Source organism: Hevea brasiliensis, chromosome 6 (assembly GCF_030052815.1).
Source record: "Hevea brasiliensis isolate MT/VB/25A 57/8 chromosome 6, ASM3005281v1, whole genome shotgun sequence".
NCBI classification, from domain to species: domain Eukaryota; kingdom Viridiplantae; phylum Streptophyta; class Magnoliopsida; order Malpighiales; family Euphorbiaceae; genus Hevea; species Hevea brasiliensis.
Genome location: NC_079498.1, coordinates 48279424 through 48423602, shown reverse-complemented (window position 1 = coordinate 48423602; position 144179 = coordinate 48279424).

Below are 144179 nucleotides of genomic sequence, written 5' to 3'. Positions count from 1 at the left end.
AGCCACAGTTGCAAGAAGAATGATGAGAAAAGGCTGTGAAGCCTACCTAGCACATGTGGTGGATACTAGGCAGGCTAAGCCAAACCTGAGTGATATACCCACAGTAAAAGACTTCCCAGATGTGTTCCTTGAAGAATTGCCTGGTTTACCACCAGAAAGGGAAGTTGAATTTGCTATTGAGACAACGGTACAAAGACCCATTTCCATTGCTCCTTATAGGATGGCACCCACTGAATTGAGGGAGTTGAAAACTCAGTTGCAAGAGTTGCTTGATAAGGGGTTCATATGCCCCAGTGTGTCACCGTGGGGAGCTCCAGTACTGTTTGTAAAGAAAAAGGATGGGACTTTGACGCTATGCATCGATTACCGGCAGTTGAATAAAGTAACTGTGAAGAATAAATATCTGTTGCCTAGAATTGATGATCTGTTTGATCAGTTGAAGGGAGCAGGAGTATTTTCAAAAATTGATCTCAGATCAGGGTATCATCAGTTGAGGGTGAAGGATGCAGATGTGCCCAAGATTGCATTCAGAACCCGATATGGGCATTATGAGTTTTTGGTGATGCCTTTTGGCCTAACAAATGCACCAGCGGCATTCATGGACCTTATGAACCGTATCTTCCATCCATACTTAGATCGGCTCGTAGTGGTCTTTATTGATGATATTCTGGTGTATTCCAAGACCAGGGAAGAACATGATGAACATTTGAGGCTTGTTCTGCAAACCCTGAGAGAAAAGAAGCTGTATGCTAAGTTGTCCAAGTGTGACTTCTAGTTAAATGAAATTACATTCCTTGGACACATAGTGTCAGCTGATGGGATTAGGGTGGATCCCAAGAAAATAGAAGCAGTGATGGAATGGAAGCCTCCCAGGAATACAACTGAGGTCAGAAGCTTCTTGGGGCTAGCTGGGTATTACAGAAGATTTGTGAAGGGATTTTCCTTAATAGCTACTCCAATGACCAAGTTGTTACACAAAAATGTCAGATTTGACTGGAATAACAAGTGTCAGACCAGTTTTGAGAAGTTGAAGGCTATGTTGACAGAGGCACGGTGTGCTGACGGTCCAAGGTCGAAAGGACTTTGTGGTCTACAGTGATGCCTCTCATAATGGGTTAGGGTGTGTATTGATGCAAGAGGGGAAAGTGGTTGCTTATGCTTCTAGGCAGCTAAGGCCACATGAACAAAATTACCCTACCCATGATCTAGAGCTTGCAGCAATTATCTTCGCACTGAAGATATGGAGGCATTACTTGTATGGTGAAAAGTGCTACATTTACACATACCACAAAAGCCTAAAATATTTGCCAACTCAGAAGGAGCTCAACCTTAGACAGAGGCGATGGATTGAGTTTCTGAAGGATTATGATTGTGTAATTGACTATCATCCTGGGAAGGCAAATGTTGTTGCTGATGCTTTGAGCAGAAAATCCATGACAGCCTTGAGATCATTGAATGCTCGTCTATCTTTGGTTCGAGATGGAGCTATTTTGGCTGAGTTGCAAGTGAGGCCAAACCTGCTACAGCAGATTTTAAATGGGCAAAAGGTAGATGAGAAGCTAATGGCTATTATGAGCAAAATCTCAGAAGGAAAAGCAACTGACTATGAGGTGAAAGCAGATGGGTGTCTGTACTACAAAGGAAGACTGTGTGTACCAGATGATGGGGAATTGAAGGCCAATATTCTAAAAGAGGCACACACTAGCGTATATGCTATGCACCCAGGAAGTACAAAGATGTATCATGATTTGAAGCTTCAGTATTGGTGGCCTGGTATGAAGAAGGACATAGCTGACTATGTGACTAAATGCTTGACATGTCAGCAAGTCAAGGCAGAACATCAAGTTCCATCGGGTTTGCTACAGCCTATACGCATACCTGAATGGAAATGGGATCGGGTCACCATGGATTTTGTAAGTGGTCTACCTCTCACCCAGAAGAAACATGATGCAGCATGGGTGATAGTGGATAGATTGACGAAGTCAGCACACTTTCTGCCAGTTAGAACTGACTACTCACTGGAGAAGTTAGCAGAATTGTATATCAGTGAGATAGTTAGACTGCATGGAATTCCACTTTCCATCATATCTGATCGAGACCTAAGGTTTACATCGAGATTTTGGAAGAAGTTCCATGAATCATTGGGTACACAACTCCACTTCAGCACAGCTTTGCATCCTCAGACGGATGGGCAATCAGAAAGAGTAATCCAGGTAAACAATTGAAACTAATTAGATAAATACACATATTGAGCTAAAATGACAATAATAACATGAAATATATGTCAGGTCCTTGAGGATATGCTGAGGAGTTGTGTCATTGAGTTTGAGGGAAGTTGGGATAGGTACCTCCCATTGGCAGAATTTGCATACAACAATAGCTACCAAGCTAGCATTCAAATGGCCCCATATGAAGCACTGTATGGGAGAAAATGTAGAACTCCAGTGTGCTGGACTAAATTGGGCGAAGACAAACTGGTAGGGCCAGACCTGGTGAAACAGACTGAGGAGAAGGTAAAACTAATCAAAGCTAATCTGAAGGTTGCCTCAGATAGACAGAAATCCTATGCCGACTTGAAGAGAAAAGAAATAGAATATGCGATTGGCGACAAAGTATTCGTCAAGGTGTCACCGTGGAAGAAAGTATTGAGGTTTGGAAGGAAAGGTAAGTTAAGCCCTAGGTTCATTGGCCCATATGAAGTCATTGAACGTGTGGGTCCAGTGGCCTATAGGCTAGCTTTACCTCAAGAGCTAGACAAGATCCACAATGTGTTTCACGTATCTATGCTCAGAAGATACCGCTCAGATCCTTCACATGTCATCGCCAGGGAAGAAATTGAAATACAACCGGATTTGACATATGAAGAAGAACCTCTACGGATCCTGGCTCAGGAAGTAAAAGAATTGAGGAACAAGCAGATTCCACTTGTGAACGTACTTTGGAGACACCACAACACCGAAGAGGCAACATGGGAAAGTGAAGAGATGATGAGGCAATAGTTCCCTCAACTGTTTGCATTAGGTAAATTTCGAGGACGAAATTTAAATTAGAAGGGAAGAGTTGTAACACCCTCCCGGTAGCAACTCCGTACATTCTACTGTTCCGGTGACCAGTGTCGGTCCGGACAGCTAGAACGTCCGGAAAAATATTTAAACTTAAGTGAGGGACCATAATCAACTCAAATATTAATAAGAAAAATTTAGTAAAAGTTTTAGAAATAAAATACAAACAAGTTAAACGAGCCGGTGCCCTAGCGATGGGTAACCCAGAGGGAAGTTGCGGTTCTTGCAACTAGGAGCCCTAGACCTGGGAGAAAATTCATAAAATAATTTTGGGACTCCAGAGAAGGGTCATTGAGGTTCCTATGGCATTAGAATGCCAAGAAAATATTTAGAAAATTTTTTCAATTGGTATAGACAATTTTGACCCGTTAAGCCAAACGGAGGGCATTTTGGTCATTTCGCCTTCAGAGGTGATTTTTGGCCGACTTGTCCAGTTGGGGAAATAATTATTATAACATAAAATATGAATAAACATTACCAAAAATTGAATTAAAAATGAGTAGTGATGAAAAGAAAAGAAAAATGAAATAAAAAGCAAATTATGACACAATGTGATGTCATTAAAAGTTACAACCAATTGCATTCAAACAACCAATTAATTAACCAATAAAAGAGACCAAAAATAGACCAAAGGAATTAAAAATGCCATCAGCCATCCTCTTCCCTTTCACCAGCCGAAACTTCTTCCTCTTCTCCCTCCATTGATGCTCAACCAAAAGCTTCCTTTCTCCCTTTGTTACACCACTAAACCCTAAACCCCTTTCATTAAAATTTGTCCACTCATCTTGGGAGAGTGTTTGGCAGCCTAGAAAAGGAAAGAAAGTGAAGATTTAACTTGGGAAAAATCTGCCTACAAGAGGTTAGTGCATCTATATCCCTAAAACTCATTAATTTCATGATTAGGGACTTGAAATCAACATGAGTTTGTGAATTAAATGAATAAAAATTAAGTGTATGTAGCCCATGGATTTCGGCAGCCCTATTGAAGGAACAATAATGGAGTGTTTTGATGGACTTAAAGTGGATTAGAGGTTATGTTTAAACCATGTATGCATGTGGTTAGTGAATGAGTTGGTTAATTAAAGCATGTTGTGAAAACTCATATGGGAATTAGGGTTTTGAGGAGTGAAAATTTGGCTTGGCTTAGGAAATTGTTAGAGAACATTTTAATGGTCAATTAGTGACCATTTTAGGTAAGTTGACCACAATTTGGACTGAAATATAGCATGGCAAAGTGAATGTGTAGGCTGCCTAGGGACAGCAGCAGAGTGGCTGAGATTCTAGCCCACTTACACAGCCGTAACTTTGGCTGTGTAAGTCCAATTGGTGTTTGGCCAATTGGACGTGAAACTAGGCTTATAATGGCACATTTTTGCTGAAGAAACCATGCCCAAAAGACCAAAGCAAATGGACCAAAAGTTGGCCCCAATCCGGATACCCTGCAACAGCACCTGCAGAAATGACCAAATGAATAGTAACTGTTCATTTGGCCATAACTCACTGTAGATATGGTCAATTGTCCTGAAATTTTTACAGCAACAAGTTAAGACATAGACAAACAACTTTCATGAAAAAACCTACCCCAAATTTTGGCCAGAACCTATTCAAAAATGCAATCACATTCACTGTTCATGGTACTGTAGATTTGGTAATTCTGCAGTTTTGCCAATCCGGCCAGCTGTGGTTTTTGGACCATATCTGGAGCTACAAAACTCCAAATGGAGTGATTCAAAAAAGGAAATTCAACTAGACAAAATAAGGAACAACTTTCATGTTTGCCATTTCTTCAAATTCCCACTGTAACAGTGCTTAATGGAACAGTAAACTTAGGCTTCAAAAACTGAAATTTCTGCCCTCTTGGTTTTAAGTTAGAAATGATAATGGTGACTAATTCCAACAAGTTTTAAATGCAAAATGTGGTATGTTGGGAGTGCCAAAACCAATGTACCTAATTTTTACCTAAAAGTCAACATTTTAGTTGATCAAAGAGTTGAATAGTGACACCAAAACTTGAAATTTAAAGATTGAAGAATTTTAAAGTATCAAATGCCCTAGTATACCTGACAGGATTGGTTTGGATAGTTTGGCATGCCAATAGGGTTCAGTTAGCAGTACTGCACAGGGTGATATGCCATTCTGTGATTTTATGGCTTTTAGCCATTCTGACCTTGCATTGAGATTTGGCCTTGTGCCTGATATTATTCTGACATTGTTAGCATTGTTGCCTGCCGGGAGATGCATATGTGACCGATGGTGTGACGGCGAGGTACTAGATACCCGGTGCGGTTTATCCGTTATCGATCCGATGCGTCTAGTGTAGGTTACTTGGGGCAACCAAATGAATAAAAGTGGACAAGGTAAATGATATACAAATACCTAATAAATAAAACATATACATTCGTTACATATTTATTTCTTGCTATTTCTTTTATTTTATTATTGCACCACTAAGCATTATTGCTTAGCACGTTGCTTTTGCCACGCGTAGGTTCTGGAGATACAAATCGTGAGCCCAGTAGACCGCAGACTTGGTGAGTCCATCCTGCAGTTCTGCACAGTGTCCGTGTCACCTCAACTTCTACAGTGCATTGGTAGGACACTTGGTGTCATTTTGGCATTCTGTAATAAATTTTGATTTTCTCATATGTAATTAAACTTGTGTAATGTATATTGATGTTCATGTAAATTATGAAAATTGTATTTGTGAATGGAAAAGTAAATATCTATTTGTGATTTATACTTGATTATCATATGTGATGGATGATTGAGAAATGAAATTAAAAAATGTTGAGATTTTGATATTGGAGTTTGAGAGTGATGAGATATGAATATTGGAAGTGTTTTTAACAGGTTTCGAAGAACTGTTTTCTCCATTTTTAGCCGGTACTCTGCCGGGTTTTCTTTAAAATTTTCGGAACCTCAAATAAATTGTAATTTCAATAAATGACTTAAATGAAATTTATTTCACAAGTTATATTCAAAAATTATGATGAAAATTAATTAAGATAAAATAGAGTGTTCCGGTACACCTTGTGACATAGCTTACTCGGATACACTGTAGCCGGGTAAGGGGTGTCACACTTTTCTTTTCTTTTTCTTTTTTATTTATTTTTCCTTGGTTCTTCAATTAATTTCTCAGCTCTGAAATTTTCGTTTCTCTGATTTTATTTTACAGTTAGGTTAGGAGTCAGCTCTCGAGGTCAATTGACCAAATTGCCCCTCGCCAGTTCAATTCGGTTTGCAAATAATTCCATATTTCTTCTGGCTCCCTGACCTAATTATTTGACTTGCTTAACAACCTTTTTCCATGATTTTCTCTTTTCCACTGTGTTCATAATAGTCTTAAGGACAGCGGCGTCACATTTTACAGTTCGAAATTTGAGTTTAAATCGACTTCACAGTCCTTCCCGAGAAGGTCACCCATCGCTGTGACTCTCGGCTCGTTTAACTTCTTATGTTCTGTTTTTCTTATTTATACTTAACTAATTGACAATTACTAATTATGTTCTGTTTTTCTTATTTATACTTAACTAATTGATAATTACTAATTATTTGTGTTTATGACTTATCTAGTTGTCTTAAGTGTGGTTCTAATCCCCTTAATTGTCCGGACCGACTCCGGTCATTGGAACAGTGAAATATACCAGGCTATATAAATAAGGGTGTTAAAATTCCCCCCCCCCCCCCCCCTTAAAATAAATGTTGTCTTGAAATTTTACTTGGTATCAATCTGTGAACAGCTGTGGGTGTTGTCTTCTCATGTTCTCCTCCCAAATGGTATTTGCTTGTTCCGTAGCTGCTTCACTTCATAAGCCAGAATCTCTATGGGTTCTTCTTCATATGTGAGGTATGGATTCACTTCAATTTCTTCTACTGGTAGTACATGAGATGGGTCTGATCAATACCACCTCAACATAGACACATGAAAGACATTATGTATCTTCTCCAACTCTACAGGTAGTGCCAATCGATATGCCAAGGGACCACTCTTTCCAGAACCTCATATGGCCTAATGAAATGAGGACTTAGTTTTCCCTTTCTGCCAAATCTCATAATTCTCTTCCAAGGGGAAACCTTGAGGAATACTTTCTCACCCACTGCATACTCAATATCCCTTCTCTTCAAATCAATGTAGGACTTCTGATGGTCTGATGCAGTCTTCAGTCGATCTTTGATCACCCTGATTTTCTCTTCAGTTTGCTAAACAATTTCGAGTCCAATCATCTTTCTTTCACCCACGTCATCCCAACACAACGGGGTTCTATATTTTTTGCCATACAAAGGTTCATATGGAGGCATCCCAATGCTTGATTGGTAGCTGTTGTTGTAACCAAACTCAATCAAAGGCAAGTGTGTATCCCAACTGCCCTTAAATTCAATCACAAAAGCCCGTAGCATGTCCTCCAAGATCTGAATTACCCTCTCAGACTGGCCATCTGTCAGTGGGTGGAATGCAGTACTGAAGTTCAATCTAGTTCCTAGGGCTCTTTATAGACTACCCCAGAATCTAGAAGTGAACCTAGGATCTCTGTCTGATACGATGGATACTGGCACTCCATGCAGTCTCACAATCTCATCAATGTATAACCTGGCCAATCTTTCTAAACTGTAGTCCATCCAAACTGGCAGAAAATGAGCAGACTTGGTCAATCTATCAATAATGACCCAAACTACATCATGACTCTTCTGTGTCCTCGAAAGTCCCATCACAAAATCCATCGTTATTCTCTCCCATTTCCATTCCGGTACTGGTAGTTGATGTAACAACCCAGCGGGTACTTGATGCTCTGCCTTTATTTGCTGATAAGTTAGGCATTTAGAAACAAACTTTGCCACATCTCTCTTCATACCCATCCACCAGTAATGCTCCTTTAGCCATCAATACATTTTTGTACCACCAAGGTGCATGGCAAAAGGAGACTCATGTGCTTCCTTCAAAATGATCTGCCTCAAATCAACATCATTAGGAACACATATTATGCCCTGGTGTAGAAGTAGACCATCATCTCTGATTTAAAATTCTGGTTTCTTGCCCTGCCGGACTTCTTCCAATAGCTTCTGATACTTCTGATCATTCTGAGTAGCCATTCTGATTTGATCACTCAATACTTGCTGTACATGCCATGCAACTATTGTCTGCCCCTCATCATTAATCTCTAAGCTGGCATGTAATGATCTCAACCAATGTACCATAGAAAAAGGAGTAACCCGTAGACTTGCCATAGTCTTGCGACTTAAAGTGTTAGCCATAACATTAGCTTTCCCTGGCTGATAATCTATCAGACAATCATAGTCTTTTATTAACTCTAACCATCTCCTCTGTCGCAAATTCAACTTTTTCTGGGTGCCCAAATACTTCAAACTCTTATGATCTATGTAGATGTAACACTTTTCCCCATACAAATAGTGTCTTCAGATCTTAAGAGCAAACACAATAGCTGCAAGCTCCAAATCATGCGTTGGATAATTCCTCTCATGCGGTTTCAGCTGGCGTGATGCATAGGCAATAACATTTCGATCTTGCATCAATACACAACCTAACCCATTGTGAAAAGCATCACTATAAACTGTGTATTCTTTACCCGGAGTAGGTAAATTAAGGACTGGAGCTTCAGTCAAATATTTCTTCAATTCATCAAAACTTTGTTGGCATTTATCCGTCCACTGAAATTTCACATCTTTTCTAAGCATGTCACACCCTATCCCTCTGTAAGGCATAACATGATCCCGTAGTATACCTAATGAATTACCAACTTCGTCTACTGATAACCCATTAAATACACTATAAGGGATTTTAAAACTTCTCTTACTTCTTTTTACAGTGGTGAGCACTATTTATAGGTGTTAAAAATTTTTTGAACTTAAGTCAAAGAGATAACACATTTGAATTATTAGGAATTTCTGTAAAAATTTTGGCAGAGTGCCCTCTGTATTTTGAATAAAACAGTTCTTCAGAAAACCTGTAAAAAGCACTTCAAATATTTTTCTCAATCTCAACTCCACAATAATTTTTCAGTATTTTCAAAGGATGAGATAAAAGAAATATAATACAAAATTTTACAAGTCAAAATAACTCATAATTTATTTTACAACTTCAATATACGATTTAAATTTACAATTGCTCAAAATCAAGAACAATATATACATACAGTGAACATATATTACAGTACAAAATGCAAAATGTGGTATACTCAATATACCCGATGATCTCTTGCTGAATACACTAGCAGCCTAGTCTGCTGCCCTGTCCGCCTGTCTACCTGCGACAATAATGAAAAGCTATCGCTGAGACAATGTCTCAGTGGTGCACAACATTAACCAAATACAACTTTAAATCACAAATCATAAGTCATATAAATAGTGGATACTTAAACCATAGTTAAATTCAAGATAATGAATGTCATAAAGAATTTGAACTCCATTTCACAATATCACGATAAATCTTAATAGTCAAAACATGGTTAAATTCAAAAGACAGTGAATGTCAATAAGAATTTAAACTCCATTTCACAAATTATTAAAGCTCATAATAAGACAATTTAGTCAAATAATTTAAGAATATAGTGTTGCCAATTCATACACAACTTAAGCCATGACATAATTTTCCGATCAATGCCGCGTTGTACACCACGACAAAGCAATCACAATCCCACTAATCAAAATCAATGAGGAAGGAAGCTAGCTATATAATGAGTACTCATCCGATCACCTCAACTGGTAAACCAGAGAGGGAGAGAAATAAACGATCACAAACCCATAAATGGAGAAGGAATGATATGATACTGTCATGCTAAGTGTGAACACAAAATCAATTCCAAACATTTTATTCAAATGATTCGTGAGAATCCAATAAATTTCCAAAGTCATAATTTCATTCACAAAATGGCAACACACTTCATAATTAACTTCAATTTTCACAAATCACACTAAATTAATTTTTCCACAGTTTCAAACCATTTACAATGCTTTTCAAGCAATAAGTATCCATTCAAACACATTTCCATAATTGAAAACAATAATATACAAATAGTCATAATTTATTTCAATTGAAAATTTCAAAAGAAATAACTGTTGTGCACAAACTTTTGATAACTGTCTCCTGGCCTTGACTCAGTGTTTCCTTCCCTTTCCCTGAGTCTTTGCTGACTGTGAAACACGATTTGTGGTGTTTTAGTACTCATTTAAACTGTCTCTAACGATAATGCTTGATAATTAATTCACTGAATTCTATTATTTGCTTAGTCAACCTAATATGTCAACCCTCAATGCATTCTAGGTAAATTAGGTTTTAATGTTACTAATATGTCACATTCAATAGTCATTTAGGGTTGGTACATATTACCAAACTCATTTCCATGTATCTTGCATTTTCTTGCAATTTGCTAGATTATGGAATACTAGTTTGACCTAGTCGGACGACCTAGCTCCCTCGGTTTTCGAGTTTCGGTCAAAACTACAAACTTGTAGATCTATGTCTTATTACACGCGGGGCAAAATTTCAGGTCATTCTGAGTTATATAGACCATGTTGTGGTGATTTTACTATTGCTGGTCAAAGTGCATCAAAATTGGTCACTTTAGGTCATTTTAGGTCAATTTTGGTTCGGCCAGTTTTTGGACCCAAATTTGTGCAAGCTGTTTGACTTGCTTATGGTCATTTATGGGCTTTGGTGTCTTCATAAGACTTGTAGATAGAGGTCTTAACTATTCATGGTCAAAATTTCAGGTCAATTGGAACTGTTTTGAGTGAGTTATGGCCTAAACACCAACTATTGCCCAATTGGTCAATTTTCAGGCCTTAATTGCACTAATCCGGATTTGGTCATTTTTCAAGCTACCTTACAAGCAGAATTTTGGCAAGCTTACTTCATGAAAGTTGGCAAATTTTGTGCCTAGTTTCACCTCCAATTGATCTCATACCAATTGGAACCACACACTTAAGGTTCCAAGCCCAAAACACAAACTGCCCTATTGCATTTTCTTCATTTCTCATCAAAGGTCACTTTTAGCATTGCCAAACTCCACATTCATGTCAACTTTGGTTTGTACCATAACCTAAACATATTTTACCACATATTGTTGATCATTTTGGCAGCTTAAAATCACATTCAAAATACACCATAAAGTGCAGAATTTGTCAAACTCAATTACAACAATTTAATCACCTATTCATGCTCATTTACATGCCCAAGCTCACACCATCACACATATACCTAAGCTGCCCTAACAACTATCACAATTCAACATTAATATTCCATAATCCAAACATGAAATAAAATCTTTATGGTTCACCAAACCAGGCTACCGATTCATGCATTTACATTCTATTAATTTCCAAGCTTCAAATTTCAAATACACATTCACATATACTGAGTATACATCACCTAATAATTTCCTACACACCTAAACATTTAATCAATCCTTTAATCTATCATTTACAAGCAAAAATAAATTGTCTTCAAGGAGTTTCCATGGCTGCCAAAAGTACACATTCCCCTTTTAACATCAAACCTCAAAAATCTCTCCATAAATCAAATACTCATAACATCCTTACAAACTTTAATAAAACAATAATAAAAAACACAAACTTAACTATTGATGAGGCTTGTTAAATCTTCACCAAACTCCCTTGAATTTAGTATCTACTACTTCCTTGTGAGGTGGGGATCAAAATTAATTAAGACAAGTAAAGAAAATTCAGCTTGAAAATGGGTGAAGTGAGCCATGCATTTGGGCGGCCATGGGAGGGTTTTGAAGTTCTTGAATTCGGCAATGGTGAGTGAATCAAGAAGATGAATATGTTAGTGGAAATACACCTGCCCACATAAAGATTAATTTAACCCCATAGTGCTCCACTCACCAATACTTAATTATATCATAAGTTAAAAGTGTTAATTACCCAATTATACCCCATTTTTGCTATTTACATCAGGTACCACTAAATTAATTTTTCATTATATTTTCCAAGTGTAATATCATATATTTTTAATGGACATTTAGGTCAAAAGACAACTCGGGTTGTCAAATGACAACAATGTCCCTGTTCAGGTTGCATTCCTGATTTTTCGATAACACCGGGTTTTGTCCGTTTTTCGATTTCTCACTTTTCTTTGTACTAATTATTTAATTTTTATTTGATATTTCTATGGTATTTATACTTCAATAGGGGTCTATTTAAGTCCTAAAAATATTTTTCAGGGTTCCCCGTGGTCCAGGGCTAGTCAACGGTCCATGTCGTGACTTCCCGGTGCGATCACCCATCGCTAGGGTTCTCGGCTCGCTTAACTTGATAACATTTCTTTGCTATTATTTTTCCTTTGTTTTTCTTGTATTTTCTTTTCTTGTATTTCATTATGTTATGTCTCCTCACTCATATCAAAGTGTAGTTCTAGGCATCCTAGCGATCTGGACACCACCGGTCACCGTAATGAGAGAACGCACTCACCAACATAGGGGTGTTAGAAAGCAGCTTGGTTAATGGAGATGCCAACATGGAGAATCCCTTCACAAATCAATGGTAGTATCTAGCTAAACCCAGAAAACTGCGAATCTGCGTGATATTTCTAGGTGGTCTCCAATTAAGGACAGCTTCAATCTTACTTGGATCTACCTTGATGCCCTCTTCTGATACTACATGCCCCAAGAAAGATATTTCCTTCAGCCAAAATTCACACTTCGATAATTTGGCGTATAGCTGTTTCTCCCTCAAAGTCTGTAGTATAATCTGCAGATGTCTATCATGCTCTTCTGCACTCCTTGAATAGACTAATATATCATTTATGAATGCCATAATAAACTAGTCGAGGTATGATCTAAAGATAGTGTTCATCAGATCCATAAAGCAGCCGGAGCATTAGTTAACCTGAATGGCATAACCAAGAACTCATAATGGTCATAGCGGGTTCTGAGGGCAGTTTTAGGAATACTCTGCTCTTGTACTTTCAGCTGATAATAACCTAAACTCAGGTCAATTTTGGAGAACGCAACTGCACCCCTTAACTGATCAAACAAGTCATAAATGTGGGGCAATGGATATCTATTCTTTATTGTCACCTTATTAAACTGCCGATAATCAATACATAAGTGAAGAGTGCCATCCTTCTTCTTAACAAACAACACTGGCGCTCCCCAAGGTGACACACTAGGGCGGATAAAGCCCTTGTCAAGCAGCTCTTGCAACTGCACTTTCAACTCTTTCAATTCTGCAGGTGCCATTCTATATGGTGTTATAGAGATTGGGTCCACACCTGGCATAACATCAATCTCAAACTGCACCTCTCTTTCTGGAGGTAATCCTGGCAATTCATTAGGAAATACATCCAGAAAGTCACATACAGTAGGGATGTCCCTCAGTGTTGGACTCCCCACTTGGGTGTCTATCACATGTGCCAAGTATGTTTCACACCCCTTTCTGATCATCCTTCTGGCTAGTGCAGCCGAAATGATGTTTGATGGCAGTAAATGCCTCTCCCCATGTATTACCACATCACCGTACAGAGGGAGACCAAAAGTGACTGTCTTCAGTTTACAGTCAATCATAGCGTGATGCCTGGCTAACCAATCCATGCCCAAGATAATATCATAATCTCTGAAGGGCATTTCAATCAAATCTGAGAGGAAAATATGTCCTTGGATCACCAAAGGACAGTCTCTATAGATTCTGTTGACTCAAACCTCTTGTCCTAATGGACTAGTTACTAGCACTTCAAAAACCATTTGGACACATGGAATAGCAAGTGAATTGATTATGCTAGCACTAACATATGAATGGGTTGAACCCGGATCAAACAACAAAAATACTTCTTGATCAAAGATAGAAAATGTACCGGCTACAACATTAGAAGTCTCAGCCTCTTCTCGCTATCTAATTGTGTAGACTCTGGCTAAAGCACTTTCTTGTGCTGACTGACCAACAGTACTCTGACTGCTAGAAGCAGTGCCTTTACCTTGCCAACTGATTGTGAACCTCTAGGAGCAGGACTCTAAATAGATCCTTCTACATTCGTAAGAGCTGGAATGAATCTAGGAGCACTAGTGCAATCTTTAGCTAAATGGCCCTTGCCTCCACATTTAAAACAGGCTCCTGTTGCACAATAGCTCCCCCATGAATCTTGCCACAAGTCTCACAGGGGCGGGCAGGATATGAACCCCTGCTCGATTGCTGACCAGACCTAGAGGGTCTCTTTCCAGAGAATCTAACCCTTCCAAATCTTCCGGCTCGACCTCAACTAGGTCCACCAAATTTCTTTCTCTTCCCAAAAGTACCACCAGGACTTTGTTCAACTAATTTTTCCCCCTTGTCTTTCTCTGATTTTTCAACATTTTCTGATTTTTCTTTTGTTGGGATCGCTTCTGATTCAATCCTTTCTAGTTCAAGTGCTTGAGACATGAGTTCTGAAAAATTGTTGTGCCTGAATCCCACAACTTGCATCCTTAAACTGGGCTTCAAACCAGTCTCAAATCTCTTGTGCCTTTCCTTGCTGGTAGAAAGGAAACTCCCAGCATAATGACTTAAGCGAGAGAACTCCCTCTCATATTCTGCCACTGATTTACTCCTTTGCTTCAGACTTAAAAATTCTTTGAATTTTTTATCAACATATGCGTCTGGGACGTATTTTTGTTTGAATTCTCTGATGAAGTCATCCCAGGTTAGTACTGGTGGTTTAGCTAAGCTGTGGGGGATGGTCTTCCACCAATCATACGCATCCCCTTGCAGTAATGACACATAATATTCAAACTTCAGTTCATCTTGGCAGTGCAACTTCTTAAATACTCTATCCATCCTTTCAAGACATTGCTCTGCGTCAAAAGGGTCTACTGTACCCTTAAATTCAGTAGCTCCATACTTTAATAACTTATCATACTGTCTGGCTGGAGGCAGTGGTTGTGCCACAGGTGTCTGGGGTGGAGCTTGAGCAGCCATACCCCCAGCCATTTGTTGAAACATCGCAGCCATCTGCTGTGCAAACTCTGCAGGAAACTGTGGCATTTGTGGGGCTGGTGCTACTGATCCACTGACATTCTGTAAAGCTGGGGCTTCCCCTTGTGCCTCAGCTTCAACATATTGCTCGACTGAGCAATCCCCTTCTTCCATTCCAATCTGAAGTTAGGGTATCTCCTGAACAAGTAACACACGAAAATTTCCCTCTGTTAGTTCATATTTATGATGTAATGCACTGTATGTAACAAATATGGACATTGAGCAGTTATACTTAACAAGGAAAGACACAAATTCTCAAGTTAGAACATACTTCAAAAATTTTACTCTGGTACCACTAAAACATGTCACACCTTACCCCTCTGTAAGGCATAACATGATCCCGTGGAATACCTAATGAACTACCGAACTTTATCTACCGATAATTCATTAAGTGCCCTACAAGGGATTTTAAAACAATTTTCTTACTTTTATAAGTGGTAAGCATTTCTAAATAGATATTAAAATCATTTATTCAAAATATTAAATCTAGTAAAATTTTTGTCCCATTTATTTTTTTTTCCACAAATTTTAAAGAAATTTCAACAGAGTGCCGTTTGTATTTTGAGAAAACAATTCTTCAAATTCCTGTGTAAAGCACTTACAATAATTTCTCTTAACAACTTCTTCAAATTCACAATCATCTCAATAAATTTCAACACATTATCAACTTCCAAAATTCAAATCCACCATTTCCAATATCCAACAATCATCAAATACCATTAATGAATTTCATTCAGTTCAAAATAAAATACTACAATTCATATTTCATTAATGACAAAGTAATTTATATACATCATTGCAAAAATTTACATTAAAAGAAATTCAAACTAAATTTTATTACAAACTTTATACAAACTTTGTATAAGCTGCTCAAGACCCATTTTACATGTCCATACATTTCTGTGCATCACAAACATTAAAATAAATATTTACAATTGGGGTATAAATTATACCCGATATAACTTCAGGGTAAGTCGCTCCACAATCCTCAGTAGCTCACTCTGCTGCTCCTCTAGTCTCTAAATTTGTGATAACAATAACGGCTATCGCTGAGTACTAGGACTCAGTGGTGCACAACATACTAAAATAATCTTTATGCATAATGTAAATCATATTTACTCTAAAATTGGACTGAACATGAGAATTAAATACAAAGCATGAATTATGAGATTTTAATCCAAATAATTTCATTTCGAAGTATCAAAACACATTTTATAAAACCCACAGTTATATCATGCCATTCGAAACAAATATAATCTCAATAGCCAGAGGCTAAGGAGAAGTCACATCACAAGGCTAGCTAGCTCAAATATATGGGAACCCATTCTTTTTCTTCTTCTACTAGCACACACCTCAACACTTCAGCCAGAGAAGGAATCAAAATTCGAAACTGATTACCCCCACTAGTCATGCTAGTGAGGTGTTCAAATATATGGTCATGACACTGTAGTTTCAAAACTTATCTTAACAATTTACTAAATATTGCCAATTCAAATATACACAAATAACTTTCAACAATTTAAATCAAAGCATTATAAATACTTCATCATAACGATGTCACAATTCAATAATTCAAATTATTCAAAACAATATGTAGAAGATAATTTACGGAAATTATACGTTGTGCACAAACCTTAAGCGAGTTGCCCCTTGGCCATGACTCGATTCCTCGGGTTCTTTCCCAATGTTCTTTTTAACTGAAACGCACAATTTTATAGTGTTCCAGTACCATAACTTAACATAAATCCAAAAATAAATTTAACTTCACTTTTTCCTAGGTCTATTGTACTAAACTCGACATTCTTAAAATTTTTTTTTCGGGGTTACTATTCACTATACTATTTAAGTCAAATTGTTGACTTTCTAAGGCTTAATAGGTATGGGAATTCCAACTTCACCCACCTATCACATTTTGGTCACTAAATTTGTTGGTTTTGGTTGTTTACTCAAATTCTAAGTCCTTTAGGCAAATTTATAAATTTTAGTTTTGGTGTCTTAAGTGGCACTGTTCCATTGGTCATTTTTCTGTTAGAATTTGGCAAATCTTTCGTCATAGAAAATGTTCCCTATTGCCCTAAGTTTATTCTCCTTTTTGAATCACTCCAATTGGAGTTTTGTAGCTCAAGTTATAGTCATTTGAACCATGGCTGCCTGATTGGACTTAACCCAGATTTCTGGGCAAATTCTGGTTCTGGCAGTTTTAGGTCACAAAATTTGGGTGGCCAAATGACTTGGTTAATACCATAATTTGGGTTTGTATTCTTCATGAAAGTTTTAGGCCTGCATCTCCTCTATCCACTGGTAAAATTTCAGGTCATTTAGATGTTCCTAGCTCAAGTTATGGCAAATGAACCAACACTGTTCATTTAGTCAGTTTGTACAAGTCAGACTGAGAATTTTCGGATTTGGTAAATTTTTTCACTAGGTTTGGTCACTTTTTGGGCATGATTCCGAAATGAAAATTATGTCATTTTGTGTTTATTTTCATTCCCAATTGGTCTCATACCAATTGGACTTGTAAATTTTCAGTTTTAGTCCCTCAAAAGGGACCTTGGTCCTGCTGCCTGCAGCATGACCACATTGAATCTAGATTTAACCTCAATTCAAACACTTTCATCACACTTCATTTGGTCACAAATGACCATTTCTCACTTCAAACTAGGTTAAACACATTATTTCACCATTTCTCCAAATTTTGTCTGTGAAGGAACGGAAGCTTGAAAAACACAAGTTTATACCATTGAATTCAAAAATTTTCACCTAGGGTCACATGCATCATGCAAGATTTATTTTTATCTATTTGATTTCAATGATAAACAATATATTAAAACTATTTTAAAATGTTTTTGGATCTGTATTTGCCATTTAAGATTTTAAAATTAATCAGATTAATTTTAGAACCCTAGATTAAATCAAGAACGATTACACTAACCTCTTGATGCACTGCAGCGTGTCTGCGCCTTTCAGATTCGTCTTCAGGACACCAGATGTTGTCCCTCTAGCTTGTCCACACCAAGAACACCTATGGAAGCCCTTGAGCAGCTTCTAAAGCTTTTTCTATTAATTAGAAATTCAAGTTCTACCTTTTAAGTGATTAGAGATGTAAATGGGACACTAGAAATAATTTCTAGGGTTCTTAATTCAAGAGATTGATGGCTAATCTCTTTGAATTTTTGAGAGATGAAGAAGAATGGATGAAGAACCTCAAAATGGCGTGAAAAAGGAGAGGAGTGGCTGCTGGTTATTTTTTCTTTTCATAACCACACTTAAATAGCTAGGTTAACACATTAAACCCTTGCCACATGTCACCCTTTGATTAGGTCTAGGTTTAAGTGACCCAATCACATTGTGCCAAGTGTCAAACCTATATTTAATCGTGATTTTAATCATCTTACATGATTAAAAAACATTTGGCAAGCTTATGTGTAATCCCATGTATCACCATCTCATGGTGCCACGAGTCACACTGTGAAATGACCAAAATGCTCCTGTGTCTTAATTTTGAGTTCTTAACCCAAAATAATTATTTTTCTTCTTCTAATTATTTTATATCAAATATAAATTAATTAATTAATCTCTATTAATTAATTTCTCATTAATTAAATTCATATTTAAACACTTTAAATATAAATTTAATTTATACTACACATCCAATAATCTAGATTTGGTTTCAAGTCATGCTAGGGACTTTGCAATTTAATTGCAAACCAAACGTATTTAATTAATCAATTAAACTCTATAATTAATTAAATAAATCATATTTAAATAGGTGATAACTTGTGTATGTGTGTGACTTACTAGGCTCATCACTAATTGGCAATGAGACATGATATCAATTCTTATTATCATCAGAATTCTTTCTTACCATAAATGATTTCTCTAAATCATTTTATGAACCTCATAGACCATGGTTAACACCTAGCATAGCATGCCATGTCCACCCAATTAGTAATAAGGTTTACCTTAAATGAACCTATAATCACATGTTACCATGCACTAGAATCTCTCTGTTACAAAATCCCAACTCAAGCTGGAGTCATGGTTTATGTCAAACTCCATTTGCTATGAATATTATGTTCTCTTTTAATTCCAGTTCTTGATTAAAATATTTTCTCATCAGAAACTCTTTTCTGAATAAATCTATCTGTCCTGGCCAGGAACTTGAAACATCAAGAACAATTAAATGAACATAGGATTTTATCTCTATTTACTTAGAGGAACAGATTCCATCTTGATCAACACCTACCTCCATATATAACTAGTAGGAGCCAACACATGCCCATATACCCATACATAGTACAAGTAAGAAAGCAGTATCAAACTCAAACTACCTATATACAAGATAACTGTGCTATCTCAGGTCTAATGATTATATGCACTGACATGATTTTTGACAAAACATTGACAAGAGTAAACTCCATGTGCTTATCATAAGTGTTACTGGTTCGGCCTACTTATCATTTATAAGTGCCTATCATGTTTGTTATATGGCATGAGACTCACCATTCCATCTTATTTATATCTCATATAAATAACTTGGGAACAAACATGAATACAATCTTTCTGGATAAGTCATGTTCTTATTATGAAGTATCCTCGATTGTGAACCTATTTATGATACTTTGTGCTAGAAATATTGTCACTCATATTCTTAACAACTTAAGAATAATATTTCTAACAAAATATCAATGGACCTTTTCTATTACACATAAATATATTATGTAAACGGAAAAGTGGAAATTCCTTTTATTAATAAAAATATGTACAAGATACATACTAAATGATATGTTCTAGGGCAGACTACTAACAATCTCCCACTAGCACTAGCGCCATTCATTACAATAGCTTAGACCTATCTTCTCAAGATGTCGGTCTAACTGAGTCTGTGACATAGGCTTAGTGAATGGATCAGCTGCATTTTCAGCTGATGCTATTTTCTGCAAGGCTACATCGCCTCGCCCAACTATTTCTCTGATAATGTGGTAGCGCCTTTCTATGTGTTTGGATTTCTGGTGAGACCTTGGTTCCTTAGCCTGTATGACTGCTCCATTATTGTCACAGTGTAGTGGAACTGCTAACTCAATGGAAGGAACTACTGTAAGTTCTATCATGAACTTCTTTATCCAAACAGCTTCCTTTGCAGCATCTGATGCGGCAATGTACTCAGCCTCTGTAGTGGAATCTGCAGTCGTGCTCTGTTTGGAACTCTTCCAACTGACTGCACCTCCATTACAAATGAACACATATCCAGAGGTAGACTTTCTATCATCGATATCTGATTGGAAATCAGAATCAGTATAACCATCCAATTGCAAGTCTCCACCTCCATAAATCAAGAATAAATCTTTTGTTCTTCTCAAGTACTTAAGGATATTCTTGACAGCTATCCAGTGTTCGAAACCTAGATTGGATTGATACCTTCTAGTCAAACTAACAGCATAAGCGATATCCGGCCTAGTACACAACATTGCATACATTAAACTTCCAATAGCAGAAGCATATGGAATCCTGGCCATCTTATCTCTTTCTCTAAGTGTCTTTGGAGACATCTCTTTAGAAAGGTGGATACCATGTCTCACTGGTAACAATCCTCTCTTGGAATCAAGCATGTTAAACCTCTTTAAGACCTTTTCCAAGTATAGACTTTGAGATAAACTAATTATCCTTTTCGCTCTATCTCTATAGATGCGAATCCCAAGAATATAGGTTGCCTCCCCTAAGTCTTTCATGGAGAATGTATTTGACAACCATACCTTTATAGTCGTCAACATACCTGTGTATTACCCATTAACAGTATGTCATCCACATATATGACAAGGAAAGTGATAGCACTATCACTAACCTTCTTATATACTCATGGCTCATCCTCATTTTTGATAAAACCAACGGATTTAATGGCTTCATCAAAACGGATGTTCCAACTCCTCGAAGCTTGTTTCAACCCATAAATGGATCGCTTTAGCTTGCATACCTTGGAACCGTCTTGGGATAAAAAACCCCTAGGTTGTTCCATGAAAATGTTTTCTTCAATGTATCCATTGAGAAAAGCTGTTTTGACATCCATCTGCCAAATCTCATAATCATAGTATGCAGCTATTGCTAATAAAATCCTAATTGATTTAAGTATGGCAACAGGCGAGAAAGTCTTCTCATAGCCGATTCCTTGCCTTTGGCTAAACCCTTTCGCTACTAGCCTTGCCTTATAGGTCTCTACCTTTCCATCAGAACCAATTTTCTTCTTGAAAACCCATTTGTTCTTAATAGGTACAATACCTTCAGGTGGGTCAACAAGATCCCAAACTTGATTCTTATACATGGAATCAATCTCGGAATTCATAGCATCAATCCATTTTGAAGATTCTATATCTAATATAGCTTCTTCATAGGTAAGTGGATCATTTCCATGATCTACTTCTTCATGAGTAGACAACTCTTGTTCTTCTTCATGAAGAAAACCATATCTCACTGGTGGGCGAGATACCCTGGTTGTTTTACGAGGAACAGCTGTAGATGTTTCATCAATGGGTATAGGTTGACTAGATGGATCTATATCCATATGATCTGTTGGTTGGTCAGAATTCTCCAATTCTAACTCTATTTGCCTTCCTTTGCCTCCTTCTTGAACAAACTGTTGTTCAAGAAATGTGGCATCTCTACTTATCACAACCTTTTATGAAGTAGGTAAATAAAAATAATATCCAAAACTATCTTTTGGATATCCAACAAATCGACCTTTTTCTAATCTGGTCTCCAATTTATCAGTGTTCAGCTTTTTGATATAAGCTAGACAACCCCAAATCTTAACATGCTTAAGACTTGGTTTTCTTCTATGCCATATCTCATAAGGTGTGGAAGAAACTGATTTTGATGGAATTCTATTCAAAATATACAAAGCTGATTCTAATGCAAATCCCCAAAAGGAGATTAGCATATCAGTATAGCTCATCATATTATGTACCATATCCAATAGGGTACGATTTTTCCTTTTAGATACACCATTCAGTTGTGGCGTTCCTGGAAGAGTCAGCTGAGAAATAATGCTATGCTCTCTCAAGTATTCATTAAATTCAGTACTCAAATATTCACCTCCACGATCTGATCGAAGAGCTTTAATACTCTTTCCTGTTTGATTTTCTACTTCAAATTTAAATTCTTTGAACTTTTCAAAAGATTCATGTTTGTATTTCATCAAATACAAATACCTAAACCTTGATTTATCATCAGTAAAGGTAATAAAATAATGAAAACCGCCTCTAGCCATTTCCTTAAATGGACCACATACATCACTATGTATTAGCTCCAAAATAATTTCAGCTTTTAGCCCTTGTCCAACAAAGGGTGGTCTAGTCATTTTGCCCTGAAGGCAAGATTCACAAGTTAGAGTAGGCTCAGAGTCCAATGAGGATAAAATCCCCATTTTCTCCATTTTTGCAATCTTATCTTCTGCAACATGACATAACCTTAAGTGCCAAATATATTTTGAATCTTGAGTTGATTTTCATCATGGCATTACATTCTTTTAGATTGCTATACTCTGGCCAGTGGAAACACTTTCTTACTGGCAATGGAAACACTTTCCTGTTGGCAGTGGAAACACTTTCCTTTACCGTTGTCAACTTTGATCTTTGTTTTTTTGTTTGGCTATCTTCTTGGAAGGACCAGGAATCTGAGGTTTCTTTTTCTTATTGCCCTTCTTCTTGTTGGACTTTCCAGTATAAAAAGATGCAATCAAAGCTACCTCTTTTCCTTTATTGCCGGGCATATTCTTTTGGGCAATAACCAGCATGTTGAGTAAACCAGCTAAGGTGCATTCCTGTTTAGTCATATGGAAATTTGTCACAAAATTCCCGAAAGACTCAGGAAGGGACTGAAGGATCAAATCCGTCTATAGTTGGAAATCCATGTTAAAGTCAAGATGTTCCAACTGCTCAATCAGCCGAATCATCTTGTGAACATGCCCAACATTCTGTCTCTCAGACATCCTCATACGGAATAGCTGTCTAGATATCTCATATATAGCATTCCTGCTGTGCTCACCATATAACTCTTGTAGGTGAAGGAGGTTCTCACTCTCACTCAACATGTTCTCATGCTGCTTTTGTAACTCATTACTCATGGAAGCAAGCATGTAACACTTAGCTCTCATATCATGCTCCTTCCACTTGTCCAAAGTTTCATGTTCCTCTTGAGTGGCCTCTGGAGGTAAGGGACCAAGAACATTTGAATCTAGAACATATCCTATATGTTCAAGGTTCAGGACAAGTTTCAAATTTCTTAGCTAATCAGAGAGATTAGGTCATGTCAACCTATTGCTATCAAGTATGCTTGCAATGATATTGGATGGTGGTGGTTGTTCTGTGCTCATTATTATCAGAAATTTAATTGCAGAAATAACCAGATTAATTAGTAAATGTATCATGTAATTAACCAAAATGATTATGGTCTTTTAATCAAATTGGTCCTCCCACTAACTTAGCGAATCCTGCACTTCCAAAGTAGAAAAAGGAAATCCTAGTTGGATGGATTTCTAGTGGGTGATTGAATTCTTATAATTTTATTGATCATCCTCAGGTACATCCGTTATTGGAATTACAATAAATTATAAGTGTGCAACTCCTTGCCCATCACATCTCATGTGAGGTTCAATCCTTTACCTAGCCCCTAATGCTCAAAATCTCAGGTACATCTATTATTGACTTATCTTGCATTAGTTAAGTTGATCCCATTAAGCCAGTAATTATGCAAATAATTTTAATGTTCTCAGGTACATCCAATATTGGCCACTAAACCATTTACATATTTACAACATCTCATGCTTAACAATTATTCTTAAGAAAATCTCTTAAATTAATTGCATCTTATGCAACTTTTTAAAATTTCTCAAAATAATTGCCCCAATGGAGGGCCTATGTTATAATTACTTTAATTATAGCATTTCCAACTTAATCATTTGTTTGGAAGATTTTATGCTCATTCTAATTACTATTAAGGTCTCACTTTGCACATTATCCAATTAGCATGCATATATCATGTAATAGCATACATTCCCATACATCTCATGCATTCATGGATAAACAATAAATATGGTATGATCATGGACTTTCTAAGGGATTCAATTCTAAGCCACCAAGAATTGAATCAGGGCATTCCTAGGTGCATTTCATTCATTCATTTTTCAAGAGTTGCTGAAGGAGTACATAATCAATGTAATGATCAGGCTCCAACCACTAGAGGAATTGTCCGCTTTGGCCATAAGCCTCACGATTTTGTCCCATAGGTGGAATGGAGAACTTCCCAGGAGGTCACCCATCCTAGGATTTCTGTAAAGCCAACACGCTTAGCCCTGGAGTTCTTCCAACTCTCCAGGCCATTCCACCAAAAGGCGCCTCTATCATATTTCTGAGTTCGGGGCTCCTCAAATTCTTTTCTCTTCCCCATATTCTTTTCTGAGGAGCCCCGAACTCAGAAATATGATAGAGGCGCCTTTTGGTGGAATGGCTTGGAGAGTTGGAAGAACTCCAGGGTTAAGCGTGCTCGCTTGAGAGAAATCCTAGGATGGGTGACCTCCTGGGAAGTTCTCCATTCCACCTATGGGACAAAACCGTGAGGTTATGGCCAAAGCGGACAATTCCTCTAGTGGTTGGAGCCTGATCATTACAATCAACACTTGATCTTGAATTCCTCCCACTAGTCCCACCAATGCTCTTGACCTCCTTGAACTTCTTGCAATCCAATATTACATAGTAATCCTTGGCATACCAAGGTGAATTTACAAGAACTTAAATAAATGAAATTACAACCCAAAAAGTATTACAAACTTAATAATACATGCCCAAAATAAATTAATTAATTTACAATCTCAAAGAAACATAAAAGAAATAAATCCAATCACATTGGTCTTTTATAGTCCATGATCATCCATCATGCGTATCACTATTTAATAATTAAAAAAAACATACATACTTAAATTAAATTGAATATCTCATATTCAACTTAAAAATCCAGATTTGAATATGATTCAAATAAATTTAAAAATTCAGATTTGAATCTAATTCAAACAAATTTAAAAATTCAGATTTGAATCACATTCAAACAACTTTAAAAATTCAGATTTGAATTACATTCAAACATTTTTTAAAAAATGAGATTTGAATCACATTCAAACATTTTTTAAAAAAATCATATCTGAATTTTATTCAATCAATTTTAAAAAATTAGATTTAAATATGATTCAAACAACTTTAAAAATTCAAATTTGAATCACATTCAAATAACTTTTAAAATTCAGATTTGAATCACATTCAAACAATTTTTAAAATTCTGATTTTAATCATAATTTAATTGTGTGATAAAAAATTCTAATTAAACAATTTAATTAGATATAAAATGGATCTTAGATCATATAACAATTGCACATTCACCATCCATGTACCTTTGCACACCATTGTGGTGCATCAACCATGCGCACCATGGTGTTCATCATTTGTGCCGCCACCTTAGCTTTGCAACCAGCAATGAACTTTTGATCTCATGATCAAACACACAATTAAATCATATAAACATCAATCTAAATGGCAAATATAGTGGCTCTGGTACCAATTGAAGGAACGGAAGCGTGAAAAACACAAGTTTATATCATTGAATTCAAAAATTTTCACCTAGGGTCACATGCATCATGCAAGATTTATTTTTATCTATTTGATTTCAATGATAAACAATATATTATGTAACACCCCTAAGTTCGGTAGTGCATTCTACTGTTCCGGTGACCAGTGTTGTCCGGACAGTTAGAATGCCTAGAACTACACTTCGATATGAGTGAGGAGACATTAAATAATGAAATACAAGAAAAGAAAATACAAGAAAAATAAAGGAAAAATAATAGTAAAGAAATGCAACCAAGATAAGCGAGCCGGGAACCCTAGCGATGGGTGACCGCACGGGGAAGTCACAGCGTGGACCGTTGACTAGCCCTGGACCGCGGGGAACCTTGGAAAATATTTTTAAGACTTAAAGAGACACCTATTGAAGTATAAATATCATAAGAAATATTAAATAAAAATTAAATAATTAGTACAAAGAAAAGTGAGAAATCGAAAAATGGACAAAACCCGGTGTTACCGAAAAATCGGGAATGCAACCCGAACAGGGGCATTGTGGTCATTTGACACCCCGAGTTGTCTTTTGACCTAAATGTCCATTAAAAATAAATGATATTAAACTTTGAAAATGTCATGAAAATTAAAAGAGTGGTACCTAATATGATTAATGAAAGTGTGATGGCCAAATTGCAAATTTTAGAAACTTTAAATAAACAATTATATTAAGTTAGTTAGTGCTCCACTAAAATTTTATTTGGACACTTAAGAACTGAAGTGGGACACGTGTAGAACCCTAGCCTTCTTCTTCCTCATTTCATTTTCTTCTTGGCCGCATCCTTTCTTCCATGGAAAACTCCATGGCCGTTCACCATTAAGCTCAAGTCCACCTATGATCCAAGCCATTTTTCCACTAGCTTCCTTCACAAAAATTGTTCTACAACACTTGGACAGTTGATAGGCAGCAAGAAAGGAAATTTTTTGTGGAGTTTTGAAGAATTTCCAAAGTGGTAAGTTTGTGTTTTTGAATATTGCTTTGTTAAAGTTTGTAAGCATGTTATGGGTGTTTGATTTATGGAGGAATTTTTGAGTTTTTATGTTGAATGGGAATGTGCACTTTTGGCAGCCATGGAAGCACCTTGAAGGCAGTTTAATTGTGCTTGTAAATGGTGAATTAAATGATTGATTAAATGTATATTGTGTAGGAAATTGTTTAGGTGATGTATACTTAGTATATGTAAAGGTAAAATGAAATTTAAAGCTTGGAAATTAATGGAATGTAAGTGTACCATTGTGGCAGTTTGCTAACCCTTGAAGAATGCTGGAATTCATGCTTGGTTTATGGAATAATGATGTTAAAATGTGTTAGTTGTTATGGCAGTTTGAATGTATGTATAGTGGTGTGAAGGTTGGACATGTGAATGAGCTTGGTTATGGAGTTAAATTATTGTAAATTGAGTTGGGCAAATTCTGCACTTGTTGGTGCACATTGAATGTAATTGTAAGCTGCCAAAATGACCTATAATGTGTTGTGAATTATGTTTAGGTAATGGTACAACCAGAATTAGTTTGAATGTTAAGTTTGGTGAGTGTTAAAAGTGATGTTTGATATGTATGCAAGAATTACAATAAGGCAGTTTGTGTTTTAGGCCTATAACTTTAAGTGTGTGGCTCCAATTGGTATGAGACCAATTGGAGGTGAAACTAGGCACAAAATTTGCCAACTTTCATGAAGGAAGCTTGCCAAAATTCTACTTGCAAGGTAGCTTGAAAAATGACCAAATCCGGATTAAGTGCAATTGAGGCCTGAAAACTTACCATTTGGGCAGTAATTAGTGTTTAGGCCATAACTCACTCAAAACAGGTCCAATTGACCTGAAATTTTAACCATGAATAGTTAAGACCCATATCTGCAAGTCTTATGAAGACACCAAAGCCCAGAAATGACCATATGCAAGTCAAACAGCTTGCACAAATTCGGGTCCAAAAATTGGCCGAACCTAAAATGACCTAAAGTGACCTAAAATTACCAATTTTGGTGCAATTTGACCAGCAATAGTAAAATGACCATAACTTGGTCTACAAAACTCGGAATGACCTGAAAATTTGCCCCGCGTGCAATAAGACATAGATCTACAAGTTTGTAGTTTTGACCAAAACCGAAAAACCGAAGGAACTAGGTCGTCCGGCTAGGTCAAACTAGTATCCCGGAATCTAGTAAATTGCAAGAAAATGCAGTATACACGGAACTGAAATTGGTAACATGTACCAAACCTAAAATATTATCGAATGTGACATATTAATAACATTAAAACCTAAATTACCTAGAATGTACCAAGGGTCCACATAGTAGGTTGACTAAGCGAATAAATGAATTCAGTGAATTAATTATCAAGCATTATCGTTAGAGACAGTTTAAATGAGTACTGAAACACTTCAAATTGTGTTTCTCAGTTAACAACGACTAAGGGAGGGGAAGGAAACACTGAGTCAGAGCCAAGAGACAGTTATCAGAGGTTTGTGCACAATAATTATTTCTTTTGAATTTTTCAATTGAAATAAATTATGATTAATTGTATGTTATTGTTTTAAATTGTATTTGTGCACAATAATTATTTCTTTTGAATTTTTCAATTGAAATAAATTATGATTAATTATATGTTATTGTTTTAAATTGTATTTGTGCACAATAAGTATTTCTTTTGAATTTTTCAATTGAAATAAATTACGATTATTTATATGTTATTATTTTAAATTGTGTCCGTGCACAATACTTTTATATTCACTGCTTTTACTAGCAAATTTATGTGGAGAAATGAGTTATGAATAAGTTTTGATTGCTTTGGTTTTGGGAATATTATTTGGAACTTTTTGTATTGCCAACTTTGCAAATGGAAATTTTGAGATAAAATGTGATTTATGGTTTGTATGAAATATTGTGATTTGAAATTGTTTTGATTCACATTTGGCATGACACTATTGATATATTCCTCCCTCTTTGACTTATCAGTCTGGGGTGAGTGTGATTATGTTCCTCCCTCTTTGACTTCCCAGTCTGAGGTGAGTGTGGATGAGTACTCATTATTCAGCTAGCTTCCTCCCTCATTGATTTCGATTATTGGGGTGAGTGTGTCTTGTCGTGGTGTACAACACGGCATGTGTGGAAAAAATTATGTCATGGCCTAAATTATGTTATCGATTGGCAACATTATATTATTCAGTTATTTGATCGAATTGTGTTATTGATTTGCAAAATGGTATTATTCAGTTATTTGATCGAATTGTGTTATTGATTTGCAAAATGGTATTATTCAATTACTTGATCAAAATTGTGTTAGATGAATTTTGTAAATTGTGAAATGGAATTGTGAATCATTTGATTTGTGAACTGTCAATAAAAGATTTATATATCGCATTTCAAATTGTTATTGTGCACCACTGAGTAAATTTTACTCAGCGATAGCTTTTCATTGCTGTCGCAGGTAGACAGACTGACAGGGCAGCAGACTAGGCTGCTAGTACTACATTGAGAGATCATCGGGTAATGTATGTTCACTGTATGTATATATTATTCTTGGTTTTGAACAGTTGTAAAATAAAATTGTACATTAAAGTTGTAAAATAAATTATGAGTTATTTTGACTTTTGAAAATTGTATTATATTTTTTGTATCTCAGTTTTTGAAAAATTACTATGGATTTGAGTTGAGAAATATGTTGTGTTGAATTATGCTAGAGTTTGAGATTGAGAAAAATATTGAAGTGCTTTTTAGAGGTTTTAGAAGAACTGTTTTATCCAAATTACGGAGGGCACTCTGCCAAAATTTTTTTACAGAAATTACTAATAGTCTAAATGTGTTAGTTAATTCACCTCAGTTCAAAAAGGTTTTTAATACCTATAAATAGTGCTCACCACTGTAAAAGAAGTAAGAAAAATTTTTGAAAATCCCTTGTAGTGTATTTAATGGGTTATCAGTAGGCGAAGTTGGTAATTCATTAAGTATACTACGGGATCATGTTATGCCTTACAGAGGGGTAGGGTGTGACATATTAAAACTCTTTTAATATGTTTTTGGATCTGTATTTGCCATTTAAGACTTTAAAATTAATCAGATTAATTTTAGAACCCTAGATTAAATCAAGAACGATTACACTAACCTCTTGATGCACTGCAGCGTGTCTGCGCCTTTGAGATTCATCTTCAGGACACCAAATGTTGTTCCTCTAGCTTGTCCACACCAAGAACACCTATGGCAGCCCTTGAACAGCTTCTAAAGCTTTTTCTATTAATTAGAAATTCAATTTATGCCTTTTAAGAGATTAGAGATGTAAACAGGACACTAGAAACAATTTCTAGTGTTCTTAATTCAAGAGATTGATGGCTAATCTCTTTGAATTTATGAGAGATGAAGAAGAATAGATGAAGAACCTCAAAATGGCGTGACAAAGGAGAGGAGTGGCTGCTGGTTATTTTTTCTTTTCATAACCACACTTTGTAACACCCCGAAGTTCGGTACTGCGTTCTGCTGCTCCGGTGACCAGTGTTGTCCGGACAGCTAGGATGCCTAGAACTACACTTCAATATGAGTGAGGAGACATAAAATAATGAAATACAAGAAAAGAAAATACAAGAAAAACAAAGGAAAAATAATAGTAAAGAAATGTGATCAAGTTAAGCGAGCCGGGAAACCTAGCGATGGGTGACCGCACCGGGAAGTCACGGCGTGGACCGTTGACTAATACGGACTGCGGAAACCACGGAAAACATTTTTAGGACTTAAATAGACCCTTGTTGAAGAATAAATATCATTAGAAAGATCAAAGAAAAATTAAATAATTAGTACAAAGAAAAGTGAGAAATCGAAAAACAGACAAAATACGGTGTTACCGAAAAATCGGGAACGTAACCCGAACAGAGGCATTATGGTCATTTGACATCCCGAATTATCTTTTGACCTAAATGTCCATTAAAAATAAATAATATTACACTTAGAAAATGAAATGAAAAATTAATTTGGTGGTACCTAAAGTAAATAGCTAAAATCATGGGTTAATGTGGGATTAAGTGAAAGTTTAACTTATAAAATGATTTAATTTTTTAGTGGACCACTAAGGGAATTAATTAAACACATAGTGGGACATGTGTACACTTAATATGCAGCTGAAACTCCATCTTCTCCACATGAATTCAACATTACCGTGAATGAGGTGAGAGGAAACTCCATAGCCATTTTTCATGCAAGCTTTCTTAACTCTCCATTTCAACTCCAATCCTTTAAGTTCCTTCACAAAAAATGGTCTACACATCACAAGGAAGATATTGATACCAATTTTGAGAAGTTTGGTGAAGGTTTAGCAAGTTACAATTAAAGGTAAGTTTGCATTTTTGAGGATTTTCTTGTTAAACTTTATGTTTATGTTATGGGTGTTAGTTTTGTGAAGGAAAATTTGAAGTTTAAATAGTTATTAAGATAGCCAATTTTGGACAGCCATGGGGTTACACATTTGATGATTTATTATGCATATAATTGATGAGAAATAATGTTAATCATGGTAAATTAATATCCTAATGAATTATTTCACATATACATGGTGATTTTGGCACTTGGATGAGAATTGATGGATTGTAGGGCAATGTGGTGTTGAAGGACAATTTTGGCAGCCTTGGGGACACTTGAATGAATGTGTATATTCATGGGAGTGTTGGCAGAATTGTGGCATTAAGGAATGAAGGATATGTGTACGAAATTATTGTGTAAAGTGTATGTGAGAATTAGTGGTGTTTAGGTGTGTATGTAATGGTATTGAGATATTGTAAATGTGAATTATATTTAGTGTGTTGAGGGTAATGGTAATCTGCCCAAAATAATGTCAATGTAAAGTAGATTATACTGTGGTTAATATACCAAAACAGATTGGTAGGGAAGTAAACAAATTGCAAAGTAAATGTGTGTAGTTGATGTGTGTTAAGCAAAGTAATCAAGGGCAGTGTACATTTTAGCCTATAACCTTAAATGTGTAACCTCAATTGGTATGAGACCAATTTGAGGTGAAACTAGGCACAAAATGTGCCAACTTTCATTGAGAAACCATACCAAAATTCTGCTTGCAAGGTGACCTAAGAAAATGACCAATTCGGATTAGGTGCAATTAGGACCTGAAAAATGACCAATTGGGCAGCAGTGAGTGTTTAGGCCATAACTCACTCAAACCAGGTCCAATTGACCTGAAATTTTAACCAAGAATAGTTAAGACCCATACCTACAAGTCTTATGAAGACACCAAAGCCCAGAAATGACCATAAGCAAGTCAAACAACTTGCACAAGTTCGGGTCCAAAAACTGGCCGAACCAGAATTGACCAATTTGACCTAAAAATGACCTAATTTGATACCAATTGACCAGCAAGAGTGTAATGACCATAACTTGGTCTACTTAACTCGGATTGACCTGAAATTTTGCCCCGCGTGCAATAAGACCTAGATCTACAAGTTTGTAGTTTTGATCGAGACCCGAAAACCGAGGGAACTAGATCGTCCGGTTAGGTCAAACCAGTATCCCGGAATCCAGCAATTTGCACTAAAATGCACTAAACAAGGAAATGACTTTGGTAAAACGTACCAAACCTAAAACCCTATCGAATGTGACATATTAACGACACTAAGACCTAATTTACCTAAAACGCAATGAGGGTTGGTATATTAGGTGATTAAGTGAATAATTGAGTTTAGTGCATTATTTACCAAACACCATCGATAGAGACAGTTTAATTTAGCACTGAAACACTTCAAATTGTGTTTCTCAGTTAACAAGGACTCAGCAAAAGGGAAGGAAACACTGAGTCCAGATCAGGGAGACAGTCATCAGAGGTTTGTGCACAACGGCTATTTCTTTTGAATTTTTCAATTGAAATGAATTTTGACTATTGTACATTATTGTTTTAAATTGTGTTTGTTCACAACTAGTTTTTAACTGATTTTACTTTGAATATTTCATATGATTAAATGACATATTTTTCTTATGTATTATGTTTAACAAGCATTGGATTTAATTCAATGATTATTGAAAATTGTTATAGTATGTATGAATTCAGCTTTGTGAAATGGTATTTCCACAAGTATTAAGCATTGTTATGGATTGAACAAAATATGTTTTGGAAAATTGTGATAGAACATGTTTTGAATTGTGATGGTAATTTTCATGGAAAAATGCAAATTTATGATTTGAATTGTGATGAGCATAAAAATTTATTGGATATTAGAATTGACTTTGAATCAAATTATATTGTGATTTATGCTCACTAAATGGATTGTAATATTGTTTTATATCTCACTATAGATGCTTGACTAGGTTATTACCCGTCTCTCTCATTTGTTGAGAAGACAATGGAGTTAGTTGTGTTTTGATTACCATGGTACGTGCACAGGCTTAGATTTTCCTCTGATTTGAGGTTAGATCTAAGTTTATTTTATCGTTATGGCCCTTGCGGAAGATTCATTCTTGTGATGGTGCGTGCACGATGATTCGACCTCCTCGACCATAGGGAGTTAGAATCAGATTCGACCTCCCCGACCATAGGGAGTTAGAATCACATCGAATATGGCCCTTTCGGATTAGTCTTGCATAGTTAGTGAGATAAAGATTGATTTTTGAGATACATAATGATTTTTGAGATACATATTGATTTTTGAGATACATAATGATTTTTGAGATACATAATGATTTTTGAGATACATAATGACTTTTGAGATACAATATGATATTTGAGATACATAATGATTTTTGAGATACAGAATGGCTTTTGAATGGTAAGGAATGGTGATTTTAATTATGGTTTATGTATAATTGATTTTGTTGGAATTACTTAAATGGATAGTCAAGATATGATAAATTGAATTTTGTGCTCCAAGTCATTTATACAAATGATTTACATTATTGTCAATGAGTATTTTGAGTTGTGAAATTTGATCAGTATTCAGATTCTCAAATTATTTACTGTAAAATTTGTCAATGTATATTGTACTATGTTTTAAATTATAGTTGTGCACCATCGAGTTCACCACTCGTGATAGCTTTGTATCTTTGTCATGAGTAAGAAGAGCATAGAGCGATAAGTAAATTTCGTTGAAGATATATTCGGATAAGCTCAGGTATATCATAGGTATACCCATGTACATAGGTTTTGATGTAAGCATGTAATAATATGTATGTAAATTATTTGAGCAGTTGTATATAAAACTCTTGTAAAATATTTTGGTATGTAATCAAATGTAAATTATTGTAAATGTAAATTTGGGATTTCAATTATCTGAATAGTTTGTAATATAAATTTTGAGTCTTGAAATGAATGAGATATTTCTTTATGATGGGATTAGTTTGAAAATGAATTGATTGTGTATTGAGAATTGAATTGTGAATTGAATTGAAGTTACTGAAGTTGTATTTGAGAAAACATATTGGGAGCATTTTTCTTTTGCAGGATTGAAGAACTGTTTTCTCAAAATACAGCCGGCACTTTGCCGAAATTTTGAAAAAAATTTTATAACACCAGATTTTAATCGATGATTTAAATTGCACGAAATTGTTTTAAAATCCCTTGTAGTATATCTAATGGGTTATCGGTAGGCGAAGTACGGTAATTCATTAGGTATATTACGGGATCATGTTACATCTTACAGAGGAGTAGGGTGTGACACACTTAAATAGCTAGGTTAACACATTAAACCCTTGCCACATGTCACGCTTTGATTAGCTCTAGGTTTATGTGACCCAAACACATTGTGCCAAGTGTCAAACCTCTATTTAATCTTGATTTTAATCATCTTACATGATTAAAAAACATTTGGCAAGCTTATGTGTAATCCCATGTGTCACCATCTCATGGTGCCACGTGTCACATTGTGAAATGACCAAAATGCCCCTATGTCTTAATTTTGAGTTCTTAACCCAAAATAATTATTTTTCTTCTTCTAATTAATTTATATCAAATATAAATTAATTAATTAATCTCTATTAATTAATTTCTCATTAATTAAATTCATATTTAAACACTTTAAATATAAATTTAATTTATACTACACATCCAATAATCTAGATTTGGTTTCAAGTCATGCTAGGGACTTTGCAATTTAATTGCAAACCAAACCTATTTAATTAATCAATTAAATTCTTTAATTAATTAATTAAATCATATTTAAATAGGTGATAACTTGTGTATGTGTGTGACTTACTAGGCTCATCACTAATTGGCAATGAGACATGATATCAATTCTTAATATCATCAGAACTCTTTTTTACCATAAATGATTTCTCTAAATCATTTTATGAACCTCATAGACCATGGTTAACACCTAGCATAGCATGCCATGGCCACCCAATTAGTAATAAGGTTTACCTTAAATGAACCTATAATCATATGTTACCATGCACTAGAATCTCTCTGTTATAAAATCCCAACACAAGCTGGAGTCATGGTTTATGTCAAACTCCATTTGCTATTAATATTATGTTCTCTTTTAATTCCAGTTCTTGTTTAAAAGATTTTCTCATCAGAAACTCTTTTCTGAATAAATCTATCTGTCCTGGCCAGGAACTTGAAACATCAAGAATAATTAAATGAACATAGGATTTTATCTCTATTTACTTAGAGGAACAAATTCCATCTTGATCAACACCTACCTCCATATATAACTAGTAGGAGCCAACACATGCCCATATATCCATACATAGTACAAGTAAGAAAGCAGTATCAAACTCAAACTACCTATATACAAGATAACTGTGCAATCTCAGGTCTAAAGATTATATGCACTGACATGATTTATGACAAAACATTGACAAGAGTAAACTCCATGTGCTTATCATAAGTGTCACTGGTTCGGCCTACTTATCATTTATAAGTGCCTATCATGTTTGTTATATGGCATGAGACTCACCATTCCATCTTATTTATATCTCATATAAATAACTTGGGAATAAACATGAATACAATCTTTCTGGATAAGTCATGTCCTTATTATGAAGTATCCGCGATTGTGAACCTATTTATGATACTTTGTGCTAGAAATATTGTCACTCATATTCTTAACAACTTAAGAATAATATTTCTAACAAAATATCAATGGACCTTTTCTATTACACATAAATATATTATGTAAACGGAAAAGTGGAAATGCCTTTTATTAATAAAAATATGTACAAGATACATACTAAATGACATGCTCTAGGGCATACTACTAACAATCTCCCACTAGAACTAGAGCCATTCATTATAATATCTTAGACCTATCTTCTCAAAATGTCAGTCTAACTGAGTCTGTGACATAGGTTTAGTGAATGGATCAGCTGGATTTTCAGCTGATGCTATTTTCTGCATGGCTACATCGCCTCGCCCAACTATTTCTCTGATAATGTGGTAGCGCCTTTCTATGTGTTTGGATTTCTGGTGAGACCTTGGTTCCTTAGCCTGTATGACTGCTCCATTATTGTCACAGTGTAGTGGAACTACTGACTCAATGGAAGGAACTACTGTAAGTTTTGTCACGAACTTCTTTATCCAAACAGCTTCCTTTGCAACATCTGATGCAGCAATATACTCAACCTCTGTAGTGGAATCTGCAATCGTGCTCTGTTTGGAACTCTTCCAACTGACTGCACCTCCATTACAAATGAACACATATCCAGAGGTAGACTTTATATACATATTGTTACATGCATACATCCAAACCTATGTACATGGGTACACCTATGATATACCTGGAGCTAATCTGAATGTGTCTTCAAAGAAACTTACTCACTGCTCTATGCTCTTCTTACCTGCGACAGCATACAAAGCTATCGCTGAGTGGTGAACTTAGTGGTGCACAACTATAATTTAAAACGTAGTACAATATACATCGACAAAATTTATAGCAAATAATTTGGAAATCTGAATACTCATCAAATTCCAAAACTCAAAATATTCATTACCAATAATGTAAATCATTTGTATGAAATGACTTTGATCACGAAATTCAATTTATCAAATCATGAATAATCATTTAAGGTAATTCCAACAAAATCAATTATACAAAAATCATAACTGAAATCACAACTCTTTACTATTCAAATACATTATGTATCTCAAAAACCATGCTGTATCTCAAAAATCATTCTTTATCTCAAAAATCATTCTTTATCTCACTAACTATGCAAGACTAATCCGAAAGGGCCATATTTGAAGTGATTCTAACTCCCTATGGTCGGGGAGGTCGAATCAGATTCTAACTCCCTATGGTCGAGGAGGTCGAATCATCGTGCATAGTACACACCACAATAATGAATCTTCTGCAAGGGCCATAACGATAAAAAAACTTAGATCTAACCTCAAATCAGAGGAAAATCTAAGCCTGTGCACGTACCATGGTAATTAAAACACAACTAACTCCATTGTCTTCTCAACAAATGAGAGAGACGGGTAATAACCTAGTCAAGCATCTATAGTGAGATATAAAACAATATCACAATTCTTTTAGTAAGCATAAATCAAAATATAATTCGATTCCAATATCCAATAATTTTTATGCTCATCACAATTCAAATCATAAATTTGTATTTTTTCATGAAAATTACCATCATAATTCAAAACATGTTCTATCACAATTTTCCAAAACATAATTTATTCAATCCATAACAATTCTTAATACTTGTGGAAATACCATTTCACAAAGCTAAATTCATACATACTATAACAATTTCAATAATCATTGAATTAAATCCAATGTTTGTTAAACATAATACATAAGAAAAATATGTCATTTAATCATATGAAATATTCAAAACAAAATCAGTTAAAAACTAGTTGTGCACAAACCTCTGATAACTGTCTCTTGGCTTTGACTCAGTGTTTCCTTCCCCTTCCCTGAGTCTTTGCTAACTGAAACACATAATTTGAAGTGTTTCAGTACTCATTTAAACTATCTCTAAGAATAAAGCTTAATAATTAACTTTTTGAATTCTATTATTTCCTTAGTCAACCTAAGATGTTGACCCTCGATGCAGTCTAGGTGAATTAGGTTTTAATGTTACAAATATGTCACATTTTGTAGCCTTTTTGTATAGGTACATGTTACCAAATTTATTTCTATGTATATTGCATTTTATTGCAATTTGTTGAATTTTGGTATACCAATTTGACCTAGCCGAACGACCTAGTTCGCTCAGTTTTCGGGTTTTGGTCCAAACTACAAACTTGTAGATCTATGTCTTATTGCACGCGGGGCAAAATTTCAGGTCATTCTGAGTTTACTAGACTAAGTAATGGTCATTTTACTATTGCTAGTCAGAATTTACCAAAATTGGTCACTTTAGGTCATTTTAGGTTCGGCCAGTTTTTGGACCCAAAATTGTGCAAGCTTTTTAACTTGCTTATGGTCATTTCTGGGCTTTGGTGTCTTCATAAGACTTGTAGATATAGGTCTTAACTATTCATGGTCAAAAGTTCAGGTCAATTGGACTTATTTTGAGTGAGTTATGGCCTAAACACTAACTGCTGCCCAAATGGTAAATTTTCAGGCCTTAATTGCACTAATCCAGATTTGGTCACTTTTCAAGTTACCTTACAAGCCGAATTCTGGTAAGCTTCCTTCATGAAAGTTGGCACATTTTGTGCCTAGTTTCACCTCCATTTGGTCTCATACCAATTGGAGCCACACACTTAAGGTTCTAGGCCCATAACATAACCTGCCCTATTGCATTTTATTCATTACTCATCAAAGGATACTTTTATCATTTACCAAACTAAACATTCATGCCAATTCTGGTTTGTACCACAACCTAAACACAATTCACAACATATTGTTGGTCATTTTGGTAGCTTACAATCACACTCAATATGCACCATATAGTACAGAATTTTTCAAGCTCAAATTACAACAATTCAATCACCCAACCTAGCTCATTTACATGTCCAACCTCACACCATCATACATATACACAAGCTGCCATAACAAGTACTACAATTCAACATTAATATTCCATAAACCAAACATGAAATAACATTTTTATGGTTCACCATTCAAGCTACCAATTTGTACCTCACTTTGAATAAAGTTCCAAGCTTCCGAATTCAAGTATACATTCACATATACTTAGTATACATCACCCAATTTATTCCTACACATATAAACACTTAATCAACCCTTTAATCAAGGAAGAATAAACTGCCCTTAAGGAGTTTCCATGGCTACCAAAAATACACCTCTCCCTTTAAACATCAAACCTTAAAAATCTCTCCATAATTCAAGTACCCATAACATTCTTACTAACTTTAATGAAGCAATAACCAAAAACACAAACTTACCACTTTGGAAACTCTTCAAAACCTCTCAAAAACTTAGCCTTCTTGTTGCCTATCTACTGCCCAAGGTGTATGGACAATCTTTAATGAAGGAAAGTGCCAAGAAAGGAGCTTGAATCTCACATGCATGGAGCTTCAAACCATGCGTCAATGGACTTTTTTGGGAGAAAATTTCTGCTGGTTCTAAGGTTGAAGATGAAGATGTGTATTCTGGCCAAGATGATGAGTTAGTGGTCCACTTTGATGGGTGAGTGGAGCAGTAAGCTTAAATTAAATATTAGTTTAATATAAGATTTCATTTTCCCACATTAAGCTTCCCATTTTTGCTATTTACATTAGGTACCACTAATTTAATTTTTCATGACATTTTTCAAGTGTAATATCATTTATTTTTTAATGGACATTTAGGTCAAAAGACAACTCAGACTGTCAAATGACCACAATGCCCCTGTTCGGGTTACATTCCTGGTTTTTCGGTAACACCGGGTTTTGTCCGTTTTTCGATTTATCACCTTTCTTTATACTAATTAATTAATTTTTCTTTGATATTTATAATGGTATTTATACTTCAATAGGTGTCTATCTAAGTCCTAAAAATATTTTCCAGGGTTCCCCGCAGTCCAGGGCTAGTCAACGGTCCACACTGTGACTTCCCGGTGCGATCACCCATCGCTAGGGTTCTCGGCTCGCTTAACTTGGTTACATTTCTTTGCTATTATTTTTCCTTTGCTTTTCTTGTATTTTCTTTCTTGTATTTCATTATTTTATGTCTCCTCATTAATATGTAAGTGTAGTTCTAGGCATTCTAGCTGTCCGGACAACACTGGTCATCGGAACAGTAGAACGCACTACCGAACTTCGGGGTGTTACATTGTCCTCTAAACCCTAAGTGCAAAACCCTAAGTCACACTAATTGTTACGTTTGATTGATTCAACACATCTTAACATACTCTTACATCTCATTCAAGCATTCTAACAAGTTTAATGCAATCAAACTCATGAAATTCATCCCCCTTCATAGGCTGGCCAAAATTCCCTTTAGTCCTCCACAAATGTTTTCTTTTGATTGTAAATAAATTTCTAGGTTACTTAACCCACAAACATAACCAATAAACTAAAATTGTCAATTTAGATTGCTTACCTCACTTGAAATTCCTCTTCCTCAATTCTCTTATTTTTTTTCCTTTCCTTTTCTTCTCCTTCTTGTCTTTCTTCCATCCACTCTCTAAATAATGACTTAAATTAAGGTTTTCTACTAGTTTATGGAAAGATTTATAGAGAGAGGAAACAATTTCAAGCTTGATGTTTGGGGTAACAATGGAGGTTTGAGAGAGAATTTGGGAGAGAGAGACGACAACCAAAATGGGAAGAAGATAAATTTGACTTTTATTATTATTATTATTATTATTATTATTATTATTATTATTATTATTATTATTATTATTATTATTATTATTTTCATTTTCATATTTTATCTTTAATAATAGATCTTGACTTGGTCAAAATGTGTATGAAAAATTAAATTGGACTTATGATGTCATAATATGAGGTAGGCAATTAAAGGCTTTTCTTTTCTTTTTCTTTTCCATTTATTTTTCCTTGGTTCTTTAATTAATTTCTCAGCTCTGAAATTTTTGTTTCTCTGATTTTATTTGACAGTTAGGTCAGAAGTCAGCTCTCGGTGTCAATTGACCACATTGCCCTTCGCCTGTTCAACCCGGTTTGCAAATAATTCCATATTTCTTCCGGCTCACTGACCTAATTATTTTACTAGCTTAACAACCTTTTTCTGTGATATTCTCTTTTCCACTGTATTCAGAATAGTCTTAAGGACTGCGGCGTCACATTTTACGGTTCGAAATTTGAGTTTAAATCGACTTCGCAGTCCTTCCCGAGAAGGTCACCCATCGCTGTGACTCTCAGCTCGTTTAACTTCTTATGTTATGTTTTTCTTATTTATACTTAACTAATTGACAATTACTAATTATTTGTGTTTATGGCTTATTTAGTTGTCTTAAGTGTGGTTCTAATCCCCTTAATTATCTGAACCGACTCCGATCACCGGAACAGTGAAATATACCAGGCTATACAAGTAGGGGTGTTACACTGAGCTAAAAGAAATATATCATAATATTTACAAACCAAAATAATTTACAAATTTAGTTTACAACTTTAATGTATAATTTTAGTTTACAACTACTCAAAACTGAAAATAATATATACATACAGTGAACATACATTACAATACAAAGTGTAAAATATGGTATACTCAATATGCCCAATGAACTCTCACTGAAGCACTAGCAGGCTAGTCTGCTGCCCTATCAGTCTGTCTACCTACGACAGTAATGAAAAGCTATCGCTGAGCCAATGTCTCAGTGGTGCACAGCATTAACAAAATACAACTTTAAATCACAAATAATAAGTCATAAAAATAATGGATACTTAAAAACATAGTTAAATTCAAAGACAGTAAATATAAATAAGAATTTAAACTCCATTTTACAATATCACAATAAATATCAATAAATCATACACACACAACTTAATCATGTTGCCAAAGTTCAATTCATCCCAAAAGTCGATGGTTAGTGAGGAATTCAATTCATCCCAAAAGCCGATGGCTAGTGAGGAATAACATAGCTAGCTAGCAATAATATGAGTACTCATTCTATTCGTCCTCAACAGGCACACACCACAACACTTCAGCCAGAGAGGGAATTCAACTCATCCCACTAGATAAGCTAGTGAGGAATTCAATCAATATACATGATAGCTGTGGTTTCAAACCATTTACAATGCCTTTCAATCAATAAGTATCCATCAAATATCATTCAAACAATTTTTCACAATTTAAAACAACGATATACAAATAGTCATAATTTATTTCTATTGAAAAATTCAAAAGAAATAATTACTGTGCACAAACCTCTGATAACTGTCTCTTGGCCCTGACTAAGTGTTTTCCTCCCCTTTGCTGAGTCTTTGCTAACTGAAACACATAATTTGAAGTGTTTCAGTACTCATTTAAACTGTCTTTAAGAATAAAGCTTAATAATTAATTTATTGAATTCTATCATTTCCCTTAGTTAACCTAAAATGTTGACCCTCGATGCACTCTAGGTGAATTAGGTTTTAATGTTACCAATATGTCACATTTGTAGCCTTTTAGTATTGGTACATGTTACCAAATTCATTTCCAAGTATGTTGCATTTTATTGCAATTTATCGGATTTCGGTATACTAATTTGACCTAGCCGGATGACCTAGTTCCCTCGATTTTCGGGTTTCAGTCAAAGCTACAAACTTGTAGGTCTATGTCTTATTGCACGTGGGGCAAAATTTCTGATCATTGTGAGTTGTGTAGACCAAGTTATAGTCAATTTACCAATGCTGGACAGAATGCACCAAAAAGGTAACTTTAGGTCATTTTTGGGTCACTTTTGGTTCGGTCAATTTTGGTACCTAAAGTTGTGGAAGCTATTTGGCTTGGTTCTAGCCATTTCTGGGCTTTGCTGTCTTCAAAAGAATTATAGATATATGTCTCAACTATTCATGGTAAAAATTTCAGGTCAATTGGACCTGTTTTGAGTGAGTTATGGCCAAAATACTAACTACTACCCAAATGGTCAATTTTCAATTTTTCAAAGCACTAATTCGGATTTGGTTTTCAAATCACCTTCTAGGCAAAATTTTGGTAAGCTTCCTTCATGAAAAGTGGCACATTTTTTGCCTAGTTTTACCTCCAATTGGTCTCATACCAATTGGAGCCACACACTTAAGGTTTTAAGCCAAAACATACACTGCCCCATTGTACTTTGTTCACCCTTTACCAATTACACATCCTATGCTTACCAAGTCACTTTTCCATGTCAATTCTGGTTTGTACCATAACATTAACACATTTAGCAACTCATTTTTGGTCATTTTGGCAGCTTATTTACATGTGCAAATTCAAACCTTAATACACACATACATGCTGCGATCCATAACAACATAATTCAACAATATTTCATGAACTCAAACACTTCAACCTTCCCCATGAGGCTACCACAAGTTTACACATACTCATCAATTTCCATTTTCACTTTTCAAGTTTTCAAATCAAACCTTACACATGGAATTCAACTACAATACAATCAAACATTTAAATCATCATTCCAACCACTATTTACATGCAAGAATAAACTGTTCTTATTGAGGTTCCATGGCTGCCAAAATGTACATTTCCACTAATTCGTCAAACTTCAAAAATCCTTCCACAAATCAACTACACACAACACCCATTTAAAGTTTAATGAAACAAGAATTAAAAATACATACTTACCGCTTTTGAAATTCGTCAAAACCTCACCAAAACTTAACTTTCTTACTGCCTATCTACTGCCCAAGTTGTATAGATAAACTTTAGTGAAGAAATCAAGTGGAAAAGGGGCTCACTTCATGCTTGCATTGAGGTTAGGAAGCTTTGGCCATGGTTGGCCGTCCATGGAGGTTTTGAGAGCTTTTTCAATTCGGCAAGGTGTGTCACACCCAACCCCTCCATATGCCATAACATGATCCCGTAGTATACCTAATAAATTACTAAACTCCGTCTACTGATAACCCATTAAATACACTACAAGGGATTTTAAACCTTTTCTTACTTCTTTTTACAGTGGTGAGCACTATTTTTAGGTGTTAAAAATTTTTTTAATTGAAGTAAAACCAGATAATACATTTGAAGAATTAATAATTTTTGTAAAAATTTTGGCAGAGTGCCATTTGTATTTTGAATAAAATAGTTATTCAAAAACCTGTAAAAAGCACTTCCTATATTTTGTTCAATTCCCAAACTCCAATCAACCCAATAAGTTTCTCAACATTTGTTTCAAAAGCTGAGATAAAAGAAATATATCACAATTTTTACAAGCCAAAATAATTTACAATTTATTTTACAACTTCAATGTACAATTTTAATTTACATCTGCTCAAAACCAAGAACACTATATACATACAGTGAATATACATTACAATGCAAAATACAAAATATGGTATACTCAATATACCCGATGATCTCTCAGTGTAGTACTAGCAGCCTAGTCTGCTGCCCTATCAGTCTGTCTACCTGCGACAGCAATGAAAAGCTATCGCTGGGCCAATGTCTCAGTGGTGCACAACATTAACAAAATGCAACTTTAAATCACAAATCATAAGTCATATAAATAATAGAAACTTAAAACCATAGTTAAATTCAAAGACAGTGAATGTCATAAAGAATTTAAACTCCATTTCACAATATCACAATAAATATCAATAAATCACACACACAGCTTAATCATGTTCCAAAGTCCAATTCATCCCAAAAGCCGATGGCTAGTGAGGAATAACATAGCTAGCTAGCAATAATATGAGTACTCATTCTATTCTTCCTCAACAGACACACACCTCAACACTTCAGCCAGAGAGGGAATTCAAAGTCAATTCATCCCACTAGACAAGCTAGCTAGGAATTCAATCAATATACATGATAGCTATAGTTTCAAACCATTTACAATGCTTTTCAATCAATATGTATCTATCAAATATCATTCAAATAAATTTTCTCAATTTAAAATAATAATATACAAATAGTCATAATTTATTGCAATTGAAAAATTCAAAAGAAATAACTGTTGCGCACAAACCTCTGATAAAAGTCTCTTGGCTCTGACTCAGTGTTTCCTTCCCCTTCTCTGAGTCTTTGCTAACTGAAACACACAATTTGAAGTGTTTCAGTACTCATTTAAACTGTCTCTAACAATAAGGTTCATTAATTAATTTATTGAATTCTATTATTTCCTTAGTCTACCTAAGATGTTGATCCTTGATGCACTCTAAGTGGACTAGGTTTAATGTTACCAATATATCACATTTTATAGCCCTTTAGTAGTGGTATATGTTACCAATTTCATTTCCAAGTATATTGCATTTTATTGTAATTTGTCGGATTTCGGTATGCTAATTTGACCTAACTGGATAATTTAGTTTCTTCGGCTTTTGGGTTTCGGTCCAAACTACAAACTTGCAGGTCTATGTCTTATTGCATGCGGGGCAAAATTTCAGGTCATTCTGAGTTATGTAGGCCAAGTTATGGTCAATTTACCAATGCTGGACAGAATGTACCAAAATGGTAACTTTAGGTCATTTTTAGGTCACTTTTGGTTCATCTAGTTTTTATACCTAAAATTGTGCAAGCTATTTGACTTGCTTATGGTCATTTATGGGTGTTGGTTTCTTCATAAAAATTGTAGATATATGTCTAAACTATTCATGGTAAAAATTTCAGATTAATTGGACCTGTTTTGAGTGAGTTATGGCCAAAACACCAACTACTATCCAAATGGTCAATTTTCAGGCTTTCAATTCACTAATACGGATTTGGTCATTTTTCAAGTCACCTTCTAGGCAGAATTTTAGTAAGTTTCCTTCATGAAAGTTGGCACATTTTGTGCCTAGTTTAACCTCCAATTGGTCTCATACCAATTGGAGCCACATACTTAAGGTTCTAAGCCAAAACATACATCGCCCTTTTATAATTTGTTCTTCCATTACCAATTACACATCCTATGCTTACCAAGTTCACTCTTCTATGCCAATTCTGGTTTGTACCATAACATTAACACATTTAGCAACACATTTTTGGTCATTTTGGCAGCTTGTAACTACACTCAACATACACAATATAATACAGAATTTTCCATTTCCAATTACAATAATTAACCACAAAACATACCTCATTTACATGTCCAAATTCAAACCACTATACACATATCCAAATTCAAACAATTATTCATATACATATGCTGCCATCAATGACAACATAATTCAACAATATTTCATGAACTCAAACACCTCAATCTTCTTCATGAGGCTGCCACAAGTTTACACATATCCATCAATTGCCATTTTCACTTTTTAAGCTTCCAAGTCATACCTTACACATGGAATTCAAGTACAATACAATCAAACATTTAAATCATCATTCAAACCACTATTTACATGCAAGAATAAGCTGTTCTTATTGAGGTTCCATGGCTACCAAAATGCAAATTTTCACTAATTCATCAAACTTCAAAAATTCTTCCACAAATCAACTACCCATAACATCCAATCAAAGTTTAATGAAGTAAGATTGAAAAGTACTCACTTACCTCTTATGGACTTTCCTCAAAACTCCACCAAAACTTCCCTTTCTTGCTCCCAAAAGCTTTCTCAAGTTGAGTGTGCAAGCTTTAATGAAGAAAGTATGGTGAAATGAGGCTTAAATCATGGGTGCATGGTGGTGTTTCCAAGCTTGGCCATGGAGTTTCCATGGAGATTCATTTTTGGCTGGTTATGAGGAGGTTGAAGATGAGCTCAATTATGTCCACTAAACCCTTATATAGGTCCCTTAAAATATAATTAGTGGAGCACTGGCCTTAGTTTAGGATTAATTAATTCCCAAGTTTCACAATTTGTAATTTATGCCCCAAACTTCTACTATTTATATTATGTACCATATTTCTTATTTTTTATGACATTTTCAAAATTTAATATCACTTATTTTTAATGGACATTGAGGTCAAAAGTCAACTCTAGGTGTTAATTGACCAAAATGCCCCTTCTCAGATTATATTTCTGATTTTTCGGTAACACCGAGTTTTGTCATTTTCTCGATTTCTCATTCTTCTTTGTACTAATTAATTAATTTTTCTTTGATATTTCTAATGATATTTATACTTCAATAGATGTTCATTTAAGTCCTAAAAATATTTTCCAGGGTTCCCCGTGGTCCAGGGCTAGTCAACGGTCCACGCCGCAACTTCCCGGTGCGGTCACCCATCGCTATGGTTTTCGACTTGTTTAACTTAGTTACATTTCATTGCTATTATTTTTCCTTTATTTTTCTTGTATTTTCTTTTATTGTATTTCATTATTTTATTTCTCCTCACTAACTTTTAAATGTAGTTCTAGGCATTCTAGCTGTCCGGACCGACACTGGTCACCGGAATAATAAAACGCACTACCGAACATAGGGGTGTTACAAGGTGAGTGAGGTTGAAGAAGATGAGTGAAGTGGCTGTCCATTTTATGTTCAATGGTCCACTTTAGTGGTGTTAGTAGAGCACTAATAGGATTAAAATAATTTTTAATGTTAAACTTTCATAATTTAATTTTTATCCCCCATTTCTTTCACTATTCTTATAATGTGTCACAATTTAATTTTTCATGACATTTTCAAAGTGTAATATCATTTATTTTTAATGGACATTTAGGTCATAAGACAACTGGGGGTGTCAAATGACCACAATGCCCCTGTTCGGGTTACATTCCCGATTTTTTAGTAACACCGAGTTTTGTCTTTTTCTCGATTTCTCATTTTTCTTTGTACTAATTAATTAATTTTTCTTTAACATTTCTAATGATATTTATGCGTCAATAAGTCTTTAATTATGTCTTAAAAATATTTTCCAGGGTTTCCCACAGTCCAGGGCTAGTCAACGGTCCACGCCGCAACTTCCCAGTGCGGTCATCCATCGCTAGGGTTCTCGGCTCGTTTAACTTGCTTATATTTCATTGCTATTATTTTTCCTTTGTTTTTCTTGTATTTTCTTTTCTTGTATTTCATTATGTTATATCTCCTCACTAATATTTAAATGTAATTCTAGGCATTCTAACTATCCGGACCGACACTAGTCGCCGGAACAGTAGAATGCACTACCGAACATAGGGGTGTTACAATTCTTCCCCCCCCCCCCCCACCCCCCCTTAAAATAAATTTCGTCTTGAAATTTTACCTGGTATCAGTTTCTGAATAGCTATGGGTGCTGTCTCCTCATATCCTCTTCACGTTCCCAAGTAGCTTCCTAACCTGAATGATAGTTCCACAGCACTTTAACTAGGTGTATCTGTTTCTTCCTCAACTGCTTCGCCTCATATGCCAGAATTTCTATGCGTTCTTCCTCATATGAGAGGTCTGGATTTACCTCAATCTCTTCAACCGATAGTACATGAGATGGGTCAGATCTATACCTCTTTAATATGGACACATGGAAGACACTGTGTATCCTTTCTAGCTCTGGAGGTAATGCTAACCGATATGCCAAAGGACCCACTCTCTCGAAAATCTCATATGGTCCAATAAAGCGAGGACTCAGTTTCCCCTTTTTGCTAAATCTCATAATCTTCTTCCATGGAGAAACTTTAAGGAATACCTTATCACCCACTGCATATTCAATATCTCTTCTCTTTAGATCCACATAGGACTTCTAACGGTCTGATGCAGCCTTGAGTCAATCTCCGATCAATATGATCTTTTCCTCTGTCTGCTGAACAATTTCTGGCCCAATCATCTTTCTTTCACCTATTTCATCCCAATATAGGGGAGTTCTGCACTTCCTGCCATACAAAGCTTTATATAGAGGCATCCCAATGCTTGATTGGTAGCTGTTGTTATAAGCAAACTCAATCAAAGGCAAGTGTTTATCCCAACTACCTTCAAACTCAATCACACAAGCCCCTAGCATATCCTCCAATATCTGAATTACCCTTTCAGATTGGCCATCTTTCTGTGGGAGGAATGTTGTACTAAAGTTCAATCTAGTTCCTAAGGCTCTCTAAAGACTACCCCAGAATCTAGAAGTGAACCTGGGATCTCTGTCAAATACAATTGATACTGACACTCCATGCAATTTTACAATCTCATATATGTACAATCTAGCCAATCTTTCCAGGCTATAGTCCATCTGGACTGGCAAAAAGCGAGAAGACCTGGTCAATCTATCAACTATAACCCATACTGTATCATGACTACTCTGTGTCCTTGGAAGTCCCATCACAAAATCCATAGTTATCCGTTCCCGTTTCCACTCTGGTACTGGCAATGGATGTAACAAACCTGCTGGTACTTGATGTTCTTCCTACACTTGCTGACAAGTTAGGCATTTGGAAATAAAGTCAGCTACATCCCTCTTCATACCCATCCACCAGTAATGCTCTTTCAGCCCTCTGTACATTTTAGTTCCACCAGGATGCTGTAACACCCCTAAGTTCGGTAGTGCGTTCTACTGTTCCGATGACTAGTGTTGTCCCGACAGCTAGAATGCCTAGAACTACACTTCGATATGAGTGAGGAGACATTAAATAATGAAATAAAAGAAAAGAAAATACAAAAAAAAAATAAAGGAAAAATAATAGTAAAGAAATGCAACTAAGTTAAGTGAGCCGAGAACCCTAGCGATGGGTGACCGCACCGGGAAGTCACGGCGTGGACCGTTGACTAACCCTGGACCGCGGGGAACCCTAGAAAATATTTTTAAGAATTAAAGAGACACCTATTGAAGTATAAATATCATAAGAAATATTAAAGAAAAATTAAATAATTAGTACAAAGAAAAGTGAGAAATCGAAAAACGGACAAAACCCGGTGTTACCGAAAAATCGGGAATGCAACCCGAACAGGGGCATTGTGGTCATTTGACACCCCGAGTTGTCTTTTAACCTAAATGTCCATTAAAAATAAATAATATTACACTTGGAAAATATAATGAAAAAATTAATTTAGTGGTACCTAATGTAAATAACAAAAATGGAGTGTAAATGGAGTAATTATCACTTAAAACTTATTAAATGATTATCCTAGCATGAGTGGAGCACTATGGGAATTAAAAATTCACTAAGTGGGCAGATTACTCCACTAATGTCTTCTTCTTCCTCTCAAATCCTCACTTTGCCGAATTGAATTTTCTCTCCATTGTCCACCATGGCCACACCTTGCATGCAAGCTCCACTCCTAATGATCAAGCCACAATTTCTCCAATTGTTCTTCATTAAACTTGTTCTACACATCATGGGCAGCATGTAGGAAGCAAGAAAAAGAAGTTTTGGTGAAGATTTAAGAAGTCTCATCCATGGGTAAGTTTGAGTTTTTGAATATTGCTTTGTTAAAGTTTGTAAGGGCGTTATGGGTGTTTGATTTATGGAGAAATTTTTTAGTATTGATGTTGAATGGGAATGTGCACTTTTGGCAGCCATGGAAACACCTTGAAGGTAGTTTAATTGTGCTTGTAAATGGTGAATTAAATGATTGATTAAATGTATATTGTGTAGGAAATTGTTTGGGTAATGTATACTTAGTATATGTAAATGTGAAATGAGATGTAAAGCTTAGAAAGTAATAGAATGTAAGTGTACCATTGTGGCAGTTTGTTAACTCTTGAAGAATGCTGGAATTCATGCTTGGTTTATGGAATGATGATGTTAAAATGTGTTGGTTGTTATGGCAGTTTGAATGTATGTATAGTGGTGTGAAGGTTGGACATGTGAATGAGCTTGGTTATGGAGTTAAATTGTTGTAAATTGAGTTGGGCAAATTCTGCACTTGTTGGTGCACATTGAATGTAATTGCAAGCTGCCAAAATGACCTATAATGTGTTGTGAATTATGTTTAGGTCATGGTACAACCAGAATTAGTTTGAATGTTAAGTTTGGTGAGTGTTAAAAGTGATGTTTGATATGTATGCAAGAATTGCAATAAGGCAGTTTGTGTTTTAGGCCTATAACTTTAAGTGTGTGGCTCCAATTGGTATGAGACCAATTGGAGGTGAAACTAGGCACAAAATGTGCCAACTTTCATGAAGGAAGCTTGCCAAAATTCTGCTTGCAAGGTAGCTTGAAAAATGACCAAATCCGGATTAAGTGCAAATGAGGCCTGAAAATTGACCATTTGGGCAGCAGTTAGTGTTTAGGCCATAACTCACTCAAAACAGGTCCAATTGACCTGAAATTTTAACCATGAATATTTAAGACCCATATCTACAAGTCTTATGAAGACACCAAAGCCCAAAAATGACCATAACTAAGTCAAACAGCTTGCACAATTTCGGGTCAAAAAATTGGCCGAACCTAAAATGACCTAAAGTGACCTAAAGTGACCAATTTTGGTGCAATTTGACTAGTAATAGTAAAATGACCATAACTTGGTTTACATAACTCAGAATGAACTGAAATTTTGCCCCGCGTTCCATAAGACATAGATCTACAAGTTTGTAGTTTTGACCAAAATCTGAAAATTGAGGGAACTAGGTCGTCCGGCTAGGTCAAACTAGTATCCCGGAATCCAGCAAATCGCAAGAAAATGCGGTATACACGGAAATGAATTTGGTAACATGTACCAACCCTAAAAGACTATCGAATGTGACATATTAATGACATTAAAACCTAAATTACCTAGAATGTACCAAGGGTCGACATAGTAGGTTGACTAAGCGAATAAAAGAATTCAGTGAATTAATTATCAAGTATTATCGTTAGAGACAGTTTAAATGAGTACTGAAACACTTCAAATTGTGTTTCTCAGTTAGCAAAGACTCAGGAAGGGGAAGGAAACACTGAGTCAGAGCCAAGAGACAGTCATCAGAGGTTTGTGCACAATATTTATTTCTTTTGAATTTTTCAATTGAAATAAGTTATGATTATTTGTACGTTATTGTTTTAAATTGTGTTTGTGCACAATAAGTATTTCTTTTAAATTTTTCAATTGAAATAAATTACGATTATTTATATGTTATTGTTTTAAATTGTGTTTGTGCACAATATTTATTTCTTTTGAATTTTTCAATTGAAATAAATTATGATTATTTGTACGTTATTGTTTTAAATTGTGTTTGTGCACAATATTTATTTCTTTTGAATTTTTCAATTGAAATAAATTATGATTATTTGTACGTTATTGTTTTAAATTGTGTTTGTGCACAATAGATTTGACTTCTCATTTTCTATTTAAAAATTTAATTCAACATTATAGTTTTAAATTGTGTCCGTGCACAATACTTTTATATTCACTACTTTTACTAGCAAATTTATTTGGACAAATGAGTTATGAATAATTTTTTATTGCTTTGGTTTTGGGAATACTATTTCGAAATTATTGTGTTACCAACCTTGCAAATGGAAATTTTGAGATAAAATATGATTTATGGTTTGTATGAAATATTGTGATTTGAAATTGTTTTGATTCACATTTGGCATGACACTATTGATATATTCCTCCCTCTTTGACTTATCAGTCTGGGGTGAGTGTGATTATGTTCCTCCCGCTTTGACTTCCCAGTCTGAGGTGAGTGTGGATGAGTACTCATTATTCAGCTAGCTTCCTCCCTCATTGATTTCGATTATTGGGGTGAGTGTGTCTTGTCGTGGTGTACAACACGGCATGTGTGGAAAAATTGTGTCATGGCCTAAATTATGTTATCGATTGGCAACATTGTATTATTCAGTTATTTGATCGAATTGTGTTATTGATTTGCAAAATTGTATTATTCAGTTATTTGATCGAATTGTGTTATTGATTTGCAAAATCGTATTATTCAGTTATTTGATTGAATTGTGTTATTGATTTGCAAAACGGTTTATTTGATCGAATTGTGTTAGGTGAATTTTATAAATTGTGAAATGGAATTGTGAATCATTTGATTTGTGAACTGTCAATAAAAGATTTATATATCGCATTTCAAATTGTTATTGTGCACCACTGAGTAAATTTTACTCAGCGATAGCTTTTCATTGCTGTCGCATGTAGACAGACTGACAGGGCAGCAGACTAGACTGCTAGTACATTCAGCGAGAAATCATCGTGTATATTGAGTATACCATATTCTGCATTTTATATTGTAATGTATGTTCACTGTATGTATATAGTGTTCTTGGTTTTGAGCTGTTGTAAATTAAAATTGTACATTAAAGTTGTAAAATAAATTATGAGTTATTTGGACTTGTAAAAATTATATTATATTTCTTGTATCTCAGTCTTTGAAAAATTATTGTGAATTTGTGTTGAATTATGCTAGAGTTTGAGATTGAGAAAAATATTGAAGTGTTTTTTACAGGTTTTTTTGAAGAACTGTTTTATCCAAAATATAGATGGCACTTTGCCAAAAATTTTTATAGAAATTCCAAATAATTCAAATGTGTTAGTTTTATCACTTCAGTTCAAAAAGGTTTTTCACACCTGTAAATAGTGCTCACCACTGTAAAAGAAGTAAGAAAAGTTTTTGAAAATCCCTTATAGTGTATTTAATGGGTTATCAGTAGGCGAAGTTGGTAATTCATTAGGTATACTACGGGATCATGTTATGCCTTACAGAGGGGTAGGGTGTGACATGTTTTAGTGGTATCAGAGCAAAGTTTTTAAATTCTGTTTTCACCTGTTATTTGAATATTCTTTCTTCATAGTACAACTGCTCAATATCATTGTTTGATACATACAGTACATTACATTATAAATATGCACTAACGGGAGGAAATCTCCTTGTGTTATTTGTTCAGCAGATCTAAAATCCTCGCATTGACTATGGAAGAGGGTGATCGTTCAGTCGATCAATCTATTGAGGCTGAGATGCAAGGGGATGCCCCAGGCCTACACAATGTCAGTGGTTCAAGAAGACCACTACTGCGATCATGCAGCTCCTCGCCGATTCGCTCAGCAGATGGCTGCAATGTTCCAACAAATGGCTATTAATGTGCTGACTCAAGTCCCAATACAGACACCAGTGGTACAACCACAATCTCCTACTAGGCAGTATGACAAATTGATGAAGTATGGGGCTACAGAGTTTAAGGGGACAGTAGATCCTCTAGAAGCTGAAAAATGGTTAGAAAGGATGGATAGGGTATTCAAGAAACTGCATTGCACAGAGGAGCTCCGATTTCAATACTCTGTATCTTTGCTATAGGGTATGCTTATGACTGGTGGAAAACCATTCCCCACAGTCTGGTAGAACCTGCAGTGCTAACATGGAATGACTTTCTCAGGGAATTCAGACAAAAATATGTCCCTGATGCTTATGTAGATCAGAAACTGCAAGAGTTCCTAAGTCTGAAATAGGGGAGTAGATCGGTGGCTGAATATGAAAGGGAATTTTTTCGCCTGAGCCATTATGCAGTAAGTCTACTTTCTACCAGTAGGGAGAGATGTAAGAGGTTTGAAACCAGCTTGAAGCCTAGTATCATATTACAAGTGGTCGGATTCAAACATAACAACTTCTCTGAACTTATTTCTCAAGCACTAGAATTAGAAAGAATTGAATCTGAAGCAGCTTTTGAGAAAAAGAAATCAGATAAGATAGAAAAAGAGGGAAAGTCAGTAGAACAGAGTTCTAGTGGTCTTACTGGAAAGAGGAAAAACTTTGGGGGATACAACAGAGATAGTAAGAAGTCCGGTAGAGATAGATCTTCTGGATAGAAACCACCTCGATCCGATCAGCAAACTCAACAGAAACCCAGGAATGCACTGTCAGATCGACTTTGTGAAACTTGTGGTAAACCAAATAGTGGGATATGTTATAGAGCCGTAGGAGCATGTTTTAACTGTGGAGAGAGTGGCCATTTTGCTATGGATTGTGTAAATCCAGGTCGTTCTGGATCATTTACTACACCAAAGGGATCAACCCAAGTTTCTACCCCAAAGAGTTCACCATCAGTTAGTAGAGGCAAAGGTAGAGGTAGGGGTAGTACACCTAGATGTCAGAGTACTATGAATCAGCCAGAACAGGGTGATGCTCCAGCTGGAGTATACGCTATACGGCAGAGAGAAGAGACTTAGACTTCTGATATTATTGCTGGTACTTTCTCAAATAGTAACTAAGATATATATATGTATTGTTTGACCTGGGGTCTGCATACTTTTATGTTAGTGTTAGAACTATATGTTCTATTGTTATTCCTTTACAGGGGAATAAATTTTGATGCATTAGTGATTAGCCCTTTAAAATAAGGATTGTGATAATAAGTGAAATTAGTTTTGAAAGAGTTTATTGGCGAAAAGTATTTTCTAACACACCATAAATTATAAAGCTAATTGGCGAGCCTACTTAATGTAAGGCAAGAGGACGTAAAAGTAAGATGCAGTAATGGAATTGCTCTAGATGAGGGCAAGAATGTCACTGTTAGTAATTGTTAATGGATATTGTAATCATAATAAGTTCGGGATATTAGTAAATTCGAAAAGGATAAAAGATAGGAAAATTTGATCTATTGGGATGTATCGTAGTAACTATGCAATGTTCTTGATGTTTATACTGTAAGCTGTAGATTATAGTACTGACTTGAGATTATTGTGTAGAGCTACGTACTACCTGATAGTATACCTAGATAAGAATAGTTGCCAACAGCATTTGTTTTGGTATAGTTATGCCATGACAGAATTTAATTGTTAGAAATAAGTTTGAAAATCCTACTTAGGGATCCAAAACTCAAAGGTTAGAATATCGAAAGGTTATAGTTCAGTACAAAAGAAAGTAAGTTATAGAATATTGACAGATAAAAAGAGTTATGGAAGTAAAAATTCGAACAGTTGGTTCAAATATAACAAAGAAATGTTACAAATGTGAGGAAGACTATGGACTAGAATGGTCAGAGGACCAATGACTAGATAAATGATTCTAACATGACCTCAAGGGTCATTCAAGAAGGAACATGAATCGAAATATTAGACAGGACAATAATAAGAGAAGATTGGTGTTATACAAACAAATTAAATATTGTATTAGATTGTTAAAAGTCTTATATAAATTCGAGAGAAGGAAGATTATACGATCATATAGAAAGGAGAAAATAAACGTATGACTATTGTAAGATGGCTATTGGGAAAAATTTCGTGGAAGAAATTTATTTTAAGGGGGGGAGAATTGTAACACCCCTAAGTTTGGTAGTGCGTTCTATTGTTCCAGTGACCAGTGTTGTCCGGACAGCTAGAATGCCTAGAACTACACTTCGATATGAGCGAGGAGACATTAAATAATGAAATACAAGAAAAGAAAATAAAAAAAAAATAAAGGAAAAATAATAGTAAAGAAATGCAACTAAGTTAAGTGAGCCGAGAACCCTAGCGATGGGTGACCGCACCGGGAAGTCACGGCGTGGATCGTTGACTAACCCTGGACTGCGGGGAACCCTGGAAAATATTTTTAAGACTTAAAGAGACACCTATTGAAGTATAAATATCATAAGAAATATTAAAGAAAAATTAAATAATTAGTACAAAGAAAAGTGAGAAATCGAAAAACGGACAAAACCCGGTGTTACTGAAAAATCCGGAATGCAACCCGAATTGGGGCATTGTGGTCATTTGACACCCCGAGTTGTCTTTTGACCTAAATGTCCATTAAAAATAAATAATATTACACTTGGAAAATATAATGAAAAAATTAATTTAGTGGTAGCTAATGTAAATAACAAAAATGGAGTGTAAATGGAGTAATTATCACTTAAAACTTATTAAATGATTATCCTAGAATGAGTGGAGCACTATGGGAATTAAAAATTCACTAAGTGGGCAGATTACTCCACTAATGTCTTCTTCTTCCTCTCAAATCCTCACTTTGCCGAATTGAATTTTCTCTCCGTTGTCCACCATGGCCACACCTTGCATGCAAGCTCCACTCCTAATGATCAAGCCACAATTTCTCCAATTGTTCTTCATTAAACTTGTTCTACAAATCATGGGCAGCATGTAGGAAGCAAGAAAAAGAAGTTTTGGTGAAGATTTAAGAAGTCTCATCCATAGGTAAGTTTGAGTTTTTCAATATTGCTTTGTTAAAGTTTGTAAGGGTGTTATGGGTGTTTGATTTATGGAGAAATTTTTGAGTTTTGATGTTGAATGGGAATGTGCACTTTTGGCAGCCATGGAAACACCTTGAAGGCAGTTTAATTGTGCTTGTAAATGGTGAATTAAATGATTGATTAAATGTATATTGTGTAGGAAGTTGTTTGGGTAATGTATACTTAGTATATGTAAATGTGAAATGAGATGTAAAGCTTGGAAAGTAATGGAATGTAAGTGTACCATTGTGGCAGTTTGTTAACTCTTGAAGAATGCTGGAATTCATGCTTGGTTTATGGAATGATGATGTTAAAATGTGTTGGTTGTTATGGCAGTTTGAATGTATGTATAGTGGTGTGAAGGTTGGACATGTGAATGAGCTTGGTTATGGAGTTAAATTGTTGTAAATTGAGTTGGGCAAATTCTGCACTTGTTGGTGCACATTGAATGTAATTGTAAGCTGCCAAAATGACCTATAATGTGTTGTGAATTATGTTTAGGTCATGGTACAACCAGAATTAGTTTGAATGTTAAGTTTGGTGAGTGTTAAAAGTGATGTTTGATATGTATGCAAGAATTGCAATAAGGCAGTTTGTGTTTTAGGCCTATAACATTAAGTGTGTGGCTCCAATTGGTATGAGACCAATTGGAGGTGAAACTAGGCACAAAATGTGCCAACTTTCATGAAGGAAGCTTGCAAAAATTCTGCTTGCAAGGTAGCTTGAAATATGACCAAATCCGGATTAAGTGCAAATGAGGCCTGAAAATTGACCATTTGGCAGCAGTAAGTGTTTAGGCCATAACTCACTCAAAACAGGTCCAATTTACCTGAAATTTTAACCATGAATATTTAAGGCCCATATCTACAAGTCTTATGAAGACACCAAAGCCCATATATAACCATAAGTAAGTCAAACAGCTTGCAAAATTTCGGGTCCAAAAACTGGCCGAACCTAAAATGACCTAAAGTGACCTAAAGTGACCAATTTTGTTGCAATTTGACCAGTAATAGTAAAATGACCATAACTTGGCCTACATAACTCAGAATGACCTAAAAGTTTGCCCTGAATTCAATAAGACAGAGATCTACAAGTTTATAGTTTTGATCGAAATCTAAAAACCGAGGGAACTAGGTCGTCCGGCTAGGTCAAACTAGTATCCCGGAATCCAGCAAATCGCAAGAAAATGCAGTATACACGGAAATGAATTTGGTAACATGTACCAACCCTAAAAGACTATCAAATGTGACATATTAATCACATTAAAACCTAAATTACCTAGAATGTACCAAGGGTCGACATAGTAGGTTGACTAAGCGAATAAATGAATTCAGTGAATTAATTATCAAGTATTATTGTTAGAGACAGTTTAAATGAGTACTGAAACACTTCAAATTGTGTTTCTCAGTTAGCAAAGACTCAGGGAGGGGAAGGAGACACTAAGTCAGAGCCAAGAGACAGTCATCAGAGGTTTGTGCACAATATTTATTTCTTTTGAATTTTTCAATTGAAATAAGTTATGATTATTTGTACATTATTGTTTTAAATTGTGTTTGTTCACAATAAGTATTTCTTTTGAATTTTTCAATTGAAATAAATTACGATTATTTATATGTTATTGTTTTAAATTGTGTTTGTGCACAATATTTATTTCTTTTGAATTTTTCAATTAAAATAAATTATGATTATTTATACGTTATTGTTTTAAATTGTGTTTGTGCACAATATTTATTTCTTTTGAATTTTTCAATTGAAATAAATTATGATTATTTGTACTTTATTGTTTTAAATTGTGTTTGTGCATAATAAATTTGACTTCTCATTTTCTACTTAAAAATTTAATTCAACATTATAGTTTTAAATTGTGTCCGTGCACAATACTTTTATATTTACAACTTTTACTAGCAAATTTATTTGGAGAATGAGTTATGAATAATTTTTTATTGCTTTTGTTTTGGGAATACTATTTGGAAAATATTGTGTTACCAACCTTGCAAATGGAAATTTTGAGATAAAATGTGATTTATGGTTTGTATTAAATATTGTGATTTGAAATTGTTTTGATTCACATTTGGCATGACACTGTTGATATATTCCTCCCTCTTTGACTTATCAGTCTGAGGTGATTGTGGATGAGTACTCATTATTCAGCTAGCTTCCTCCCTCATTGATTTCGATTATTGGGGTAAGTGTGTCTTCTCGTGGTGTAGAACACGGCATGCGTGGAAAAATTGTGTCATGGCCTAAATTATGTTATCGATTGACAACATTGTATTATTCAGTTATTTGATCGAATTGTGTTATTGATTTGCAAAATGGTATTATTTAGTTATTTGATCGAATTGTGTTATTGATTTGCAAAATGGTATTATTCAGTTATTTGATTGAATAGTGTTATTGATTTGCAAAACGGTTTATTTGATCAAATTGTGTTAGGTGAATTTTGTAAATTGTGAAATGGAATTGTGAATCATTTGATTTGTGAACTGTCAATAAATGATTTATATATCGCATTTCAAATTGTTATTGTGCACCACTGAGTAAATTTTACTCAGTGATAGCTTTCATTCTTTATCGCAGTAGACAGATTGACAGTAGAACTAGGCTGCTAGTACATTCAGCGAGAAATCATCGGGTATATTGAGTATACCATATTCTGCATTTTATATTTTAATGTATGTTCACTGTATGTATATAGTGTTCTTGGTTTTGAGCAGTTGTAAATTAAAATTGTACATTAAAGTTGTAAAATAAATTATGAGTTATTTGGACTTGTAAAAATTGTATTATATTTCTTGTATCTCAGTCTTTGAAAAATTATTGTGGATTTGTGTTGAATTATGCTAGAGTTTGAGATTGAGAAAAATATTGAAGTGCTTTTTACAGGTTTTTCTGAAGAACTGTTTTATCCAAAATATAGATGGCACTCTACCAAAAGTTTTTACAGAAATTCCAAATAATTCAAATGTGTTAGTACTATCACTTCAGTTCAAAAAGGTTTTTAACACCTGTAAATAGTGCTCACCACTGTAAAAGAAGTAAGAAAAGTTTTTGAAAATCCCTTGTAGTGTATTTAATGGGTTATCAGTAGGCGAAGTTAGTAATTCATTAGGTATACTACGGGATCATGTTATGCCTTACAGAGGGGTAGGGTGTGACATGTTTTAGTGGTATCAGAGCAAAGTTTTTAAATTCTGTTTTCACCTGTTATTTGAATATTCTTTCTTCATAGTACAACTGCTCAATATCATTGTTTTATACATACAGTACATTACATTATAAATATGCACTAACGGGAGGAAATCTCCTTATGTTATTTGTTCAGGAGATCTAAAATCCTTGCATTGACTATGGAAGAGGGTGATCGTTCAGCCGATCAATCTATTGAGGCTAAGGTGTAAGGGGATGCCCCAGGCCTACACAATGTCAGTGGTTCAAGAAGACACCGGCCTGCATCAGTAGTTCCCTGCTCAGTTCGCTCAGCAGATGGCTGCAATGTTCCAACAAATGGCTGGTAATGTGCCTACTCAAATCCCAATACAGACACCAGTGGTACAACCACAATCTCCTACTAGGCAGTATGACAACTTGATGAAGTATGGGGCTACAGAGTTTAAGGGGACAGTAGATCCTCTAGAAGCTGAACAATGGTTAGAAATGATGGATAGGGTATTCAAGAAATTGCATTGCACAGAGGAGCTCCGATTTGAATACTCTGTATCTTTGCTACAGGGTATGCTTATGACTGGTGGAAAACCATTCCCCACAGTCTGGTAGAACCTGCAGTGCTAACATGGAATGACTTTCTCAGGGAATTCAGACAAAAATATGTCCCTGATGCTTATGTAGATCAGAAACTGCAAGAGTTCCTAAGTCTGAAACAGGGGAGTAGATCGGTGGCTGAATATGTAAGGGAATTTTTCCGCCTGAGCCATTATGCAATAATTCTACTTTCTACCAGTAGGGAGAGATGTAAGAGGTTTGAAACCGGCTTAAAGCCTATTATCAGATTGCAAGTGGTCGGATTCAAACATAACAACTTCTCTGAACTTATTTCTCAAGCCCTAGAATTAGAAAGAATTGAATCTGAAGCAGCTTTTGAGAAAAAGAAATCAGAGAAGACATAAAAAGAGGGAAAGTCAGTAGAATAGAGTTCTAGTGGTCTTACTGAAAAGAGAAAAAACTTTGGGGGATACAACAAAGATAGTAAGAAGTCCGGTAGAGATAGATCTTCTGGACAGAAACCACCTCGATCCGATCAGCGAACTCAACAGAAACCCAGGAATGCACTGTCAGATCGACATTGTGAAAGTTGTGGTAAACCACATAGTGGGATGTGTTATAGAGCTGTGGGAGCATGTTTTAACTGTAGAGAGACTGGCCATTTTGCTAGGGATTGTGTAAATCCAGGTCATTCTGGATCATTTACTACACCAAAGGGATCAACCCAAGTTTCTACCCCAAAGAGTTCACCATCATTTAGTAGAGGCAAAGGTAGAGGTAGGGGTAGTATACCTATAAGTCAGAGTACTGTGAATCAGCCAGAACAGGGTGATACTCCAGCTGGAGTATACGCTATACGGCAGAGAGAAGGGACTTAGACTTCTGATATAATTGCTGGTACTTTCTCAAATAGTAACTAAGATATATATATGTATTGTTTGACCTGGGGTCTGCATACTTTTATGTTAGTGTTAGAACTATATGTTATATTGTTATTCCTTTACAAGGGAATAAATTTTGATGCATTACTGATTAGCCCTTTAATATAAGGATTGCGATAATAAGTAAAATTAGTTTTGAAAGAGTTTATTGGCGAAAAGTATTTTCTAACACACCATAAATTATAAAGCTAATTGGCGAGCCTACTTAATGTAAGGCAAGAGGACGTAAAAGTAAGATGCAGTAATGGAATTGCTCTAGATCAGGGCAAGAATGTCACTGTTAGTAATTGTTAACGGATATTGTAATCATAATAAGTTCGGGATATTAGTGAATTCAAAAAGGATAAAAGATAGGAAAATTTGATCTATTGGGATGTATCGTAGTAACTATGCAATGCTCTTGATGTTTATACTGTAAGCTGACTTGAGATTATTGTGTAGAGCTACGTACTACCTGATAGTACACCTAGATAAGAATAGTTGCCAACGGCATCTGTTTTGGTATAGTTATGCCATGACAGAATTTAATTGTTAGAAATAAGTTTGAAAATCCTACTTAGGGATCTAAAACTCAAAGGTTAGAATATCGAAAGGTTATAGTTCAGTACAAAAGAAAGTAAGTTGTAGAATATTGACAGATAAAAAGAGTTATGGAAGTAAAAATTCGAACAGTTGGTTCAAATATAACAAAGAAATGTTACGAATGTGAGGAAGACTATGGACTAGAATGGTCAGAGAACCAATGACTAGATAAATGATTATAACATGACCTCAAGGGTCATTCAAGAAGGAACATGAATCGAAATATTAGACAGGACAATAGTAAGAGAAGATTGGTGTTATACAAACAAATTAAATGTTGTATTAGATTGTTAAAAGTCTTATACAAATTCGAGAGAAAGAAGATTATACGATCATATAGAAAGGAGAAAATAAACGTATGACTATTGTAAGATGGCTATTGGGAAAAATTTCATGGACGAAATTTATTTTAAGGGGGGGAGAATTGTAACACCCCTAAGTTTGGTAGTGCGTTCTATTGTTCCGGGGACCAGTCTTGTCCGGACAGCTAGAATGCCTAGAACTACACTTCGATATGAGTGAGAAGACATTAAATAATGAAATACAAGAAAAGAAAATACAAAAAAAATAAAAGAAAAAGAATAGTAAAGAAATTCAACTAAGTTAAGTGAGCCGAGAACCCTAGCGATGGGTGACCACACCGGGAAGTCACGGCGTGGACCGTTGACTAACCCTGGACCGCGAGGAACCCTGGAAAATATTTTTAAGACTTAAAGAGACACCTATTGAAGTATAAATATCATAGGAAATATTAAAGAAAAATTAAATAATTAGTACAAAGAAAAGTGAGAAATCGAAAAACGGACAAAACCCGGTGTTACCGAAAAATCGAGAATGCAACTCGAACAGGGGCATTGTGGTCATTTGACACCCCGAGTTGTCTTTTAACCTAAATTTCCATTAAAAATAAATAATATTACACTTGGAAAATATAATGAAAAAATTAATTTAGTGGTACCGAATGTAAATAACAAAAATGGAGTGTAAATGGAGTAATTATCACTTAAAACTTATTAAATGATTATCCTAGCATGAGTGGAGCACTATGGGAATTAAAAATTCACTAAGTGGGTAGATTACTCCCCTAATTTCTTCTTCATCCTCTCAAATCCTCACTTTGCCGAATTGAATTTTCTCTCCATTGTCCACCATGGCCACACCTTGAATGCAAGCTCCACTCCTAATGATCAAGCCACAATTTCTCCAATTGTTCTTCATTAAACTTGTTCTACACATCATGGGCAGCATGTAGGAAGCAAGGAAAAGAAGTTTTGGTGAAGATTTAAGAAGTCTCATCTATAGGTAAGTTTGAGTTTTTCAATATTGCTTTGTTAAAGTTTGTAAGGGTGTTATGGGTGTTTGATTTATGGAGAAATTTTTGAGTTTTCATGTTGAATGGGAATGTGCACTTTTGGAAGCCATGGAAACACCTTGAAGGTAGTTTAATTGTGCTTGTAAATGGTAAATTAAATGATTGATTAAATGTATATTGTGTAGGAAATTGTTTGGGTAATGTATACTTAGTATGTAAATGTGAAATGAGATGTAAAGCTTGTAAAGTAATGGAATGTAAGTGTACCATTGTGGCAGTTTGTTAACTCTTGAAGAATGCTGGAATTCATGCCTAGTTTATGGAATGATGATGTTAAAATGTGTTGGTTGTTATGGCAGTTTGAATGTATGTATAGTGGTGTGAAGGTTGGACATGTGAATGAGCTTGGTTATGGAGTTAAATTGTTATAAATTGAGTTGGGCAAATTCTGAACTTGTTGGTGCACATTGAATGTAATTGTAAGCTGCCAAAATGACCTATAATGTGTTGTGAATTATGTTTAGGTCATGGTACAACCAGAATTAGTTTGAATGTTAAGTTTGGTGAGTGTTAAAAGTGATGTTTGATATGTATGCAAGAATTGCAATAAGGCAGTTTGTGTTTTAGGCCTATAACTTTAAGTGTGTGGCTCCAATTGGTATGAGACCAATTGGAGGTGAAACTAGGCACAAAATGTGCCAACTTTCATGAAGGAAGTTTGCCAAAATTCTGCTTGCAAGGTAGCTTGAAAAATGACCAAATCCGGATTAAGTGCAAATGAGGCCTGAAAATTGACCATTTGGGCAGCAGTTAGTGTTTAGGCCATAACTCACTCAAAACAGGTCCAATTGACCTGAAATTTTAACCATGAATATTTAAGACCCATATCTACAAGTCTTATGAAGACACCAAAGCCCATAAATTACCATAAGTAAGTCAAACAGCTTGCAAAATTTCGGGTCAAAAAACTGGCCGAACCTAAAATGACCTAAAGCGACCTAAAGTGACCAATTTTGGTGCAATTTGACCAGCAATAGTAAAATGACCATAACTTGGTCTACATAACTCAGAATGACCTGAAATTTGGCCCCGCGTTCCACAAGACATAGATCTACAAGTTTGTAGTTTTGACTGAAATTCGAAAACCGAGGGAACTAGGTCTTCCGGCTATGTTAAACTAGTATCCCGGAATCCAGCAAATCGCAAGAAAATGCAGTATACACGGAAATGAATTTGGTAACATGTACCAACCCTAAAAGACTATCGAATGTGACATATTAATGACATTAAAACCTAAATTACCTACAATGTACCAAGGGTCGACATAGTAGGTTGACTAAGCGAATAAATGAATTCAGTGAATTAATTATCAAGTATTATCGTTAGAGACAGTTTAAATGAGTATTGAAACACCTCAAATTGTGTTTCTCAGTTAGCAAAGACTCAGGGAGGGGAAGGAAACACTGAGTCAGAGCCAAGAGACAGTCATCAGAGGTTTGTGCACAATATTTATTTCTATTGAATTTTTCAATTGAAATAAGTTATGATTATTTGTACGTTATTGTTTTAAATTGTGTTTGTGCATAATAAGTATTTCTTTTGAATTTTTCAATTGAAATAAATTACGATTATTTATATGTTATTGTTTTAAATTGTGTTTGTGCACCATATTTATTTCTTTTGAATTTTTCAATTGAAATAAATTATGATTATTTGTACGTTATTGTTTTAAATTGTGTTTGTGCACAATATTTATTTCTTTTGAATTTTTCAATTGAAATAAATTATGATTATTTGTACGTTATTATTTTAAATTGTGTTTGTGCATAATAAATTTGACTTCTCATTTTCTACTTAAACCTTTAATTCAACATTATAGTTTTAAATTGTATCCGTGCACAATACTTTTATATTCACTACTTTTACTAGCAAATTTATTTGGAGAAATGAGTTATGAATAATTTTTTATTGCTTTGGTTTTGGGAATACTATTTCGAAATTATTGTGTTACCAACCTTGCAAATGGAAATTTTGAGATAAAATGTGATTTATGGTTTGTATGAAATATTGTGATTTGAAATTGTTTTGATTCACATTTGGCATGCCACTGTTGATATATTCCTCCCTCTTTGACTTATCAATCTGGGGTGAGTGTGATTATGTTCCTCCCTCTTTGACTTCCCAGTATGAGGTGAGTGTGTATGAGCACTCATTATTCAGCTAGCTTCCTCCCTCATTGATTTCGATTATTGGGGTGAGTGTGTCTTGTCATGGTGTACAACACGGCATGAGTGGAAAATTTGTGTCATGGCCTAAATTATGTTATCGATTGGCAACATTGTATTATTCAGTTATTTGATCGAATTGTATTATTGATTTGCAAAACGGTATTATATAGTTAATTTATCGAATTGTGTTATTGATTTGCAAAATGGTATTATTCAGTTATTTGATCAAATTGTGTTATTGATTTGCAAAACGGTTTATTTGATCGAATTGTGTTAGGTGAATTTTGTAAATTGTGAAATGGAATTGTGAATCATTTGATTTGTGAACTGTCAATAAAAGATTTATATATCACATTTCAAATTGTTATTGTGCACCACTGAGTAAATTTTACTCAACGATAGCTTTTCATTGCTTTCGCATGTAGACAGACTGACAGGGCAACAGACTAGGCTGCTAGTACATTCAGCGAGAAATCATCGGGTGTATTGAGTATACCATATTCTGCATTTTATATTGTAATATATGTTCATTGTATGTATATAGTGTTCTTGGTTTTGAGCAGTTGTAAATTAAAATTGTACATTAAAGTTGTAAAATAAATTATGAGTTATTTGGACTTGTAAAAATTGTATTATATTTCTTGTATCTCAGTCTTTGAAAAATTATTGTGGATTTGTGTTGAATTATGCTAGAGTTTGAGATTAAGAAAAATATTGAAGTGTTTTTTACAGGTTTTTCTGAAGAACTGTTTTATCCAAAATATAGATGGCACTCTACCAAAAATTTTTACAGAAATTCCAAATAATTCAAATGTGTTAGTTCTATCACTTCAGTTCAAAAAGGTTTTTAACACCTGTAAATAGTGCTCACCACTGTAAGAGAAGTAAGAAAAGTTTTTGAAAATCCCTTGTAGTGTATTTAATGGGTTATCAGTAGGCGAAGTTGGTAATTCATTAGGTATACTGCGGGATCATGTTATGCCTTATAGAGGGGTAGGGTGTGACAGTTGCATAGCAAAATTAGACTCATGTGCTTCCTTCATAATGATCTGTCTGAATTCCACATCATTAGGAATGCACATTCTGCCCTGATATAGTAGTAAACCATTATCTCTCACAGAGAATTCAGGTTTCTTGCCCTGCTGGACTTCTTTCAGTAGCTTCTGATATTTTTTATCACTCTGGGCAGCCATTCTGATCTGATCAATCAACACTGGCTGTACATGCCATGCAACTACTGTCTATCCCTCATCATCAATCTCCAAACTGGCATGTTGTGCTTTCAGTTCATGTACCATGGACAAAGGAGAAACTCTGAGACTTGCCATAGTCTTGCGACTTAAGGTGTCAGCCACCACATTTGCTTTCCCTTGTCTGATAGTCTATTAAACAATCATAGTATTTAATCAGTTCTAACCATCTCCTCTGCCTCAAGTTCAATTCCTTCTTGGTGCCTAAGTACTTCAAGCTCTTGTGATCTGTGTAAATGTAGCATTTCTCCCCATACAAATAGTGTCTTTAGATCTTCAGAGCAAAAACAATAGCTGCAAGCTCTAAATCATGTGTTGGGTAGTTCCTCTCATGCGGTTTCAGCTGGCGTGTTGCATAAGCAATGACATTCCGATCTTGCATCAGTACACAGCCTAACCCATTGTGAGAAGCATTACTATAAACTGTGTATTCTTTACCCGGGGTAGGTAAAGTAAGGACTTGAGCTTCAGTCAAACACCTCTTCAACTCATCAAAACTATGCTGGCATTTATCTGTCCACTGAAATTTTACATCTTTCCGAAGCAGCTTGGTCAGTGGAGAAGCTAATATAGAAAATCCTTTCACAAACCGGCAGTAATATCCAGCTAAACCCATAAAACCGCGAATTTCTGTGATATTCCTGGGTGGATTCCAATTAAGGATAGCTTCTACCTTGCTGGAATCTACCTTGATCCCTTCATCTAATACAACATCTCCCAAGAAAGAGATTTCTTTCAGCCAAAATTCACATTTTGACAATTTGGCATATAGCTGTTTCTCCTTTATAGTTTGCAGTACAATCCGCAGATGTCTGTCATGCTCTTCTGCATTCCTCAAATATATCAAAATATCATCAATAAACACCACCACAAACTGGTCGAGATATGGTCTGAAGATAGTGTTTCTCAGATCCATAAAAGCAGCTACAGCATTTATTAACCCGAATGGCATTACTAGAAACTTATAGTGGCCATATCGAGTTCTAAAAGCAGTCTTTGGAATACTCTGCTCTTGCACTTTCAACTGATAATAACCAGATCGCAAATCAATTTTGGAGAATACAGCTGCACCCTTCAATTGATCAAACAGATCATTAATGCGAGGCAATGGATATCTGTTCTTTATTGTTACCTTATTCAACTGCCGGTAGTCAATACATAAGCGGAGGGTGCCATCTTTCTTCTTAACAAACAATACTGGCACTCCCCAAGGTGACACACTAGGGCGGATGAAGACCTTTTCAAGTAGTTCTTGCAACTGTACCTTCAACTCCTTCAACTCTGCTGGTGCCATTCTATATGGTGTTATAGAGATTGGATCCACACTAGGCATAACATTAATTTCAAACTGCACCTCTCTTTCTGGAGGTAATCTTGGTAATTCATCAGGAAATACATCTGGAAAGTCATATACTGTAGGAATGTCCTTCAATGCTGGACTCCCAACTAGGGTGTCTACCACATGTGCCAAGTATGCTTCACACCCATTTCTAATCATTTTTCTAGCTAGTGCAGCCAAAATGATGTTTGATGGCAATAGCTGCCTCTCCCCATGTATTACCACATCACTGTACTGAGGGAGACCAAAAGTGACTGTCTTCAGTCTACAGTCAATCATGGCGTGATGCCTGGCTAACCAATCCATGCCCAAGATGATATCATAATCTCTGAAGGGCATTTCAATGAGATCAGACAGAAAAGCATGTCCTTGGATCACTAAAGGACAATCCCTATATATTTTATTAACCCTGACCTCTTGTCCTAGCGGACTTGTTACTAGCACCTCAAAGTCAATTTTTGTACATGGAACAGCAATGCAATCAATGATGCTAGTACTCACATAAGAATGGGCAGAACCCGGATCAAATAATACAAACACATCTTGATTAAAAATTGAGAAGGTACCAGCCACAACATCAGATGTCTCGGCCTCTTCTCTCTGTCTCATTACGTAGACTCTAACTGGAGCACTGCCTTGCTTCGATTGATTCACTGTGCCTTGGCTACCTGCTGGACTACCTCTACCCCTGCCTCTACCTCTGTTAGGTGGTTGTGAACCTCTAGTGACAGTGCTTTGAACTGACCCTTCAGCAGTAGTAGGAGGTGGTCCAACTCTGCAAGTACTGGTGCAGTCTTTGGCAAAGTGCCCTGTGCCTCCATAGTTATAACAGGCTCCTATGGCCTTGTAGCACATCCCACCATGATTTCTTCCACAAGTTTCACATTCGCGGGGAGGGTAGGAAATTCTAGTTGTTCGACGATTGGACCTTGGTGGTCTCTGCCCTGATGATCCACCTCTGTTATATCTCTAAGCTCGGGGCTCCTCAAATTCTTTTCTCTTCCCAAAATTACTGCTTGAGCTCTGACCCATAGGTTTCTCCCTCTTCTCTATTTCACACTGCCCTTGTGGGGGTTGGGTTTGTACTTGGGCTTGGGCTGACAGATTATCATCCATTTGTTGAAAGAAAGTGGGCATTTGATGGGCCATTTGTGAAGTAATTTGTACAGGTTGGGCTAGTAAAGTTGAGCTTCCAACTCTCTGAGGAGCTGGGGCATCCCCTTGTACCTCAGCCTCTATTGATTGATCGACTGAATGACCCCCTTCTTCCATAGTCAATTAGAGGATATTACACCTCCTGAACAAATAACATAAGGAGATTTCCTTCCGTTAGTGCAAATTTATAATGTAATGTACTGTATGTATCAAACATTGATATTGAGCAGTTGCACTATGAAGAAAGAATATTCAAATTACAGGTGAAAAAAGAATTTAAAAACTAGCTCTGATACCACTAAAACATGTCACACCCTACCCCTCCATAAGGCATAACATGATCCTGTAGTATACCTAATGAATTTCCAACTTCATCTACTGATAACCCATTAAATACACTACAAGGGATTTTAAACCTTTTCTTACTTCTTTTTACAGTGGTGAGCACTATTTACAGGGTTTAAAAAAAATTTTTGAACTGAAGTGAAACAGCTAACACATTTGAATAATTAACAATTTCTGTAAAAATTTTGGCAGAGTGCCCTCTATATTTTGAATAAAACAGTTCTTCAAAAACCTGTAAAAAACACTTCAAACATTTGGTTCAACCCCCACACTCCAATATTTAATAAACATAATAAGTTTTTCAATAATTGTCAACTCAAATCCATAATAATTTTCCATTGTTTTCAAAAGCTGAGATAAAAGAAATATATCATAATATTTACAAGCCAAAATAATTTACAAATTTAGTTTACAACTTTAATGTACAATTTTAGTTTACAACTACTCAAAACCAAGAACAATATATATATATAGTGAACATACATTACAATACAAAATGCAAAATATGGTTTATTCAATATACCCGATGAACTCTCACTGAAGCACTAGCAGCCTAGTCTGCTGCCTTGTCAGTCTGTCTACCTGCGACAGCAATGAAAAGCTATCGCTGAGCCAATGTCTCAGTAATGCACAACATTAACAAAATACAACTTTAAATCACAAATCATAAGTAACATAAATAATAGATACTTAAAACCATAGTTAAATTCAAAGACAGTGAATGTTAATAAGAATTTAAACTCCATTACACAATATCATAATAAATATCAATAAATCATACACACACAGCTTAATTAGGTTGCCAAAGTTCAATTCATCCCAAAAGTCGATGGCTAGTGAGGAATTCAATTCATCCCAAAAGCCGAAGGCTAGTGAGGAATAACATAGCTAGCTAGCAATAATATGAGTACTCATTCTATTCGTCCTCAACAGGCACACATCTCAACACTTCAGTCAGAGAGGGAATTCAATTCATCCCACTAGACAAGATAGCGAGGAATTCAATCAATATATATGATAGCTGTGGTTTCAAACCATTTACAATGCCTTTCAATCAATAAGTATCCATCAAATATCATTCAAACAAATTTTCACAATTTAAAACAATGATATACAAATAGTCATAATTTATTTCAATTGAAAAATTCAAAAGAAATAACTATTATTCACAAACCTCTGATAACTGTCTCTTGGCCCTGAGTCAGTGTTTCCTTCCCCTTCCCTGAGTCTTTGCTAACTGAAACACACAATTTGAAGTGTTTCAGTACTCATTTAAACTGTCTCTAAGAATAAAGCTTAATAATTAATTTATTGAATTCTATTATTTTCCTTAGTCAACCTAAAATGTTGACCCTCGATGCACTCTAGGTGAATTAGGTTTTAATGTTACCAATATGTCACATTTGTAGCCTTTTAGTATTGGTACATGTTACCAAATTCATTTTCAAGTATGTTGCATTTTATTACAATTTGCCGGATTTCGGTATACTAATTTGACCTAGCCAGATGACCTAGTTCCCTCAGTTTTCGGGTTTCGGTCAAAACTAAAAACTTATAGGTCTATCTCTTTTTGCATGCGGGGCAAAATTTCAGGTCATTATGAGTTGTGTAGACCAAGTTATGGTCAATTTACCAATGCTGGACAGAATGCACCAAAAAGGTAATTTTAGGTCATTTTTAGGTTACTTTTGGTTCGGCCAGTTTTAGTACCTGAATTTGTGCAAGCTATTTGGCTTGGTTCTGGCCATTTCTAGGCTTTGCTGTCTTCATAAGAATTGTAGATATATGTCTCACTATTTATGGTAAAAATTTCAGATCAATGGGACCTGGTTTGAGTGAGTTATGGCCAAAATACTAACTACTGCCCAAATGATCAATTTTCAGGCTTTCAAAGCAATAATCCGGATTTGGTTATTTTTCAAATCACCTTCTAGGCAGAATTTTGCTAAGCTTCCTTCATGAAAGTTGGCACATTTTGTGCCTAGTTTCACCTCCAATTGGTCTCATACCTATTGTAGCCACACACTTAAGGTTCTAAGCCAAAACATACACTGTCCTATTGTACATTGTTCACCCTTTACCAATTACACATCCTATGGTTACCAAGTCACTCTTCCATGTCAATTCTGGTTTGTACCATAACATTAACACATTTAGCAACTCATTTTTGGTCATTTTGGCAGCTTATAACCATTCTCAATATGCATACTATAACCCAGAATTTTCCAAGTCCAATTACAACAATTAAACACATGAATGCACCTTATTTACATGTCCAAATTCAAACCTTAATACACACATACATACTGCCTTCCATAACAACATAATTCAACAATATTTCATGAACTCAAACACTTCAATCTTATCCATGAGGCTGCCACAAGTTTACACATACTCATCAATTTCCATTTTCACTTTTCAAGCTTCCAAATCAAACCTTACACATGGAATTGAACTACAATACAATCAAACATTTAAATCATCATTCCAACCACTATTTATATGCAAAAATAAACTATTCTTATTGAGGTTCCATGGCTGCCAAAATGTACATTTCCACTAATTCATCAAACTTCAAAAATCCTTCCATAAATCAACTACCCACAACACCCATTCAAAGTTTAATGACACAAGAATTAAAAATACATACTTACCACTTTTAAAATTCTTCAAAACCTCACCAAAACTTAACTTTCTTGCTGCCTATCTACTGCCCAAGTTGTATAGACAAACTTTAGTGAAGAAATCAAGTGGAAAAGGGGCTTACTTCATGCTTGCATGGAGGTTAGGAAGCTTTGGCCATGGTTGGTCGTCCATGGAGGTTTTGAGAGCTTTTTTCAATTCGGCAAGGTGAGTGAGGTTGAAGAAGATGAGTGAAGTAGCTGTCCATTTTATGTTTAATGGTCCACTTTAGTGGTGTTAGTGGAGAACTAATAGGATTAAAATAATTTTTAATGTTAAACTTTTATAATTTAGTTTTTATCCCCCATTTATTTCACTATTCTTATAATGTGTCACAATTTAATTTTTCATGACATTTTCCAAGTATAATATCATTTATTTTTAGGGGACATTTTGGTGAAAAGACAATTCGGGGTGTGAAATGACCACAATGCCCCTGTTCGGGTTACATTCCCGATTTCTCGGTAACATCGAGTTTTATCTTTTTCTCGACTTATCGTTTTTCTTTGTACTAATTAATTAATTTTTCTTTAATATTTCTAATGATATTTATGCTTCAATAAGTCTTTAATTATGTCATAAAAATATTTTCCAGGGTTCCTCACAGTCCAGGGTTAGTCAACGGTCCACGCCGTAACTTCCCGGTGCGGTCACCCATCGCTAGGGTTCTCGGCTCGTTTAACTTGCTTACATTTCATTGCTATTATTTTTCCTTTGTTTTTCTTGTATTTTATTTTCTTGTATTTCGTTATTTTATATCTCCTCACTAATATTTAAATGTAATTCTAGGCATTCTAACTATCCGGACCGACACTAGTCACCGAAACAGTAGAATGCACTACCGAATATAAGGGTGTTACAGTCCAGCTCCTACTACTGCAGAAGTATCTATTCATAGTCCTGCTACCAGAGGTTCAGACCCAGTTGGCAAAGGAAGAGGTAGAGGTAGAGGCACTGCTTCAGGTAGTTAGGGTACTGTTGGTCAGTCAGCACAAGGAAGTGCTTCAGCTAGAGTTTATACGATGAGACAGCGAGAAGAGGCTGAGACTTCCAATGTGGTCGCCGGTACATTCTCTATCTCTGATCAAGAAGTATTTGTATTGTTTGATCAGGGTTCAACCCACTCATATGTTAGTGCTACCATAGTCAGTTCACTTACTGTTCCGTGTGTCAAAATGGGTTTTGAAGTGCTAGTAACTAGTCCGTTAGGACAAGAGGTTCGGGTCAACAGAATCTATAGAGACTATCCTTTGGTGATCCAAGGACATGTTTTTTCTGTCAGATTTGATTGAAATGCCCTTCAGAGATTATGATATTATTTTGGGCATGGATTGGTTAGCTAGGCATCATGCCATGATTGACTGTAGACTGAAGACAGTCACTTTTGGTCTCCCTCTGTACGGTGATGTGGTAATCATGGGGAGAGGCATTTACTGCCATCAAACATTATTTTGGCTTCACTAGCCAAAAGGATGATCAGAAAGAGGGGTAAAGCATACTTGGCACATGTGATAGGCATCCAAGTGGGGAGCCCAGCACTGAGGGACATCCCTACAGTGTGTGACTTTCTGGATGTGTTTCCTGATTAATTACCAGGATCACCTCCAAAAAGAGAAGTGCAGTTTGAGATTGATGTTATGCCTAGTGTGGACCCAATCTTCATAACACCATATAGAATGGCTCCATCATAATTGAAAGAGTTAAAATTGCAGTTGCAAGAACTGCTTCACAAGGGCTTTATCCGCCCTAGTGTGTCACCTTGGGGAGCCCCAGTGATGTTTGTTAAGAAGAAGGATGGCACTCTCTACTTATGTATCGACTATCGACAGTTGAAAAAGGTGACAATAAAGAATAGATATCCATTGCCCCGCATTTATGACTTGTTTGATAAGTTGAGGGCTGCAGCTGTGTTCTCCAAAATTAACCTGAGATCAGGTTATTATCAGCTAAGAGTACAAGAGTAGAGTATTCCTAAAACTGCCTTCTGAACTCGCTATGGCCATTATGAGTTCTTGGTCATGCCATTCGGGTTGACTAATGCTCCAGCTGCTTTTATGGATTTGATGAACACTATCTTCAGACCATACCTCAACTAGTTTGTTGTGGTATTCATAGATGATATATTGGTCTATTCGAGGAGTGCAGAAGTGTATGATAGACATCTGCGGATTGTACTGTAGACTTTGAGGGAGAAACAACTATACGCCAAATTATCGAAGTGTGAATTTCGACTGAAGGAAATATCCTTCTGGGGCATGTAGTATCGGTAGAGGGCATTAAGGTAAATCCTAGCAAAATAGAAGTTGTCCTTAATTGGAGGCCACCAAGAAATATCACGGAGATTCGCAGTTTTCTGGGTTTAGCTAGATACTACTGTCGTTTTGTGAAGGGATTCTCCATGTTGGCATCTCCATTGACCAAGCTACTTCAAAAAGATGTGAAATTTCAGTGGACGGATAAATGCCAACAGAGTTTTGATGAATTGAAGAAATGTTTGACTGAGGCTCCATTCTTGACTTTACCTACCCCAGGTAAAGAATACACAGTTTACAGTGATGCTTCTCATAATGGGTTAGGCTGTGTATTGATGCAAGATCGAAATGTCATTGCCTATGCATCACGCCAGCTGAAACCGCATGAGAGGAATTATCCAACACATGACTCGGAGCTTGTAGCTATCATTTTCGCTCTTAAGATATGGAGATATTATTTGTATGGGGAGAAGTGCTACATCTACACATATCATAAGAGTTTGAAGTATCTGAGCACTCAGAATGAGTTGAATTTGAGACAGATGAGATGGTTAGAGTTGATAAAAGACTATGATTGTCTGATAGACTATCAGCCAGGGAAAGCTAATGTAGTGGCTGAAGCCTTAAGTCACAAGACTATGGCAAGTCTACGGGTTACTCCTTTATCTATGGTATATGAGTTGAGATCATTACATGCCAGCTTAGAGATTAATGATGAGGGGCAGACAGCAGTTGCATGGCATGTACAGCCAGTGTTGATTGATCAGATCAGAATGGCTATTTGGAATGATGAAAAGTATCAAAAGCTATTGGAAGAAGTCAGATAGGGCAAGAAACCAGAATTCTCAATAAGAGATGATGGCCTACTGTTACACCAGGACAGAATGTGTGTTCCTAATTATGTTAATTTGAGGCAGATCATTTTAAAGGAAGCACATGAGTCTCCTTTTGCCATGCACCCTGGTGGCACAAAAATGTATAGAGGGCTAAAGGAGCATTACTGGTGGATGGGTATGAAAAGAGATGAGGCAGAATTTGTTTCTAAATGCCTAACTTGTTAGCAAGTGAAGGCAGAGCATTAAGTACCAGCTGGTTTGTTACATCCACTACCAGTACCAGAATGGAAATGGGAGAGAATAACGATGGATTTTGTGATGAGACTTTCGAGGACACAGAAGAGTCATGATGCAGTTTTGGTCATTATTGACAGACTGACTAATTCTGCTCATTTATTGCCAGTTCAGATGGACTACAGTTTAGAAAGATTGGCCAAGTTGTACATTGATGAGATAGTAAGACTGCATTGAGTGCCAGTATCCATCATATCAGACAGAGATCCTAGGTTCACTTCTAGATTCTGGGATAGTCTTTAGAGAGCCCTAGGAACTAGATTGAACTACAGTACGGCATTCCACCGACAGACAGATAGCCATTCTGAGAGGGTAATTCAGATCTTAGAGGACATGCTATGGGCTTGTGTAATTGAGTTTGAGGGCAGTTGGGACACAAACTTGCCTCTGATTGAGTTTGCTTACAACAACAGCTACCAATCAAGCATTGGGATGCCTCCATATTAAGCTTTGTATGGCAGAAAGTGCAGAACTCCCCTGTGTTGGGATGAGGTAGGTGAAAGGAAGATGATTGGGCCTGAAATTGTTCAGCAAACTGAGGAGAATATCAGGGTGATCATCAACTTAAAACTGCATCAGACCGTCAGAAGTCCTTTATTTATTTAAAGAGAAGGGATATTGAGTATGCAGTGGGTGAGAAAGTATTCCTCAAGGTTTCCCTTGGAAGAGAATTATGAGATTCGGCAGAAAGGGGAAACTGAGTCCTCATTTTATCAGGCCATATGAGGTTCTAGAAAGAGTGGGTCCTTTAGCATATCGTTTGGCACTAACTCTAGAGATAGAGAAGATACATAATGTCTTCCATGTGTCTATGTTGAGAAGGTATCGATCAGACCTATCTCATGTACTATCAGTAGAAGAAATTGAAGTGAATCCAAACCTCACGTATGAAGAAGAACCCATAGAGATTCTGGCTTATGAGGTGAAACAGCTACGAAACAAGCAGATATCGTTAGTGAAAGTGCTGTAGAACCATCATTCGAGCCAGGAGGCTACTTGGGAATGAGAGGAGGACATGAGGAGACAGCACCCACAGCTATTCAGAGATTGATGCCAGGTAAAATTTGGAGATGAAATTTATTTTAAGGGGTGGGAGAATTGTAACAACCCTATTTGCATAGCCTGGTATATTTCACTATTTCGGTGACCAGTGTCAGTCCTGATAATTTAGGGGATTAGAACCACATCTAAGACGACTAGATAAGCCCTAAACACAAATAATTAGTAATTGTAAATTAGTTAAGTATAAATAAGAAAAACAGAATATAAGAAGTTAAATGAGCTGAGAGTCCCTTCTAGGGAAGGACTGCGAAGTCGATTTAAACTCAAATTTTGAATCATAAAATGTGATGCCGCAGTCCTTAGGACTATTGCAAATACAGTGGAAAAGAGAAAATACAAAAAAGAAATGTTAAGCCGGTCAAATAATTAGGTTAGGAATCCGGAAGAAATATTGAATTATTTGCAAACCGGGTCGAACCGGCGAAAGGCAATTTGGTCAATTAACCCTTGGAGTTGACTCCTGACCTAACTGTCAAATAAAATCGGAGAAAAGAAAATTTAAGAATCAAAAATTAAATTAAAGAACTAATGGAAAAATAAATAGAAAAAAAAGTGAAAAAGAAAAAAGAAAAGTGAAAAGTGATGACATCATGCATGATGCAATAAACATTATAATAAAAAAATTAAATGTGGATTAATTGTGGTCTTCCATAAGATTAAAAATTCATAAAAAAAAGGAAAAAAAAAATCAAAGTGTCATCTTCTTTAAGTTTGCTGTGAGCCTTCTCTCCCACCTTCTCCCTCACTAAAACTCCATTAAAGCTCATCTTTGAGCTTGAAGATAAGAAAATCCCACCATAGAAAGTTATCCTACCACAACTAAATTTTTGTTTAGGCAATTAGAAAAGAAGATTCAAGGGGAAAGAAAGAAGAAAGGAGGAAGTTGAATAGGAAAGAAAATCCTGCACTAAGGTTAGTGATCCAAACTTAAAACTTTTGGTTTAATTCTTGTATTTTAGCTTAATGAACTTAGAAATTAACATAAAATGAAATGAAAACAAGTGTTGGAGGACTTGGGTAATTTTGGCTAGCTAGGGTTTGATATAAGTATGCATGTGTTTTGATTGAATTAAAAGTGTATGTGAACTTGAATGAGTTAAGAAATGGTGATGGTATGCTTTGAATTAGTTAAATGTAACAAAAATGTGAATTAGGGTTTGGACCTAGGGTTTTGGAGGACAAAAATAGGAGAATTGGTCAAATGGTGTGTTTGACCTTGTTTGAGCTGAAAAATGGTCATTTGTGACCAAGTTTGGAATGTTGGAAGTGTTAGAATTGAATGGAAATTCGGATTGCTTAGGGCCATTATGCAGGCAACAGGACCAAGGTCACTTTCAGGGATCAAAACTGCAAATTTACCAACTTAGTTGGTGTGAGGCCAATTAGTAATGAAACTAGACACAAAAATGGCACATTTTTCATTTAGGAATCATGCCCAAAAAGTGACCATAGCATAGTGAACAAATTGGCCAAATCTGGACTTAGGTATTCTGTCGTGTACAAAAATGACCAAATGAACAGTGTGGTCATAACTTAGGCTATGCAGGTCTAAATGACATGAAACTTTATCAGTAGAAAGCTGAGATAGAGACCTAAAACTTTCATGAAGAATACAAACTCAAATTATGCCTTTAACCAAGTCATTTAGCCACCCAAAATTGGTGACCTAAACCTAGAATTTGCACAGAAAATCTGGTTTAGACCAATCCGGTAGCCATGATTCAAATGGCTATAACTTGAGCTACAAAACTCCAATTGAAGTGATTCAAAAAGGAGAATAAAGTTAAGATAATAAGGAACAATTTCTATGAAGAAAACTTAGCCAAATTCTAACAGCAACATGACCAATAGAACAGTGCAATATAGGACACCAAAACTGAAAATTTACAAATTTGCCTAAAAGACTTAAAATTTGAGTAAACAACCAAAAGCAACAAATTTCGTAACCAAATTGTGGTATGTGGGTGAAATTAGAATTTTCATACCTATTAAGCCTTAGAAAGTCAACAAATTGACTTGAATATTATAATGAATAGTAACCCTGAAACACAAATTTTAAAGAACGCCAAGTTTAGTATATTAAAGCTAGGTATAAGTAAATTTGAATTTAGTTTTGGATTTATGATAAGTTATAATACTAAAACACTGTGAAACTATGTGTTTCAGTGGAAAAGAATACCAGGAAAGAACCCGAGGCATCGAGTCAAGGCCAAGAGGCGACTCGTATAAGGTTTGTGCACAACATAGAATTTCTGTAAATTTTCTTCTGCACATCGTTTTGAATGAATTGAAATATTGAATTGTGATATCATTGTCTTGAAATGTTTATTATGCTTTTAATTAAAATTGTTGAAAGTTTAATTGCATATATTTGAAATGGTCATAAGCAGTTGTGTAAAGTTGTATAGAGTTATATAAAGCTTGTAATAAATTTTGGTTGGGATTTTTCCAAATGTAAATATTTAAAATGATGTATCTAATTTGTTTTAATTTTAATGAAGTATGAATGAAAGTATTTTGTTTTAATTTGAATGAAATTACTTGGTATTATTTTGGATGTTATTTGAACTGGAAATTACTGATTTGAATTTTTTGGAATTTGAGAAATGATGTTGAAATTGGTTGTGATGGAGGTTGATTTGATGAAGTTGTTGAGATAAATCTTTAAAAGTACTTTTTACAGGTATTTGAAGAATTGTTTTCTCAAAATACATATGGTACTTTGTCAAAATTTTTATAAAATTTTCGGAAAAATAAAATGGAATACAAATTTTAACTAGTTTTCAAACTCTAATTCAATGTTTTAATACCTAGTAGAAAATGCTCACCACTTATGAAAGTAAGAAAATTGTTTTAAAATCCCTTGTAGGGTACTTAATGAGTTATTGGTAGGTGAAGTTCGGTAGTTTATTAGGTATTCTACGGGCTCATGTTATGCCTTACAGAGGGGTAAGGTGTGACAACGTAGCTCTACACAATAGTCCCACGTTGGTACTGTAATCTGCAGCTTACATCACAAACATTGAGAACATTGCATAGTTACTACGGTATATCCTAATAGATCAGATTTTTCGTATACTTATCCTTTTCGAATCCATGACATTTTGTGAACTGGGATCCATACCTTAACCTAAAATAACCAGAGAAAACAGATCTGCATTAGTGTCATCTCGACTTCTATATAAAGGCTCATGCATGTTTTGCACACTATATCTTTCTGTCTACCTAAGCCTAGGAACGACTAAACTTTTGCTCTGATACCAATAAATGTAACACCCCTTATCCGTCTATAGTGTAGCCGATCAAGGGGTGCTACATTCGGTGTCGGAGCATCTTATCCTGTCTTGTCGTGTACAATATTAATTTAATGTCTTTTTCATTATATTATATCACGTGTAATTTTTTTTTTTTATTCCATTTCATCACATCATTTCTTATGTCAATTATTCATGTACCATATCATACCATTACTCATATCTGTTTTCAAATAAAATAAACTTACATTTCATTCATATAACATTACTTACAATAATGTACAATTATATATACAATCCAAAATTTAGTTACATTTCGCAATCTGATTTATTACATACAATAACCAAAATAAAAAATCTAACTATAAATGAGCCCTACCAAAATGAACTGGTGAGGTGACAATCTACACTGTAGCAGATCTGCTCAAGTCCTGTTTAGGATCTATTGCTGCTACTGTGGGTCTCCTGTACCAACGCGATGGAAAAACCAACGCGCTAAGCATAACGCTTAATGGTGCATAAATTGAAATAAAAACATCTAAATAATTAAAATAATTAATTTCACGTATGACCTTACAAAGAAATATAAAATTTTCATGTATTTAAAGTCTTTTACATATTTTTCAAAAACTTTTGAAGCACTTAAGTCAATAGGGATCTTTTCTGTGCTTGTATCTCATATTCAGTCTTATAAAATTTATATTAATGGCTTTCTCATGTATTTCTTTATATTTATTTTGTTATTCATATCCATGCCTTAGTAACCTAAGACAGACTATAAAGACTGGATACACGGGAGTATACAAGATAGACATCCGTATGCCTATCATGTATACATCTGTCATGTCAGGCACAAGGTCAGTGGGCAGGCATAAAGCTAGTAATAAAATTAGGCACAATGGCCAACGGGCAGGCATAAAGCCTGTAGAACAATCATATCAGACATATATTGTCTATCAATGTTTATTCCTCTGAGTAGTACTACATTATATAGTCCCTAATTGGTATACCAATCGACCCATACTATATAAGTAAGTCTAGGTACACTTTAGGCAAATTAATATTATTAAGTATTTATTAACATTTTAATGTTACTTATGATGGGAAACATATGTCCCACATGCATATTCCTGCCACTTTATGTTTAATAATTCATTTTGATTAACTTCATATCATATGACAAGTAATTTCTATGAACCTTTCTCAAGGTCCAAATTTGATGTCTCAAATTTACCTAACAATTTAGTGAAGATGTGGTCACTGTTTGGCTATACATCCTTCATGGAAGTTGTCTCTCTTTGTCTTATCTTTGTTTTTCTTTTTGAATCATGTCATTTGGAGTTTTAGAACTCAAGTTATGGTCGAATAACCAAAATTGGTTCCTTAACTCAGTCAAGTTCCAAAACCAGGCAGATTCTGGAGTCAATTTTTCCTAATTCTTTGGACATGTTACAGTCTCTTTTAGACCTAATGTTCTTCATATAAGTTGTTATTCTATGTCTTATGATTACTCAAAATTTTGAATTACAATTTTTCAGATATTGTAGAATTAATTATAGCAAATTAATTAGCCTGGACTCAGGTACCCTATGTCCACAGGATTCCAGGTTCAGGTAAGTGATTTTGACTCTCATTTTGGGGTTCTTACACTCAAATTCTGAGAAACATTTCTAAATCAATGTTGAAGCCCTATCTCTTAGGTTTCCAAAACAATTTGGATCATCCCATTTGGGATTTCCTATTTAAAGTTATGATATAAATTATGTTATGGGGTTAGGTGGTAGTTGAGGCAAATTCCAGAATTTGGAGTACTAACTTACTCTAACAATTTGACTTAGTTCCCTTTGGTTCTGGGTTATAATCAAAACATCAACCTTGTAGATCATGTATTATAAAACTTTTGGCACTAGTTTCATTGCTTTTTCAATTTTATAGACCAAGTTATGGCATCTTTTCCAAAACTGGTTGGGTGAACCTAAGTCCAACAAATTGTGGGCAGATTGGTTCTGGACAGTTTTGTTGATCTAACTTGTGCTAACAATTTGACTTGATTAGAGGTAGATCTGGGTTCTATGTTCGTCATGAAAAATGTGCTCCTATGTCTAACCTTTCCAATGGTTTAAGAATCAGATCATTATGACCTTCCTAGTGTGAGTTATGGCCATTTGAACATTTACTGTTTATTTGGTCATTTCTCCAGGGCCAGATTAGGGTTACCCGGATTCAAGTTAATTTTTGGCTAGGTTAGGGACAGTTTTTGGGTATGGTTCCTTCATGAAAAATGTGGAAAATTGTCCTAGGTTTCATCTCTAATTGGCCTCACGCCAATTGGAGCAACATAACTCTACTTATGACTGTTTAATCTTGGTGGACTCATAGGTCCAGAATTCCTACACATGAAACAATACTTCCAATCTTCAATTCCACTAAACTTCCAAACTTCAATTAGTCAACAAATGGTCTCAACATCACCCATTTCAATCCAAAACACAAATTCCTAAAGTTATACAAAAAACCTAACTTAACATTTCTCAATTCATGTAAAACACATATCAAACTTGTAACACCCTCACTGTAGCCATTTCGCACATTCTACTGTTCCGGTGATCGGTGTTAGTCTGGACAGTTAAAACATCTAGAAAATTATTTAAACTAGAGTGAGGAGTCATAAATAACTCAAATATTAATAAGAAAAATTTAGGAAAAATTTTAGAAATAAAATACAACCAAGTTAAATGAGCCGGTGTCCTAGCGATGGGTAACCCAGTGGAAAGTTGCGATTTTCGCAGCTATGAGTCCTAAACCCTGGAGAAAATTCATAAAATATTTTTTGAGACTCCAGAGAAGATTCATTGAGGTTTTGATGGCATTAGAATGCCAATAAAATGCTTAGAAAAATTTTCAGATCGGTACAGACAATTTTGGGTTAATAAGCCAAACGTAGGGCATTTTGGTCATTTCGTCTTCAGAGATGATTTTGGCCAACTTGTCCAATTAAGTAAATAATTATTATGATCTAAAATATGAATAAATATTGCTAAAAATTAAATTGAAAATGAGAGAAAAAGAAAAGGAAAGAAAAATGAAAGAAATTGAGAATTATGACATCACATGATGTCACTAAACTACTTCCACCCAATCACCTGGCAACACACACTTTAAAACTAATAAAAAGGAGATAAATGAGAAAAATTGACAAACAATTCTGCATCTTCACCATGGGCAGCCGAAACAAGAGAAAAAGAGAAAGAGAGAGGAGAGAAAGCTCCATTGGAGCACACTTCAAGCTTGTGTTCTACTCCCAAAACCACCTCAAAACCCTAGCTTCCCTTCACAAAAACTCATCCTCACACCTAGAGCAAGCTTTGGACAGTAAAAGAAAGGAAGAAAATGAAGTTTTGAAGTCTTAGAAGTGACTCCATTCAAGGTTAGTGCTAAATCTCTTACTTTTCTCCTTATATTTTTTATTTGAACTTTGAGTTAAGTTAGAAAATGGAGAAAATTTGAAGAAAATATGCATGTTAGGAACATTCTAATTTTTGGCAGCTATGGGGGAAGGTTGAGAATTGTTGATTTGATTGAATTAAGTTGCTTGGGAATGATGTTTGATAACTATATTAGAGTTAGATGTTGATTTGTGTATGTTAGATGAAGTGATGGATTGTTAGGGTTCGGGTTTGTGATGAATTGAGGGTTATTGTATTTTAATATTAAGTGGAGTTTTAATGGTCAGTTAGTGACCATTTGGTAAGTTTTAAACTGAATATGAAGTGAATTGAGTCATTGAATGTTGGAAAGGGTAGGCTACCTTGTGTGTTGTAGTCTGGACTCTTGGAGTCCAGTGTGTTTGGAGAGCCTTAACTGAACTTGTGTAGCTCCAATTGGTGTAAGGCCAATTGGAGGTGAAACTATATACATAATGCCACAATTTTGGTGGAAGAACCCTACCTAGAAAACTAACCTAAGTGGCTCTAAAAATTGACCTAATCCAGGTGATTAATATGCTATCCCTGGAAATTGACCAAATGAACAGTGGACATAACTCACTGTAGAAATGTCCAATTAACCTGAAATTTATATCAATAGAAACTTAGACAATTTAGAACAACTTTCATGAAGGACACAACTCCAAATTTTGACCAGAATTTAATAAAATTGCCCACCAAACACAAGACAACAAAACTGCCAGAATGGATTATGCCCAGAAATTCTGGGTACGGTACTATCTGGCCAGTTATGGTATTTAGGCAATAACATGAGCTACAAAACTCCAATCGGAGTGATTCAAAAAGGAAATTAAAGAAAACACATAAAGGGACAACTTTCATGAAGAAAGATTTGTCAAATTTTTACTATAGCAAGGTCTAATAGAACAGTGAATTTGGACCTCAAATTCTGAAAATTTGAAATAAAACCTAGGAGGCTAGGAATTGAGTTTGGAAATCAATGCCAACAAAAATAAAATGTAAAATGTGGTATCTTGGTGAACTTAGACTCCACAAATTTATTATAAATAAAAAAGTTAACCTTTGAATGGAAATAGTTATGTGAATAGTAACTTCTAGGACATAAGTAAAAGATTAGTTAGAACTTGTTGATAAATAGAGCTTTGGGATTTTAGTCTATCATAGTTGTTAAAGAGCTAGAAATTTCTCTAGAAATGTGCTATTACGGACTAGAAGCTCTACATTGAATTAGAAGTGTGTTAATTATTAAATTATTTTAATTAAAGAATGAGTTTAGAATCATACCATATTTATGGTAAATGGAAGTTCTAATGGTCAATTAGTGACCATTTGGCTGAGTATAATGAAGAATTGAAGTGAATGATAGCTTGGGATTTGAGGTTGGGTGTGCTGCCTTGAGTGCCTTATAGGTCTGAATGTGAGTCTAGCATGTTTGGGTAGCTATAACTTTGGTTGTGTAGGTTCAATTGGTGCAAGGCCAATTGGAAATAAAATTAGACACATAATGGCAAAACTTTGACGAAGGAACCCTGTCCAAAAACTAAACTTAGGATGCCCTAAAAATTGACCAAATTCGGGTAGCACCAATTCTGCCTGGGCGAAATGACCAAATGAACAGTGTTCATTCATTTGGTCATAACTCAGTGTAGGAAGGTCCAATTGACCTGCAATTTATATCAATGGAAAGCTGAGGCAATTTAGAATAAATTTTATGCTTAACACAAACTCTAATTCTAGACTTAACCAAATGAAATTATTGGCCAAAATTGAACTATCAAATATGGCAGAATGGTATTCTGCCCAGAATTTCTGGGTAGATAACAATCCGGCCAGCCTTGCTCAAAGTGGCATATCTTGAGCTAGAAAACTCCAAATGGGATGATTTAAAAAGTGAAATGTAACTAAACACAATAAAGAATAACTTTCATTGAGAACACTTGGCCAAATTCTCACTGTAGAATGGCCTAATGGAACAGTGAACTCTAGCACCCAAAACAAAAATTTTTTATTTATTTTCCATTGATTAGAAGTATGGATTGGCAACTAATGCCAATACTTTTGGGAACCGAAATGTGGTAAATCTATGTGATTAAAACTCATGTAACTATTATATATGAGAAAATCAATATTTTGACTTAAATGACTAAATGAATAGTAATCTTACATGTTAAGTACAAATATTCAAGAAATAACTTTGTAATATGCCCTAGTAGGCCTAGTGTGATTGGTTTGGATAGGTTGGCATGCCAATAGGGTTTTGATAGCAGTACTGCATATGATGTATGGCTCCATGCCATTCTGTGATATGATAGCCTATGGCTATACTGATTATGATGTTATACTTGGCTTTATGCCTTATTGCTTTCATGGCTTATTAGCCATTCTGTCTGCACACCGGGAGACACATTGTGACCTATGGTGTGACAGCCCGAGGTACCTAAAACCAGTGCTAGTTTACTCTTTTATCCAGTCTGGTCAATTTGTATAAGTTGTTTGAATGTGATTCAAATCTGAATTTTTAAATTTGTTTGAATGAGATTCAAATTTGAATTTTTAAATTTATTTGAATCATATTCAAATCTGGATTTTTAAGTTGAATATGAGATATTCAATTTAATTTAAGTATGTATGTTTTATTTAATTATTAAATAGTGATATGCATGATGGATGATCATGGACTATGAAAGACCAATGTGATTGGATTTATTTCTTTTATGTTTCTTTGGGATTGTAAATTAATTAATTAATTTTAATTTATTTTGGGCATGTATTATTAAGTTTATAATAATTTTTGGATGTAATTTCATTTATTTAAGTTCTTGTAAATTCGCCTTGGTATGCCAAGGATTACCATGTAATATTGGATTGCAAGAAGTTCAAGGAGGTCAAGAGCATTGGTGGGACCAGTGGGAGGAATTCAAGATCAAGTGTTGATTATGTACTCCTTCAACAACTCTTGTAAAATGAATGAATGAATGAAATGCACCTAGGAATGCCCTGATTCAATTCTTGGTGGCTCAGAATTGAATCCCTTAGAAAGTCCATGATCATACCATATTTATTGCTTATCCATGAATGCATGAGATGTATGGGAATATATGCTATTATATGATATATGCATGCTAATTGGATAATGTGCAAAGTGAGACCTTAATAGTAATTAGAATGGCCATAAAATCTTCCAAACAAATGATTAAGTTGGAAATGCTATAATTAAAGTAATTATAACATAGACTCTCCATTGGGGCAATTATTTTAAGAAATTTTAAATAGTTGCATGAGATGCAATTAATTTAAGAGATTTTCTTAAGAATAATTGTTAAGCATGAGATGTTGTAAATATGTAAATGGTTTGGTGGCCAATATTGGATGTACTTGAGGACATTAAAATTATTTGCATAATTACTGGCTCAATGGGATCAACTTAACTAATGCAAGATAAGTCAATAATGGATGTACCTGAGATTTTGAGCATTAGGGGCTTGGTAAAGGATTGAACCTCACATGAGATGTGATGGGCAAGGAGCTGCTCACTTATAATTTATTGTAATTCCAATAATGGATGTACCTGAGGATGATCAATAGAAATATAAGAATTCAATCACCCACTAGAAATCCATCCAACTAGGATTTCCGTTTTCCACTTTGGAAGTGTAGGATTCGCTAAGTTAGTGGGAGGACCAATTTGATTAAAAGACCATAATCATTTTGGTTAATTACATGATACATTTACTAATTAATCTAGTTATTTTCTACACTTAATTTTCTGATAAAAATGAGCACAAAACAACCACCACCATCCAATATCCTTGCAAGCATACTTGATCACAATAGGTTGACAGGACCTAATCTGTCTGATTGGCTAAGAAATTTGAAACTTGTCCTGAACCTTGAACATGTAGGATATGTTCTAGATTCAAATGTTCCAAGTCCCTTACCTCTAGAGGCCACACAAGAGGAATATGAAACTTTGGAAAAGTGGAAGGAGCATGATATGAGAGCTAAGTGTTACTTGCTTCCATGAGTAATGAGTTACAGAAGCAACATGAGAACATGCAGAGTGCGAGTGAGATCCTCCTTCACCTACAAGAGTTGTATGGTGAGCACAGTAGGAATGCTAGGTATGAGATATCTAGACAGCTATTCCGTATGAGGATGTCTGAGGGACAGAATGTTGGGGATCATGTCCACAAGATGATTCGGCTGACTGAGCAGTTGGAACATCTTGACTTCAACATGGATTTCCAACTACATACGGATTTGATCCTTCAGTCCCTTCCTGAGACTTTTGGGAATTTTGTGACAAATTTCCATATGACTAAACAGGAATGCACCTTAGCTGGTTTACTCAACATGCTGGTTATTGCCCAAAAGAATATGCCGGGCAATAAAGGAAAAGAGATAGCTTTGGTTGCATCTTCTTCTGAAAGTCCAACAAGAAGAAGGGCAATAAGAAAAAGAAACCTCAGATTCCTGGTCCTTCCAAGAAAAGAGCTAAACAGAAAAGGAAGACTAAAGCTGATGGAGGCAAAGGAAAGTGTTTCCACTGCCAAAAGGATGGGCACTGGAAAAGGAAATGCCCAGAGTATCTTGCTTCTCTGAAGGACAAGAAGGATACACCTTCAGAAGGTATGTCCATATCTTGTTATTTAGATTCTGATGATACTCATAGTTCATATACAGCTTGTGTTTTAGATACTGGTGCCAGTTCTCACATTTCTAATGATATGCAGGAACTAGCAAACAGTAGCAGCTTGCGTTCTCAAGATATTAGAGTCCGGATTGGCAATGGCTCAACTGTTGAAGCTTTAGCCATAGGATCTAAATCTTTTTACATGTTTGGACATGTTTTGTGTTTGGATAATATTTTATATGTACCTGATGCTTTTAAGAACATCATTTCTATATCTAGTTTGACTAGAAATGGCTATGAATTTCAGTTCACAGATGATGTTTGCAATATTTATTTTGGAATTAAATATGTTGGTTCGAGTTATATGAATGATGGTCTTTATTATTTGGATAATAATGACAAACACAAATTGAATGCAAGTGATCTAAAAGAATGCAATGCCATGGTGAAAACCAACTCAAGTTTAAAATATATTTGGCACTTAAGGTTATGTCATGTTGCAGAAGATAGGATTGCAAAACTGAAGAAAATGGAGATTCTATCCTCATTGGGCTCTGAGCCTACTCCAACTTGTGAATCTTGCCTTCAGGGCAAAATGACTAGATCACCCTTTGTTGGACAAGGGCTAAGAGCTGAAAATATTTTGGAGCTAATACATAGTGATGTATGTGGTCCATTTAAAGAAATGGCTAGAGGGGGCTTTCAGTATTTTATTACCTTTACTGATGATAAATCAAGGTTTGGGTATTTGTATTTGATGAAATACAAACATGAATCTTTTGAAAAGTTAAAAGAATTTAAATCTGAAGTAGAAAATCAAACAGGAAAGAGTATTAAAGCTCTTCGATTAGATCATGGAGGTGAATATTTGAATACTGAATTTGATGAATACTTGAGAGAGCATGGCATTGTTTCTCAGTTGACTCCTCCAGGAACGCCACAACTGAATGGTGTATCTGAAAGGAGAAATCGTACCCTATTGGATATGGTACGTAGTATGATGAGCTATACTGATATGCCAATCTTCTTTTGGGGATTTGCATTAGAATCAGCTTTGTTTATTCTGAATAGGATTCCATCAAAATTAGTTTCTTCCACACCTTATGAGATATGGCATGGAAGAAAACCAAGTCTTAAGCATGTTAAGATTTGGGGTTATCCACCTTATATCAAAAAACTGAACACTGATAAATTGGAGACCAGATCAGAAAAAGGTAGATTTGAAGATATCCAAAAGATAGTTTTGGATATTATTTTTATTTGCCTACTTCACAAAAGGTTGTGATAAGTAGAGATGCCACATTTGTTGAACAACAGTTTGTTCAAGAAGGAGGCAAAGGAAGGCAAATAGAGTTAGAATTGGATAATTCTGACCAACCAACAGATCAGATGGATATAGATCCATCTAGTCAACCTATACCTGTTGATGAAACATCTACAGCTGTTCCTCGTAGAATAACCAGGGTATCTCACCCACCAGTGAGATATGGTTTTCTTCATGAAGAAGAACAAGAGTTATCTACTCATGAAGAAGTAGATCATGGAGATGATCCACTTACTTATGAAGAAGCTATATCAGATATAGACTCTTCAAAATGGATTGATGCTATGAAATCCGAGATTGATTCCATGTATAAGAATCAAGTTTGGGATCTTGTTGACCCACCTGAAGGTATTGTACCTATAGGGAACAAATGGGTTTTCATAAAGAAAATTGGTTCTGATGGAAAGGTAGAGACCTATAAGTCAAGGCTAGTAGCGAAAGGGTTTCGCCAAAGGCAAGGAATCAACTATGAAGAGACTTTCTCGCCTGTTGCCATGCTTAAATCAATTAGGATTTTATTAGCAATAGCTACATACTATGATTATGAGATTTGGCAGATGGATGTCAAAACAGCTTTTCTCAATGGATACATTGAAGAAAACATTTTCATGGAACAACCTAGGGGTTTTGAATCCCAAGATGGTTCCAAGGTATGCAAGCTAAAGTGATCCATTTATGGGTTGAAACAAGCTTTGAGGAGTTGGAACATCCGTTTTGATGAAGCCATTAAATCCTTTGGTTTTATCAAAATAAGGATGAGCCATGTGTATATAAGAAGGTTAGTGACAGAGCTATCACTTTCCTTGTCTTATATGTGGATGACATACTGTTAATGGGTAATGACACAGGTATGTTGACGACTATAAAGGTATGGTTGTCAAATACATTCTCCATGAAAGACTTAGGGGAGGCAACCTATATTCTTGGGATTCGCATCTATAGAGATAGAGCAAAAAGAGTAATTGGTTTATCCCAAAGTATATACTTGGAAAAGGTGTTAAAGAGGTTTAACATGCTTGATTCCAAGAGAGGATTGTTACCAGTGAGACATGGTATCCACCTTTCTAAAGAGATGTCTCCAAAGACACCTGAAGAAAGAGATAAGATGGTCAGGATTCCATATGGTTCGGCTATTGGAAGTTTAATGTATGCAATGTTATGTACTAGGCCGGATATCGCATATGCTGTTAGTTTGACTAGCAGGTATGAATCCAATCTAGGTTTGGAACACTGGATAGCTGTCAAGAATATCCTTAAGTACTTGAGAAGAACTAAGGATTTATTCTTGATTTATGGAGGTGGAGACTTGCAATTGGATGTGTAGAAAGAGATGATTCTTATTGATTTCAATTAATCTGTACATGGGTATATATATACAATTGATTCCTATAACTGTGTTCTACTAATTAGGAAGAAATCCTAAATAAGAAATCCAAATAGGAATACATAATACAAAATATACAGAAAAATAATATAGTGATTGATTTTCCATAACATAGTGATCGACTTTCCATAACACTCTCCCTCAAGTTGGAGCATAGATGTTAATCATGCCCAACTTGTTACAAATGTAGTCAATCCTAGCTCCATTCAGAGCTTTTGTGAAAATATCTCCTAACTGCTCTCCAGTTTTGATGTGTCCTGTTTAGATGATCTGTTGTTGAATCTTTTCATGAATAAAGTGACAATCAATCTCAATATGTTTGGTTCGCTCATGAAACACCGGATTAGAAGCAATATGAAGAGCAGCTTGATTATCACACCACAATTTCACAGGCAGGGAGGTCTTAAAACCTGTCTCATCTAGTAATTGAAGTATCCACATTACCTCACATATTGATTGTGCCATGGCTCTGTATTCGGATTCAGCACAAGATCGAGAAACTACACTCTGCTTCTTGCTTCTCTAAGACACCAAATTTCCTCCAATAAAAACGCAATATCCAGTAGTTGACCTCCTGTCAACCTTAGATCCAGCCCAGTCGGCATCTGAAAAACATTCAACATTCAAATGCCCATGATAACCATATAGCAAACCTCTTCCTGGAGCGTCCTTCAGTTGGGGAAGACATAAACTGACTTACCACACTAACGGCATAAGCAATGTCAGGACGAGTGACTGTAAGGTAGTTCAATTTTCCTACCAATCTCCTGTATCTCTCTGGATCTTCAAACAACTCACTATCCCTTGCTAACAGTTGTAAAGTTGGAGTCATTGGTGCGCTACAAGGCTTAGCACCTAATTTTCCTGTCTCTGTCAATAGATCGAGGACATATTTTCTTTGAGACAAGAAAATACCCTTCTTACTTCTCATAACTTCGATACCCAAGAAATACTTTAACAATCCCAAGTCTTTGGTCCAGGCGAGTTTGGAGGAAGGTTTTAAGAGATGAAATACCTGCAGAGTCACTCCCAGTGATGACAATGTCATCCACATAGACTACCAAGAGAATTAGACCAGCCTCAGATTGCCTATAAAATACAGAGTGATCACACTTACTCTTTTGTATACCAAATTCCTGTACTGCTTCATTGAATCTCCAAAACCATGCCCTAGGACTTTGTTTCAAGCCATAAAGAGACTTTCGAAGCCTACAAACTTTACCCAACTCCCCCTGAGCAACAAACCCAGGTGGTTGCTCCATATACACCTCTTCCTGAAGATCACCATGAAGGAAAGCATTCTTGATATCCAGTTGATGCAGGGGCCAATCATATGTAGCTGCTAAAGAGATAAACAAGCGAATAGAAGTAAGTTTAGCTACAGGAGAAAAAGTATTAGAGTAATCAACCCCATATGTCTGAGCATATCCTTTTGCTACAAGGCGTGCTTTTAACCTAGCCACAGAACCATCAGGATTTACCTTTACTGTATATACCCATTTACAACCAATAGCTTTCTTACCAGTGGGTAAAGGCAATAGTTCCCATTAGCATCTAAAGCCTCCATTTCCTCTTTCATAGCATCACACCAGCCAGGATGAGACAGTGCCTCATTAACAGTTTTAGGGATAGTAACAGAGTCTAAAGAAGTAACAAAACACCGAGAACAAGAAGACAATTGATTATAAGAAACAAAAAAAGAGATAGGGAAAGTACATGAACGTTTACCTTTACGAAGAGCAATGGGTAAGTCTAGATCAGAATCATGATCAGTATGAGGTACAGGATCTCCCAACGAAGTAGCTGGTGGAGGATCTGAGTCAGGAATCTCTAATCTCCTGGAATAAACATGAACAACGGGAGGTCGAGTAGGTCTAGAGACAGAAGGAACAGGCTGTGGGAGAGTACTAGACATTGGTTGGACAGTATATAGTAAGAGATCCTCCTCCTCCCCCTGACTCTCATACACAGATGATGGAGGAAAAAATGGAGTGGACTAAAAAAATGTGACATCTGCAGAAACAAGATAACGATTAAGAGTAGGAGAGAAACAACGGTACCCTTTTTGGAGCCGGGAGTACCCAAGGAAGACACATTTGAGAGATTTTGGATCCAATTTAGTAACCTGTGGACGAACATCACGCACAAAACAGGTACAACAAAAAATACGGGGTTCAATAGGGAACAAAGATTTTATAGGAAACAAAGTAGTATAAGGAATATCCCCATTAAGGACAGAAGAAGGCATACGATTGATAAAAAACATGCCGTGGAAACTGCATCCGCCCAAAATTGTTTAGGTACTTTCATCTGAAAAAGAATAGCACGAGTTACCTCAAGAAGATGACGATTTTTTCTTTCGGCCACACCATTTTGGGATGGGGTATCCACACAGGAAGACTGATGAAGAATGCCATTTTGTGTCATATAAGGATGAAATTGTGCTGAAAAGTATTCTTTGGCATTGTCACTTCTTAATATGCGCACAAAAATATTAAATTGATTTTTGATTTCATTACAAAAGGCACAAAAGATAGAAAACAACTCAGAACGATTTTTCATTAAATATAACCAGGTAACACGAGAGTAATCATCAACAAAAGTAACAAAATAACGAATTCCAGTTTTAGATGTAACAGAACAAGGACCCCAAACATCAGAATGAACTACCTCAAAAGGAGATGAAGCCCGTTTATTGACTCTAGACACAGAAGGCAAACGATGATGTTTTGCAAACTGACATGACTCACATTTTAGTACTGATAAAGACTGAAATTGAGGACACAGCTTCTTCATGGTAGACAAAGAAGGATGACCCAATCTACAATGAGCTTCAAGAGGTGTTAAAGTACTGGAGCAAACAAGCGACATGCGGTACATGATTTTCCAGAATGTAGAGACCACCTGACTCGCGTCCTCTACCAATAATCTGCTTCGTCGTAAGATCCTGAAACAAACACTGGTCAGGAAAAAAGGAAACAGAACAATTTAAGGTACCAGTAAGTTTACTAACAGAAAGTAGATTAAAAGAGAATTTTGGTAGACACAAAATAGAAGACAAAGAAATTGATGAAGTCGTGTTCGCAGTTCCAGAACCCATGACACAAGAAGTAGAACCATAAGCTAAAGTAACAGTAGAGGAAGTGAGATTAGACTGAAAAGCAGATAGAAGACTAGAATTACCTGTCATGTGATTTGTCGCACCAGAATCAATAACCCATTTGGATGAAGAAGACACAAGACATGTAGTAGATTTACCTGACTCAGCGATCGCAGTGACAGGGGAACTGGTAGGCTTTAGAGATGCCTGATACTGGGAAAATTGTGCAAAATCCTCTACAGATACCAAAATAGTTTTCTCAGAGGAAGATACTGTAGAATTCTCTGCTACCATATTTGCCATCTGTGATCGCTGATTTTTTCTCTGAAGTTGCGGACAATTATATTTTGTATGGCCAGGCTCATGGCAATAATAACAAATGACTCCTCTTGAGTCCTGATTAGAACTAGCCTCTCCATTATGCTTATTACTACATTGCCTGTAATTCCTCCTCTACTTCCTCTTCTATTACCCTGTTGTCCATTTGGATTACGGCTAATAAGAGCACTACTGACAGGTTGTGAAGATTGAGTACTCTCTGTATGAAGGACCCGTGTGAACGTTTCATGCAAAGAGGAAATCTCAGTACTGGAGAGAATCTGAGATTTAGCAGTCTCATACTCTGAAGGAAGGCCTGCAAGAAAACTCATAACACCGATTGCTCCGTTGGGCTCTTGAACTTTCACATCAGGACTAAAAGGCAATAATACATTAAGTTCCTCATATACCCGTTTAAAATCCATAAAATAAGCCGTGAGAGACTTATCCTCTTTCTCAGCACGGTAGAATGCCTTACAAACATCATAAATACGGGAGATATTCCCTTTACCAGAATACAGAAAATCTAAGTAATCCATCAATTCCTTAACAAATTCACAGTGATTAATTAAACTAATTACCTCACTATGAATCGAGTTTCAAAGCTGCAAAAACAATCGAGCATCCTCACTTAGCCAAGTTTGTCGTGTATCATCAGTGGGTGGATCTTTAGTAAGGTGATCATCCTTATCAATGCTATGCAAATAGACCCTAACAGTCTTACTCCACTCCAGGTAATTCGAACCATTAAGTTTGTGTTCCGTGATCTTAGTCATCACCGGAATCACATCAGAAATAATATTATTATTGTCTGCCATTTGTTGAGACAAAGAAAACTAACCGAAACGCTAATCCAAAGTGCTTATAGCAGTAAAATAACCCAAAATCACAAATCAAGCAAATACCGAAATAGGATCTGAGAGCCAAACCTCAGAAGTCCTTTAATGGTTATCTTGGATCGTGCAACAAAGACACGGTGGTGGAATGAGGGGGTTGAGACGACGCCGGCAATGTTGATCGGGGTTGAAACGGCCGGTCGGCGACCAAGGTCTCTCCTGAGCTGGGTAGTGAGAACAAATAGTCACCCTAGATTGATGACCTGCTCTGATACCATGTAGAAAGAGATGATTCTTATTGATTTCAATTAATCTGTACATGGGTATATATATACAATTGATTCCTATAACTGTGTTCTACTAATTAGGAAGAAATCCTAAATAAAAAATCCTAAATAGGAATACAGAATACAAAATATACAGAAAAATAATATAGTGATTGATTTTCCATAACATAGTGATTGACTTTCCATAACAGGATGGTTATACCGATTCTGATTTCCAATCAGATATCAATGATAGAAAGTCTACCTCTGGATATGTGTTCACTTGTAATGGAGGTGCAGTCAGTTGGAAGAGTTCCAAACAGAGCACGACTGCAGATTCCACTACAGAGGCTGAGTATATTGCTGCATCAGATGCTACAAAGGAAGATGTTTGGATAAAGAAGTTCGTGACAGAACTTACAATAGTTCCTTTCGTTGAGTCAGCAGTTCCACTACACTGTGACAATAATGGAGCAGTCATACAGGCTAAGGAACTAAGGTCTCACCCCAAATCCAAACACATAAAAAGGCACTACCACATTTTCAGATATATAGTTGGACAAGGCGATATAGCCATGTAGAAAATAGCATCAGCTAAAAATCCAGGTAATCCATTCACTAAGCCTATGTCACAGACTCAGTTAGACCGAAATCTTGAGAAGATAGGTCTAAGATATTGTAATGAATGGCTCTAGTGCTAGTGGGAGATTGTTAGTAGTATGCCCTAGAGCATATCATTTAGTATGTATCTTGTACATATTTTTATTAATAAAAGGCATTTCCACTTTTCCGTTTACATAATATATTTATGTGTAATAGAAAAGGTCCATTGATATTTTGTTAGAAATATTATTCTTAAGTTGTTAAGAATATGAGTGACAATATTTCTAGCACAAAGTATCATAAATAGGTTCACAATCGAGGATACTTCATAATAAGAACATGACTTATCCAGAAAGATTTTATTCATGTTTGTTCCCAAGTTATTTATATGAGATATAAATAAGATGGAATGCTGAGTCTCATACCATATAACAAACATGATAGGCACTTATAAATGATAAGTAGGCCGAACCAGTAACACTTATGATAAGCACATGGAGTTTACTCTTGTCAATGTTTTGTCATAAATCATGTCAGTGCATATAATCTTTAGACCTGAGATAGCACAGTTATCTTGTATATAGGTAGTTTGAGTTTGATACTGCTTTCATACTTGTACTATGTATGGGTATATGGGCATGTGTTGGCTCCTACTAGTTATATATATGTGTATGTGTACATGAATTTCGGTTGCCCTATTGAAGGAATAGGAATGAGTGTTTTGTTGGACTTAGAGTGAATTAGAAATGATGTTTAAGATATATATATCTTCATGGATAATAAATTGGTATGCTAACTAAGGCATTTTGTAGAAAACATAATGTGAAGCTAGGGTTTTGAGAAGTGAAAATTTGGCTTGGCTTAGAAAATTGTTAGAGAACATTTTAAGGGTCAATTAGTGACCATTTTAGGTAAGTTGACCATAATATGGACTAAAAAATAGCATGGCAAAGAGATTGACTATGCTGCCTGGGGACAGCAGCAATGGTGACTGAGATTCCAGTCTAATTAGACAGCCATAACTTTGGCTGTGTTGGTCCAATTGGTGTTTGGCCAATTGGACATGAAACTAGGCTTATAATGGCACATTTTTGCTGAAGAAATCATGCCCAAAAGACCAAATCAAGAGGACCAAAAGTTGGCCCCAATCCGGATACCCTGCAACAGCACCTGCAGAAATGACCAAATGAACAGTAACTGTTCATTTAGCCATAATTCACTGTAGATTTGGTCAATTGACCTGAAATATTTACAGAAACAAGTTAAGACATAGACAAACAACTTTCATGAAGGAACCTACCCTAAATTATGACCAGAACCAATTCAAAAATGCAATCACAATCACTGTTCATGTTACTGTAGATTTGGTAATTCTGCAGTTTTGCCAATCTGGCTAGCTGTGGTTTTTGGACCATATCTGGAGCTACAAAACTCCAAATGGAGTGATTCAAAAAAAAGAAATTCAACTAGACAAAATAAGGAACAACTTTCATGTTTGTCATTTCTTCAAATTCCCACTGCAACAGTGCTTAATGGAACAGTAAACTTATGCTTCAAAAACTGAAATTTTCTGCCCTCTTGGTTTTAAGTTAGAAATGGTAATGGTGACCAATTCTAACAAGTTTTAAATGTAAAATGTGGTATATTGGGAGTGCCAAAGTCAATGTACATATTGTCTATCTAAAAGTCAATATTTTTGTTGACCAATGAGGTGAATAGTAACACCAAAACTTGAAATTCACAAATTGAAGAATTTAAAAGTTTCAAATGCCCTAGTATACCTAACAAGATTGGTTTGGATAGTTTGGCATGCCAATAGGGTTCAGTTAGCAGTACTGCACATGGCAATATGCCGTTCTGTGATTTCATGGCTTTTAGCCATTCTGACCTTGCATCGAGATTTGGCCTTGTGCCTGAGATTATTCTGACTTGGTAGCCGCTTACATTTGCACTGCCGGGAGATGCATATGTGACCGATGGTGTGACGGCCCGAGGTACTAGATACCCAGTGCCAGTTTACCCGTTATCCAGTCCAGTCGTCTAGTGTAGGTTACTTGGGCAACCAAATGAATGAAAGTGGACAAAGATAATGTAATAACGGATACACCAATACCAAATAAAGAAATCATACACATTCTATACATAATTATTTTTTTGCTATTTTCTTTTATTATACTATTGCACCACTAAGCATTATTGCTTAGCGCGTTGCTTTTGCCACGCGTAGGTACTGGAGATACAGATCGTGAGCCTAGTAGATCGCAGACTGGGTGAGTCTGTCCGGCAGTGCTGTACAGTGTCCGTGTCACCTCAACTTCTGCAGTGCATTGGTAGGACACTAGGTGTCATTTTGATATTTTGTAGCTAATTTTTACTTTCTCATATGTATTTGAACTTATGTAATGTATTCTGATGTTCATGTAAATAATGAAAGTTATGGCTATGAATGCAAAATTTGAGCATTTATTTATTGTTTGTATATGAGTATTATGAGAAATGGATGTTTGAGAAATGAAAAGGTTATTGAGAACTGAAATTGAGAAATGTTGTGGATATCTTGATATTGAGATTTTGTTGATGAATTGAAGTTGGGATTGTTTGAAAATTATTTGGAAGTGTTTTCAACAGGTTCCGAAGAACTGTTTTCTCCATTTTTAGCCGGTACTCTGCCGGATTTTCTTTAAAATTTTCGGAACCTCAAATAAATTATGATTTCAATAAATTACTTAAATGAGTTATCTTTCACAAATTATATTCAAAAGCATGATATAAATTAATTAAGGTATATTAGAGTGTGCCGGTACACCGTGTGGCATTACTTACTCGGGTATACTGTACACGGGTAAGGGGTGTCACATTTAGTGGTATCAGAGCACAGTTTAGGCGTTTCTGGGCCTAGATTGAGTCCATGCCATGCATTACATTTGTAAGAGTCGAGGTGACACAAATGCAGATCTGTTTATCTTTCTTATTTTGAATAGGATATGGACCCTTCATCTCAAAGAGCAGTCGAGGAGGAAGTGGAGAGTCATGCTCCACCTGCAGCAATGAGGCTGGGGCATGGGAGAACTGCTCCGCCCGACTCAAGCGAGCACCTCAGCCTCCATAGGCCATGTTCCAGCAAATGGCCGATTTCTTTAGATAAATGGCCGGAGTAATGCCACCACCACCACCACCACCAGCTCCACAGCAGAAATCACACCTGGAAAGGCTAAGAAAGTTTGGAGCAGTGGACTTTTTCGGTAAGAGAGAAGATGACTCTGTTGTAGCCGAGAATTGGTTGAACAGAACGGGCAGAGTTCTAAAACAACTCCACTGCACCCCAGAGCAAAACCTAGAGGCTACCATATCCCTGTTGCCAGATGATGCCTACAAATGGTGGGATACTGTGTCCAGTGAAGTGCAGCCAGAAGCTATAACTTGGGACTTCTTTCTCTCAGAATTCAAGAAGAAATATGTGGGTACTGTATACCTGGAAGAGAGAAGAAGAGAGTTTATTAACCTGAGGCAGAGACAGCTGTCAGTGGCCGAGTATGAAAAGGAATTTGTCCGATTAAGCCGCTATGGAAGGGAGATAGTCCCTAATGAAGCTGAAAGGTGCAAGAGATTTGAAGAGGGACTAAATGACAACATAAAGTTCCAGCTCACTGCCTTGGGAATCACAGAATTTAGCAAGTTAGTGGAAGCTGCAATAAGGGTTGAAAAAGTAAGAATAAGTGAGCAGACCAGAAGGGAGAGACAGCAGAAGAGGGGACCGGGTCAGTCTAGCTCATCTCCTGCACCTGGGAAGAAGTTCAGAGGTCCATCTGCATAAAGTTCGGGTCAGCTACAAGGTCAGGGTCACCTCGGGGCCCGTGCCACGATTCACCCCTAGGAGAGGTCACCCACACCATCGGTGGGCGCTCTCGAGGATGGGGTTCAGGACCAGCCCGCATCTTCTCGCATGTCCACACCGCACGAAATGGCATAAGGGGAGTGTTGGAGAGTAATGCGGTGCTGTTTAAGATGTGGGTCGACAGAGCATCGGTGAGAGCGCCCACGTAGAACTACTACAGCCTACTCCAACACAAGCGGCATGCACTGCTTCTCGCACCACGAGAGGTAGAAAATCGCAACGTCGGCCGTGGGACCATCACAGAGGCTGCAGATTCGAGCCAGGCAGAGGTCGGATAACGGACCACCGCCGGAAATTATGCCCGAGAGCTCGGGAGGAGCAAGATGCCGGACGTCATCGAGTGCGTTCTCCTCTACACTACATCTGTGCATGCATTGGTGGATCCAGGATCCACTCATTCATACATCTGCATCAACTTACCCGTAGAAAGGGGGATACTAGTAGGGGAGAGTGACCAAGACATTCTGGTCACTAATCCATTGGGCCACAGTGTAGTGGTGAACAAAGTATACAAGGGTTGCCTGTTAAGAATTCAGGGGTATGAATTCTTGGCAGACCTAATTGAGTTGCCCTTCCACGAGTTTGACGTGATTTTGGGAATGGACTGGTTGTCACGTCATCAGGCAATAGTTGATTGCAAATTGAAGAGAATTTCTTTGAAAACTTCTGAGGGTAATGAGATCACAGTTGTGGGGGAAAGGACGGATTTTCTGTCCAATGTCATCTCAGCCACAGTTGCAAGAAGAATGATGAGAAAAGGCTGTGAAGCCTACCTAGCACATGTGGTGGATAATAGGCAGGCTAAGCCAGATCTGTGTGACATACCCACAGTAAGAGACTTCCCAGATGTATTTCCTGAAGAGTTGCCTGGTTTACCACCAGAAAGGGAAGTTGAATTTGCTATTGAGACACTGCCGGGTATAGCACCCATTTCGATTGCTCCTTATAGGATGGCACCCACGGAATTGAGGGAGTTGAAAACTCAGTTGCAAGAGTTGCTTGATAAGGGGTTCATATGCCCCAGTGTGTCACCATGGGGAGCTCCAGTGCTGTTTGTGAAAAAGAAGGATGGGACTTTGAGGCTTTGTATTGATTACCGACAGTTGAATAAAGTGACTGTGAAGAACAAATATCCGTTGCCTAGAATTGATGATCTGTTTGATCAGTTGAAGGGAGCAGGAGTATTTTCTAAGATTGATCTCAGATCAGGGTATCATCAATTGAGGGTGAAGGATGTAGATGTGCCCAAGACTGCATTCAGAACCCGATATGGGCATTATGAGTTTCTGGTGATGCCCTTTGGCCTAACAAATGCACCAGCAGCATTCATGGACCTTATGAACCGTATCTTTCATCCATACCTAGATCGGTTCGTAGTGGTCTTTATTGATGATATTTTGGTGTATTCCAAGACCAATGAAGAACATGATGAGCATTTGAGGATTGTTCTGCAAACCCTGAGAGAAAAGAAGCTGTACGCTAAGTTGTCCAAGTGTGATTTTTGGTTGAATGAGATTGCATTCCTTAGACACATAGTGTCAGCTGATGGGATTAGGGTGGATCCCAAGAAAATAGAAGCAGTGATGGAATGGAAGCCTCCCAGAAATACAACTGAGGTCAGAAGCTTCTTGGGGCTAATTTGGGTATTACAGAGATTTGTGAAGGGATTTTCCTTAATAGCTGCTCCAATGACCAAGTTGTTACACAAGAATGTCAGATTTGACTGGAATAACAAGTGTCAGACCAGTTTTGAGAAGTTGAAGGCTATGTTGACAGAGGCACCAGTGTTAACACAGCCAGTATCAAGAAAGGACTTTGTGGTGTATAGTGATGCCTCTCATAATGGGTTAGGGTGTGTATTGATGCAAGAGGGAAAGGTGGTCGCTTATGCTTCCAGGCAGCTAAGGCCACATGAACAGAACTACCCTACCCATGATCTAGAGCTTGCAGCAATTATCTTCGCACTGAAGATATGGAGGCATTACTTGTATGGTGAAAAGTGCTACATTTACACAGACCACAAAAGCCTGAAATATTTGCCAACTCAGAGGGAGCTCAACCTTAGACAGAGGCGATGGATTGAGTTCCTGAAGGATTATGATTGTGTGATTGACTACCATCCTGGGAAGGAAAATGTAGTTGCTGATGCTTTGAGCAGAAAGTCCATCACAGCTTTGAGATCATTGAATGCCCGTCTAACTTTGATTCGAGATGGAGCTATTTTGGCTGAGTTGCAAGTGAGGCCAAACCTGCTACAACAGATTTTAGATGGGCAAAAGGCAGATGAAAAGTTACTGGCTATTATGAGCAAAATCCCAGAGGGAAAAGCAACTGACCATGAAGTGAAAGCATATGGGTGTCTGTATTATAAAGGAAGACTGTGTGTACCAGATAATGGGGAATTGAAGGCCAGTATTCTAAAAGAGGCACACACCAGTGTATATGCTATGCACCCAGGAAGTACAAAGATGTATCATGATCTGAAGCTTCAGTATTGGTGGCCTGGTATGAAGAAGGACATAGCTGACTATGTGACTAAGTGCTTGACATGTCAGCAAGTCAAGGCAGAACATCAAGTTCCATCGGGTTTGCTACAGCCTATACGCATACCTGAATGGAAATGGGATCGGGTCACTATGGATTTTGTAAGTGGTCTACCTCTCACCCAGAAGAAATATGATGCAGTATGGGTGATAGTGGATAGATTGACAAAGTCAGCACACTTTCTGCCAGTTAAGACTGACTACTCACTGGAGAAGTTAGCAGAATTGTATATCAGTGAGATAGTTAGACTGCATGGAATCCCACTTTCCATCATATCTGATCGAGACCCAAGGTTTACATCGAGATTTTGGAAGAAGTTGCATGAGTCCTTGGGTACACAACTCCACTTCAAGATGACTTTCCATCCTCGACGGATGGGCAATCGAAAAGAGTAATCCTGTAAACAATTGAAACCAATTAAACTAATACACATATTGAACTGAAATGGTAATAATAATGTGAAATATATGTCAGGTCCTTGAGGATATGCTGAGGAGTTGTGTCATTGAGTTTGAGGGAAGTTGGGATAGATACCTCCCATTGGCAGAATTTGCATACAACAATAGCTACCAAGCTAGCATCCAAATGGCTCCATATGAAGCACTGTATGGGAGGAAATGTAGAACTCCAGTGTGCTGGACTAAATTGGGTGAAGACAAACTGGTAGGGCCAGACCTGGTGAAACAGACTGAGGAGAAGGTAAAACTAATCAAAGCTAATATGAAGGTTGCCTCAGATAGACAGAAATCCTATGCCGACTTGAAGAGAAAAGAAATAGAATACACAGTTGGCGACAAAGTGTTCCTCAAGGTGTCACTGTGGAAGAAAGTACTGAGGTTTGGAAGAAAAGGTAAGTTAAGCCCTAGGTTCATTGGCCCATATAAAGTCATTGAGCGTGTGGGTCCAGTGGCCTATAGGCTAGCTTTACCACCAGAGCTAGACAAGATCCACAATGTGTTCAACGTATCCATCCTCAGAAGATACCGCTCAGATCCTTCACATGTCATCTCCAGGGAAGAAATTCAAATACAGCCGGATTTGACATATGAAGAAGAAACTCTACGGATCCTGGCTCGGGAAGTGAAAGAGTTGAGAAATAAACGGATTCCACTGGTGAAAGTGCTTTGGAGGCACCACAACACCGAAGAGGCAACATGGGAAAATGAAGAGACGATGAGGCAACAATTCCCTCAACTGTTTGCATCAGGTAAATTTCGAGGACGAAATTTAAATTAGAGGGGAAGAGTTGTAACACCCTCCCTGTATCAACTCCGTACATTCTACTGTTCCGGTGACCGGTGTCGATCCGGACAGCTAGAACGTCCGGAAAAATATTTAAACTAAAGTCAGGAACCATAATTAACTCAAATATTAATAAGAAAAATTTAGTAAAAATTTTAGAAATAAAATACAAACAAGTTAAACGAGCCGGTGCCCTAGCGATGGTTAACCAGAGGGAAGTTGCGATTCTCGCAACGAGGAGCCCTAGACCCGGGGAAAAATTCATAAAATAATTTTTGGGACTCCAGAGAAGGGTCATTGAGGTTCCTATGGCATTATAATGCCAAGAAAATACCTAGAAAAATTTTTCAATCGGTATAGACAATTTTGACCCGTTAAGCCAAACGGAGGGCATTTTGGTCATTTCGCCTTCAGAGGTGATTTTTGGCCGACTTGTCCAGTTGAGTAAATAATTAATATGACATAAAATATGAATAAATATTACTAAAAATGAAATTGAAAATGAGTAGTGATGAAAAGAAAAGAAAAATCAATAAAAAGCCAAATATGACATCATTATGATGTCATTTAAAAGCTTCCACCAATCATAATTAGAAAACCCTTTAATTAACCAATAAAAGAAACAAGCAAGACCAAAGAATTAAAAATACAATCTGCCATTCTTCTTCCCCAACCAGCCGCACCCATGCCCTTGCCCTAAACCACCATTAACACTCCATCAAGCTCCATTTCCCCTCTTCATTCCACCATAAAATCCCTTCTTCTCTTCATTAAAATTTGTCCACTCATCTTGGGAGAGTGTTTGGCAGCCAAGAAAAGGAAAGAAAGTGAAGTTTTGAGGTTGGGAAAATTCTGCCACTTAAAGGTTAGTGCACTATATACCTAAAACTCTTTAATTTCATGAATAGGGACTTGAACTTAGTAAGAAAATGTAATTTAAATGAACAAAACTCATGTGTATGTGTACATGAATTTCGGCTGCCCTATTGAAGGAATATGAATGAGTGTTTTGTTGGACTTAGAGTGAATTAGAAATGATGTTTAAGATATATATATCTTCATGGATAATAAATTGGTATGCTAACTAAGGTATTTTGTAGAAAACATAATGTGAAGCTAGGGTTTTGAGAAGTGAAAATTTGGCTTGGCTTAGAAAATTGTTAGAGAACATTTTAAGGGTCAATTAGTGACCATTTTAGGTAAGTTGACCATAATATGGACTAAAAAATAGCATGGCAAAGAGATTGACTATGCTGCCTAGGGACAATGACAATGGTAGTGAGATTCAGTCAATTAGACAGCCATAACTTTGGCTGTGTTGGTCCAATTGGTGTTTGGCTAATTGGACATGAAACTAGGCTTATAATGGCACATTTTTGCTGAAGAAATCATGCCCAAAAGACCAAATCAAGAGGACCAAAAGTTGGCCCCAATCCGGATACCCTGCAACAGCACCTGCAGAAATGACCAAATGAATAGTAACTATTCATTTGGCCATAATTCACTGTAGATTTGGTCAATTGACCTGAAATTTTTACAGCAACAAGATAAGACATAGAAAAACAACTTTCATGAAGGAACCTACTCTAAATTATGACCAGAACCAATTCAAAAATGCAATCACAATCACTGTTCATGTTACTGTAGATTTGGTAATTCTGCAGTTTTGCCAATCCAGCCAGCTGTGGTTTTTGGACCATATCTGGAGCTACAAAACTCCAAATGGAGTGATTCAAAAAAAATAAATTCAACTCGACAAAATAAGGAACAACTTTCATGTTTGTCATTTCTTCAAATTCCCACTGCAACAGTGCTTAATGGAACAGTAAACTTATGCTTTAAAAACTGAAATTTTTTGCCCTCTTGGTTTTAAGCTAGAAATGGTAATGGTGACCAATTCTAACAAGTTTTAAATGTAAAATGTGGTATATTGGGAGTGCCAAAGTCAATGTACATATTGTCTATCTAAAAGTCAATATTTTTGTTGACCAATGAGGTGAATAGTAACACCAAAACTTGAAATTCACAAATTGAAGAATTTAAAAGTTTCAAATGCCCTAGTATACCTAACAAGATTGGTTCGGATAGTTTGGCATGCCAATAGGGTTCAGTTAGCAGTACTGCACATGGCAATATACCGTTCTGTGATTTCATGGCTTTTAGCCATTCTGACCTTGCATCGAGATTTGGCCTTGTGCCTGAGATTATTTACAGCTTGGTAGCTGTTCTGTTGCACACCGGGAGATGCATATGTGACCGATGGTGTGACGGCCCGAGGTACTAGATACCCAGTGCCAGTTTACCCGTTATCCAGTCCAGTCGTCTAGTGTAGGTTACTTGGGCAACCAAATGAATGAAAGTGGACAAAGATAATGTAATAACGGATACACCAATACCAAACAAAGAAATCATACACATTCTATACATACTTATTTTTTTGCTATTTTCTTTTATTATACTATTGCACCACTAAGCATTATTGCTTAGCGCGTTGCTTTTGCCATGCGTAGGTACTGGAGATACAGATCATGAGCCCAGTAGACCGCAGACTGGGTGAGTCTGTCCAGCAGTTCTGCACAGTGTTCGTGTCACCTCAACTTCTGCAGTGCATTGGTAGGACACTAGGTGTCATTTTGATATTTTGTAGCTAATTTTTACTTTCTCATATGTATTTGAACTTATGTAATGTATTCTGATGTTCATGTAAATAATGAAAGTTATGGCTATGAATGCAAAATTTGAGCATTTATTTATTGTTTGTACATGAGTATTATGAGAAATGGATGTTTGAGAAATGAAAAGGTTATTGAGAACTAAAATTGAGAAATGTTGTGGATATCTTGATATTGAGATTTTGTTGATGAATTGAAGTTGGGATTGTTTGGAAATTATTTGGAAGTGTTTTTAACAGGTTCCGAAGAACTGTTTTCTCCATTTTTAGCCGGTACTCTGCCGGATTTTCTTTAAAATTTTCGGAACCTCAAATAAATTATGATTTCAATAAATGACTTAAATGAGTTATCTTTCACAAATTATATTCAAAAGCATGATATAAATTCATTAAGGTATATTAGAGTGTGCCGGTACACCGTGTGGCATTACTTACTCGGGTATACTGTACACGGGTAAGGGGTGTCACAGTAGCCATACCCAACTATTATGCAATCAAATTGATGAAACCCTAAGAGACCATAAGGCTACCAAAATTGGTAGAGATTCATCATGCAAATTTTATTTAATTCCACTTAATTTTCTCACTCAATTCCTACTCCACATAAGGTATACACAAAATTTTTAGAAAGAATTGGCACTAACCTTGACTTAGTCACTTTCCAAGACTTCAAAACTTCACTTTCTTCCTTTCTTTTGCTGTCCAAAGCTTCCTCTAGGTGTGAGGATGTGTTTTTATAAAGGGAAGCTAGGGTTTTAAGGTGGTTTTGGGGGTAGAACATAAGCTTGAAAGGGTGTTTCAATGGTGGTTTCTCTCCTCTCTCTCTCTCTCTCTCCCCATAAATTCAGTTGCCCAAGGTTGAAGATGGTTGTTTAGTCTTTCAATTTTTATCTTCTTTTATTAATGTTTAAGTAGCATATAATGATGTGTCAAAATTTGGTTAGGTGAAAATATTTTAATTGCATCATACTTATGTCATAAATATGACTTTTATTTCATTTTCTTTTTTTTTTATTCTACTCATTTTTAATTAAATTTTTAGCAATATTTATTCACATTTTATGTCATAATAATTATTTACTTAACTGGACAAGTCGGCCAAAAATCACCTCTGAAGACGAAATGACCAAAATGCCCTGCGTTTGGCTTATTGAGCCAAAATCGTCTGTACCGATCGAAAAAATTTTCTAAGCCTTTTCTTGGCATTCTAATGCCATAGAAACCTCAATGACTCTTCTTTGGAGTCTTAAAAATTATTTCATGAATTTTTCCCTGGGTTTAGGGCTTCTAGCTGTGAAAATAGTAACTTCCCACTGGTTACCCATCGCTAAGACACTGACTTATTTTAACGTGGTTGTAATTTATTTCTAAAATTTGTCCTTAATTTCTCTTATTAGTATTTGAATTATTTATAACTCTTCACTCTAGTGTAAATATTTTTCCCAACATTCTAGCTATCCGAACCAACACCGGTCATCAAAACAGTAGAATATACGGAATTGCTACAGTGAGGATGTTACATAAGGGGTGTCACATTATCCGTCCAAACCTCCTTTTCTACTGAAAAGACACAATTAGAATGTCTCAATACTCATCTCAACTATTGCTAAGTACTGATTATATGATTGTCTAATGCATCCCTAAGTTAGCTTTGCAATTTCAATGAGTTTTGGTTTTCTGGACAGCTCAGTACTTTGATCTCTGAACCTAATTTTTACCTAGTTTCAATCACAGTTTGATGAGGTGCTTTTCATGAAATTTTTTCCTCTTGGTCTCTGCTTTATTTTTTGAATTACCTAATTTGGAGTTTTTCAACTCTAGTTATGACTAAATTATTAATTACTATTCACGTGAGCAACCCTACAGATTCCATGTTTTTATAATTTTACCCAATTTTGCATCTAACATCCGGGCCTCTTATGTTCATAATTTGATCCAAGTCCTTAAAATAATATTATAGGTCTCTGTCTTAGGTTTCGAAATCATTTTAAATTACTCTAGTTAGATTTTTTTAGAGAAATTTATGACTTGATAACCATGCTGGGGTCATAAGGCCATTTAGCTAAATTGCAGGAAATCCAGCTTATGCATTCCTACTTTTTCTAGCAATTTCCCTAAGTTTCCCTAAGATTTAGGTTCTGGTCAAAACACAAAAGTTGTAGTTATATGTTTTATAAAACATTTGGCTTTGGAATCACTGCATTTTCAGTTTTGTAGGCCAAGTTATGGCAATTTTACCAAAACTGGTCGGATGGCCATTTTTCCAAATTTTCCAGACTGGTCCAGGCTTAGGCAGATTTGTTGACCCAAATTTTCTTAGCAATTTGGTTGAGTTAAGTTCATAATTTGGCCTTAAGTTCTTCAAATGAAATGTTCTAATATGTTTCAGGTTTTCATTGTTTCAAGAATCAGGTCAATTGGAGTTTCCTAGAGTGAGTTATGATAATTTTTCTATTACTGTTCTCGTGGTTACTCTGCTAAGTCTAGAATTCCCACATTCGGACTCAAGGCTCATTTTGGATAACTTATAGTCATTTTTTTGGCAGGCATTATTCATGAAAGGTTTAGTTCTATGTCTTATGTTTTGTTTCCAATTGGTTTTACACCGATTAGAGTTGTGTAGCTCAACTTATGAGCTTTTAAGTGTGCTGAACTCTAGTGTCCAAAATTCCAGTGCACTCACCCCTTTCCTATCCCATTAATTCCTTCCACTAACCAACATCAAACCACATTCAATTCTTACCAAATGACCATAATTTAACATTAAACATATTAATGGCACTCCTTAGTACAAAAGCCCAAATTTTCCAAAACCCTAATTGCACATTTTCTCTAATCCACCATGCAATTTCACACTTATAACTTTATCTACACTAGGATTCAAGGTCAATTTTTAATCAAACACATCAATAACACTTTATAGCACAAAAGCCCTAATTTCCCATGAACCCTAATTTTCCATTTTCCAATTCATGCAAATCCCATGCAATTTCCATTCACAAATCTCACATACTACCTCATTTAAGCTATAATTCATGTTCAATTTAAATCAAACACATCAAAACCCTAGATTTCTCCAACTTGGCTGAAAATCATCCCTTCCTACACATGCAAGATTTCTTCAATTTCTTAAGCATATTCCCTATAACTAAACTTAATTTAAGTAGTTATGCACATGATTAAGCTTGAAAGAGAGTTTACCTCAATTGACAACTTCCCTTCTTCCAAATTTCTTCAATCCTTTACTTCCAATCTTCTTATCTATGTCCAAGATGAAGTTTTGGTCCTAGTAGCTATGGGATTTATGGGGGAAATTCAAGGAAATCAAAAGCTTGGAAGGGCATCAATGGTGGAAGAATGAATGAAGAAGAGAGAAATAGAGAGGGAGAGAGAGAGAGAGAGTTTCGGCCAAGAATGGGAAAGGGAAATAAGATTTGTTTCCTTTTTATATTTATCCCTAATTTAATTTATTTAATTCCTATTTTTTAATTATGTCATGCTTATGTCATAATTGTAATAAAAAATTTGAAATTTTCTTTTCTTTTTTTTTCTTTTCACATTTATAATTGAACTTTTCCTCAAAATTTTCTTCATAAATCAATACCTTAATTTCACTTAATTTAACTGATATTTTGGTAAAAAATCATTTCTTAAAGTGAATTGACCAAAATACCCCTCATTGGGTTATAGTCCATCTTTTTCATAATACTTGATGAGTCCTTAGGTTTTTGGTTCACTTAAATTTTTATTGTGCCTAACTTAATAATTTTTCCCTTTATTTTTGGCCCTCAGGATGGCTTTGAATAGTAATATTCACATACCAAAAATGGTACTATTCAAAGCTCGGAGGTTTGGGCTGTTACATACTTGTTGCCAAATGAGGATGGGAATGGACCCAATAATTCTATACCCTAAGCATTAAATAGTTCAACTTTAAGTATTCCATAGATTGGCATCTCATTCCTTTTTAAACTATTTCCTACTCTCTGACATTGGTTACATATTAGCATAAAATTTCTCACATCTTTAAATAAGTTTGACCAATAGAAACCTGATTATAGGATTTTTGCTGCTGTTTTAAAGGTTATGAATTGCGCTCCATAAGTTGATGAATGGCAATGTTGTAGCACACTTTCTACTTCCTCCTTTGGTATGCATATTCTAATAAGACCATTATAACACCTTTGATAAGAACTTCTTTTTCTGCTGGTAGGACATATTTGGTGGCAAAACTCTGCATATATGATAATTAATGATATTTTTATACCATGGGGGTTGAGAGATGGATAAGAGGTGCTTATCTGGAAAAGAACCATCAATGGGTAGGTCCTCAGCCAGATTCCCCTTATCTTCTTGCTTCAGTCTGGAGAGGTGGTATGCTACCACATTTTGGGTCCCTTTCTTATTTTTGATTTCCAGGTCAAACTCCTATAGAAGAAGAATCCACTAGATCAATCTTAGTTTCACTTCCTTTTTATTCAAGAGTATCGAATAGCAACATAGTCTGTGTATACAATGACTTTAGATCCAACTAGGTATGATTTGAATTTGTCAATTACAAACACTACTACTAGAAGTTCCTTTTCTGTGCTTGCATAATGGATCTATGCATCATCAAATGTTTTACTTGCGTAATGGATAGTATAGACTTTTCTATCTTTTCTTTGTCCAAGCACCGCTCCTACTACATAGTCACTTGCATCGTACATCACCTTAAATGGTAGCTCCTAATCTGGTGGTTACATTATGGGTGTAGAAATCAAGGCTTGTTTAATCTTGTAAAAACAGTCAAGGTAATTATCATCAAAGTCAAAGGAAACATCTTGATTTAACAAATTTGTTAATGGCTTAGCTATTTCTAAAAAATCCTTGATAAATCTTCTATAGAAGCCTGTAAGTCCCAAAAAGCTTAACACTCTTTCGACTGATATTAGTAGTGGCATCTTCTCTATTTTCTCAAATTTTGCTTTGTCCACTTCAATCCCTCTTTCTGACACAAGGCGACTAAGTACTATGCCCTCTCTTACCATAAAGTGGCATTTTGCCCAATTGAGGACTAAGTTTGACTCCTCACATCTTTGCAACACTTTAGACAAGTTAACTGGACACTCATCAAAAGTAGTTCGATAAATAGAGAAATCAACCATAAAAACCTCCATAATGTTTTCAATTAAACCAAAAAAAGAAAATAGCCATCATACATCTTTGAAAAGTAGCCGGGGCATTACAAAGACCGAAAGGCATTCTCCTATAAGAAAAAGTGTCATGGGGACAAGTAAAGGTGGTCTTTTCTTACTCTTCTAGGTGAATTAGGATTTGAAAAAAATCCCAAATACAGATATAAGTAACAAAAATAAGAATGCTTGACTAGCCTTTCAAGCATTTGGTCAATAAAGGAAAGAGGAAAATAGTCTTTCCTGGTGGCACTATTTAGTTTCCTATATTCACTGCACATATAGCAACCGGTGATTATCCTAGTGGGAATCAACTCATCATTTTCATTTTTTATAATAGTTGTTCTACATTTTTTAAGGATTACATGAAGGAACGGAAGCGTGAAAAACATAAGTTTATACCATTGAATTCAAAAATTTTCACCTAGGGTCACATGCATCATGCAAGATTTATTTTTATCTATTTGATTTCAATGATAAACAACATATTAAAACTCTTTTAGTATGTTTTTGGATCTGTATTTGCCATTTAAGATTTTAAAATTAATCAGATTAATTTTAGAACCCTAGATTAAATCAAGAACGATTACACTAACCTCTTGATGCACTGCAGCGTGTCTGCGCCATTGAGATTCGTCTTCAGGATACCAGATGTTGTCCGTCTAGCTTGTCCACACCAAGAACACCTATGGCAGCCCTTGAACAGCTTCTAAAGCTTTTTCTATTAATTAGAAATTCAAGTTCTTCCTTTTAAGAGATTAGAGATGTAAACAGGACACTATAAACAATTTCTAGTGTTCTTAATTCAAGAGATTGATGGCTAATCTCTTTGAATTGATGAGAGATGAAGAAGAATAGATGAGAAGCCTCAAAGTGGTATGACAAAGGAGAGGAGTGGCTGCTGGTTATTTTTCTTTTCATAACCACACTTAAATAGCTAGGTTAACACATTAAACCCTTGCCACATATCACCCTTTGATTAGCTCTAGGTTTAAGTGACCCAATCACATTGTGCCAAGTGTCAAACCTATATTTAATCTTAATTTTAATCATCTTACATGATTAAAAAAAACATTTGGCAAGCTTATGTGTAATCCCATGTGTCACCATCTCATGGTGCCACGTGTCACACTGTGAAATGACCAAAATGCCCCTGTGTCTTAATTTTGAGTTCTTAACCCAAAATAATTATTTTTCTTCTTCTAATTAATTTATATCAAATGTAAATTTATTAATTAATCTCTATTAATTAATTTCTCATTAATTAAATTCATATTTAAATACTTTAAATATAAATTTAATTTATACTACATATCCAATAATCTAGATTTGGTTTCAAGTCATGCAAGGGACTTTGCAATTTAATTGCAAACCAAACCTATTTAATTAATCAATTAAACTCTTTAATTAATTAATTAAACCATATTTAAATAGGTGATAACTTGTGTATGTGTGTGACTTACTAGGCTCATTACTAATTGGCAATGAGACATGATATCAACTCTTAATATCATCAGAACTCTTTCTTACCATAAATGATTTCTCTTAATCATTTTATGAACCTCATAGACCATAGTTAACACCTAGCATAGCATGCCATGGCCACCCAATTAGTAATAAGGTTTACCTTAAATGAACCTATAATCATATGTTACCATGCACTAGAATCTCTCTGTTACAAAATCCCAACTCAAGCTGGAGTCATGGTTTATGTCATACTCCATTTGCTATGAATATTATGTTCTCTTTTAATTCCAGTTCTTGATTAAAAAGATTTTCTCATCAGAAACTCTTTTCTGAATAAATTTATCTGTCCTGGCATGGAACTTGAAACATTAAGAACAATTAAATGAACATAGGATTTTATCTCTATTTACTTAGAGGAACAGATTCCATCTTGATCAACACTTACCTCCATATATAACTAGTAGGAGCCAACACATGCCCATATACCCATACATAGTATAAGTATGAAAGCAGTATCAAACTCAAACTACCTATATACAATATAACTGTGCTATCTCAGGTCTAAAGATTATATGCACTGATATGATTTATGACAAAACATTGACAAGAGTAAACTCCATGTGCTTGTCATAAGTGTCACTGGTTCGGCCTATTTATCATTTATAAGTGCCTATCATGTTTGTTATATGGCATGAGACTCACCATTCCATCTTATTTATATCTCATATAAATAACTTGGGAACAAACATGAATACAATCTTCCTGGATAAGTCATGTCCTTATTATGAAGTATCCTCGATTGTGAACCTATATATGATACTTTGTGCTAAAAATATTGTCACTCATATTCTTAACAACTTAAGAATAATATTTCTGACAAAATATCAATGGACCTTTTCTATTACACATAAATATATTATGTAAACGGAAAAGTGGAAATGCCTTTTATTAATAAAAATATGTACAAGATACATACTAAATGATATGCTCTAGGGCATACTTCTAACAATCTCGCACTAGCACTAGATCCATTCATTACAATATCTTAGACCTATCTTCTCAAGATATCGGTCTAACTGAGTCTGTGACATAGGCTCAGTGAATGGATCAGCTGGATTTTCAGCTGATGCTATTTTCTGCATGGCTACATCGCCTCGCCCAACTATTTCTCTGATAATGTGGTAGCGCCTTTCTATGTGTTTGGATTTCTGGTGATACCTTGGTTCCTTAGCTCAGATGATCGCTCCATTGTTGTCACGGTAATGGAACCACGACTCAATGGAAGGAACTCATGTAAGTTCTCACACGAACTTCTTTATCCAAACAACTTCCTTTGCGGATCTCGATGCAGAATATACTCGCCTCAGAGTGGAATCTGCAATGCGTGCTCGCTTGGAACTCTTCCAACTGACTGCACCTCCATTACAAATGAACACATATCCAGAGGTAGACTTTCTATCATCGATATCTGATTGGAAATCAGAATCAGTATAACCATCCAATTGCAAGTCTCTACCTCTATAAATCAAGAATAAATCCTTAGTTCTTCTCGAGTACTTAAGGATATTCTTGACAGCTATCCAGTGTTCCAAACCTGGATTAGATTGATACCTGCTAATCAAACTAACAGCATATGCGATATCCGGCCTAGTACACAACATTGCATATATTAAACTTCCAATAGCCGAAGCATATGGAATCCTGGCCATCTTATCTCTTTCTTCAGGTGTCTTTGGAGACATCTCTTTAGAAAGGTGGATACCATGTCTCACTGGTAACAATCCTCTCTTGGAATCAAGCATGTTAAACCTCTTTAACACCTTTTCCAAGTATAGACTTTGGGATAAACCAATTATTCTTTTCGCTCTATCTCTATAGATGCGAATCCTAAGAATATAGGTTGCCTCCCCTAAGTCTTTCATGGAGAATGTATTTGACAACCATACCTTTATAGTTGTCAACATACCTGTGTCATTACCCATCAACAGTATGTCATCCACATATAAGACAAGGAAAGTGATAGCACTATCACTAACCTTCTTATATACACATGGCTCATCCTCATTTTTGATAAAACCAAAGGATTTAATGGCTTCATCAAAATGGATGTTCCAACTCCTCGAAGCTTTTTTCAACCCATAAATAGATAGCTTTAGCTTGCATACCTTGGAACCATCTTGGGATTCAAAACCCCTAGGTTGTTCCATGAAAATGTTTTCTTCAATGTATCCATTGAGAAAAGCTGTTTTGACATCCATCTGCCAAATCTCATAATCATAGTATGCAGCTATTGCTAATAAAATCCTAATTGATTTAAGCATGGCAACAGGCGAGAAAGTCTCCTCATAGTCGATTCCTTGCCTTTGGCGAAACCCTTTCGCTACTAACCTTGCCTTATCGGTCTCTACCTTTCCATTAGAACCAATTTTCTTCTTGAAAACCCATTTATTCCCTATAGGTACAATACCTTCAGGTGGGTCAACAAGATCCCAAACTTGATTCTTATACATGGAATCAATCTCGGATTTCATAGCATCAATCCATTTTGAAGAGTCTATATCTGATATAGCTTCTTCATAAGTAAGTGGATCATCTCCATGATCTACTTCTTCATGAGTAGACAACTCTTGTTCTTCTTCATGAAGAAAACCATATCTCACTGGTGGGTGAGATACCCTGGTTGTTCTATGAGGAACAGTTGTAGATGTTTCATCAACGGGTATAGGTTAACTAGATGGATCTATATCCATCTGATCTGTTGGCTGGCTAGAATTCTCCAATTCTAACTGTTAGTAGTATGCCCTAGAGCATATCATTTAGTATGTATCTTGTACATATTTTAATAATAAAAGGCATTTCCACTTTTCCGTTTACATAATATATTTATGTGTAATAGAAAAGGTCCATTGATATTTTGTTAGAAATATTATTCTTAAGTTGTTAAGAATATGAGTGACAATATTTCTAGCACAAAGTAACATAAATAGGTTCACAATCGAGGATACTTCATAATAAGGACATGACTTATCTAGAAAGATTGTATTCATGTTTGTTCCCAAGTTATTTATATGAGATATAAATAAGATGGAATGGTGAGTCTCATGCCATATAACAAACTTGATAGGCACTTATAAATGATAAGTAGGCCGAATCAGTGACACTTATGACAAGCACATGGAGTTTACTCTTGTCAATGTTTTGTCATAAATCATATCAGTGCATATAATCTTTAGACCTGAGATAGCACAGTTATCTTGTATATATGTAGTTTGAGTTTGATAATTCTTTCATACTTGTTCTATGTATGGGTATATGGGCATGTGTTGGCTCCTGCTAGTTATATATGGAGGTAGGTGTTGATCAAGATGGAATCTGTTCCTCTAAGTAAATAGAGTTAAAATCCTATGTTCATTTAATTGTTCTTGATGTTTCAAGTTCCTGGCCAGGACAGATAGATTTATTCGTAAAAGAGTTTCGATGAGAAAATCTTTTAATCAAGAACTGGAATTAAAAGAGAACATAATATTCATAGCAAATGGAGTTTGACATAAACCATGACTCGGCTTGAGTTGGGATTTTGTAATGCAGAGATTCTAGTGCATGGTAACATATGATTATAGGTTCATTTAAGGTAAATCTTATTACTAATTGGGTGGCCATGGCATGCTATGCTAGGTGTTAACCATGGTCTATGAGGTTCATAAAATGATTTAGAGAAATCATTTATGGTAAGAAAGAGTTCGATGATATTAAGAGTTGATATCATGTGTCATTGCCAATTAGTGATGAGCCTAGTAAGTCACACACATACACAAGTTATCACCTATTTAAATATGATTTAATTAATTAATTAAAGAGTTTAATTGATTAATTAAATAGATTTGGTTTGCAATTAAATTGCAAAGTCCCTAGCATGACTTGAAACCAAATCTAGATTATTGGATGTGTAGTATAAATTAAATTTATATTTAAAGTGTTTAAATATGAATTTAATTGATGAGAAATTAATTAATAGAGATTAATTAATTAATTTATATTTGATATAAATTAATTAGAAGAAGAAAATAATTATTTTGGGTTAAGAACTCAAAATTAAGACACAGGGCATTTTGGTCATTTCACAGCAGGACACGTGGCACCATGAGATGGTGTCTCATGGCATAACACATAAGCTTGCCAAATATTTTTAATCATGTAAGATTATTAAAATCAAGATTAAATATAGGTTTGACACTTGGCACAATGTGATTGGGTCACTTAAACCTAGAGCTAATCAAAAGGTGACATGTGGCTAGGGTTTAATGTGTTAACCTAGCTATTTAAGTGTGGTTATGAAAAGAAAACATAACCAGCAGCCTCTCCTCTCAATTGTCACGCCACTTTGAGCCTCTCCAGCTATTTCTCTTCATCTCTCATCAATTCAAAGAGATTAGACATCAATCTCTTGAATTAAGAACACTAGAAATTGTTTCTAGTGTCCTGTTTACATCTCTAATCTCTTAAAAGGCAGAACTTGAATTTCTAATTAATAGAAAAGGCTTTAGAAGCTGTTCAAGGGCTGCCATATGTGTTCTTGGTGTGGACAAGCTAGAGGGACAACATCCGTGTCCTCAAGACGATCTCAAAGGCGCAGACACGCTGCAGCACATCAAGAGGTTAGTGTAATCGTTCTTGATTTAATCTAGGGTTCTAAAATTAATCTGATTAATTTTAAAATCTTAAATGGAAAATACAGATCCAAAAACATATTAAAAGAGTTTTAATATGCTGTTTATCATTGAAATCAAATAGATAAAAATAAATCTTGCATGGTGCATGTGACCCTAGGTGAAAATTTTTGAATTCAATGGTATAATCTTGTGTTTTTCACGCCTGCCTTCAATTGGTATCAGAGCCAGTATATTTGCCATTTAGATTGTTGATTATATAATTTAATTGTGTGTTTGATCATGAGATCAAGAGATTCATTGCTGTTGGATCATAAGATGTGGCGTCACACATGGTGAAGCCACCATTGGTGGCGGCAACAATGGTTCCTTGGGTGGTTCAAGGTTTGGCTTTTAATTCTGCAATTGTTGTATGATCTAAGGCCTATTCTTTGACTAATTAAAGTGTTTAATTAGTTGTTTTAATCACACAATTAAATTATGATTCAAATCAGAATTTTAAAAATTGTTTGAATGTGATTCAAATCTGAATTTTAAAAGTTGTTTGAATGTGATTCAAATCTGAATTTTTAAAGTTGTTTGAATCATATTTAAATCTGATTTTTAAAATTGATTCAATAAAATTAGATCTGATTTTAAAAAATATTTGAATGTGATTCAAATCTGATTTTTTAAAAAATGTTTGAATGTGATTCAAATCTGAATTTTTGAAGTTGTTTGAATGTGATTCAAATCTGAATTTTTAAATTTGTTTGAATGACATTCAAATCTGAATTTTTAAATTTATTTGAATCATATTCAAATCTTGATTTTTAAGTTGAATATGAGATATTCAATTTAATTTAAGTATGTATGTTTTATTTAATTATTAAATAGTGATATGCATGATGGATGATCATGGACTATAAAAGACCAATGTGATTGGATTTATTTCTTTTATGTTTCTTTGGGATTGTAAATTAATTAATTTATTTTAATTTATTTTGGGCATGTATTATTAAGTTTGTAATAATTTTTGGGTTGTAATTTCATTTATTTAAGTTCTTGTAAATTCGCCTTGGTATGCCAAGGATTACTATGTAATATTGGATTGCAAGAAGTTCAAGGAGGTCAAGAGCATTGGTGGGACCAGTGGGAGGAATTCAATATCAAGTGTTGATTATGTACTCCTTCAGCAACTCTTGTAAAATGAATGACTGAAATGCACCTAGGAATGCCCCGATTCAATTCTTGGTGGCTCGAATTGAATCCCTTAGAAAGTCCATGATCATACCATATTTACTGCTTATCCATGAATGCATGAGATGTATGGGAATGTATGCAATTATATGATATATGCATGCTAAATGGATAATGTGCAAAGTGAGACCTTAATAGTAATTAAGATGGCTATAAAATCTTCCAAACAAATGATTAAGTTGGAAATGCTATAATTAAAGTAATTATAACATAAGCCCTCCATTGGGGCAATTATTTTAAGAAATTATAAATAGTTGCATGAGATGCAATTAATTTAAGATATTTTCTTAAGAATAATTGTTAAGCATGAGATGTTGTAAATATGTAAATGGTTTGGTGGCCAATATTGGATGTACCTGAGGACATTAAAATTATTTGCATAATTATCGCTCAATGGGATCAACTTAACTAATGCAAGATAAGTCAATAATGGATGTACCTGAGATTTTGAGCATTAGGGGCTAGGTAAAGGATTGAACCTCACATGAGATGTGATGGGCAAGGAGTTGCTCACTTATAGTTTATTGTAATTCCAATAATGGATGTACCTGAGGATGATCAATAGAATTATAAGAATTCAATCACCCACTAGAAATCCATCCAACTAGGATTTCCGCTTACTTTGGAAGTGTAGGATTCGCTAAGTTAGTGGGAGGACCAATTTGATTAAAAGACCATAATCATTTTGGTTAATTACATGATACATTTACTAATTAATCTGGTTATTTTCTGCAATTAATTTTCTGATAATAATGAGCACAAAACAACCACCACCATCCAATATCCTTGCAAGCATACTTGATCACAACAGGTTGACAGGACCTAATCTGTCTGATTGGCTAAGAAATTTGAAACTTGTCCTGAACCTTGAACATATAGGATATGTTCTAGATTCAAATGTTCCTGGTCCCTTACCTCCAGAGGCCACACAAGAGGAACATGAAACTTTGGACAAGTGGAAGGAGCATGATATGAGAGCTAAGTGTTACATGCTTGCTTCCATGAGTAATGAGTTACAGAAGCAACATGAGAACATGCAGAGTGCGAGTGAGATCCTCCTTCACCTACAAGAGTTGTATGGTGAGCACAGCAGGAATGCTAGGTATGAGATATCTAGACAGCTATTCCGTATGAGGATGTCTGAGGGACATAATGTTGGGGATCATGTCCACAAGATGATTCGGCTGATTGAGCAGTTGGAACATCTTGACTTCAACATGGATTTCCAACTACAAACGGATTTGATCCTTCAGTCCCTTCCTTAGTCTTTGGGAATTTTGTGACAAATTTCCATATGACTAAACAGGAATGCACCTTAGCTGAATTACTCAACATGCTGGTTATTGCCAAAAAGAATATGCCAGGCAATAAAGGAAAAGAGGTAGCTTTGGTTGCATCTTCTTCTGCTGGAAAGTCCAACAAGAAGAAGGGCAATAAGAAAAAGAAACCTTAGATTCCTGGTCCTTCCAAGAAAATAGCTAAACAGAAAAGGAAGACTAAAGCTGATGAAGGCAAAGGAAAGTGTTTCCACTGCCAACAGGAAAGTGTTTCCATTGCCAACAGGAAAGTGTTTCCATTGTCAGTAAGAAAGTGTTTCCACTGGCCAGAGTATAGTAATCTAAATGAATGCAATGCCATGGTGAAAACCAACTCAAGTTCAAAATATATTTGGCACTTAAGGTTATGTCATGTTGCAGAAGATAGGATTGCAAAATTGGAGAAAATGGGGATTCTATCCTCATTGGGCTCTGAGCCTACTCCAACTTGTGAATCTTGCCTTCAAGGCAAAATGACTAGAACACCCTTTGTTGGACAAGGGCTAAGAGCTGAAAATATTTTGGAACTAATACATAGTGATGTATGTGGTCCGTTTAAAGAAATGGTTAGAGGGGGCTTTCATTATTTTATTACCTTTACTGATGATAAATCAAGGTTTGGGTATTTGTATTTGATGAAATACAAACATGAATCCTTTGAAAAGTTTAAGGAATTTAAATCTGAAGTAGAAAATCAAACAGGAAAAAGTATTAAAGATCTACGAACATATAGTGGAGTTGAATAATTGATTATTGAATTTGATGAATACTTGAGAGAGCATGGCATTGTTTCTCAGCTGACTCCTCCAGGAACGCCACAGCTGAATGGTGTATCTGAAAGGAGAAATCGTACCCTATTGGATATGGTACGTAGTATGATGAGTTATACTGATATGCCAATCTCCTTTGGGGATTTGCATTAGAATCACTTTATATATTCCGAATAGGATTCCATCAAAATCGTTTCTTCCACACCTTATGAGATATGGCATGGAAGAAAACCAAGTCTTAAGCATGTTAAGATTTGGGGTTGTCCAATTATATCAAAAAGTCAACACTGATAAATTGGAGACCAGATCAGAAAGAGGTCGATTTGTTGGATATCCAAAAGATAGTTTTGGATATTATTTTTATTTGCCTACTTCACAAAAGGTTGTGATAAGTAGAGATGCCACATTTCTTGAACAACGTTTGTTCAAGAAGGAGGCAAAGGAAGGCAAATAGAGTTAGAATTGGAGAATTCGACCAACCAATGCATCAGGATGGATATAGATCCATCTAGTCAACCTATACCCATTGATGAAACATCTACACTGTTCCTCGTAGAACAACCAGGTATCTCACCCACCCGTGAGATATGGTTTTCTTCATGAAGAAGAACAAGAGTTGTCTACTCATGAAGAAGTAGATCAGGGCGATGATCCCGTTACCTATGAAGAAGCTATATCGATATAGACTCTTCAAAATGGATTGATGCTATGAAATTCGAGATTGATTCCATGTATAAGAATCAAGTTTGGGATCTTGTTGACCCACCAAGGTATTGTACCTATAGGGAACAAATGGGTTTTCAAGAAGAAAATTGGTTCGATGGAAAGGTAGAGACCTATAAGGCAAGGCTAGTAGCGAAGGGTTTCGCCAAAGGCAAGGAATAGACTATGAGGAGACTTTCTGCTTTGTTGCCATGCTTAAATCAATTAGGATTTTATTAGCAATAGTGCATACTATGATTATGAGATTTGGCGATGGATGTCAAACAAATTTTCTCAATGGATACATTGAAGAAAACATTTTCATGGAACAACCTAAGGGATTTGAATCCCAAGATGGTTCCAAGGTATGCAAGCTAAAGCGATCCATTTATGGGTTGAAACAAGCTTCGAGGAGTTGGAACATCCGTTTTGATGAAGCCATTAAATCTTTTGGTTTTATCAAAAATGAGGATGAGCCATGTGTATATAAGAAGGTTAGTGACAGTGCTATCACTTTCCTTGTCTTATATGTGGATGACATACTGTTGATGGGTAATGATATAGGTATGTTGACGACTATAAAGGTATGGTTGTCAAATACATTCTCCATGAAAGACTTAGGGGAGGCAACCTATATTCTTGGGATTCGCATCTATAGAGATAGAGCGAAAAGAATAATTGGTTTATCCCAAAGTCTATACTTGGAAAAGGTGTTAAAGAGGTTTAACATGCTTGATTCCAAGAGAGGATTGTTACCAGTAAGACATAGTATCCACCTTTCTAAAGAGATGTCTCCAAAGACACCTGAAGAAAGAGATAAGATGGCCAGGATTCCATATACTTCGGCTATTGGAAGTTTAATGTATGCAATGTTGTGTACTAGGCTGGATATCTCATATGTTGTTAGTTTGACTAGCAGGTATCAATCCAATCCAGGTTTGGAACATCGATAGTCACAAGAATATCCTTAAGTACTTGAGAAGAACTAAGGATTTATTCTTGATTTATGGAGGTGGAGACTTGCAATTGGATGGTTATACCGATTCGATTTCCAATCGATATCGATGATAGAAAGTCTACCTCTGGATATGTGTTCATTTGTAATGGAGGTGCATCGGTTGGAAGAGTTCCAAACAGAGCACGATCGCAGATTCCACTACCGAGGCCGAGTATATTGCCGCATCGGATGTTGCAAAGGAAGTCGCTTGGATGAAGAAGTTCGTGATGTAACTTACAGAGTTCCTTCCATTGAGTCGCCAGCTCCATTACACCGTGACAACAATGGAGCAATCATACGAGCTAAGGAACCAAGGTCTCACCCAAAATCCAAACACATAGAAAGGCACTACCACATTATCGTGAGATATAGTTGGGCAAGGCGATATAGCCATGCAGAAAATAACATCGCCTAAAAATTCAAATGATCCATTCACTAAGCTTTTGTCACAAGTTCGCTAGACCGACATCTTGAGAAGATAGGTCTAAGGTATTGTAAATGAATTGCTCTAGTGCTAGTGGGAGATTGTTAGTAGTATGCCCTAGAGCATATCATTTAGTATGTATCTTGTACATATTTTAATAATAAAAGGCATTTCCACTTTTCCGCTTACATAATATATTTATGTGTAATAGAAAAGGTCCATTGATATTTTGTTAGAAATATTATTCTTAAGTTGTTAAGAATATGAGTGACAATATTTCTAGCACAAAGTATCATAAATAGGTTCACAATCGAGGATACTTCATAATAAGGACATGACTTATCCAGAAAGATTGTATTCATGTTTGTTCCCAAGTTATTTATATGAGATATAAATAAGATGGAATGGTGAGTCTCATGCCATATAACAAACTTGATAGGCACTTATAAATGATAAGTAGGCCGAACCAGTGACACTTATGACAAGCACATGGAGTTTACTCTTGTCAATGTTTTGTCATAAATCATATCGAGGCATATAATCTTTAGACTGAGATAGCACAGCTTATCTTGTATATAGGTAGTTTGAGTTTGATCGCTTTCATACTTGTACTATGTATGGGTATATGGGCATGTGTTGGCTCCTGCTAGTTATATATGGAGGTAGGTGTTGATCAAGATGGAATCTGTTCCTCTAAGTAAATAGAGTTAAAATCCTATGTTCATTTAATTGTTCTTGATGTTTCAAGTTCCTGGCCAGGACAGATAGATTTATTCAGAAAAGAGTTTCGATGAGAAAATCTTTTAATCAAGAACTGGAATTAAAAGAGAACATAATATTCATAGCAAATGGAGTTTGACATAAACCATGACTCCAGATTGAGTTGGGATTTTGTAACAGAGAGATTCTAGTGCATGGTAACATATGATTATAGGTTCATTTAAGGTAAATCTTATTACTAATTGGGTGGCCATGGCATGCTATGCTAGGTGTTAACCATGGTCTATGAGGTTCATAAAATGATTTAGAGAAATCATTTATGGTAAGAAAGAGTTCTGATGATATTAAGAGTTGATATCATGTCTCATTGCCAATTAGTGATGAGCCTAGTAAGTCACACACATACACAAGTTATCACCTATTTAAATATGATTTAATTAATTAATTAAAGAGTTTAATTGATTAATTAAATAGATTTGGTTTGCAATTAAATTGCAAAGTCCCTAGCATGACTTGAAACCAAATCTAGATTATTGGATGTGTAGTATAAATTAAATTTATATTTAAAGTGTTTAAATATGAATTTAATTGATGAGAAATTAATTAATAGAGATTAATTAATTAATTTATATTTGATATAAATTAATTAGAAGAAGAAAATAATTATTTTGGGTTAAGAACTCAAAATTAAGACAAAGGGGCATTTTTGTCAATTAAAATTGTGACACGTGTAACAATGAGATTGTGACACATGGCATAACACATAAGCTTGCCAAATATTTTTAATCATGTAAGATGATTAAAATCAAGATTAAATATAGGTTTGACACTTGGCACAATGTGATTGGGTCACTTAAACCTAGAGCTAATCAAAAGGTGACATGTGGCTAGGGTTTAATGTGTTAACCTAGCTATTTAAGTGTGGTTATGAAAAGAAAACATAACCAGCAGCCTCTCCTCTCAATTGTCATGCCACTTTGAGCCTCTCCAACTATTTCTCTTCATCTCTCATCAATTCAAAGAGATTAGACATCAATCTCTTGAATTAAGAACACTAGAAATTGTTTCTAGTGTCCTGTTTACATCTCTAATCTCTTAAAAGGCAGAACTTGAATTTCTAATTAATAGAAAAGGCTTTAGAAGCTGTTCAAGGGCTGCCATAGGTGTTCTTGGTGTGGACAAGCTAGAGGGACAACATCTGGTGTCCTGAAGACGAATCTCAAAGGCGCAGACACGCTGCAGCACATCAAGAGGTTAGTGTAATCGTTCTTGATTTAATCTAGGGTTCTAAAATTAATCTGATTAATTTTAAAATCTTAAATGGCAAATACAGATCCAAAAACATATTAAAAGAGTTTTAATATGTTGTTTATCATTGAAATCAAATAGATAAAAATAAATCTTGCATGGTGCATGTGACCCTAGGTGAAAATTTTTGAATTCAATGGTATAATCTTGTGTTTTTCACGCTTCCGTTCCTTCACTAACTCTATTTGCCTTCCTTTGCCTCCTTCTTGAACAAACTGTTGCTCAAGAAATGTGGCATCTCTACTTATCACAACCTTTTGTGAAGTAGGCAAAAAAAAAATGATATCCAAAATTATCTTTTGGATATCCAACAAATCGACCTTTTTCTGATCTGGTCTCCAATTTATCAGTGTTCAGTTTTTTGATATAAGCTGGACAACCCCAAATCTTAACATGCTTAAGACTTGGTTTTCTTCCATGCCATATCTCATAAGGTGTGGAAGAAACTGATTTTGATGGAATCCTATTCAGAATATACAATGCTGATTCTAATGCAAATCCCCAAAAGAATATTGGCATATCAGTATAGCTCATCATACTACGTACCATATCCAATAGGGTACGATTTCTCCTTTCAGATATACCATTCAGTTGTATGCTCTTGAGGAGTCACCGAGAAACAATGCCATGCTGTCTCAAGTATTCATCAAATTCAAGATCAAATATTCACCTCCACGATCCGATCAAGAGCTTTAATACTCTTTCCTGTTTGATTTTCTACTTCAGATTTAAATTCTTTGAACTTTTCAAAGGATTCATGTTTGTATTTCATCAAATACAAATACCCAAACCTTGATTTATCATCAGTAAAGGTAATAAAATAATGAAAGCCCCCTCTAGCCATTTCTTTAAATGGACCACATACATCACTATGTATTAGCTCTAAAATATTTTCAGCTCTTAGCCCTTGTCCAACAAAGGGTGATCTAGTCATTTTGCCCTGAAGGCAAGATTCACAAGTTGGAGTAGGCTCAGAGCCCAATGAGGATAGAATCCCCATTTTCTCTAGTTTTGCAATCCTATCTTCTGCAACATGACATAACCTTAAGTGCCAAATATATTTTGAACTTGAGTTGGTTTTCACCATGGCATTGCATTCTTTTAGATCACTTGCATTCAATTTGTGTTTGTCATTATTATCCAAATAATAAAGACCATCATTCATATAACCCAAACCAACATATTTATTTCCAAAATAAATATTGTAAACATCATCTGTGAATTGAAATTCATAGCCATTTCTAGTCAAACTAGATATAGAAATGATGTTCTTAAAAGCATCAGGTACATATAAAATATTATCCAAAAACAAAACATGTCCAAACATGTAAAAAGATTTAGATCCTATGGCTAAAGCTTCAACAGTTGAGCCATTGCCAATCCAGACTCTAATATCTTGAGAACGCAAGCTGCTACTGTTTGCTAGTTCCTGCATATCATTAGAAATGTGAGAACTGGCACCAGTATTCTAAACCCAAGCTGTAGATGAACTATGAGTATCATCAGAATCTAAATAACAAGATATGGACATACCTTCCGAAGGTGTATCCTTCTTGTCCTTCAGAGAAGCAAGATACTCTGGGCATTTCCTTTTCCAATGCCCATCCTTTTGGCAGTGGAAACACTTTCCTTTGCCTCCATCAGCTTTAGTCTTCCCTTTCTGTTTAGCTATTTTCTTGGAAGGACCAGGAATCTGAGATTTCTTTTTCTTATTGCCCTTCTTCTTGTTGGACTTTCCAGCAGAAGAAGATGCAACCAAAGCTACCTCTATTCCTTTATTTCCTAGCATATTCTTTTGGGCAATAACCAGCATGTTGAGTAAACCAGCTAAGGTGCATTCCTGTTTAGTCATATAGAAATTTGTCACAAAATTCCCAAAAGACTCAGGAAGGGACTGAAGGATCAAATCCGTTTGTAGTTGGAAATCCATGTTGAAGTCAAGATGTTCCAACTGCTCAATCAGCCGAATCATCTTGTGGACATGATCCCCAACATTCTGTCCCTCAGACATCCTCATACGGAATAGCTGTCTAGATATCTCATACCTAGCATTCCTGCTGTGCTCACCATACAACTCTTGTAGGTGAAGGAGGATCTCACTCGCACTCTGCATGTTCTCATGTTGCTTCTGTAACTCATTACTCATGGAAGCAAGCATGTAACACTTAGCTCTCATATCATGCTCCTTCCACTTGTCCAAAGTTTCATGTTCCTCTTGTGTGGCCTCTGGTGAAGGAACGGAAGCGTGAAAAACACAAGTTTATACCATTGAATTCAAAAATTTTCACCTAGGGTCACATGCATCATGCAAGATTTATTTTTATCTATTTGATTTCAATGATAAACAACATATTAAAACTCTTTTAATATGTTTTTGGATCTGTATTTTCCATTTAAGATTTTAAAATTAATCAGATTAATTTTAGAACCCTAGATTAAATCAAGAACGATTACACTAACCTCTTGATGCACTACAGCATGTCTGCGCCTTTGAGATTCGTCTTTAGGACACCAGATGCTGTCCCTCTAGCTTGTCCACACCAAGAACACCTATGGCAGCCCTTGAACAGCTTCTAAAGCCTTTTCTATTAATTAGAAATTCAAGTTCTACCTTTTAAGAGATTAGAGATGTAAACAGGACACTAGAAACAATTCCTAGTGTTCTTAATTCAAGAGATTGATGGCTAATCTCTTTGAATTGATGAGAGATGAAGAAGAATAGAGGGAGGGCTGCAAAATGGCGTGACCAAGGAGTGTGGCTGCTGGTTGTATTTTATTTTCTCATAACAACACTTAAATAGCTAGGTTAACACATTAAACCCTTGCCACATGTCACCCTTTGATTAGCTCTAGGTTTAAGTGACCTAATCACATTGTGCCAAGTGTCAAACCTATATTTAATCTTGATTTTAATCATCTTACATGATTAAAAACATTTGGCAAGCTTATGTGTTATGCCATGTGTCACCATCTCATGGTGCCACGTGTCACACTGCAAAATGACCAAAATGCCCCTGTGTCTTAATTTTGAGTTCTTAACCCAAAATAATTATTTTCTTCTTCTAATTAATTTATATCAAATGTAAATTAATTAATTAATCTCTATTAATTAATTTCTCATTAATTAAATTCATATTTAAACACTTTAAATATAAATTTAACTTATATTATACATCCAATAATCTAGATTTGGTTTCAAGTCATGCTAGGGACTTTGCAATCTAATTGCAAACCAAACCTATTTAATTAATCAATTTAAGCTCTTTAATTAATTAATTAAATCATATTTAATTAGGTGATAACTTGTGTATGTGTGTGACTTACTAGGCTCATCACTAATTGGCAATGAGACATGATATCAACTCTTAATATCATCAGAACTCTTTCTTACCATAAATGATTTCTCTAAATCATTTTATGAACCTCATACACCATGGTTAACACCTAGCATAGCATGCCATAGCCACCCAATTAGTACTAAGGTTTACCTTAAATGAACCTATAATCATATGTTACCATGCACTATAATCTCTCTGTTATAAAATCCCAACTCAAGCTGGAGTCATGGTTTATGTTAAACTCCATTTGCTATGAATATTATGTTCTCTTTTAATTCCAGTTCTTGATTAAAAAGATTTTCTCATCAGAAACTCTTTTCTGAATAAATCTATCTGTCCTGGCATGGAACTTGAAACATCAAGAATAATTAAATGAACATAGGATTTTATCTCTATTTACTTAGAGGAACAGATTCCATCTTGATCAACACTTACCTCCATATATAACTAGTAGGAGCCAACACATGCCCATATACCCATACATAGTACAAGTATTAAAGCAGTATCAAACTCAAACTACCTATATACAATATAACTATGCTATCTCAGGTCTAAAGATTATATGCACTGATATGATTTATGACAAAACATTGATAAGAATAAACTCCATGTGCTTGTCATAAGTGTCACTGGTTCGGCCTACTTATCATTTATAAGTGCCTATCATGTTTGTTATATGGCATGAGACTCACCATTCCATCTTATTTATATCTCATATAAATAACTTGGGAACAAACATGAATACAATCTTCCTGGATAAGTCATGTCCTTATTATGAAGTATCCTCGATTGTGAACAAATTTATGATACTTCGTGCTAGAAATATTGTCACTCATATTCTTAACAACTTAAGAATAATATTTCTAACAAAATATCAATGGACCTTTTCTATTACACATAAATATATTATGTAAACGGAAAAGTGGAAATGCCTTTTATTAATAAAAATATGTACAAGATACATACTAAATGATATGCTCTAGGGCATACTACTAACAATCTCCCACTAGCACTAGAGCCATTCATTACAATATCTTAGACCTATCTTCTCAAGATGTCGGTCTAACTGAGTCTGTGACATAGGCTTAGTGAATGGATCACCGGATTTTCACCGATGCTATTTTCTCGCATGGCTACATCGCCGCCCAACTATTTCTCCGATAATGTGGTAGCGTCTTTCTATGTGTTTGGATTTCTGTGAGACCTTGGTACCTTGGTTCCTTAGCTCAGATGATCGCTCCATTATTGTCACAGTAGTGGAACCGCTGACTCAATGGAAGGAACTACTGTAAGTTCTGCACGAACTTCTTTATCCAAACAGCCTTCCTTTGCAAGATCTCGATGCAGAATATACTCAGATTCTCAGAGTGGAATCTGCAATGTGCTCGCTTGGAACTCTTCCAACCGATCGCACCTCCATTACAAATGAACACATATCCAGAGGTAGACTTTCTATCATCGATATCCGATTGGAAATCGTAATCGTGATAACCATCCAATTGCAAGTCTCCACATCCATAAATCAAGAATAAATCCTTAGTTCTTCATAAGTACTTAAGGATATTCTTGAAAACTATCCAGTGTTCAAAAACTGGATTGGATTGATACCTGCTAGTCAAACTAATAAAGATATGCGATATTCGGCCTAGTACACAACATTGCATACATTAAACTTCCAATAGCCGAAGCATATGGAATCCTGGCCATCTTATCTCTTTCTTCAGGCGTCTTTGGAGACATCTCTTTAGAAAAATGGATACCATGTCTCACTGATAACAATCCACTCTTGGAATTAAGCATGTTAAACCTCTTTAACACCTTTTCCAAGTATAGACTTTGGGATAAACCAATTATTCTTTTCGCTCTATCTCTATAGATGCGAATCCCAAGAATATAGGTTGCCTCCCCTAAGTCTTTCATGGAGAATGTATTTGACAACCATACCTTTATAGTCGTCAACATACCTGTGTCATTACCCATCAACAGTATGTCATCCACATATAAGACAAGGAAAGTGATAGCACTGTCACTAACCTTCTTATATACACAAGGCTCATCCTCATTTTTGATAAAACCAAAGGATTTAATGGCTTCATCAAAACGAATTTTCCAACTCCTCGAAGCTTGTTTCAACCCATAAATGGATCGCTTTAGCTTGCATACCTTGGAACCATCTTGGGATTCAAATCCCTTAAGTTGTTCCATGAAAATGTTTTCTTCATGTATCCATTGAGAAAAGCTGTTTTGACATCCATCTGCCAAATCTCATAATCATAGTACGCAGCTATTGCTAATAAAATCCTAATTGATTTAAGCATGGCAACAGGCGAGAAAGTCTCCTCATAGTCGATTCCTTGCCTTTGGCGAAACCCTTTCGCTACTAGCCTTGCCTTATAGGTCTCTACCTTTCCATCAGAACCAATTTTCTTCTTGAAAACCCATTTGTTCCCTATAGGTATAATACCTTCAGGTGGGTCAACAAGATCCCAAACTTGATTCTTATACATGGAATCAATCTCGGATTTCATAGCATCAATCCATTTTGAAGAGTCTATATATGATATAGCTTCTTCATAGGTAAGTGGATCATCTCCATGATCTACTTCTTCATGAGTAGACAACTCTTGTTCTTCTTCATGAAGAAAACCATATCTCACTGGTGGGTGAGATACCCTGGTTGTTCTACGAGGAACAGCTGTAGATGTTTCATCAACGGGTATTGGTTGACTAGATGGATCTATATCCATATGATCTGTTGGTTGGTCATAATTCTCCAATTCTAACACTATTTGCCTTCCTTTGCCTCCTTCTTGAACAAACTGTTGTTCAAGAAATGTGGCATCTCTACTTATTTGCAGTGTGACACGTGGCACCATGAGATGGTGACACATGGCATAACACATAAGCTTGCCAAATGTTTTTAATCATGTAAGATGATTAAAATCAAGATTAAATATAGGTTTGACACTTGGCACAATGTGATTGGGTCACTTAAACCTAGAGCTAATCAAAGGGTGACATGTGGCAAGGGTTTAATGTCTTAACCTAGCTATTTAAGTGTTGTTATGAGAAAATAAAACAGAACCAGCAGCCACACTCCTTTGTCACGCCACTTTGAGGGTTTTTATCTCTTCTTCTTCATCTCTTATCAATTCAAAGAGATTAGACATCAATCTCTTGAATAAAGAACACTAGGAATTGTTTCTAGTGTCCTGTTTACATCTCTAATCTCTTAAAAGGCAGAACTTGAATTTCTAATTAATAGAAAAGGCTTTAGAAGCTGTTCAAGGGCTGCCATAGGTGTTCTTGGTGTGGACAAGCTAGAGGGACAACATCTGGTGTCCTGAAGACGAATCTCAAAGGCGCAGACATGGTGCAGTGCGTCAAGAGGTTAGTGTAATCGTTCTTGATTTAATCTAAGGTTCTAAAATTAATCTGATTAATTTTAAAATCTTAAATGGCAAATACAGATCCAAAAACATATTAAAAGAGTTTTAATATGTTGTTTATCATTAAAATCAAATAGATAAAAATAAATCTTGCATGATGCATGTGACCCTAGCTGAAAATTTTTGAATTCAATGGTATAAACTTGTGTTTTTCACGCTTCAGTTCCTTCAATTGGTATCAGAGCCATATTAAATATTATCCAAACACAAAACATGTGCAAACATGTAAAAAGATTTAGATCCTATGGCTAAAGCTTCAACAGTTGAGCCATTGCCAATCCGGACTATAACATCTTGAGAACGCAAGCTGCTACTATTTGCTAGTTCCTGCATATCATTAGAAATGTGAGAACTGGCACCAGTATCTAAAACCCAAGCTGTAGATGAACTATGAGTATCATCAGAATCTAAATAACAAGATATGGACATACCTTTCGAAGGTGTATCCTTCTTGTCCTTCAGAGAAGCAAGATACTCTGGGCAGGTCCTTTTCTAGTGCCCATCCTTTTGGCAGTGGAAACACTTTCCTTTGCCACCATCAGCTTTAGTCTTCCTTTTCTGTTTAGCTATTTTGTTGGAAGGACCAGGAATCTGAGGTTTCTTTTTCTTATTGCCCTTCTTCTTGTTGGACTTTCCAGTGGAAGAAGATGCAACCAAAGCTACCTCTTTTCCTTTATTGCCTGGCATATTCTTTTGGGCAATAACCAGCATGTTGAGTAAACCAGCTAAGGTGCATTCCTGTTTATTCATATGGAAATTTGTCACAAAATTCCCAAAAGACTCAGGAAGGGACTGAAGGATCAAATCCGTCTGTAGTTGGAAATCCATGTTAAAGTCAAGATGTTCCAACTGCTCAATCATCCGAATCATCTTGTGGACATGATCCCCAACATCTGGATGTAAGGGACCAGGAACATTTGAATCTAGAACATATCCTATATGTTCAAGGTTCAGGACAAGTTTCAAATTTCTTAGCCAATCAGACAGATTAGGTCCTGTCAACCTATTGTGACCAAGTATGCTTGCAAGGATATTGGATGGTGGTGGTTGTTTTGTGCTCATTTTTATTAGAAAATTAACTGCAGAAAATAACCAGATTAATTAGTAAATGTATCATGTAATTAACCAAAATGATTATGGCATTTTTATCAAATTGGTCCTCCCACTAACTTAGCGAATCCTACACCTCCAAAGTAGAAAACCGAAATCCTAGTTGGATGGATTTCTAGTGGGTGATTGAATTCTTATAATTCTATTGATCATCCTCAGGTACATCCATTATTGGAATTACAATAAACTATAAGTGAGCAACTCCTTGCCCATCACATCTCATGTGAGGTTCAATCCTTTACCTAGCCCCTAATGCTCAAAATCTCAGGTACATCCATTATTGACTTATCTTGCATTAGTTAAGTTGATCCCATTGAGCCAGTAATTATGCAAATAATTTTAATGTCCTCAGGTACATCCAATATTGACCACTAAACCATTTACATATTTACAACATCTCATGCTTAACAATTATTCTTAAGAAAATCTCTTAAATTAATTGCATCTTATGCAGCTATTGAAAATTTCTTAAAATAATTGCCCCAGTGGAGGGCCTATGTTATAATTACTTTAATTATAGCATTTCCAACTTAATCATTTGTTTGGAAGATTTTATGGTTATTCTAATTACTATTAAGGTCTCACTTTGCACATTATTCAATTAGCATGCATATATCATATAATAGCATACATTCTCATATATCTCATGCATTCATGGATAAGCAATAAATATGATATGATCATGGACTTTCTAAGGGATTCAATTCTGAGCCACCAAGAATTGAATTAGGACATTCCTAGGTGCATTTCATTCATTCATTCATTTTACAAGAGTTGCTGAAGGAGTACATAATCAACACTTGATCTTGAATTCCTCCCACTGGTCCCACCAATGCTCTTGACCTCCTTGAACTTCTTACAATCCAATATTATTTGGTAATCCTTGGCATACCAAGGCGAATTTACAAGAACTTAAATAAATGAAATTACAACCCAAAAATTATTACAAACTTAATAATACATGCCCAAAATAAATTAAAATAAATTAATTAATTTACAATCCCAAAGAAACATAAAAGAAATAAATCCAATCACTTTGGTCTTTTATAGTCCATAATCATCCATCATGCATATCACTATTTAACAATTAAATAAAACATACTTAAATTAAATTGAATATCTCATATTCAACTTAAAAATCCAGATTTGAATATGATTCAAATAAATTTAAAAATTCAGATTTGAATCTCATTCAAACAAATTTAAAAATTCAGATTTGAATCACATTCAAATAACTTTAAAAAATTCAGATTTGAATCACATTCAAACATTTTTTAAAAAATCAGATTTGAATCACATTCAAACATTTTTTAAAAAATCAGATCTGAATTTTATTCAATCAATTTTGAAAAATCAGATTTAAATATGATTCAAACAACTTTAAAAATTCAGATTTGAATCACATTCAAATAACTTTTAAAATTCAGATTTGAATCACATTCAAACAATTTTTAAAATTCTGATTTGAATCATAATTTAATTGTGTGATTAAAATTACTGATTAAACACTTTAATTAGTCAAAGAATAGGCCTTAGATCATACAACAATTGTAGAATTAAAAGCCAAACCTTGAACCACCCATGGTAGCCAAACCATGCGCTCCATTGATGGTGATTTTTTAAAGTATGCTGCTACCTTGCTTTGCAACCAGCAATGATCTTTTGATCTCATGATCAAACACACAATTAAATCATATAATCAACAATCTAAATGGCAAATATAGTGGCTCTGATACCAATTGAAGGAACGGAAGTGTGAAAAATACAAGTTTATACCATTGAATTCAAAAATTTTCACCAAGGGTCACATGCATCATGCAAGAATTATTTTTATCTATTTGATTTCAATGATAAACAACATATTAAAACTATTTTAATATGTTTTTGGATCTGTATTTGCTATTTAAGATTTTAAAATTAATTAGATTAATTTTAGAACCCTAGATTAAATCAAGAACGATTACACTAACCTCTTGATGCACTGTAGCGTGTCTGCGCCTTTGAGATTCGTCTTCAGGATACCAGATGTTGTCCGTCTAGCTTGTCCACACCAAGAACACCTATGGCAGCCCTTGAACAGCTTCTAAAGCTTTTTCTATAAATTAGAAATTCAAGTTCTGCCTTTTAAGAGATTAGAGATGTAAACAGGACACTAGAAACAATTTCTAGTGTTCTTAATTCAAGAGATTGATGGCTAATCTCTTTGAATTGAGGAGAGATGAAGAAGAATAGATGAAAAGCCTCAAAGTGGCGTGACAAAGGAGAGGAGTGGCTGCTGGTTATTTTTCTTTTCATAACCACACTTAAATAGCTAGGTTAACACATTAAACCCTTGCCACATGTCACCCTTTGATTAGCTCTAGGTTTAAGTGACCCAATCACATTGTGCCAAGTGTCAAACCTATATTTAATCTTGATTTTAATCATCTTACATGATTAGAAAAAAAACATTTGGCAAGCTTATGTGTAATCCCATGTGTCACCATCTCATAGTGCCACGTGTCACACTGTGAAATGACCAAAATGCCCCTGTGTCTTAATTTTGAGTTCTTAACCCAAAATAATTATTTTTCTTCTTTTAATTAATTTATATCAAATATAAATTAATTAATTAATCTCTATTAATTAATTTCTCATTAATTAAATTCATATTTAAACACTTTAAATATAAATTTAATTTATACTACATATCCAATAATCTAGATTTGGTTTCAAGTCATGCTAGGGACTTTGCAATTTAAATGCAAACCAAACCTATTTAATTAATCAATTAAACTCTTTAATTAATTAATTAAATCATATTTAAATAGGTGATAATTTGTGTATGTGTGTGACTTACTAGGCTCATCACTAATTGGCAATGAGACATGATATCAACTCTTAATATCATCAGAACTCTTTCTTACCATAAATGATTTCTCTAAATCATTTTATGAATGTCATAGACCATAGTTAACAACTAGCATAGCATGCCATGGCCACCCAATTAGTAATAAGGTTTACCTTAAATGAACCTATAATCATATGTTACCATGCACTAGAATCTCTCTGTTACAAAATCCCAACTCAAGCTAGAGTCATGGTTTATGTCATACTCCATTTGCTATGAATATTATGTTCTCTTTTAATTCCAGTTCTTGATTAAAAGGATTTTCTCATCAGAAACACTTTTATGAATAAATCTATCTGTCCTGGCCAGGAACTTAAAACATCAAGAACAATTAAATGAACATAGGATTTTATCTCTATTTACTTAGAGGAACAGATTCCATCTTGATCAACACTTGCCTCCATATATAACTAGTATGAGCCAACACATGCCCATATACCCATACATAGTACAAGTATGAAAGCAGTATCAAACTCAAACTACCTATATACAAGATAACTGTGCTATCTCAGATCTAAAGATTATATGCACTGATATGATTTATGACAAAACATTGACAAGAGTAAACTCCATGTGCTTGTCATAAGTGTCACTGGTTCGGCCTATTTATCATTTATAAGTGCCTATCATGTTTGTTATATGACATGAGACTCACCATTCCATCTTATTTATATCTCATATAAATAACTTGGGAACAAACATGAATACAATCTTTCTGGATAAGTCATGTCCTTATTATGAAGTATCCTCGATTATGAACCTATTTATGATACTTTGTGCTAAAAATATTGTCACTCATATTCTTAACAACTTAAGAATAATATTTCTAACAAAATATCAATGGACCTTTTCTATTACACATAAATATATTATGTAAACGGAAAAGTGGAAATGCCTTTTATTAATAAAAATATGTACAAGATACATACTAAATGATATGCTCTAGGGCATACTACTAACATTACATGTACTGGACTAACTCATTTACTATCAGAAATTGGGTATATTATACCTGCATCTAATAGTTTTAAAATTTCTTTCTTTACTACTTCCTTTATGTTAGGGTTTAGTCTCTCTGATGTTCTGTGATGGGCTTACTGTTCTATTCCATAGGTATTTTATACATATAAATAAAAGGGCTAATCCCTCTAAGGTCTTCTATAGTGTACCCTATAGTTTTACTATGGGTCTTAGTTCCCTTAGAAGTTTTTCTTCTTCTAACTCAGCTAAGGTATTATAACAAGAGAATTAAATTTTGGGTCAGAAAATGCATACCTAAGAGTAGAAGGAAGAGGTTGCAGTTCTACCAGCTTTTTAGCCTCTTGTGGTTCAGCCATAGGTTAGGTTTCCTTCAACTCCTCAACTTAGAGTGTTTGAGCTAAAAGTAGAGGTAGACTATCTTCAAATGATTGTGCATAGGCTGAAATTTCTCGGTTGTCATCATCTATGGTGTTACTATGCACAATGCATGCTTCAAGAGGATCATCAAGATATCTCTTATTGAATTCCTCTTCCACTACTCTTTTTATAATGTTAACCCTTAAGCACTCATCCTTATTTGGCTTATTTTTCATAGCTCTAAATAGCTTGAACTCTACTTTCTCTTCTTCTACTTTGAGAGTTAACTATCCATTTTTAACATTTAAGATAGCTCTAGTAGTTTCCAACAAAGGTCTTCCTAATATGATGGGAATTTGAACATCTTCCTCTATCCCCAAGACAACAAAATCAATAGGACTAAAAAGTTTGCCTACCTTGATGAGGATATTCTCTAAGATGCTAATTGGATGCTTGAAAGACCTATTTGCCTGTTGCAATGGGATTGCAATTGGTTTGAGCTCCCCAACATTCAGATTTTGGCATATTAATAGGAGCATGTCTATATTGATGTTACCAATAAGATAAGTTATTGAGAAGCTTCCAAGATCGTTGAGTCTTGGAGGCAACTTATTTTGCAAATGGCATGACATTCTTCCTTAGAGCAACTATCTCATAATCCTCTTGCTTTCTCTTTTTGGAGAGAATCTCCTTTAAGAACTTTGTATAGGATGACATTTGAGATAGTCATTCAGTGAAAAGAATATTAATGTAAAGTTTCTGTTAAACTTCTAAAATCTTTCCAAGCTACTTATCCAATTTGGCCTTTTTGAAATCTTAGAGGAAATAGTAGAGGGGTTGGTGTGGTTTGGGTAGCTTCTTTTTCTTATTCTCCTCCTCTTCCTTATCCTTGTCAGCTCTCTTCTCTTCTCCTTTTGCTTAGTTGTCAGAATCACTAAAAGTTTCTTCTACTGACTTTTGCTTATCTTCTGGCCGTCACTCTTCTAAAATTCTCACACTCTTCAAGGCAACTGCCTTACAATGCTCTTAAGGGTTCATCTCTTATTGACTTAGTAATTTACCAATGGCTTTGCTTGAAGAACTAGCTTATTGAGCAATTCGGTTTTCAAGCATCTTATTGTGAGTAACCAGTTCATCCATTTTGAAAGTTAGTTGCTTTATCACTTCATTTTGTTACTATTGTGCTGCTAAGAAGCTTCCATCATGGATTCCATAATCAACTTGAATTCAAGCTATTAGGGTTGAAGAGGTGGTATTGGCTGATCTAGATTCCATCCTTTATTCTGAACACCTAGTGGTGGTGGCGTTTTGTGTATTGCTCATTGATGGGTTGATTCAGTTGGTTCTGCGAGTTAAACCATGCGAAGTTGGAGTGGTTCCTCCATTCAGGGTTATAAGTGTTTGAATATGGATTGTTGGGCTGCCTTTAGTTGAAGTTTCCTCCATTATTCACATAGTTCATTTGTTTTATGGATGGCTTACTGTAATTGCTACATTCTGAAGTTATATGGCCTCCTTTATAGTTGTCATAATTCTGATTGCTTATCCCCATTGCATTGGCTTGAATCTTATCAAGTCTCCTTGTAAGTTGGTCAAGCTGAGCATTAATCATGCTTAAGGCATCCATTTCTAGGATTCTAGTTGTTCTCCTTATGTCTCCTCTCTCATTTGACCATTCAAAATTATGATATGCAACCCTCTCTAGAAGTTTAAAAGCTTCATTGACTTCTCCATAAGGCCTGCTCTTGCTACTGAATCAACTATACTCCTTATAGATGCTAGCAATCCATTGTAAAAGTTCTGAACCACGAGCCAGTTCCTTATGCTATGGTGCGAGTGTTAGTAGTATGCCTTAGAGCATATCATTTAGTATGTATCTTGTACATATTTTTATCAATAAAAGGCATTTCCACTTTTCCGTTTACATAATATATTTATGTGTAATAGAAAAGGTCCATTGATATTTTGTTAGAAATATTATTCTTAAGTTGTTAAGAATATGAGTGACAATATTTCTAGCACGAAGTATCATAAATAGGTTCACAATCGAGGATACTTCATAATAAAGACATGACTTATCTAGAAAGATTGTATTCATGTTTGTTCCCAAGTTATTTATATGAGATATAAATAAGATGGAATGGTGAGTCTCATGCCATATAACAAACATGATAGGCACTTATAAATGATAAGTAGGCCGAATCAGTGACACTTATGACAAGCACATGGAGTTTACTCTTGTCAATATTTTGTCATAAATCATATCAGTGCATATAATCTTTAGACCTGAGATAGCACAGTTATCTTGTATATAGGTAGTTTGAGTTTGATACTGCTTTCATACTTGTACTATGTATGGGTATATGGGGATGTGTTGGCTCCTACTAGTTATATATGGAGGTAGGTGTTGATCAAGATGGAATCTGTTCCTCTAAGTAAATAGAGATAAAATCCTATGTTCATTTAATTGTTCTTGATGTTTCAAATTCCTGGCCAGGACAGATAGATTTATTCAGAAAAGAGTTTCTGATGAGAAAATCTTTTTAATCAAGGACTGGAATTAAAAGAGAATGTAATATTCATAGAAAATGGAGTTTGACATAAACCATGACTCCAGTTTGAGTTGGGATTTTGTAACAGAGAGATTCTAATGCATGGTAACATATGATTATAGGTTCATTTAAGGTAAACCTTATTACTAATTGGGTGACCATGGCATGCTATGCTAGGTTTTAACCATGGTATATGAGGTTCATAAAATGATTTAGAGAAATCATTTATGGTAAGAAAGAGTTCTGATGATATTAAGAGTTGATATCATGTCTCATTGCCAATTAGTGATGAGCCTAGTAAGTCACACGCATACACAAGTTATCACCTAATTAAATATGATTTAATTAATTAATTATAGAGTTTAATTGACTAATAAAATAGGTTTGGTTTGCAATTAGTTTGCAAAGTCCCTAGCATGACTTGAAACCAAATCTAGATTATTGGATGTATAATATAAGTTAAATTTATATTTAAAGTGTTTAAATATGAATTTAATTAATGAGAAATTAATTAATAAGGATTAATTAATTAATTTATATTTGATATAAATTAATTAGAAGAAGAAAAATAATTATTTTGGGTTGAGAACTCAAAATTAAGACACAGGGGCATTTTGGTCATTTCACAGTGTGACACGTGGCACCATGAGATGGTGACACATGGGATTACACATAAGCTTGCCAAATGTTTTTTTTTTAATCATATAAGATGATTAAAATCAAGATTAAATATAGGTTTGACACTTGGCACAATGTGATTGGGTCACTTAAACCTAGAGCTAATCAAAGGGTGACATGTGGCAAGGGTTTAATGTGTTAACCTAGCTATTTAAGTGTTGTTATGAGAAAACAAAATACAACCAGCAGCCACACTCCTTGGTCACGCCATTTTGCAGCCCTCCCTCTATTCTTCTTCATCTCTCATCAATTCAAAGAGATTAGCCATCAATCTCATGAATTAAGAACACTAGAAATTGTTTCTAGTGTCCTGTTTACATCTCTAATCTCTTAAAAGGCAGAACTTGAATTTCTAATTAATAGAAAAGGCTTTAGAAGCTGTTCAAGGGCTTCCATATGTGTTCTTGGTGTGGACAAGCTAGAGGACAACATCCGTGTCCTCAAGACGATCTCAAAGGCGCAGACACGCTGCAAAGGCATCAAGAGGTTAGTGTAATCGTTCTTGATTTAATCTAGGGTTCTAAAATTAATCTGATTAATTTTAAAATCTTAAATGGCAAATACAGATCCAAAAACATATTAAAAGAGTTTTAATATGTTGTTTATCATTGAAATCAAATAGATAAAAATAAATCTTGCATGATGCATGTGACCCTAGGTGAAAAATTTTGAATTCAATGGTATAAACTTGTGTTTTTTACGCTTCCGTTCCTTCAATTGGTATCGAGCCACTATATTTGCCATTTAGATTGTTTATTATATGATTTAATTGTGTGATTTGATCATGAGATGATTGATCCATTGCTGGTTGGATCAAGAGGTGTGGCGGCATACTTGATGAACTCCAACATGGTGCGCATGGCTTTGGAAGATCATGGTGCGCATGGTTGTTATTAAATTCTGCAATTGTTGCATGATGAAAGGATCATCATATGACTAATTAAAATGTTTAATTAGGATTTTTAATCACACAATTAAATTATGATTCAAATCAAAAATTTTAAAAATTGTTTGAATGTGATTCAAATCTGAATTTTAAAAGTTGTTTGAATGTGATTCAAATCTGAATTTTTAAAGTTGTTTGAATCATATTTAAATCTGATTTTTTAAAATTGATTGAATAAAATTCATATCTGATTTTTTAAAAAAATGTTTGAATGTGATTCAAATCTGATTTTTTAAAAAATGTTTGAATGTGATTCAAATCTAAATTTTTTAAGTTATTTGAATGTGATTCAAATCTAAATTTTTAAATTTGTTTGAATGAGATTCAAATCTGAATTTTTAAATTTATTTGAATCATATTCAAATCAGGATTTTTAAGTTGAATATGAGATATTCAATTTAATTTTAGTATGTATGTTTTATTTAATTGTTAAATAGTGATATGCATGATGGACGATCATAGACTATAAAAGACCAATGTGATTGGATTTATTTCTTTTATGTTTCTTTGAGATTGTAAATTAATTAATTTATTTTAATTTATTTTGGGCATGTATTATTAAGTTTGTAATAATTTTTGAGTTGTAATTTCATTTATTTAAGTTCTTGTAAATTCGCCTTGGTATGCCAAGGATTACTATGTAATATTGGATTACAAGAAGTTCAAGGAGGTCAAGAGCATTGGTGGGACCAGTGAGAGGAATTCAAGATCAAGTGTTGATTATGTACTCCTTCAGCAACTCTTGTAAAATGAATGAATGAAATGCACCTAGGAATGCCCTGATTCAATTCTTGGTGGGTCAGAATTGAATCCCTTAGAAAGTCCATGATCATACCATATTTACTGCTTATCCATGAATGCATGAGATGTATGGGAATGTATGCAATTATATGATATATGTATGCTAAATGGATAATGTGCAAAGTGAGACCTTAATAGTAATTAGAATGACCATAAAATCTTCCAAACAAATGATTAAGTTAGATATGCTATAGTTAAAGTAATTATAACATAGGCCCTCCATTGGGGCAATTATTTTAAGAAATTTTAAATAGTTGCATGAGATGCAATTAATTTAAGAGATTTTCTTAAGAATAATTGTTAAGCATGAGATGTTGTAAATATGTAAATGGTTTGGTGGCCAATATTGGATGTACCTGAGGACATTAAAATTATTTACATAATTACTGGCTCAATGGGATCAACTTAACTAATGCAAGATAAGTCAATAATGGATGTACCTGAGATTTTGAGCATTAGGGGCTAGGTAAAGGATTGAACCTCACATGAGATGTGATGGGCAAGTAGTTGCTCACTTATAGTTTATTGTAATTTCAATAATGGATGTACCTGAGGATGATCAATAGAATTATAAGAATTCAGTCACCCACTAGAAATCCATCCAACTAGGATTTCCGTTTCTTACTTTGGAAGTGTAGGATTCGCTAAGTTAGTGGGAGGACCAATTTGATTAAAAGACCATAATCATTTTGGTTAATTACATGATACATTTACTAATTAATCTGGTTATTTCTGCAATTAATTTTCTGATAATAATGAGCACAGAACAACCACCACCATCCAATATCCTTGTAAGCATATTTGATCGCAATAGGTTGACAGGACCTAATCTCTCTCATTGGCTAAGAAATTTGAAGCTTGTCCTAAACCTTGAACATATAGGATATGTTCTAGATTCAAATGTTCCTGGTCCCTTACATTCAGAGGCCACACAAGAGGAACATGATACTTTGGACAAGTGGAAGGAGCATGATATGAGAGCTAAGTGTTACATGCTTGCTTCCATGAGTAATGAGTTACAGAAGCAACATGAGAACATGCAGAGTGCGAGTGAGATCTCCTTCACCTATAAGAGTTATATGGTGAGCACAGCAGGAATGCTAGGTATGAGATATCTAGACAGTTATTCCGTATGAGGATGTCTGAGGGACAGAATGTTGGGGATCAAGTCCATAAGATGATTCGGCTGATTCAGCAGTTGGAACATCTTGACTTCAACATGGATTTCCAACTACAGACGGATTTGATCCTTCAGTCCCTTCCTGAGTCTTTTGGGAATTTTGTGATAAATTTCCATATGACTAAACAGGAATGCACCTTAGCTAGTTTACTCAACATGCTGGTTATTGCCCAAAAGAATATGCCAGGCAATAAAGGGAAAGAGGTGGCTTTGGTTGCATCTTCTTCTGCTGGAAAGTCCAACAAGAAGAAGGGCAATAAGAAAAAGAAACCTCAGATTCCTAGTCCTTCCAAGAAAATAGCTAAACAGAAAAGGAAGACTAAAGCTGATGGAGGAAAAGGAAAGTGTTTCCACTACCAGCAGGAAAGTGTCTCCACTACTAGCAGGAAAGTGTTTCCACTGTCTAGAGTATAATAATCTAAAAGAATGTAATGCCATGATGAAAATCAACTCAAAATTCAAAATATATTTGGCACTTAAGATTAGGTTATGTTGCAGAAGATAGGATTGCAAAACTGGAGAAAATGGGGATTTTATCCTCATTGGGCTCTGAGCCTACTCCAACTTGTGAATCTTGCCTTCAGGGCAAAATGACTAGATCACCCTTTGTTGGACAAGGGCTAAGAGCTGAAAATATTTTGGAACTAATACATAGTGATGTATGTAGTCTATTTAAGGAAATGGCTAGAGGGGGCTTTCATTATTTTATTACCTTTACTAATGATAAATCAAGATTTGGGTATTTGTATTTGATGAAATACAAACATGAATCTTTTGAAAAGTTCAAAGAATTTAATTCTGAAGTAGAAAATCAAACAGGAAAGAATATTAAAGCTCTTCGATCAGATCGTGGAGGTGAATATTTGAATACTGAATTTGATGAATACTTGAGAGAGCTTGGCATTGTTTCTCAGCTGACTCCTCCAGGAACGCCACAGCTAAATGGTGTATCTGAAAGGAGAAATCGTACTCTATTGGATATGGTACGTAGTATGATGAGCTAT